The 143,549-nt window shown below is 46.0% G+C and overlaps 2 protein-coding genes across 20 annotated transcripts; one reads left to right on the top strand and one right to left on the bottom strand.

Moving 5' to 3' along the window:
* Positions 1–46,061: 46,061 nt before the first annotated feature.
* Positions 46,062–77,012, top strand: CEP68 (centrosomal protein 68). Of its 19 annotated transcripts, XR_016230318.1 has the most exons (9): positions 46,117–46,234; positions 50,241–50,374; positions 57,079–57,437; positions 59,161–60,627; positions 62,147–62,269; positions 66,566–66,662; positions 73,239–73,412; positions 74,185–74,332; positions 74,730–77,012. XR_016230318.1 is itself a non-coding variant. In XM_017340725.4 (8 exons), exons 3-7 carry the CDS (start codon positions 57,120–57,122, stop codon positions 73,406–73,408), a joined length of 2,175 nt encoding a protein of 724 aa, XP_017196214.2. In that variant the 5' UTR covers positions 46,087–46,239; positions 50,241–50,374; positions 57,079–57,119; the 3' UTR covers positions 73,409–73,412; positions 74,185–77,012. The 19 variants fall into 19 exon arrangements, 13 of the variants coding, with proteins under 13 accessions (XP_089183731.1, XP_008252550.2, XP_069925139.2 ...); XR_016230317.1 differs by lacking the exon at positions 50,241–50,374 and having other exon boundaries at positions 46,062–46,239; XR_016230320.1 differs by lacking the exon at positions 50,241–50,374 and having other exon boundaries at positions 46,085–46,234.
* Positions 77,013–77,848: 836 nt separating this feature from the next.
* Positions 77,849–114,264, bottom strand: RAB1A (RAB1A, member RAS oncogene family). Its single transcript, XM_002709837.6, has 6 exons — positions 114,050–114,264; positions 89,175–89,247; positions 82,640–82,735; positions 80,114–80,209; positions 78,912–79,043; positions 77,849–78,666 (listed from the first exon to the last, which is right to left on the bottom strand). Exons 1-6 carry the CDS (start codon positions 114,070–114,072, stop codon positions 78,469–78,471), a joined length of 618 nt encoding a protein of 205 aa, XP_002709883.1. The 5' UTR covers positions 114,073–114,264; the 3' UTR covers positions 77,849–78,468.
* Between the last annotated feature and the right edge of the window lie 29,285 nt (positions 114,265–143,549).

Here is a 143,549-nt window from a genome sequence, read left to right as displayed (position 1 = left end):
AAGTGCCTGAGTTCCCACTACTGTTGCAGGAAAACGGGTGAGGTGAGTCCAGGTTCATGTCCTGGTATCGATGACAATTTACGAGACTGGACACAATGATGAGAGTAGAAGGTAAGTTTTATTTAAGAGGAAGAAAGACTCTTAACAAATGGAGGGACTGGTACAAAGAAAACCCAAGCCACTGAGGTCTCCAAGGCTGGGGTATTTGTGTATCTTAAACACAGTATTTCAAAGGGCAGAGCAAATGCAGTGGTTATACATTAGCTGCTGTGAAGGCAAGGGCAGTTTTAATGGAGAGTTTTCTTTAAAGATTTATTTATTTGAAAGGCAGAAAAAGAAGGAGACAGAGAGAGAGAGAGAGAGAGAGAGAGAGAGAGAGAATGAATCTTCCACCATCTGGTTCACTCCCCAAATGGCCACAGTGACTTGGGTTGGGGCTGGGCCAGTCCAAAGCCAGGAGCCAGGAGCTTCTGCTGGGTCTCCCATGGGGATGCAGGGGACCAGGGACTTGGGCCATCTTCTACTGCTTTCCCAGGACATAGCAGAGAGTTGGATCAGAAGTAGAGCAGCTGGGTCTCAAAGCAGTGCCCATATGGGATGCCGGCACTGCAGGCGATGGCTTTAGCTGCTACACCACAGTGCTGGCCTCTAATTGGGCCTTTTCTAACTTGTTTCTGCAGAAACTCAGAATCTTGTTATCTGTAGGCAAATATTTGTTACCATGGGATTCTGTCCTGTTCTGTTCAGTGTGTACATGCTGGCATGGAGCTGCAGGATGGAGCCAATCCACCTGCTTCTAGTCTCGAGCTCCCTAACTACCACATGAGAGACCAGGATTAGGCTCCCAGTTCCCAGCTTTGGCCCAGGCCTGGCCTTGTGGGCACTTGGGGAGACAGCCAGCAGATGGGGACTCACTCTTTGTCTCACCAATGAAAAGCAATTTTCTTGTCAGGGAGGGGAGGATTTTTGTATCAGGAGTTTGGCCAAAAAAAAATTTTTTTTTCTTGGTTAAAGGGTCAACTAGAACTTGTCGCTCCCCCTCTTTGTGGAGGAACGACACAGGACCCTGCGCTGTTCTTTTGTCTGCTCGGCCCTCCCCGGGTTTGCTGCTGGTTCTTCCCGGGTTGGCTACCGTCCTTCCACCTCCGTGGAAGGGCGGTTCCCCCTGCCACTTTCCCCACTTCTGCGGGGGAGCGGCACACCGCCGGCCTGCTCTCTCGGGGGCTGCTCGGATGTTCCTCTTAGATGTTCCTGGTGCATGTTGTCTCTCTCCTCCTTTATAGTCCTCTTCCACCAATCCCAACTCTGCTACCCACATGCCGAGTACGCTGCTCTCCTCCAATCAGGAGCAGGATCAGCTCCTGCAGGTTACTGGTTGAACTGGAGGCAGCTGTGTAGAAGCTGTTTCCTCCTCTCCCAGCGCCATATTGTGGGAGAGCAGATGCATAGAATAAGTCTTAATTCCAGTAACTTAGTCTAGTCTGAGTTGCTCCCCACAAGAACTGAGCTAATTAGAAGAGTCTTCTGCCCAAACATGTCGACCACATACTTAGTTAAAATGTGGTCTGGACTCCGGCCACTCATTCTGCTAACATTGGCAGGGCTGCCGCACAGTGCAGCTCCATGGGGCTCCATTCCACGCAAATTGCAGCCCCCCGCCCCCTCCAACAACAACCAGGAGTTGTGCAGTTAGAAAGTTTGACACTCAAACCCAAAGCACGTTGAACCCACATGCTCTGTGAAAAATGTGGGTTTTTCTTCCAGTGAGCGTGAGCTGTTGAGTCTCAGAGGAAATGGGCTGTGGTCAAGAGGCACTTCTATAGTCCACATCACGCGTCAGGTGGAGTGTTGAATTTGTGGGGCTCCTGTAACAAGGCTTTTAGGTTTGCTGCTGGGCATTTTGCAGCGTCCATGCACCTTTTGTCTCTAGTTCTCGGAGCACCCTGGCTTGGCTGGCTGGATTGTGCACAGGCCTTCACCCAAGCCACGTTCTTAGAACAACCTCATGACAAAAAGGTGGCCCTAAGATCTTGGAATCTTGGCCTGGGGTCAGCAACTTGGTGAATTAGGCCATGTAGCCAGTGGCCTAAGTCAAGGCCCTCCCCAGCAGCCCAGTGACTCTTTGTCCTGAGAATGCCTTCAGTTGATGGCCACTGGGTATCAGATGTGTCTTCCACTAGGGCTGGCCCACTCCAGGCAGATGTGGTAGGGTGGGACAGAACAGAATCTGTAACATCTCTTTTATCTCCTACGAATGCTGCATAGCCTTAATTTTGCTTCCTGCCCCAGAAAGCCTAAGTAATTCATTACTTGGTTCTTTATGGGAAAAAAAATATTGCCAATTCCTGCTCTAAAGTAAGTATTTGCCCACTCTCCTGACCCATCTGTCACTGGTATCACTTGAGGGAAGCCAGGAAGCCTCATAGACACTGTGCTGTCATGCCCAGCCCAGAAAAGTCTCAGCCATCCCAATCCTGGGAGAATTAATGTCCTGGACAGGGTGTAGAGCCTGAGCTTTGTTGGAGGCTGGCTGCACTTTTTATTATCTGCAAGACACACTAAAGAAAACTAGGAGGGCCTCCAAAATGGCTCCCTATGATCCCTGCCTGCCAGTTCTTCAGACAACTGTCCAGTTTCCAGTCACGCCAAGTAGGCTTGATCTATGTCAACAATGGGAAGTGAAGGTATGCGACTTTCAAGGGGAGGTCGTAAGAGAGCAGGGCTTCTGTCCTCTCACTCCTGGCTTGCTCACTCTGGGGGAAGTCAGCCACCATGTTAAAAGGGCACTCAAGCAGTCGTGCCAAAGAGTGCTCACCCTGGGAAGGAACTGAAGCCTCCTGTCAAGGTCAGCGCCAAGGGCAGAGTAAGATGAGCTGGGGAAGAGCCTCCAGAGACGCCAAGTTGAACAGCCATTCACACACCAAGCCACCTTCATGAGAGCTGGGGAAGCCAGCCTAGAGGCCATTCTGTCTGGTTGTAGTAAGACAAGACCCACTGAAGAAGGCAGGAAGGTCAGAGTTGCTGTGTCGTTCTTCCCATAGCCCCAAGTACTACTGAGAGGAGAGCGAGGCTTAATTCCAGGCCTTAGACTTGAAACCCACTATTAGGCCTGCTACAATGAAACTCATTACCAAACAGGGCTCCACAGCCCTGTCCCCAGGCCATTACCTGCAGACTGAGCCAGCCAGCTGGCCAGCCAAGAGAATGCCTCTACCACCCTAACCCCAACTTCTACCATATTGCAAAACAAGATGCCAGCCCCTGGGATATGAACAGAAAAGTGAGCTTTCAGACTTTTCAGTGAAGTTCAGTGTTGGGTTTACTGCAGCAAGACAGCATGAGCCAGAGCCAGAGGCCACTTTGAGACACAGCCTCTGCATTTGCTTTGGCATCAGGTAGAGACCTGGTGCCCTGGTAGGATGGACTCGTGTTTTCGCCTGCAGCAACCCCAACCTCATGCAGGCCTGGTATGCATCAGTAAGGCAGCACAGAGCCCTGTGGCTAAAAGATTCAGCTTAGTGTCAGGCTGAGTGGCCATGGGACTGCTTTCACTGCCCCGCCCCCAACCGTGGGCAGACAGCAAGAAGCACGACTCCAGCCCCTGGAGGAAAGGACACCAAAGTCAACACAGAACTGTGTCTTGGGCTGGTAAAACTCAACACTGGGGGAACCGATGCAGTGGTGTGGTGGGTAAAGCTGCAGCCTACAGCACCTGCATACCATATGGACGCTGCTCCGTGTCCCGGCTGCTCCTCATCTGATCCAGCTCTCTGCTGTGGCCTGGTAAAGCAGTAGAAGACGGCCCAAATGCTTGAGCCCCTGCACCCATATGGGAGACCTAGAAGAAGCTCCTGGCTCCTGGCTTCAGATTGGCCCAGCTTCGGCTGTTGCCGCCATTTGAAGAGTGAACCAGCAGATGGAAGACCTTTCTTTTTCTTTGCCTCTGCCTTTCTGTAACTCTGCCTTTCAAATAAATAAATGTCTTAAAAAAAAAAAAAAACACACTGGGCAGATCCTAATGGTCTCTTTCACCTGGCCAGAACCTGCAGCTGGTGTAGTTGGACCTGCCTTGGTGTCAATTGGAGACCCATGGTTCCAATCATTTGGACTTATTGCCCAACCAGTACCACCTGTGGCTGGCTGCAGTGGCCTTTGCCACCAGAACAGGAGGTAGTTCATATGAATGCACTCCCTAGCCATATCTCCATGCTGTGCTGGGCTGTGGGTATGATCTAGCATTGCAGTATTTGTGGCCACAGACTGCTCACTCCATTCCTCCCCCAACCCAAAGTAGCACAATACAGAGAGAATAATTGTTTGGTGGAAGAAAAGGTAGGTGGATGCCAAAATCTTGCACAGAAACCTTGGGCTGATGGTTCAGGGACCTGGGCACTCCTGCCAGACACCAGACCAGTGCTACTATGATGATCCTCATCTTGCCCCTGCCACCAGGAGAATCCAGGCAAATCCTCAGAATTCCAAGCTGGTGCTCCCACAGAAACAGCCACCATGGAGCACGGGCTGAGCCCCTCCTGACCCCAGCTGCCCTGTGGGGCTTCCCACCCCCTGCTGGGGTTGACAGAAGTTCCCTCTGCTCTTGCTACTGCTGTCATTGATTACACCGGAAGATGATATGAGCAGATGACACTACAACACCCAACTGGAACTGCAGCCAAAACAGCCTGTCAAACTGACACTTGAAGACACACCTGCAGGAAAAAGCCTATACACAAAAGCGGCTCTTTAACTGTGTTAGAAACAACTGATCTACCATGTACACAATTATCGGTGTAGGCAAATAGGAAGTGTGAAAAAGCAATACAATGTTTTACCCTCAAAGGAACAAAACAATGTCTAGTAACTGACTCAAAGAAAAGGAGATTGATGGAACAACTGATAAGGAATGCAAAAGAGTGATTACAAGGATGCTCAGAGATACCAGAGAATACAGAGAGCTGAACACAATCAGGAAAAGGGTGCATGACATGAGCAAGAAATTCAACAAAGATCCTGAAAAAGAACCAGAAAAGACAGGAATTTGAAAAAGAATCAAAAAGCTTTTGGAAATGAAGAACTCAGCAAGTCAAATACAGTTGAAAGCTTCAACAACAGGCTAGATAAAGCAGAAGAAATGGGATCTAAACTTGAAGATAGGTCTTTTGAAATGTCCCAATCAAATTAGAAAGTCAAAAAGATAAAAAAAAAAAAAAAAAAAAAAGAATGAAGACAGCTTACAAAACCTTTGAGGCAACATTAAACAAATATTTGGGCCAGCGCCACAGCTCACTAGGCTAATCCTCCGCCTTGCAGTGCCGGCACACCAGGTTCTAGTCCCAGTTGCCCTTCTTCCAGGCCAGCCCTCTGCTATGGCCCGGGAGTGCAGTGGAGGATGGCCCAAGTCCTTGGGCCCTGCACCCACATGGGAGACCAGGAGAAGCACCTGGCTCCTGGCTTCGGATCAGCACGATGCACCGGCCGCAGTGCTCCGACCTCGGCAGCCATTGGAGGGTGAATCAACGGCAAAAAAAAGGAAGACCTTTCTCTCTGTCTCTCTCACTGTCCACTCTGCCTGTCAAAAAAATAAATAAATAAATAAATCTTTTTTTTTTTTTTTAAACTTTTATTTAATGAATATAAATTTCCAAAGTACAGCTTATGGATTACAATGGCTTGCCCCCCATAACGTCCCTCCCACCCGCAACCCTCCCCTTTCCCACTCCCTTTCCCCTTCCATTCACATCAAGATTCATTTTCGATTCTCTTTATATACAGAAGATCAGTTTAGCATACATTAAGTAAAGATTTCAACAGTTTGCTCCCACACAGAAACATAAAGTGAAAAATACTATTTGAGTACTAGTTATAGCATTAAATCTCAATGTACAGCCCACTAAGGACAAAGATCCTACATGAGGAGTAAGTACACAGTGACTCCTGTTGTTGACTTAACAAATTGACACTCTTGTTTATGGCATCAGTAATCACCCTAGGCTCTTGTCATGAGTTTCCAAGGCTATGGAAGCCCCCTGAGTTCACTGACTCTGATAATATTTAGACAAGGCCATGGTCAAAGTGGAAGTTCTCTCCTCCCTTCAGAGAAAGGTACCTCCTTCTTTGATGACCCGTTCTTTCCACTGGGATCTCACTCGTGGAGATCTTTCATTTTTTTTTTCCCCAGAGTGTCTTGGCTTTCCATGCCTGAAATACTCTCATGGGCTTTTCAGCTGGATCCGCATGCCTTAAGGGCTGATTCTGAGGCCAGAGTGCTGTTTAGGACATCTGCCATTCTATGGGTCTGCTGTGTATCTCACTTCCCATGTTGGATCATTCTCTCCCTTTTTGATTCTATCAGCTAGTATTTGCAGACACTATTCTTGTTTATGTGATCCCTTTGGTTCTTAGTCCTATCATTATGATCAATTGTGCACAGAAATTGATCACTGGGACTAGTGAGATGGCATTGGTACATGCCACCTTGATGGGATTGAATTGGAATCCCCTGGTATGTTTCTAACTCTACCGTTTGAGGTAAGTCAGCTTGAGCATGTCCCGAATTGCACATCTCTTCTAATGAAGAACTGGATTAAGGATTCCTCTGGGTTGCCTTTAGAAATCTCTCTTTTTTTTTAAATAATAGGTAAAATCCAACAATTTTATGTAGTACAAGCAAGTGGTATTTATCCCACGTAAGCAAGGCTGTCAGCATTTTAAAAAATCAATAAATTGGACATACTACACAAACTGCAAAAATGTTAAATGGTTACATCAACTTTTGTAAAAGATATTTGGCATAAAAAAACTGAGCAAACAAGAAACAGAAGAGAAATTCCTCATCTAGATAAAGAATATCTACCAAAACCAACTTTAATAGTGAAATTGGACAGTTTTCCCTTAAGTTGGGGAAAGGGGGAAGTGTCTTTTTCTCACCACTACTTTTCAATATTATGGTGGAATTACTAGACAGTGCAGTAACACAAAGAAAGGATACAAAATGCATACATATTGGGAAGGAAGACATAAAACTGCTAGCAAATGTCATTATTGCATGTATAGAAAATTCAAAAGTACATCATAAGTACCCCTGGAACAATGTTAGTGTAGCAAAGTGGCGAATTACATGTACAATTTAATTGTTGTTCCATGTATGGGTAAGAGCTAGGATTTGAAATTTAAAAACAAAATTAAGCATCATTTAAAATTGCATCAGGTTAAAAAGCAAATCCCAATCGGTGTCTTTTAACTGGACAGTTCAGGCCATTAACGTTCAATGTAACTTATGAAAAGTGGTAACTTTGCCCTGCCATTTGCCAAAGATAAGTTCTAATATATGCTTTGAATTCCCTGTGATCTTTTGCTGTGAGGTTTCCTTCCTTTATCTTCTTTCATACTGATGACCGTGTTTCTGTGTTTCTGTGTGTAACACATCTTTAAGCATCTGTTGCAGGGCTGGACGAGTGGCGACAAATTCTTTCAATTTCTGTTTGTTATGAAACGTCTTTATTTCACCTTCATTCACAAATGATAGCTTTGCAGGATATAATATTCTGGGCTGGCAGTTGTTCTCTCTTAGTACCTGGGCTATATCTCGCCATTCCCTTCTAGCTTGTAGAGTTTCTGATGAGAAGTCAGCAGTGAGTCTGATTGGCAATCCTCTGAAAGTAATCTGACGTTTCTCTCTTGCACATTTTAGGATCTTTTCTTTATGTTTCACTGTGGAGAGTTTAATTACAACGTGTCGTGGTGAGGATCTCTTTTGGTCGTGTTTATTAGGGGTTCTGTGAGCTTCCTGTACTAGGATTTCTCTGTCCTTCTCCAAACCTGGGAAATTTTCTGCTAATATCTCACTAAAAAGGCCTTCTAATCCTTTCTCCCTCTCCATGCCTTCAGGAACTCCTAGAACCCGAATGTTGGGTTTTTTAATAGTATCCTGAAGATTCCTGACAATATGTTTTAGATTTCTAATTTCCTCTTCTTTTCTTTGATCTGACTGTATCCTTTCCTGTTCTCTCTCTTCTAAGTCCGATATTCTCTCTTCTGCTTCACCCATTCTGTTTGTAAGGCTCTCTAATGTGTTTTTCATTTGATCTATTGAATTCTTCACTTCAGTCACTATCACAGTTTCCTGTTGTACTAATTGTTTCGTTTCATTTTGATTCCTCCTTAATATTTCATTTTCACGAGAGAGATTTTCTATCTTGTCCATTAAGGCTTTATGTAGTTCAAGAATTTGTTTTTGAGAACTTCTTAATGTTCTTATCAATTTTTTGAGATCTGCTTCTTGCATTTCTTCTATGTCATCATCTTCATAATCTTGAATTGGGGTGTCTTTTTCATTTGAGGGCGTCATGGTGACTTCCTTGTTTTTATTACCTCGGTTTTTGCATTTGTTATTTGGCATATTGGAGATATTTGGTTTCTTCACTGTGGTGCTTTTTCTTGTTATACTATGACTCTAGATTAAGTGGACTATCTGTTTTTGATGGAGCCTTAGGGCTTGAGATGGGTGTGGCCTGAGAGCTCTGTTTGGTGTCCCAAAGGTGACACTCCCAGGTTAGGAGTGGTAAATCTCTCTTTCTCTCTCTTTCTTTTTTTGATTCAAAAGGGAAGTAATTCCGCACAGCTGAACGAAGTTGGAGGTAGTTAGCAGGCAAATGATATACCCACAGGAGCCAGAGATCGGAAGCTCTTTCCCAAGGACCACACAGGGAATCTGTTTGGCCCTCAGAGTGGGTTCAAATTCTCCTTCAGTCTCCCACTGGGTTGCCAAAGTTACGGAATTGTAGCGTCTCTGGAGAGTACTCAGGTGAATTCCGTGAGTTCTCTCCCCCACCGTCTCTTTTTTCACAGTCTCAGTTCAGTAGCACCACAAATTTACTAGGTCCTAATCTCCTGTTAATTCGCCCCGCCCAGAGTCAGGTTTTTCTGCTAGGCTCAGGGCCGGTGCAGACCTGAGGTCGCTCTGCTTATGACGTATGTCCAAGATGGCGCCTGCTCTTTGTCTTGCTCGCCCTTGAGAGGTGAGCAGAGAGAGAGAAACCCGTGTCCGTACCAGTCACCTTTTTTTTTTTTCTCTCTCTCTCTCTCTTCCAGTTAGCCTGGTGAACTTTTCCCCCCCGGGGGTCGTTCCCTCTAGTCTCCTCTCTCTGCTTGCCTGCCGGTGTCTCGGGCTATTGAGGTTCGGCTCACCTTGCGTTCCAGCGCTGGTGTGTTGAGTCTGCCGCTGGTGTCCCGAACTGTGGGCTCCCACGCTCTCCACACAGGTCCGCTGTGAATCACGCGTTCTGGAAGAGTTTCTTCTGCTGTTTCCTCCCCTACTCTTCCTTGAACCTGCAGTATCTCCACTTTTATTAAACTATCTCTCCCCGGACTATCAGTGTGCTCCCTTCCTATTCCGCCATCTTGCCTCTCCTAAATAAATAAATCTTTTTTAAAAACATGAAAGCATAAAATCCACTAGAAAAACAGGTATATAAGAGAAATACAAAAGAATCAAAACTTATCAATATGGGAAACCACCAGACTACAAAGATGAACGACAAAAGACAAAGAAAAGAGCAAAAGACACTCAAAAGAAGCAGAAAGAAAATGTTTTAAATGACAGGATTAAGTCGTTACTTATCAGCGATAGCCTTACATGTAAATGGACTAAAGCCCTCACTCCAGCCCAGCAGTCAAGGCATCCAAAGTCCACATCAGAGAAACCGGGGTGATGTCCGGCACTGGCCCGATTCCCCCTTCTTGCTAACGTGCACCTTGGGAGGCCGCAGTGATGGATTAAATAACTGGGTTCCTCTCACCCACATAAGGGATCTGAATTCTATTCCCAGCCCCTAGCTTCAGCCCCAGCCCTGGTCATTGCAGGGGAGTTGATAGGAGTGTGCTGTCTACCTCTCAAATAAAACAACTTTAAAAAAAAATTAAATATAGATACACAAACTAGCTGAACAGAAAAAAAAAAAGGCCCTATGGTACACTGCCTATAAGAAACCTACTTCACATACACATACAGTCTGAAAGTGAAAGATTGGAAAAAGATATCCCATGTAAATGGAAACCAAAAGAAATAGGAGTAGCTATACTTACATCAGACAAAATAGACTTTAAGACAAAAACTATAAAAAGAGGGGCCAATTTTGTGGCACAGTAAGTCAAATCGCCACTTGTAACACCAGCATCCCATATGAGCATGAGTTCAAAATGTGGCTTCTCCACTTCTGGTCCAGTTCTCTGCTCATGAGCCTGGGAAAGCAGAAGATGGTTCAAGTGCTTGGGCCCTTACCACTGGAGACATAGATGGAGTCGCAGACTCCTGGCTGTGACCTGATCCAGCCCAGCCATTGTGGCCATTTGGGGAGTGAACCAGTGGATTCTCTGTCTGCCTTCCTCTTTCTCTCCCTCTCTCTCTCTGTAACCTTTTCAAATAAACAAATCTTTAAAAACAAAAAACTATAAAAAGGGACAAAGATCACTCTAATTGATCAAAGGGTCAATTTAACAAGATATAACAGTGTAAATCTTTATGTACCTAATACCAGAACAACCAATTTTACAAAGCAAGCATTATTAGATCTAAATGGAAAGATACGCTCTAATACAAAATAGTTGGGGACTTCAACCCCACTCTCTCATCAATAGACAGATCATCCGGGGAAAAAATGAAGAAAGAAATAAGGTAATTATACTATAGACTAATTAGAATTAATAGACATTTATAATACATTTCAACCAGCTGAATACTTTCTTTTCTTAGCACATGGAATATTCTCTAGGATGGACCATATATTAAGCCTAGCCAGAAAACAAATCTCAACAAAATCAGAAAAGCCAAAATCATATCATGTATCTTCTCTAACCACAATGGAATAAAAGTAGAAATTAACAGCAACAGAAACTTTAGGAAATATACAAATACAAGGAGACTGAACAGCATGCCTCTGAAGAAACAATAAGTCATAGGACAGATCTAAGAGGAACTTGGAAATTCCTTGAAACAAACAAAAGTAGAAGTATAACAAAACAAAACTTAGGGGACAGCAAAAACAGTACTGAGAGGAAGATATGTAGCAATAACTACCTACAACCAAAAAATAGAAAAATATAAAATTAACAACCAAATGATGCATCTCACAGACCTGAAAAAGAACAAACTAAACCCGAGTAATAACATAGATCAGTGCATAAATAAAACAGAGACTAAAAAATACAAAATATTGATAAAATGAAGAGTTTGTTTTTTTAAAAAGGTAAATAAAAAATTACAAGCCTTCATGTAGACTAACTAGGAATAGAAGAGAGAAGACTCAAAGAAGTGAGATCACAGATGAGAAAGGAGACCCTACAACTGACATCACGGAAGCCAGAGGACCATTAGGGGCAACTACGACCGACTATACGCCAACAAATCGCAGAACCTAGAAGAAATGACTAATTTCTGAGCACACATAACTATCCAAAATTAAACCATGAAGACATAGCCTCAACAAGCCAATGAGCAATGAAACTGGGTAAGTTAAAAATCTTTCAACAAAGACCAGACCAGGCCGGCGCCCCAGCTCAATAGGCTAATCCTCCGCCTTGCAGTGCCAGCACACCAGGTTCTAGTCCCGGTTGGGGCACCAGATTCTGTCCCAGTTGCCCCTCTTCCAGTCCAGCTCTCTGCTATGGCCTGGGAAAGCAGTGGAGGATGGCCCAAGTGCTTGGGCCCTGCACCCACATGGGAGACCAGGAGAAGCACCTGGCTCCTGGCTTTGGATCACCCGCAATGTGCCGGCCACAGCGCACCGGCCGCGGTGGCCATTGGAGGGTGAACCAACGGCAAAAAAAGGAAGACCTTTCTCTCTGTCTCTCTCTCTCACTGTCCACTCTTTCCAAAAAAAAAAAAAAAAAAAAAAAAAAGCCAAAAAACCAGACCAGGACCTGATGGCTTCACTGCTGAATTCTACCAAACTCTTAAGGAAAAACTAATACCAAACCTTCTCAAACTGTTCCCAAAAAGTATTAGGAAGGGAGCCCTTCCAAACTCATTCTGCAAGGCTGGCATTAACTTGCTTCCAAAACCAGACAAGAGAACAACAAAACAAGCAAACTCTGTACTAATATCACTGGTGAACATAGGTATAAAGATTCTTCCCAAAATACACCATAAATATCATTCATCATGATCAACTGGGATTCCTCCCAGTGATGCAGGAATGGCTCTACTCATGCAAATCAAGAAACATAATATACCGCAGCAGCAGAATGAAGATAAAAATCATATGGTCATCTCAAAAAATGCAGAATTTGATACAATCCAACATAAATTTATGCTAAAAAGATGGACAAATTTAGTATATAAGGAACATATCTCAAGATAATAAAGGCTACATATGGCAAGCCCATAGGCAACATAATATTGAAGGGGGAAAGCTGAAATCAATTTCTTCAGGATCTGGAACCAGACAAGGATATCCCCTCTCATCACCCCTTTTCAATATATAACTGGAAGTTTTAACCAGAACCATTAGGTAAGAGAGAGAAATAAAAGGCATGAATGTGACAGGAGGAATTCAAATGATCCCTGTTTGGTGATGGCAGCATTCTATATGTAGAAAAACCTAAAGACTCCACCAAAAGTGTATTAAAACAGATAAGTTCAGTAAAGTTGAACATATAAAACAATACCAAAAATCAGTAGCATTTTTATACCAATAAAGAATTCACAGATTATTATAACAACCCCATGTGCAATAGCTACAATAAAAATGAAATACTTTAGAATAGATTTAACCAAGGATATGGAAGACTTCTACTATGGCCAAAAAAATATAGGAAGAAATGTTCAATATCACTAGCTATCAAGAAAATATAAATCAAAACCACAGTGAGGCTCATCTCATTCTAGGTAGAATAGCCATCATCAAAACAACAACAAAATTCAGGTGAGGATATGGAGAAAAGGAAGCCCTTGTACATTGCTTATTAATTACTATAGTCATTATGGAGACTAGTTGGAAGTTCTTCATAAAACTAAAAATAGATCTAATAGATCTAATATATATCCCACTTTTGGGTATATAGCTGAAAGAAATAAAACCAAAGATATATTTGTGTTCATTGCAGTACTGTTGGTAATAGCCAACATATGGAATCAGCCAACATATGGAATACAGCATAAAAATGCATGTATTACGCTAATCAAAAAAAATTTTAACTAAGAAAAAAGATCACCTTGCCAGCGCACTGTTAGAAACAGATTCCCCAGCCCATGGAAACTGTTCTGATACAGCCTCATGAAAGGCCCTGGACAGGTGGATGAAAAGTCTAGCCTCCCCAGGACACTGGGCTGAAACTAGCGGGCAGCTGGGCTTTCAGAGCAGAACTATGGGGATGGCCTTTCTGTTTCCAGTTTTGTGCTTACAACTCCCCTCTCATACTAAATGGGGCACAGAAGCTCAGGGAGCCCTGCTGAGGCGAAGGTGACTGTCTTCCCACCCCCTCCAAGCCCGTAGGTCTCCCCAGGGGTGCACCTCCTTAGCAGCCCCTACCCCCTACCCCTCTCCCAAGGAATAGGATTGTATCAGGGCTTATTCAATAAACTGCTGGCTGAGAAGTCACTCATCCAGGAAGCTCTCATCTGACACGTGTATGCATATTCATGGAGATGTAGCCAAGGAAAACAGGAACAAACCGATAGAATACGCCCCTGGAAGCTTGGCCCTCAGTCTGAACCCAAATTAGATCTGCCGTTGCGGGAGAGGACAAGAGCACGCCCATTCCTAGTAACTCTGGGCCTGCCTTCTTTCACTTGTAGGACCTCCCCGTTGTTGAGTGGGGCCTTCCTCAGCACAGGTGCCTTCTCTTACTGTCTAGCTGCTGCTGTTGACATGAAGCAGCCCCAGGTGGCTTTATTCAGTCCTGCCATCTGTCCTGAACAACGGAATGTACCACCCTTAATATTGCTCTGTGAGGAGCTGCCAATGTTGTTCACGAGAGAAACTACAGTGTTGAAGAACAGGGTTAATATGGAATTTTTTTTTTTACAACTCCCCTTAGCCAGTCAAGCGAGAACTGTATGGAATGTTCTGGGTTGATGAGAGCCCTCATACCACACCTTCCTCTTCCTCATTGGCTGCGGTGCCTTATCAACGTGAACTCGTGCTTTGTTCTTCACTTTGGAGTCATGCAAATTGACTTCCCTATACTGTTGTGTTCTCATAACAATAGTTGTCAAAAAATGCAAATGACAGTAGAGATGCCACAAAAATGCCAACGCAGAGGCAGGTTTGGAAGAGGGAACAGAGGGTGAAAGTCAGCAGTTAGGTAGGGCGGGTGGACCCCCGCTGGCTGATAAACATTGGGGGAGGCAGAGGTGGAGGTCAAAACCGTGAATCAGAACCAGAACAGAGTGAAAGGGGAACCTTGGCAGAGCTCTGGGGATTTGGAGAGGATGTGCAAACGTGTCCTGGAGACCCTATTGCACACCATGGATTTGGTTAGAGTGCCCTTGGCCAGGGTTCCAACTTGCAGACCAAACGCAAGACCCACTTTAGTTACCCAAAGCAGAGAAGCAGTACGCACAGGCTATTCCTAAGAAGCACACAGAATTTCTTGGAGGGGATAGGGAAAACACGCAGGTTGCCAACGTCCAGGAATAACAACACAGCCAAGAGTTCTGAATTGTAGAACTGTTCTCACAGCAGTTCCGCTGCTCCTGCCGCTGCCACTCCCTACCTGTGACATCAGGAACCAGGCAAGTGGGAGCTCCCAGAGAGCGGCTCCAGTTTTACCTCCCAACGTAGCTTTCCCCTGTATCATTCACAGCCACTTTCTCAGATGCACCTCCTGAGTGCACCTGCAGACGCCTCTGCTTGGCAGATCTGTGAAATCCGGAAAGGTGGGTTCTAGTTTTCGGCTTTCATAGCTCAGAAAGGTGCACCTGATGGGAATTAGAACTGGCCTCGAGTTGCTGATCTGAAGGGTTGTGCCAATGCTAGTTTTTATAGAACGTATCTCCTGCCCCACAGGAGATCTGAATCCCCCTAAGTGCCTGTCACACGCCAAAAGCTGACTTCCGTGAATGAGCGGAGCTCTGCCTACCAGGTGCAGGTCTGTTTCGGCGTTGTCACTGTTTGTTGGGCAGTGCTTGTTTCTCTGCTGAGTATTTTGCTGCATTTCATCTCCGCTATTATGTACTCTCACGCTCACAAACCTACTTTGCCATGTCATTTCCATCTGAGTGGCAGTAGAGACTTCCAAGAGAGCCCAGAATCTTCACGCCGCCAAGGAAACTGGCAACATGTCCCATATGGCACTAAGACGTTGTTAACAACAAGCTACTGCCCTTAGAGCTGAATTCCCTCCCTCCCCCGCCTCTGAAATGACTTGGAACTTCTGCAAACTACAGAAGCTGCTGAAATTGGGGGCCAGTGGGGTAACAACCGGAGCTAGGGGCCACCTGTGGCTAAATGTGGTCTCCCCACCCCGTATCTCTACAATGGCTATAAACTTTTCTCCCAAAGAGGCAGGCAGGACCACTGGGCCAAAATAAGCCAAATTTCTGCTCAGACTGTTCTGTTGGGCCAAACTAGGGGCCTGGGCCAGCATCACCCAGGAACTTGTTAGAAATGCACATTGATCTGGCCCATCGCAGGCTTGTGAGTCAGAAACTCTGAGGCTGGGCCCAGCCTCCGGCCTTCGGAGTTTTCACAAGCTCTCCAGATGATTCTGACACCAGGGAAGTCTGAGAACCACCAGTTCAGACCTGCTGGGTGAGAGAGCAGCTCCATGGGCTGCACCGGCACACCAGCTTGTACTAATCGACTGTAATTACTGTAGAAGTTGTTCACTCATTTAACGATGATTGCATTTCTCCATTCCACAAGTGTTTATTGTGCATTTAAAGAGCAGCAATATGGGGCCAGCACTGTGGCACAGCAGGTAAGGCTGCTGCCTGCAGTGCTGGCATCCCATGTGGGTGCTGGTTCGTGTCCTGGCTGCTCTACTTCTGATCCAGATCTCTGCTGTGGCCTGGGAAAGCAGTAGAAGATGGCCCAAGTCCTTAGGATGCTGCACCCATGCAGGAGATCCAGAAGAAGCTCCTGGCTTCAGATCAGCCCAGCTCCGGCCATTGCAGCCAGTTGTGGAGTGAACCACCAGATGGAAGACCTCTTGCTCGCTCGCTCGCTCTCTCTCTGCCTCTCCTTCTCTCTCTGTGTAACTCTGACTTTCAAATAATAATATAATAAATCTTTTTAAAAATTTCACTTTAAAAAAGTTAAGTGCCTACTAAAGATAGTTTAAAAAAAAGATTTTTGGGGCCAGCACCATGGCTCACTTGGTTAATCCTCCACCTGCGGTGTCGGCATCCCATATGGGCGCAGGGTTCTAGTCCTGGTTGCTCCTCTTCCAGTCCAGCTCTCTGCTGTGGCCCAGGAAGGCAGTGGAGGATAGCCCAAGTGCTTGGGCCCATTGCACCCACATGGGAGACCAGGAGGAGGCACCTGGTTCTTGGCTTCAGATCGGCGCAGCGCACCGGCCATAGCGGCTATTTGGGGTTGAACCAATGGAAGGAAGACCTTTCTCTCTGTCTCTCTCTCTCATTGTCTAACTCTGCCTATCAAAAAAAAATTTTTTTCATTTATTTGAGAGGTAGAATTACAGATAGATAGATAAATATATACATACACAGAGAGAGAGAGAGAGAGAAATGTCTTCCATCCACTGGTTCACTCCCCAAAAGGCCACAATGGTCAGAGCTGGCCTGTTCTGAAGCCAGGAGCCAGGAGCCTCTTCCAGTCTTCCATGTGGGTGCAGGGCCCAAGCACTTGGCTGTCTTCCACTGCTTTCCCAGGACACAGCAGAGATGGATGGGAAGAGGAGCAGGAGCAGATGGGAGCTTAAGACTACTACACCACAGCACCAGCCCCTAAAGACACACTTAAGACGTATCTCAAAGTTTGGTAGGTTTTAAATATAATTAAAATGTTTTAGTAGGAAAACCAAATCAAATTATGATTATGAATAATGTGTTTTTTAATATTTACTTATTTATTTATTTGAAAGGCAGAGTTACACAGAGAACTTCCCCAAATGGCTGCATTGGCCAGGTCTGAGCCAGACCAAAGCCAGGAGGCAGGAGCTTTCTCCAGGTTTCTCACATCAGTGGCAGGGGATCAAGCGCTTGGGCCATCTTCTGCTGCTTTTCCTGTGCACATCAGCAGGGAGCTGGGTTGGAAGTAAAGCAGCTGGGACTGCAGCCAGCACTTCTGTGGCATGCTGGCATTGCAGCTGGTGGCTTTACTGCCTCCGTCACAACAATGGCCCTATGGGTCAGGTTTTTTTTTTTTTCACACAGTTGACCTAATTCTGTTTTAGCCAAACATTTAATTTTTAAAAAATAAAAATGTGTTTGCATTTCAGTAAGTAGCTTTGAACTTCACAGTCAATATAACACACTGGTGTCTATAATGAATGTAGAGACTGTACAGAATCAAGGACTATTCTCCATAGAAGTAGAAAGCGGGTTCTTTTATCAAGTTGCTGCTTTTATTCTTCCTATTGTATAAATTAGCAGCAATTATGTGTGTCTACAACCATATATTTTAATATATAATGGAGTCACACTCCCATTCAATTCAGCAGCCAGATTCCTGGCAACCTCAGTGATTTGGAGCTCAGGTATGAATTCCCAGATGACACTCAGGAGCTCAAGAGATGGGTCTAAAATTAAGGTTAATGATTTAACAAGTTTAATTATTTGGTTTCTTCTGGCAAACTTCCCGTCTTTTCAGGAGTTATTTCTCCTCCCACCCCTCCTTTTTAAACTTTTATTAGGGAAATTTAAAAATACATATAAGAGTAAGTAAAAAAGCATAAATAGCTTTTATGTATTCATTATCACAGTTACTCTCACTTCATCTATACCCACCCACATCCCTATTTTGAAGCAAATCCCAAATATCACATAATTTTATCCATGAATATCTCACTATGTATCCTCTTTTTTAAAAAGTTATTTATCTTGAAAGGCAGAGTTACAGGAAGAGTAGAGACAGAGGGAGATCTTCCATCTTGCTGGCTCACTCCCCAGATGGCTGCAAGCCAGGAGCTTCATCCGGATCTCTCACGTGGGTTCAGGGAACCAGGCACTTGGGCCATCTTCCACTGCTTTCCCAGGCCATTAATGTAAGTAAAAGGCAGGCAGAACAGAGAGGAGACAGGATATAAACTATAGCCAAAACAAATTTATTCAAGAAGAAAAATAAATTCGTACAGATGGCCAACTGCTGGTGTGCACACAGACTGAACATGTGGCAGAGGGCAAGAATTTAGTTATGGGCTGGGTTTATATAGCATAACCCAGGTAAGAGTCATGCTGGGGAGGTGTGGAGCAGAACTAGCTTTTCAAGGGCTTTTCAGCCTTCCTTTCTGCAGGGGTCAGGTAGGGAAAAATACAGAGCGTGGGACTGAACTGGTCTCTTGAAGAAGGCAGGAATAAAGGGAATTTTGCCTGCTTTCAGGCAAGGAGCTAAAGTGGCTGAAGCTTATGTCCTTGTTCCATCAATTAGCAGGGAGCTGTACTGGAAGTGGAGCAGCCAGGATACAAACCAGTGCTCGGGTAGGATGCTGGCTTTGCAGGCAGCAGCTAAACCCACTACACCATAATGGCAGACTGTGTATCTTCTAACAAGTAAGGACTCTGTAAACATTCCATTATTATGCTTAAAAGCTAATGATAGTTCTTTAATCAATATCTACTCAAACATCCAATTGCTTCACTAAGTTACAACTTTTGAACAAGAGTTTATTTTAATTAGGGTTTGCCACTAATTGACACAGGAGATGTGTGATTGACAGTCCACATGTTCCCCAGCACCTTATAACATTTTTTCATTTAAATTAATATGTTGAATTCAGTAAGATCTAGAGAATTTCCCAGCCTGAATTTTGCTGACTACAATGCTCGTGGCATCATCTGATGTGTTCCTCTCTTCTTTCCTTTGAATTCCTAAAAAGTGGCTGTTGGAACCAGAGGCTCATTTAGATTCAAGTCCAGTGTTTTTTCAAGACCACTGCACCAGTAGCAATGTGTTCTTCTAGCAAGAGGCTCTTCCTGTCTGCTGTCTCCCTTTTTGTTATGACAATAGCTATTGATACTCAGTACCTAGATCTATTTATACAGTAGGGATCATATAATGGTAACAGCCTGATTCTACCATTTCTTAAATTGCACTAAAGAGAAAACAGCCTTCTTCTAGACTCCCCAGGGGTACAGTTCATGCATAAAAACAGGAAAAATATTTCAGTCTTTTCTTTTAAGAATTATTTATTTACTTATGTGAATGGCAAAGCAACAGGAAAGCGAGAGAGACAGAAAGAGATCTTCCACCCACTGGTTCACTCCCCAAATGGCCCCAACAGTCAGGGCCAAAAGTTGGGAACTCCATCCAGATCTCATACATGGGTGCAGAGGCCCAAGACTTCGGCCATCTTCCACTGCCTTCCCAGGTGCACTAGCAGGGGGCTGAATTGGAAACAGAGCAGCTGGGACTCGAACCCAGCAATCGGCAGTGTGATGACTTAACCTGCTGTGCCACAATGCTGGCCCCATTGGACTCTTTGTATTTACCATTTGCAGAATACTGAGTTGACTTCCTAGCATCCTCCAACAGGTATTAGAGTAGAATTCTAGAAGTGGAATCCAAAGAAGGTGCAGAGATGATTGGTGGAGACAGAAAAGAATTTTCTTTTAGGAGGGATAGCATAGTGGGGCGGGACAGTAAGATTTCAGCCCACCGGGCAGCAGGCAGAGTCCTTTCTAAGCTGCTTGTGGGAGAGGGCTGTACTGGATGTACAGAGCCCTGATGGAAGCTGCTGACCAACATGACGGTTTGGAATATCTCAGGTAAGGTATTGAGGCAGGTGAGTCACTGGCAATAAAAGTTCCACCGAGTTTAGGGTTATCTGTTTGTGCCCAGTCTCCTCGGATTAGGAATTTTTTTTCTTCAGAAACCTTGTATTTAAGGAATACAAACTTCATGCATTTCATAAGTACAACTTTAGGAACACAGTGATACGTTCCACTGTACCCACACTCCCCCAATTCCACCTCACACTCCTATTCCGATTCCTATTTTTTACTAAGATATATTTTCTATTTTTTTCAAAAAAAAAAAACCTTTTATTTAATGAGCACAAATGTCATAAGTACAACTTCAGGAATATAGAGATTCTTCCCACCATACCCACCTTCCTACCAACCCTCCCAAGCCACCTCCTCCTCCCTCTCCAATTCCCAGTCCTAGTCTCCATTAAGATTCATTTTCAATTAACTTTATGCACAGAAGACCAACTCTATACTAAGTAAAGATTTCAACAATTTGCACACACATGCACACTGTCTGATAACAAGTTTTACAGTTAATTCTCATAATACAACTCATTGAGGACAGAAGTCCTGCATGGGAAGTAAGTGCACAGTGATGCCTGTTGTTAATTTAACAATTAATACTCTTACCTATGATGTCAGTGATCACCCAAGGCCCTTGACATGAACTGCCAAGGCTATGGAAGCCTTTTGAATCCACAATCTCCGTTAGTATTTAGACAAGACCAAAAGCAAAGTGAAGTTCTCTCCTACCTGCAGAGAAAAGTACATTCTTCTTTGATGGCTACTTCTTTCCACTGGGGTCTCTCTCACAGAGATCCTTCATGTAGGATATTTTTTTTGCCAGAGTGGGGCTCTTAGCTCTTAGCTTTTCATGCCTGAAATGCTCTTATGGGCTATTCAGCCAGAAAAGAATGCCTTAAAGGCTGATTCAGAAGTCACAGTGCTATTTAAAGCAGTTGTCATTCTATGAGTCTGCTGTGTGGACTATTTCCCATGTTGGAACATTCTCTCCTTTTTAATTCTATCTATTACTATTATCAGACACTTGATCTGATTTATGTGATACATTTAACACTTAATATGGTCACTTTAACACTTAAGATGGAATTTTTACCACCCAACTTAATGGAATTTGGGCCCACATAGCAAGTTTTTAAACTGTACCCTTAGAACTAAGTCTACAGGAATGTATTCAGAACTATACAGCTTTACAGTTACAAACTTCCTCCTCCCTCTCTTATCCCCACTCTTTTTTTTTACTGAGATCTACTTTCAATTGACTTTATACACATATGATTATCTCTATGTTAAGTAAAGAGTTCAACAAATAGTATGAAGAAGAGAAAATAACTGTTCCTCGATAGTCAAGACAAGGGCTGTTCAAGTTATTGCTTCTCAAAGTGTCAATTTCATTTCTACAGATTTCCTTTTAGGTGTTCTATTAGTTATCACAGATCAGGGAGAACAGATGGTATTTGTCCCTTTTGGGATGGATTATTTCACTAAGTATGATGGTTTCCAGATTCATTCATTTTGTTGTAAATGACCAGATTTTATTTTTTTAACCACTGTGTAGTATACCATAGAGTACATATCCCATAATTTCTTTATCCAGCCTTCAGTTGAGGGGCATTTAGATTGATTCCATGTCTTAGCTATTGTGAATTGAGCTGCAATAAACATGGAGTTGCAGATAACTCTTTCATTTGCTGATTTCATTTCCCTTGAGTAAATTCCCAGGAGTGGGATGGCTGGGTCATAAGGTAAGTCTGTATTCAGATTTCTGAGGTATCTCCATACTGTCTTCCATAGTGGCTTTACCAGTTTACATTCCCACCAACAGTGGATTAGGGTACCTTCTTCCTCACATCCTTGCCAGAATTTGTTGTTTGTTGATTTCTTTGTGAAAATCATTTTAACTGGGTGAGGTGAAACCTCATTGTGGTTTTGATTTGCATTTCCCCGATGGCTAGTGATCCTGAACATTTTTTTCATGTGTCTGTTGGCCATTTGGATTTCCTCTTTTGAAAAATGCCTCTTTAAGTCCTTTGCCCATTTCTTAACTGGAGTTTCTTCATCTCTTTATATATTCTTGTTATTAATCCTTTTATCAATTGCATAGTTTACAAATTCTCCCATTCTGTCAGTTGCCTCTTAACTTTGCTGAGTGTTTCTTTAACAGTGCAGAAGCTTCTCTGCTTGATGTAATCCCATTTGTCAATTTTAGCTTTTATTTCCTATGCCTCTGGGGTCTTTTCCAAGAACTCTTTGCCTATGCCAATGTCTTGCAGGGTTTCCCCAGTGTTCTCTAGTAATTTGATGGTATCAGGTCATAGATTTTGGTCTTCACTCCATTTTGAATGGATTTTTGTGTCAGGTGTAAGATAGGGGTCCTGCTTCATTCTGTACATGGAAATCCAGTTTTCCCAGCACCATGTGTTGAAAAGACTGTCTTTGCTCCAGGAATTGGTTTTAGCTCCTTTGTCAAATATAAGTTGATTGTAGATGCTTGGATTGATTTTTGGCATTTCTATTCTGTTCCATTGGTTTATTCGTCTGTTTTTGTACCAGTACCAGGCAGTTTTAATTAAAATTGCCTTGTAGTATGTCTTGAAATCTGGTATTGTAATGCCTCTTGCTTTATTTTTGTTGTACGAGATTGCTTTAGCTATGCAAGTTCTCCTGTGTTTCCATATGAATTTCAGCATCATTTTTTCTAAATCTGAAAAGAATGTCTGGTATTTTTATTGGTATTGCATTGAATCTTCAAACTGCTTTTGGAAGAATGGATGTTCTAATGATATTGTAATGATATTGATTCTTCCAATCCATAAACATGGAAGATTTTTCCTTTTTTTTTTTTTTTGTATCTTCTTCTATGGCTTTATTGTTTTGTAATTCTCACTGTAGAGATCTTTGACATCCTTGGTTAAATTTATTCCAAGGTATTTGATTTTTTGTAGCTATTTTGAATGGGATTGATCTTAAAAGTTTTTTCTCAGTCTTTGTGTATACAAAGACTGTTGATTTTTGTGTATTGATTTTATATCCTGCTACTTTACCAAACTCCTCTATGAGTTCCAATAGTCTCTTGGTGGAGTCTTTTGGATACCCTATATATAGAATCACATCATCTGCAGATAGATGGTAAATCTTTTTTTTTTTTTTAATCAGAGGGGAGGTTTATTCTTGTCTGTTGCCATAGACTCAGCTGAGATCCTCTCCTCAAAAGATACCAGTGCCAGGGCACTAGCCCCAGTGGGTATATTATTCATCTGCTCTGTCCCAAGGACCACACAAAGGATTTGTGCAGTCCTCAGTGTAAGCTCAGGTTCCCCTGCAATGTCTCTCACCAAGTAACCAGGGAGCCCTGAGTGTATGGAGCTCCCACAGTGACTGCCCATAGTCCCAGCCATATCCTGAGTCTTCCCACACAGCCTCAGTGTTTTCACAGTCCCGTCACACAAGCCTCCCATAGTCAGGAGCATCCAGCCCCCTATCTGTTCTCCCTACCAGACTCAGGAATCTCCACTTGGCTGGTTGCTGGGTGAGGACATGAGCTGGCACAGCTGTTATATATGTCTAAAATGCATCTCTGTCAGCTTGTTACAGGATGCTTTTGCAGGGGGATCTGGGAGAGAGAAAACCTGCCCCCTACTTCATTTTTTCTCCTCTAGTTTGGCAGGTACACTATCCCCCACAGGGCTCCAAGCAAATTCCCTCTTGGCTCTTCCTGCAGTTTTGTTTTTTGTTTTTGCTTTCCCCAGTGGCTTGGGCTGCTACAGTCTGGTCTTACCTTGCTCTCCCAATGCTGGTGCAGAGGTTCTTGGCTGCTGGGGTCCTGAGTTCTGCATTTCCTCACCTTCCACACAGGTCCACTCTGTCCCTCTAATTTGCATAGAGTTTACTCTGCTGATTTCTCCCTAACTCTTCCCTGAGACTGCATTCTCTCTACTTTTTTTTTTAAACTATCTTCTCCTAGACTAGGGCAGCAAGCTCCCTCCCTACTCCGCCATCTTAATCCACTCCTATCAAGATATATTTTCAATTGACTTTATACACGTATGATTATACTAAGTAAAGAGTTCAATAAATAGTATGAAAAAAAAAACTGTTCCTCAACAGTTGAGACAAGGGCTGTTCAAAGTCATTTTATCTCAAAGTGTCAATTTCACTTCTGTAGATTACCTTTTACAAGTTCTATTAGTTACCGCATATCAGGGAGAAAATATAGTATTTGTCCCTTTGGGACTGGCTTATTTCACTAAGTATGATGTTTTCCAGTTTTATCCATTTTGTTGCAAAAGACAAGATTTCATTTTTTATAACTGTGTAGTATTCCATGGTGTACATATCCCATAAGTTCTTTATCTAGTCTTCAGTAGGTGAACATTTGGGTTGATTGCATCTTATCTACTGTGAATTGAGCGGCAATAAACATGGGGGTACAGATAACTCTTTCACATGCTGATTTCATTTCCTTGGGTAATTTCCCAGGAGTGGGATGACTGGGTTATATGGTGGGTCTATATTCAGACGTATCTCCACACTGTCTTCCACAGTGGCTGTATCAGTTTATATTCTCCAGGTGAGGAATTAATTGTTCACACCCAACAGCCTAACAGGTCCTGACAATAGAGAACAATGCATTCTCTTTACAAAATTAGGTCATACCTTTCAGTACATCTTTGTTTTAAACCCTTGCCATTTTCATCCTTATTGGTGCTGAAGTCATCCTGTCTTTGACAAGCAGAGGCTTTCAACTTGGCTCCTGAATCCTTAAGACAGTCCTATTTGAAAGCATTCATCCTTGCTGACACAGCATATCTTCCAGGATCATCTCCTGTGTTTCCTGCCCAAGACCTGGACCCAGAGAATTCCCCAAGGACTGCTGGTTCCTGAAGTGGGAAAGGATCATCTGAGATCACCCCCTGGAGGCTGAAAGTGCTTGTTGCTTGGGATCTGTTACACGGGCAGAGCCAGGAAATACATCCTGAATTCACAAGAGGGCTGCCATTCAACACCAGTGCTAAAGATACCTACTTGAGCTCTTCTGTCTTACATCTATGTCTCCTTTCTCCTCTGTAGAGGAGTCTGCTTTTTAGGGACTCCAGGAAAGACAGAATTACAAGGTCACATACTGTCTCCTTCATCACGCCACAATAAACCCTCAATAGTCATAGAATAACTATTCTGCTAGCAGAAATATGATAATTGGATGCAGCTCAACTTGGTACTTTCAAACATGTGTGTGTTTAAAATATTCTATACCTAGCCTAGGTTTTTCTGCCTTGCTTTTTACACATTTACAGTATGTCTTGCAGATCACCCCAAGGCATCCCTGGGAGCTATTCCTCATTTCTTTTTACATGGGTAGCTGCCAACTATGACTGAGGGCTTGGTTTACCAAGTGCCAGGTGCCATGCTAAGTGGTTTATACAGATTATCCCACATAATCCTCAGAGCAACACAGAGAGGCAGGCACCATTATCATTGTCATTTCACAAATAAGAAATTGGAGGTTGTCATTTGTCCAAAAGCCATGAATGATCTTTTAAAATAGAAAAGAGAAGATGGATAAGTTTTATATCTTCATTATTTGTATAAATTTCTCTAGTTAGGCATAGAGATATGGAAGAAATTTATGCTAGCAAATTAGCAGCATACCCTAAGCACCCAGAAGTCCTGTCTGGTTCACAAACAAGGATTCATGGAGAAGTTTTCATGGACTCAGAGGGATTAACAAGCAGGCAGAACATTTACACAGATACAAAAAAAGGCCGTTCTAGTACATGGGGAGAAAATCCAACTCTGTGAAGATGGACTACATAAATGATGGAGTCACGGAGAAAGAAATCAAAGCAGGCAATCACAACACGTATCTCAGGGCTGTAATTCTTGGGCCACGGAATCAGCAAAGGGCCTACTGCAGGCTCCTTCTTTGTTCATTTTTGTTGTTCATTTTTTTATAGCAGGATCTCTGTGCTATCAGCCTCATCTGGCCACCATCCTGAGGCAATTAGGTTAGAGAGGGGAATGTATAATGGGCTGCAGCGATGCCTTCAAATGACATCCGTCACAAGCCTTGTGTTGCTTCATATTCTAGTTATTTATATGCTCAGTTTCTCCTTTCTCTTCTATCATTAACAAACGTGGGCAACCTTAGCACCCTCACTCCTGTATGCCTCCCACCACCTTGGCTTAGCCAGGGGACCCACTGGGCACCTGAGCCAAGGGCAGCCAGTCAGACTCTTGTTGGAACTGTTGACGAGGACCCAGAGAAGCTGAGTCTTCTCTGGCAGCCACCGACCTCTGGATTCCTGTGCCTACCCCAGGCAGTACTGAGGCGGTGACTGTGAGTTACTCCTCCACTCTTATACTGCCTGCCACCCCACCCTCAGGAAATCATGCTGATTCGACTTCTAACTCTACCTTGAAATTGGTGGTCTTCCCCATCTCCACAACTGGCTCCCTGTCTAGGTCCTTGTCTCCTGTCACCTGCATCTCCCAGAGCAACCTCCAAACAGAAATCAGATTAAATCTCAGCACTGCCAACAACCCTTCAGGGGCTCCTCTGCAGGTGGAGTGGACTCCAAACTCTGGCCCAGGAAGCTCCGGCTGCTCCCACTGCTCTCACCTCTCCTGGCTCTTACCCATTCTCCATCTGTGCACATCAGGATGCTGGCAATTCTGTCCCAGCTTCACTTGTTGGTTCTGTCTCATCTTTCAGCCTCAGCACCAATTGCTGATTCCCCAAGGCAGCCTTCCTTGCCTTTCCACCGAAAATGGGTCTTCCCCATTTTCCTTTTTAGCACTTCATTTGCTTCCTTTCTAACCCTTAACATGATATCATTCTGCATTGTGTATTTAATTGCCCCTCCCACTATCCTGTAAGTTGCACCAAGGCAGGAACTGCTCCTGCCTTACTGGCCATCACATGGCATCCAGTTGAGGACACTGGATTCATTGCTCCCTCCACGTGAGGCTGCTGCACCTGTTTGCAGGGAGTCATCACCACCCTGGTCCATTGCATTCATGGGCTTCCCCTTTGTACCACAACACCCACAGTAACTGGTGAGTGAGATCATTAAGGCCAAAGAGAAGCAAGATGTTTGCTGGGCTTGTGGGCAAGATGCTTTCTCTCCTGTCAAAGCAGCCAAAAACAAACTTCTGCCTCCCTACTGCGCCAGGCAATGTGACGAGGGGGCCTGAGTAGGTTGAAGTTCCAGCAGGACACGTGGCATCGTCATATTGGGCAGTTTGAGAAGCAATTAATAAATGAACAGGTTACAAAGATTGAACATGGTGGAGGAAAAGCTCAAGGAACAGTGAAAGACCTTGAGGCCAGGCCAGCCCAGGATTACACAGCGCAGCTGCTTGGAATGCAGTCAGAGGCAGCTTTGTGGAAACTGTCGCCTCATGGGTAAGGGACGAAGGCAGCTTGTGCTGTGCCCATGGAAGACAGAGGTTCAAGCAATACCCCCAACCCTCTGCTGAGCTCATGCCGGTGCTCCTCAGTAGGAAAGCCAAGGGCAAGGGAGCCCCCTAGTGTAATCCAGGTTGGTCTCCAAGGCACAGAGCAGGGTGGATAAGAACAGACATGAAGAGGAAAAGGGAGACGTGGAGCACACCTACCACTGCTAGGGGAGGGGCACAGGAGCCAAGAGGGGCTCTGAACACAGACTGAGCCTGCAAGACAGAGAAGGAAGGTAGAGCAAACTCGGGTCACTTGTCACGCTGTCTGAGCAGCTGCAGCACACAGGACCTGAAGCCAGGTACCTCTGTGCTTCTCAGCATAGGAGCCAGTGGCTTCCCTTCATTGAGTGTCATTTGCAGCTAAAGAGCCCTCACGCATGTAATGAGTCTTCAAGAATGACTTTTTAAAATCTTATTTATTTTCATCTACTTGAAAGGTAAAGTGACAGAGGGAGAGAGATAGCACTTTCACCTACTGGTTCATTCTCCAAATACCTGCAACAGCCAGGGCTGGGCCAGCCTGAAGCCAGGAGCCTGGAGCTCCATCTAGGTGTCTCCCACAAAGGTGTCAGGGACCCAAATATTTAAGCTATCACCTGCTTCCTTCCAGGCCGCATTAGTAGGAAACCAGACTGGAAGCAGAGGTACTGAGACTGGAATTGGCACTCTGACATGGGACGCAGGCATCCAAGTGGGTGGCTTAACCCACTAAGCTGTACTGCCTGCTCTGACTGAGATTTATTTAACAAGCAGAAGTGGGGGCCATTTGGGGAGTCAGCCAGCAGTTGGAAGATATCTGTGCGTGTATGTGTCTGTCTGTCTGTCTCTCCCTTCCTGATGCTACGCCTTTCAAATAAATAAATCTGGGGCAGGGAGGGACAGCAGAATGGGGAAAGGACTCTCCAGAAACAAGGAGTGGAATCTATAATTGTGATCAATGGGAGAGCATGAAAAACTGACCACAAGGGAAGAGGAAGAGGCCAGGTGCAGCTCTGTGGCCGCCATGGGAATCTGATCCTGAACCCTGCTAAGTCCCTCTCCTACTCAGCGTATGTCCTTCCAGGAGACACCAAATGGTTGTCACTGACTCTAATAACCACCATAACAACAGCACACATGGAGGCTGAGGGAGCTGGGTGCACCTAATGAACAATCCTATAAATTCTGGATGTCAACCCATCTCACACTCCCTTCTGCCCATGTTGAGTGACTCAGCTACTTACTCCCAGGATGGGGAGGAAACAGACCACCAAAATGTAAGAGACATGAACTTATTGGGGTCCTGCATTACTTCCAGTACAACCAGTCCCTTAGTAGACAATCACCTCCGCTGCTCTGGTTTGGAAATCTCTTAGCTGTGTCCCCCAGGAGCCCAGTAATGAGACATGGCCTCCGAGGTGGCAGTACTGGGAGGTGGAGAACCTTTAAGAGGTGGAGCCTAGTGGGAGGTCCTAAGGCCACTGGGGCTCGCCCTTACAAGGGATGAAGGCAGTTGTCCGGAGAAGGTTGGTACCACAGAACCAGGCTGGCCCCCACTCCCCCCACCTCCCCATGTCCTGCCCTGTGTTCCTTAGACCCTCAGCCTCCAAAGCTGTGAGCTGTGAGCCTCTCTTCCATTAGTTAGCTGCCTTGGGCTCATTACAGTGGTGAAAAACTGGCAATCAAGTTATGCACTAAAACCATCAATCTGTGTCAGTCTGCTCACGGACGCTATCACAAAATGCCACCAGCTGGGTGGCTTAAACAGAAGTTTATTTTCTCACCGTTTTGGAGGCTGGCAAGTTCAAGATCAAAGTGCCAGCAGTTCTGATGTCTAGGGAGGGCTCTCCCCCTGGTTTGCAGACAGGGTCCTTCCTTGGTGCCTGTGGGGGCAGGGGAGGGGCTGCTGTCTGATGTCTTCTTACAAAGACCCTGATCCTCTTAGATTGGGCTCCACTCCATGATTCAAATACTTTGTTACTCTAAATACAGCCACAGTCTTACAGGTTAGGGCCTCAGCATCTGAATTACAGGGGTCACAGATGCTGAGTCCATAACAGGCTGGTGTAGTTAAGAAGGTAGGTTGTAGAATTGGATTGCTTGGGTCCAAACCTTGGCTCTGTTGTGCGGTCTTTCAAGTTATTTAGCCTCAATGCACCTCAGTCTCCTTATCTGTAAAATGGGGATAATAAAAGCACATGAACACCAATATTTGATAAGATTACAGACACTGTTGGTGGGATTAAGTGAGATTCAGTAACAAGTAAGTTGCTTGGCACCCCTGGCACATCGCAGCGGGCGTCCAAGTTTTAAATGAGGCACCTATGCCATGGGTTTCAGATCCTCCTGTGAGGTGGACAACTCTGCAGTGATTTGAAAGCAGAGTCTGGGATCTGTTAGGGAAATTACCCAGGTTGAGAGTATGAAAAAGAGCTTGTTGGCAAGGCGCACTGTTGGAGCATTTCCCAAGAGAAATGAAAGGGTGTGCAGGCCCTCAAGCTGTGGTCTTGGCTTCAAAACCACCCTCTCGCCTCATTTCTCCTTTGCAATGGCTCCTTCCAGCCTCTGCCAATAGGGGGCGATAGAGGAGACAAGGCTGCCCTCCCTGTCTGCTTCCTGTACCTGTCGCCATTGCCCTAGCAACACTTCCTCCCCTGGGTAGCAGTAGTTTATTGCCGTGGACAGAATGTCCACCCTCCCTGACCCCAGTGTGTCACCTGTGAAAGGCAGCCAGAACCAGCAAGCCGACTCCCCCTGCCTGGGGGTCTGAGTTCCAGCTCCCACATTTAGATCCAGCCACGCCTGGCTTGAAGACAGGCTTGTCCTCTGAGCTGTGCATTGCTGGGCAATTTTGTCATTGTACACTACACGCCCGGGGCGGGGGGCGGGGTCACAGGTTAGCCTTTAAGCACGGCACAGTTGCCATCGAGATGCGGGGCTGCCACCGGCAGCACACGTCAGCAGACTCTGCCTCGCGGCAAGTCTAGCACAGCCAACGCACACACCAGTGCCATAGCCACACAAGATCACAGTCTAGTGTCCAGGACATGGCTGCCCGTGCCCTGTTTGCATACAACTGGCGGCACCGTGGGCTTGGCACACCACAAACACATGCGTGACGTGTTGCACTAGGAGCAGCTCTGGATAGCTGGGACTTTTCCAGCTTCACTATAATCTTCCGGTACTGTGCTCACGTGCGCCGGGCACCCTCGGGGAAATGTCATTACAGGCACCAGACTGTAATTCCAGTCACGTCTCCTCACCCATGTGCTTGCTGGCTCCCCAACTCCTTCGTGTTCTTTTCCAGCCTCTTTGGTTCTTTGACTCCTCATTAACATTTTTTTTTTTTTTTTGACAGGCAGAGTGGACAGTGAGAGCGAGAGACAGAGAGAAAGGTCTTCCTTTTCTGTTGTTCACCCCCCAGTGGCCACTGTGGCCGGCGCACCGCGCTGGTCCGAAGCCAGGAGCCAGGTGCTTCTCCTGGTCTCCCATGGGGTACAGGGACCAAGGACTTGGGCCATCCTCCACTGCACTCCCTGGCCACAGCAGAGAGCTGGCCTGGAAGAGGGGCAACCAGGATAGAATCCAGCGCCCCAGCCGGGACTAGAACCCGGTGTGCCGGTGCCGCAGGCAGAGGATTAGTGAGCCGCGGCGCCGGCCTTAACAATTCTTTAGGTTATGTTCTCTCTCCTGGCTGGCCCGACTGAGTGGCTGGGGCCACCCACCTTCACCCAGTGACAGGGGCTGCAAGTGGAGGCCTTGCAGAACTTAATATGGAGCGGGGGGCAGAAAGAGGAGTGCCTTGTCCTGGCTCAGGAAGCCCAGAGGCAGAGTGAAGGAGAGGGAAGGGCTGCCCTGGAAGGGCCCCCACACCCAGGGTCTCGTGGATCTGTGTCAAGCCACACCGGGAACTGAGAGGAGATGGAGCCAGAGGGGCCGACAGGGCCACGAGAGCAGCAGTGCGGTCTCAGCTGAAAACGAGAGGTTGGACCGGATTCTTAGGAACTGTGGGGGGTGCAGGAAGCTGTAGGCACTCAGATGAAACCAGCAGTGTTGGCCTTCTCAAAAGAGACCCCGCGAGAACATCAGCCTTCCATACCTCCAGCATCTCACTATGGTGCCAGCCAGGCAACAACATTCCTGACCCCTCCCTCGCAACCCCCGCAGGCTGATCCTAAGGTTTGTACAAACACAGGGTTAGAAGGTTGAGGTGGGGCCCTGTGTCCTGTCCTATAGGTTAAGCTGCCGCCTGCAGCGCTGGCATCCCACATGGGTGCTGGTTCCAGTCCCGGCTGCTCTACTTCCAATCCAGCTCCCTGCTAATGTGCCTGGGAAAGCAGAAGATGGCCCAAGTGCTTGGGCCCCTGCCACCCATGTGGGAGACCTGGAAGAAGCTCTTGGCCTTGGCCTGGTCCAGTCTCAGCTGTTGTGGACATTTGGGGAGTGAACCGGCGATGGAAGACCTCTTTCTCTGACTCTTCCTCTCTCTGTAGCTCTGCCTTTCAAATAAACAAATGATTTTTTAAAAAGAAAAAGATCTATGTATTCATTTGAAAGGCATAGTTACAGAAAGGCAGAGAGAGAGAGAAGTCTTCCATCCCTGGTTCATTCCCCAGATGGCCGCAACGGCTGGAGCTGGGCCATTCTGAACCCAAGAGACAGGAGCTGCTTCTGGGTCTCCCATGCAGGTGCAGGAGCCCAAGGACTTGGGCTATCTTCTACTGCTTTCCCAGGCCATAGCATGTATCAGAAGTAGAATAGCCAGAACTCAAACCAGTGTCCATAAGGGATGCTGGCACTGCAGTTGGCAGCTTAACCCACTGTGCCACAGCGCTGGTCCCCAAAATAAATCTTAAAAAAGGGACCGGAGGCTGGCGCCGCGGCTCACTAGGCTAATCCTCCGCCTAGCGGCGCCGGCACACCAGGTTCTAGTCCCGGTCGGGGCGCCGGATTCTGTCCCGGTTGCCCCTCTTCCAGGCCAGCCCTCTGCTGTGGCCAGGGAGTGCAGTAGAGGATGGCCCAGGTGCTTGGGCCCTGCACCCCATGGGAGACCAGGAAAAGCACCTGGCTCCTGGCTCCTGCCATCGGATCAGCGCGATGCGCCGGCTGCAGCGCGCCAGCCGCGGCGGCCATTGGAGGGTGAACCAACGGCAAAGGAAGACCTTTCTCTCTGTCTCTCTCTCTCACTGTCCACTCTGCCTGTCAAAAAAATAAAATAAAAATAAAAAATAAAAAAATAAAAAAAAAGGGACCGGAACTGTGGTGTAGTGGGTAAAACTGCTGCCTGCAGTGCCGGCATCCCATATGGGCACCGGTTCAAGTCCCAGTGCTGCTCCACTTCCTAGCCAGCTCTCTTCTGTGGCCTGGGAAAGCAGTAGAAGATGGCCCAAGTCCTTGGGCCCCTGCACCCATGAGGGCGACCCGGAAGACGCTCCTGGATTTGGATCAGCACAGCTTCAGCTGTTGCAACCAATTAGGGAGTGAACCAGTGGATGGAAGACCTCTCTTCCTCTCTCTGCCTCTCCTTCTCTCTCTGTGTAACTCTTTCAGATAAATAAATAAATCTTTAAAAATAAATAAATAAATCTTAAAAAAAGGAAAAAGTTGAGGTGAATGGGGTGAGACTGGAGCTGGGGTAGGAGACAGGCTACCAGCTCCCTCCACTCCTGCTCACAGCAGGCCCTTCTAACAAGCAGGCAGAAGGCTTAGGGATGACATCATTACAATGGCTGGACTGAGACTGTGTTTCTGATTCAAAGTGGTGACCTCTTTTTATGTAAAACTGACCTGAAAAATTCATGGGGCTTGCTGAGGGTAACACAGAAGGGTAAGAATTATTAACAGCTCCTCTCCCCCAAGGGATGATGGGAATCAATTTTTTTTTTTTTTTTTTGACGACAGGCAGAGTTAGTGAGAGAGAGACAGGGAGAAAGGTCTTCCTTTCCACCCCCCAAGTGGCTGCTACAGCCGGCGTACTGCGCCGATCTGAAGCCAGGAGCCAGGAGCTTCCTCCGGGTCTCCCACGCGTGTGCAAGGAACCAAGCACTTAGGCCATCTTCCACTGCTATCCCAGGCTACGGCAGAGAGCTGATTGGAAGTGGAGCAACCAGGACTCGAACTGGTGCCCATATGGAATGCCAGCACTGCAAGCGGTGACCTTACCCATTATGCCACAGCACCGGCCCCTCCTGCTTTTTAAACAAGAGATGGAGAAGAGCTTTGGATCAAGGCCCTGACTAGTCCTGTGGGTTCTGTCAAATGTTCTGATTCTACTCAGTATGTTCAGAAAGAGAAAGTACTCCAGCCCTTGGGGAGCCCCATTTTTCAGTTGACTGCATACAAGAAAGTCTTCAAAAAGTTCATGGAAATGGGTATTATGGGGACTGGTGTTGTGGGGCAGCAGGCTAAGCCGCCACCTGTGATGCTGGCAGCCCATATGAGTGCCAGTTTGAGTCCCATGTACTTCCAATCCAGCTCCCCATCAATACGTGTGTGAAAACAGCAAAGACAACCCAAGTACTTGGGCTCCTGCACCCACACAGGAGACCTGCATGGAGTTCCAGGCTCCTGTCTTCAGCCTGGCCCAGCCCTGGCCGTTGTAGCCACTTGGGGAATGAACCAGTGGATGGAAGACCCCTCTCTGTCTCTCTAACTCTTTCAAACAAATAAAGCTTTTTAAAAAAGGAAAAATGGGTATTATGAAAAAATTATGCATGGATTTCAAAATATTTTTGCATAAACAAATTTAATTCCATTTCACAAAAATTTTTAGAAGATTTATTTATTTATCTGTTTATTTGAAAGACAGAGTGACAGAAAGGACAGGACACAGAAGAGATCTTCTATCTGCTGGTTCACTCTCCAATGCTTGCAACAGCCAGGAATGGGCAAGACGGAAGCCAGGAGCCAGGAATTCCACCGGGCTCTCCCGTGTGGGTGGCAAGGATTCAGGTACCTGAGCTATCTGCTGCCTCCCAGGACGTCCATTAGCAAGAAGCCAGGCTGAAAGAGCAGTAGCTAGGACTTGAACCAGGCACTCTGATATGGGATGAGGACATACAAAGTGGCGGCTTAACCTGCTGTGTCACAATGCCTGCTCCTCCACAAACTTTTTGAAACACTTTTTCTTAATTTGAAAGGCAGAGTTACAGAAGAGTGAGGGAGATACAGTAAGGGGGGAGGGAGAGGGAGAGTGAGGAGAGTGAGGAGAGGGAGGAGAGGGAGAGAGAAAGAGAGAGAGGGAGAGAGAGGGGGAGAGAGAAGGAGAGAGAGGGAGAGGGAGGGGGAGAGAGGGGGAGGGAGAGAGAGGGAGAGGGAGAGGGAGGGAGAGGGGGATAGAGAAAGAGAGAATCTTCCATCCACTGATTCACTCCCCAAATGGCCACAAGGGTCAGGACCAGGGCAAGCCGGAACATGTAGCCAGGAACTCTATCTGGGTCTCCCACATGGGTGGCAGGAACCCAAGTACCTGGGTCATCTTGTGCAGCTTTCCCAGGCACATTAGCAGGGAGCTGGATTGGAAGTGGAGCAGCCAGTACCCTAACCTCAATTCATACGGGATGCCGGTGTTGCAGGCAGCAGCTTGACGTGCTGCACCACAACACTAGCCCTTGAAGCACTGTCTTACAAGTCAAGCAGCTACTAGAAGCAAAGTCCAACACAGAGGAGATGCCCAATAGTATTTTGCAGATGAATAATGAACTCCCACTTCAAGTTAGCCATCAGTCAAAGGAATTCATTGCGTGCAGGTGGGCTCCACCTTGTGGTCACAGTGGGAAACTGCACCACTGCCCTCCATACCTTATCCCAAAGGGCAGGAGGATCAACTCCCCCTTTCCCAGTCCTTCTCATGTCAGCCTCTTGCTTTAAAAAACCAAGCAAAACACAAAAGTGGAGTCTATTTCATGGGCTATCATGCATCTGAACACACTTGATTTCAAATATTTTCTGTATCCTCCTGTTTTATCCTCTTCCATAAGTATTACTGCTTTCATTAATTTCTTCAAAGCCACAACGGGCCAGGGAGTTAAAGCATTTGTACATTTCATCCTTACAGTAACCTGGGTGATGCCTTGGGGGGATTGGAACTTGCACCAGGTCAGTGAGGTCCATGACATAAGCTGTTTCTGACAAGCTGCGCTGGCTCTCAGTTGATTGGATTTTCATCTATGCAGTTTCCAGCTGGAAATCAGTGAGGAGATCTTGTGTTCCCTGTGCTTCCCTCATCGCCCATCTGGCTCACTGATGTCCCCTCCTCTCCTTCCCCACTGCCACATCTCATTTTATCTCTTCCTTGTTGCTCATTTAAACATTGCAGTGGCCTTCACCTCACCCTCTGGAGAGGATTCTAGTTTTAAAACCCAAATCTGTAAAGGCACAGTCCATCCAGAGTGCATTTAGGGCATGTGTGTCAAGAGCCTTAAAAACAGAGCCAGTGTTAGGGCCCAGAGGGTTAGGCTACCATTTGTGATGCCAACATCCCGTATCAGAGCGCCGGTTCAAGCCCTGCCTGTTCTGCTTCCACCCCAGCTCCCTGCTAACACCCCTGGGAAAGTACCTGGGGCTTTGCCACACACAGGAGTCTCGGATGGAGTTCCAGGGGCCAACTGGAGAGTGAACCTACAGTTAGAAGATCTGTCTCCCCTACTCTCTGTAACTCTGCCTTTCAAACAAATAAATCAATCTTTTAAAAGAGAGAAAGACTTAATAATGCCTATACCAGGGCTGGCACTGTGGTGCAGCAGGTTAAAACTGCGGCCTGCAGCACTGGCATCCCATGTGGGCGCTGGTTCAGGTCCCGGCTGCTGTACTTCCAATCCAGCTCTCTGCTATGGCCTGGAAAAGCAGTAGAAGATGGCCCAAGTCCTTGGGCCCCTGAGCCCGCATGGAAGACCCGGAAGAAGCTCCTGGCTCCTGGCTTCAGATCAGCTCAGCTCTGGCCGTTGCAGTCATTTGGGGAGTGAACCAGCGGATGAAAGACCTCTCTCTCTCTCTCTCTCTCTCTCTCTATCTTTCAAATAAATAAATCTTAAAAAAAATAATGCCTATACCCTTTTATTCAGTAATCCTACTTCTGTGACTCTATCTTCAACAAAGATTGTACATATAGAAAAGGCTGTGTACAAACATGGGCAGGCAGTATTACTGATGCAGAGTACTGGAGTTACAGAGGGAGGGAGAGACAGAGAGAAAGGCCTTCCACCAACTGCTTCACTCCCCAAATAACCACAGTGGTTGGAGCTGAGTCAACCCAAAGCCAGCAGCCAGAAGTTTCTTCCAGGTTTCCCATGCTGGTGCAGAGGCCCAAGCATTTGTGCCATCCTCTACTGCCTTCCCAGGCCATAAGCAGAGCTAGTTCAGAAGAGCAGCCAGGACATGAACCGGCACCCGTATAGGATGCCGGCACGGCAGGTGGGGGCTTAGCCTACCATGCCATATCACAGGCCCCTCCCCTATGACTTTTAACATTATGGAGTAAGTTGTCTAAGTCAACTTAATTTCAACTCCAAACCAACAGGAAGACCCTGAAGTTATGGGTCATCGCTGGTCACTGCCAAGGCCACCAACGTCCCTATTTACCTGCTTCTCTCATTTAATATTTATGTATTTTTTTTGAAAGCTAGAGTTACACACAGAGAGAAGACACAAAGAGAGAATCTTCCATCCACTAGTTCACTCCCCAAATGGCCGCAGTGACCAGGGCTGAGCCAGGCCGAAGCCATGAGCCAGGAGTTTCATCCAGGTCTTTCATGTAGATGTAGGGGCCCAAGCACATGGGCCACCATCTGGAGCTGGATGGGAAGAGGAGCAGCCAGGACTCAAACCGGCGCCCACATGCGATGCCAGTGCTGAGGCGGTGCCTTAACCTGCTGCGCCACAGTGCCAGCCCCTTCACTCAGTTCTAATGGCCCACTAGGCTTCATGCTACCTTTGGGTCATATGAGTATTTGAGGAGACAGGGAACCCCACGGCTCTTCCTCTCTGAGGTCTGGCCAACCCCAGGGATGTTGTCAGAGAGTAGGAAACTCCACCCAGCTGTGGCAGGTTCCAGTTGGTCCCCTCCACCTGTCTAAAGCAATCTTCCAGCCCAGGCATAGTCCACCACTGCCTGCTCAGGTCTCCCTCCCAGCTGTTTCCTGTCCCACCTGACTCCAACACCCCCCAGCGAGGCACCTCAGTGGGGTTAGGCTTCCTAAAACAAAGGCAGGAAGGGAAGTGCTTTGCAGGCCACTTCTGCTTTCAGCCTGAGACAAACCTCCCCTGCTGGACGAGAACAAAGGCTGCTGCGCTTGAGAAGGGGAAGGAGGAAATATGGGGGGGGGGGGGGGGACCACATCTGAAGTTCAAGCAATGATCCTCCCCCAAAAAGCTTAATGATGAGCCCACGTCATAGGTGACTCTTAGATACAGAGTCTGAGTGTTGCACAACGATGCTGATGCAGCCTGGCGCCCCAGCCTGGGCAAAACCCGTTCATTCCAAATGCAGATCTCCAGAAGTCTGGTGGAAGCAGTTCCACAAATAGATGTGATCACAGCAGCTGCCCTTGCTCTCCCAGCTCCACTCTCCTCCAGGCCTGTGCCCTTCGCTGTTGTGTCTGTGGGATCAACCATCCCACCCTCATTCCTGGCCCCGACTTCCCCACTTCGGCTGCTCTCACCACTAGGCCACAGGAGAGCACCGCCTGGGCATCTCCCCTTCACTTCGTGCCCCAAATCCATCCCCGATCTTTACCCCAAGTCAGCTTCCCCTGCACAGGGATCACCTGTCAGTGAGGCAGGAGGGCCAAGTCCAAGCAAACTTCGCTCCACTGCACTGTCCCCCCCTGGGAGCCCAGAGTGCCTGAGGAAGGCCCTGACCTAGGGGTTCCTTTGCAGAAGCTACTGTTTGTAGTCAGTGCCTAATGCCCTGAGCAGCCAGCCCCAAAGCCTTGCACCTGATATTCTCCAAAGGTGTCTGTCAGCTTTTCAGGCACATTCCAGGGAGAGGTGCTGTCAGCAGCCTCCCCAGATGTTTCAGACGGTACACCAAGGGCAATGCCTGTGCAGACTGGTCAGAAACTATCCAAAGGTCATTCTTTGCTTCAAAGCTGAGATCTCCACCTTTGGGAAGAGCTTGGAGCCTTATTACCATAACACGCCACCTATGATAGAGTATGCTTCTGCTCTGCACCTGTGTGGACATGTACCCCCCCTCCCCCCAATACCTATAATGGCAAGAATCTCCCCTTTTTAAAAGATACCCATTTCCCCTGATTGTGTAGTCAGGCTATAGAAGTAATTCCCCACGTTCTCTTTATTTGCCACGAATACATTATTTTCTGTGACAGCTCCTTCTGGTGAGTGTCACAGAATGCACAGCAAGTGGGCCCAAACTGAAGAACCTTAAAATCAAACCAAGATGGAATGACTTAAGCTAACGCTATTAAAAACAAGAAGTCACCTTTGCCCCAAATAAAATTAAAGTTTAAAAATTATAGCCCTAAACTTTTTCCCCCAAAGCTAACATTAGGTGCGGCCGTAAAAATAAGGGACCCTATGCTTAGCTAGCTGCGATACTTGTGCCTGGCTGTGCTAAGACCTAACCTATTTTGTATGCCTCCTAATACTCAGATAACGGTGTGGGAAGCGGGACGCTGCTCTCCCTCCAGGGGAACAAAGGGAGCAAGACGTCGTCCCCCTCAGGGTGAACAAGATGATGCTGACAGGGAAAGGAACTGCTGAAGAAGTAAACAACAAAATGGCGACGAGGGGCAAGCCTCCCATGTGATCCCGTAGCTGATTGGATAGAGGACGCATGCCTTTCACATGATCAGCTCACTGATTGGATAGAGGACGCATGCCTTTCACATGATCAGCTCACGGACTGGACAGAAGGCGCATGCCTTTCACATGATCAGCTCACGGATTGGTCGCTGCAGGTATATAAACCGTGTGGCTCTGTGCTGGGGGCGCTCTCTGGACTCCCGAGTTCAGGAGGCCCGTCTGCGGAGACGCCAAATAAATCCTTCAGCCGGTCTGGACTCTGAGTCTTTGGGGTGTGCCTCTCGATGTGCTAGCATCCTCACTCGGAGGGTTAACAAAACTTTTGCATGGGTAACAGGCAAATGAATGCATTGGAAGGAGCCCCTGGTGCCATCTGAGGCAGCTTGGAGTGAAAGCTCTGACTGACAAGAGAGCTTGTTCTGTTAAACCGTGGCCAGCCAAGCAATCAGAGCACCTCTCTTGGGCCTTTAAGGCTCTTGGCAGCAGGGACAGAGCAGAGATGGAGAAAGTAGCAGAGCCATCCCACTGAGTCCACGGATGTCAATCAGGTCACCAGGAACTGTCTCTGCTCTGCTCGTGGGCGTGCCAGGCAGAGGGGGAAGTTTCTCTTCTCCCTCCCTTCCCTTTTTTTTTTTTTTTTTGACAGGCAGAGTGGACAGTGAGAGAGAGAGAGACAGAGAGAAAGGTCTTCCTTTTGCCGTTGGTTCACCCTCCAGTGGCCGCCGCGGCCGGCGCACCGCGCTGATTCGATGGCAGGAGCCAGGTACTTATCCTGGTCTCCCATGGGGTGCAGGGCCCAAGTACTTGGGCCATCCTCCACTGTACTCCCTGGCCACAGCAGAGAGCTGGCCTGGAAGAGGGGCAACCGGGACAGAATCTGGTGCCCCGACCAGGACTAGAACCTGGTGTGCTGGCACCGCAAGGTGGAGGATTAGCCTAGTGAGCCATGGCGCTTGCCTCCCATTCTTTCTGAATTTCTCTTATTTCTCTTTTCATCTTGTTCTCCTCACCCTCATTTTTTCATGTTTTTGGCCTACCAGTGCCTGAATAACCTCCCTATTTGGGGGAATCCCCATCATTTGAGTCTTGGCAGAAGGCAGGGCCATGATCACAAAGTGGAAGCTGAGTTAGGCACTCTCTGGCCCCACACCAGGAAGCTGGAGCCTGTGCACAGATGGTCCCACCAGCAGATCAGAGTCAGTCAGTGGAGAAGGGACCTCCTATGGCAGCAGCAATGTGGGCAGCAGCCACAGTGGCACAGTAGCGTGCTAGATGGACTGTCCTGTAGGGAGAAAACCTCCAAATCTACAGAAAGCTGAGTGAGTACAATGCAGAGACCCTTAGTGATTATTTATTGCTACAAACCAATTACTCCCTAACAATGCAGCTTAGCAGAACAAAGTTACCACGCTACTGTTTCTGTGGGCCAGGAGCCCAGGCACGGCTGGCCAGGGTCCTCTGGTTCAGGGCCTCACACAAGGCCACCATCAGATCAGCTGAGTGGTGGGCGTTTGGTACAGCGGTTGAGATGTGGCTTGTGATGCCTGTATCCCACATCATAGTGCTTGGGGTGCAGTCCTGGCTCCACTCTGACCCCAGCTTTCTGTAAATGCACACCCTAGGAGGCAACAGTGATGGCTCAAGTACTTGGGTCTCTGCCACCCATGAGGGAGACCTAAACTGAGTTCCTGCTCCTGGCTTGGGCCAAGCCCCAGCTGTTCCAGGTGCTTGGGAGGCAGCAAATGGAATGTCTCTTTCAAATAAATAAAAATAAATGAAAATTAAAAAACAAGAGATCAAACGCGCTGTAGTCTTACACAAAGGCCTGACCTGGGAAAGATCTGCTTCCAGGGTCACCCACACCATTGTTGGCTGAGGGTATGGGTTCACACTAGCTGTTGGCTAGAGGCCTCCCTCCAGTCCTCCCACATGTGCCCCCTATGGGGTAGGTTATGACATGGCAGCCAGCTTCCACCAGAGCCAGTGAGGGAGAGGATGTGGGGGGTGGAGGCCACAGACTTTGTCTATCACAGAAGTGACATCTTGGGGCTGGTGTTGACACAGCAGGTTAAGCTGCTGCACTTCTGACCCAGCTCCCCACTAATGTGCCTGGAAAAGCAGCAGAAGATGGCCTACGTGCCTGGGCCTCCACATCCACGTGGGAGACCTGGATGGAGCTCCAGACTCCTGGGTTCCATCTGCAGCCATTCGGGGAGTAAGTCAGCAGATGGAAGCTCTCTCTGTCTCTCCCTGTCTCTCTGTAACTCTGCCTTTCAAACAAATAACTAAATCACACACACACACACACACACACACACACGTGGTATCTCACAAAAATGTCCCCAGCCCATACTGAAGGGAAAGAAAGGACATAAGTGGTAAAATCCAGGAGGGAAGGGTGGGGCTGAATGGATGTGATTGGAGAGGCTGCCAACTACAGAATCCTCAGCTGTTAACATTTCACCACGTTTGCACATTCCCCGCCTTTTACCCATATCTGTTATGAACACAGATATAGTTGCAGTTTTCTGTTTATTCAGGGGAGAAGGTAGTGTAGGAGGCTAAGAGACACAAGTCAAAGTTGGAGCAACTAGAAATGGTGGAATTTATGATGCGTGTGAGCATTTTACAATAAACTACTGCAGAAATCAACAGTGAGTGGGAGGGCTGGATTTCCATACAGGTCTTCCACATGGGTGCAGGGACCCAGGCACTCAGGCCATCTTGCACTACTTTTTCAGGCACATTAGCAGGGAGCTGGACCAGAAGTGGAACAGCCAGGACTTGAACTGGCACTCACACAGTGTTGCAAGCAGCAGCAGCTTACCCACTGCACTATAATGCCAGACCCACTTCTAGAGTTTTCCATGTGCAGCGAACCAATAACCAATTATGTTTCTTTTTTCAAAAAAAACAACAGATGTATTTATTTATTCAAGAGGTAGAGTTACAGAGAGAACCACCCACCGGTTCACTTCCCAAATGGCCACAATATTTGGAGCTGAGCCAATCCAAAGTCAGGAGTCAGGAGCCCCTTCTGGGTCTCCCATGCTGGTGCGGAGCCCAAGCACTTGGGCCATCTTCCACTGCTTTCCCAGGCCATCAGCAGAGAGCTGGATTGGAAGAGGAGTGGCCCGGACATGAACCAGGACCCACATGGGAAGCTGGCTCTGCAGGTGGAGGCTTAGCTCACTATGCCACAGCACCAGCCCCCGATGATGTTTCTTCCATGGCAGAACATAGATGTCAGTAAGCCAAAATGTGTGTGGTACATTTCAAATGCTCCTCCGAAACATATACTTCCCTTTTCCTCAAGTCAGCTGGTTTAGACTTGTGCTGTTTCCATCAGAATCTGCAACAGTGGTTCCCCTGAACCGGAAGCTGACGTTGACACGAGCTCCTCCTGCTGCTGGAGGTCACAGTGTTGGGTGGCAACCGACCCTGACTATGAAGGAGAGGGGGCTGCTGGTGCACAACAGAGGCTGGGGGAGGAGCGCAGAACCAAGGAGGGCAGGTACCTCGCCACTCCCGGGCTCAGGGACACTGCCCTAGACACAGGCAGGCCCACCAGGGCAAATGCCTCAAGAGTGAAAGTCTGGTTAACGCAGCATAAGAATCCTGGCTGACTCAGGACCTACTCAAACGTAAGGGGAACCTGGAGTGGGTAGTGGGAAAGGGAAATCAGAAATGCCAGTAAGCTTCACTACTGGTTACAAAAAGGAGGCTTAGAGCCTCTAATGGTAGGCCAGCTCCTGCAGCATCTCGCACAAATGCAGGATTTTTATTTACAGTCTTTTTTTCTTTCATTTCTCTTCTTTTCATTATTGTAAAGTATATGAGTGATGGCTTTGAATTTTAAAATTTAGTCTAGGGGCCGGCGCTGTGGCTTAGCAGCACCTGCAGTGCCAGCATACCATATAGGCTCTGGTTCGAGTCCCAGCTGCTCCACTTCCAATCCAGCTCTCTGTTATGGCCTGGGAAAGCAGTAGAAGATGGCCAAGTCCTTGGGCCCCTGCACCCACATGGGAGACCTGGAAGAAGCTCCTAGCTCCTGGCTTCAGATCGGCGCAGCTCTGGCCCTTGCAGCCATCCGGGGAATGAACCAGTGGATGGAAGACCTTCTGCCTCTCCTTCTCTCTGTGTGTAACTCTGCCTTTCAAATAAATAAATCTAAAAGAAAAATTTAGTCTACCTATTACAACAATGAAATGGTATGATGAGGACACTTAAAGAATGGAACATCACCTACAGATGTTAGACTGGAGGCCGAATACCATAAATGCTGAGGCTCTGAGATATTCTCTTTTGGGGGAAGAGAAAAGTGCATTTTTGTTGCTGTAGGAGAGATGGCTGTGTTATGCTGGATTAGAGCACTCTTATTTAAAATCTAATACATGGCTCTCACTCTCTCAAATAAAAATGAGGGGTATGCATTTAGCCTAGGTAAGCCACTGGTTAAGATGCCACTGCCCCACACTGGAGCACCTGACTCCAGCTTCCTGCCAGCACAGAACCTAGAAGCAGTGGTGACTGCTCACGTGGTTAGATCCTGCCACCCACGTGGGACAGCCAGATTGCGTTTCCAGTTCCCAGCTTCAGCCATGGCAGGTATTTGGGGGTAAACTAACAGACAGGAGCTCTCTTTTCTATCTCTCTGTGTCTGTGCCTCTCAAATAAAAACTAAATAAACAGAAGTGAACGCATGGGAGCAGCAAGACCCAGGAGGGGCACCCGAAGATGGGGACTAGAGTGGAGTTACCGTCGGCGAGCATCTGACTACGCTTCCAGTTTGAAGGAGCCCCTACACGGAGTCTTAGCAGGAGGCCGAGCTCCTCCTCCCCACACGCGAAAGCCAATGGGTTGAGAAGAATCACAACAGAAAAAAAAAAAAAAAAAAAAAAAAAAAAAAACTCTCCTGGAATACTGGCAGATGGAACACAGGAACATAACTTAAACCAGGCCAAGGAAACAGTCCCTGCAGAAAGTGCTAACTAATACCACAGAAGAGTCGAAGAGCAATTCACGGCAGCCTCAAAGCGGCAGCCAGACACCCTAATCCGAGTACTGGAGCAGCACAGCCTGAGGCGTGCCCTGGCTTTCTAACATTGCCATGCCGGGCCCCCAGCCTTTCTGGTGCAAGTGGTGCAAGAACAGCCATACCCGGCACCAGGCTTACCCAGCCCAAGCCTACAGACATCAGTGCAAAGAAGGAGACTGTCTCCCAGCCTCGTTCTAGAATCCTCATCGAGAGTCGGGACATCCGAGGTAGGGTGATAGTCCATTCACAGGGAAATCTTCGCGGAAAGGATGAGGGAGACCAGGCCGGGGCTCCATGCCTCCCCTCTTGTCCTGGAAGGCCGGGGAACTGTGGTGCTAAACAGTCACCTGACCCAGGGCACTGAGGACAATTCCTCAAAGGAAAGCCGACTTGTCAGGCAAAACCAAAAGAGGCTCACAACACAAGATTACAGCATGTTGGACCTGAAAGGAACCTTGGGACTCCCCTAGTCTGTCCTCCCTCAGGAATCCACACAGGGTACAAAACGGTAAAGGCCGTGGGAAAAGCGCACGCTGCAGGAGGAATGGAGGGAAGAGGCCACACCTGGCTGAGCATATCAAGGGGAGCTGATGAAGGAGGGGTGGGGGAGGCCTTGAAAAGCAGTGTGTGCAACATACTGGTCGTCAGCCACCTTAGTCACTTCCTTCCTGCTCCAGTATGTTCATCTCAAGTTCTACCACCCAGAGCCTGTTCCTTTGGCCTTTGGCTTTCATGTTCCCTTGCTGGGATTCGGTGCCTGGTTCTCTTGCCTGACCTGCCTGCCTGTTTGAACTTGGTCCCGTTCCCTGTGGAGCAGGGCGCCTTGGTTTGACTCCCCTTGCAGGTCTGTGTATACAGAGATCAAAGATGGCCAACACAAACGCCTTCAAATGTCAGGCGGGTAACAAATGTGCGTGATACTGAATACACAAGTGGTGCCGGTGGCATTTAAGTTCTTATTAACAAAACAACAACAACAAACAAGCAAATCCATGAAACCTAAGTGCTGCCCAAACAGAACCACCTGCGGGCTAGTTAGACAAAACCTCTGAGCTGTCGTGTGCAGGTCCGAGGACACCCAATTCTTCATTTCCTAAACTGCCCGGGGTGCAGGAGCTCCCACGGGAATCTGCCCTACACAGCCGTGGCTCAGACACGCATAGACCTGATCCGTGAAGGGTAAGGGATTCTGGGGCAGCCGGACCGCTGATGCCGTCAGAAGGCAGGCAGTGACTCAGGATACGAGGGCGCCCCCTCGGGGCCTCGGGATTCCGCTGAGCAGCAGCACTGCGGCTTCTAAGCCTCCCCGCCGGCGCGGGAGGGGCGGTGCAGCACGACCTTCCCCGTGCCGGCGCCCACGTCCCCTCGGACTCCACCATCGATTCCGCACCAGCCCAGGCCTCTCCCCGTTAGCCACACCCCTGCCATCCTTTCCAAGCCCGCCAAGGCCCACGTCCTCCCCCAAGCTGTCCCCGGGCGCCCGGCGCGGGAGCTCGCCCTCCGGCCTGGCGCGCCGCCCCGCAGCACCTGTTCGGCCACGGTCACGCCGCCCGCCTGTTTGGACGCGAGCGTCAGGAGCCGCCCAGCCAGCGGCTGCGGCGCCGCCCACACGTTCCGCTGCACTGAGCAACAGGGATGAATGAATGCTGCCCTACGTCGGGTCGCCGCAGGAACACTGCGCGCCCCGGCACCTCACCCTCGACACCTCCCCATCTGCCGGCACCAGGGCGACTCGACCCCTCACGACGCCGCCGGCCGCGAGGAAGAGAGCCCAGGGCCGGAGCGCGGACGGAGAGGGAGGCCGGCCGCCTCCAAAGAAGATCCGGCCGCCCATAGGCCAGGAGGACACGAGGGGTGGGCTCTTCTTGTAGGATCTGGGTGCCTATTCGTGGAGCCTCCGGACTGAGGTCTGGGATTGGCTGCTCCAGGCCTTAAGGCGTCCTCGTGCGGAGGGACAAGAGGGAGGGTCTGCCAGGCGGGGCGGGGGGTCGGCCCCGCCCCAAGCGTTCCGCGCTCGTGCGCTCGGGCTGCGGGTGCTGTGTGGGACCTCGGGCTCCGGGTTGGCGCATGGGGCTTCGGGGGCCGCTCGGAGCGTGCGAAGCGTCGAGGTGCGGTAGGTAGGCCGAGGCCGGGGCGCGGGCGCGGTTCCAGCGGGCGCTCGCGGCTCTGGGGGCGGCGGCCTGGGCAGTCTCAGCGCGCGAGGCGCGGCCCCCTCCGTGCGGCGATCTCCTGGGGTCTCTCTGCGAGGCCCGTGGCCGTGCGGGCCGACACCCTCGCGTCCCCGCCTGCAGGATACAAAAGCTTGCTGGGGTCGCGGGGTCGCTTCGTGCCTTCGCCTCCATTTTGCAGGTGGAACGGCGTGCGCGGGTCGCCGCCGAACCGCGGGGGCTGAGGCGGGAGGCCGGGCTTGGGGACGCCGGGGCCTGGTCTCGGGGGCGCGCGTGGCCGGCATCTCGCCTGGGCCGCGGCGGGCAATCTCTGCCCCCCAGCAGGCTCGCCTGGGCCGCGGTGCTGTTTATCTTGCTGGCGGGTAGTGGCGAACGCTGCTCCCATCCTTGCCCCTGGAAAGATGGAAACGAACGGTTTCTTCCGAACGCGGCGGAGGGGAAGGAGCAGGGTGCCTGGCGCTTTATGTAGGAGGGCTGCCTTTTCCAGCCGTCGGCACCGGACCGGCGCTCCTGCCCTGAAGCAAAGCCCGTCGCGGGCCCTTTACGATGATTAGGTTGCGTTCCGGGTACCGTTTGTAAGGAGCGGAAAGCTGCCCGTAGGATCCCGTGGGGTCCATGAGGGGCAAGCAGGGAGGCTGCGTTGGTAAACAGCCCACGAGCTGTCAGCGCTGGGGCCTGTAGGATGCGGTGAGAGCGCCTGACAAAGGGTGTTGGCTCCGTTTGCCTGGGCTTGAATCCAGAAGAGACACCCCTTCCCAGCCCTTCCCACCACCTGGCCCCTCAGGACAGAAGAGAGCCGGGAGCTCGGGTTCATCTCTTCTGAAGCACCTCCACCCAGCAGCTGAGATTCACCGGCTCCTCTGTGGCCTTGTGGTTTCCCCAGCCCTAGCACAATGCTTGGAGCAGAGCAGGCACTCGGGGTGGAAGGAAGCCAAAAGAAAAACAAAAAATCAGCAGTGTAGCCAGAAGTTGAGGAAACAAACTTTTCTTTAACCTGTTGGGCCAGTTATTCTTACAGAGGCAGCTGGCCTCAGGCTGTGTGTTAAGGCAAATGAGATCTGCCTTGTTACTAACCCTGGGTAAGTTCCTTTAAGTTCCCTGCCTCAGTTTCTTCATCTGTAAAACGGGAATAATAAGAGTACCTGCACTCCGAGTGCAGGTATCTGTCAATATTAAAATATTGATAGAAAGTGCCTATCGGAGTTTCTGGCCCAAAGAAAAAGTTCAGTACCTGTTACCGGTTAAGGTAAAAATAAACAGATACTTGAAGACTCAGCCATGGTATCTGTATGGTCCCTCACTCTTGAGGGTGTCCCAGCCTTTTGGCTTTATCTGATCCTTTGTTAAAACCCATTGGGCCTTTCCAGGCCGGCGCCGCGGCTCACTAGGCTAATCCTCCGCCTAGCGGCGCCGGCACACTGAGTTCTAGTCCCGGTCGGGGCGCCGGATTCTGTCCCGGTTGCCCCTCTTCCAGGCCAGCCCTCTGCTGTGGCCAGGGAGTGCAGTGGAGGATGGCCCAGGTGCTTGGGCCCTGCACCCCATGGGAGACCAGGAAAAGCACCTGGCTCCTGGCTCCTGCCATCGGATCAGCGCGGTGCGCCGGCCGCGGCGGCCATTGGAGGGTGAACCAACGGCAAAAAGGAAGACCTTTCTCTCTGTCTCTCTCTCTCTCTCACTGTCCACTCTGCCTGTCAAAAAAAAAAAAAAAAAAAAAAAAAACCATTGGGCCTTTCCTGATCTCCCCACCCAACACGCAGTACAGATATTCCATAGGCAGCTGTCTGCTTATGCAGCCAGAATCTCATCGCCCAGTGGTGCTTGATTAGGTGCCAGGTAAGGATTTCTCCGAGTGTGCTTGATTAGTGTGGTCGGCCACTCAAGATGGTCGTGTAAGAGCAAAGGAGTGAAATGGAAGGGGCCTGATGTGGCTGACCGCAGACCCTCAGGCAGCAGCATGCAGAACCTGTGGTGGTGGGCTTTGGGTGGCTTCTGTTCTTGCTGAGGTTGCTTGGAAACATTGTGAAAAGTGGAAGACGTCTTCCAGATGGATTTAGACCCGTTTGCGGGTCCCGGAGGTGTCGGGTGCAACGAGAGGCATTGCCTCACTTCCAGGTTTTCCTGTACCAGGTTTTCCTTTGTGGATGCAGGAAACGGGCTGCATTGGACGTTTCCTTTCAGCTGTAAGCCCCCTTTGGCATGCCAGTTTCTCTTAAATAGTTGGAGTCTGCAATTTGCACTCCTCACTTGGAATTGTCACAGGGGAAATCCAGGTAGCCCGTTTGTGATTCTGTTTTCAGGTTAGCCACAGTGAGTCGTGAATTCTTTCTAGGGAATACATTGATTCTGAGAACTCTGTTCCAGCTGTGACAGTCCGTAGTTAGCCATTAAAAACCTACCACAAGGTATGAGCTTTTTCCCTGTCCCGTTGCGGAGGCCTTGAGCATAAGGGCCATAAATTTCCTTCTCAGTGACAGGTGCTAGGTAAATAGTGGTACAGCCATTACCATTGTTCCTTTGGGGCTGCTGGAAGCTTTGTTTTTTAAGATTTTTGTCATTTGTGTAAAAGGCAAAGAGAGATTTTCCATATACCGGCAATAGCCAGGGCTGGGTCAGGCCGAAGCCAAGAGCCAGGAACTCCACCTGGGTTTCCCACGAGGATGGCAGGAACCCATGTCCTTGGGCCATCATCTGCCTCCCAGGCACATTAGCAGGAAGCTGGATCAGAAGCTCAGAGTAACCTGGCACTCTGATTTGGGATACAGATATTCCAAGTGGTGGCATTACCCTCTGTGTCACAATGCAGGTCCTGGCCGAGTGCATTTAAAACATGTGTGTGCTTGTCATCTGAAGGTAGAGCTGAAACGGGGATTCTGTGCCTAGGCTCCAGGGCGGGGCCGAGGAATCTGCATTCCCAGCACGAGTGGGGTGCTGCGCATGTGCTGCTCTTGGACCACACTGTGAGTAGCCGAGTACCAAATGGAGCATCTGCACCTGCTTTTAGGAGGTCTGAGAAACAGGTCTCATTTCTTATGGTAGTAAACTTGGGAATTAGGAGCTTTGTTCCTATTTATTATTTTATCCTCATCATAAAAATTTCTTGGCATTGTTCCAAAAATGATGTGAGGACTGTAAGGTGCTTCTGATGTAATAATAAGGTTGTTAATAAAAGAAATCGAGTGGGCTGGCGTTGTAACGCAGTGGGTTAAACCACTGTCTGTGACGCTGGCATCCTTTATGGGCATGAGTTCGAGATTCAGCGGCTCCATTTGTGATCCAGCTCCCTGCTAATGCACCTGGGAAAGCAGTGGAAGATGGCCCAAATGTTTGTGCCCCTGCCACGCATATAGGGTACCTGCATATAGTTCCTGGCTCCTGGCATTGGGGTGGCCCAGCCATCTGGGGAGTGAACCAGTGGCTGGAAGATCTTTCTTTCTCTATCTCTGTCTCTTTCTCTGTAGCCTTTCAAATAAATAAGTCTTTAGAAAGACCCTCACCTTTTGTGCTAATCTTTCACTTGACTTCCTGTAACTTTTCTTTCACTGTATCTGCCTCAATTTCTTTTCTTTTTTTTTTTTTTTGGAAAAAAGATTTATTTATTTATTTTAAAGGCAAGGTTACTATCCATTGGATAGTTCACTCCCCAAATGAGCCAAATTGGCTTAGGCTTGGCCAGGCTGGAACAAGGAGCCATGAACTCCATCTTGTCTCCCATGAGGGTGGCAGGAGCCCAAGCACTTGGGCCATCATGTGCTGCTGCTTGCCCAGGCACATTAGCAGGGAGCTGGATTGGAAGCAGAGCAGCTGGGCTTTGAACCAGCGCTCCTATATGGGATACTGGCAGGCAGCAGCTTAACCTGCTGCACCACAGAACCAGCCCCAGGCGAGTGCCTATCTGTCCTAGTCATTTTATTCAGTGAGACTCCATATTTGGCCCTGAGCTTTCTAGCAGCCAAAGCAAAGAAGACGTTCTCATCATTTTTGCCATGAAGAACAAACTAGCTGCTCAGCTGGAACACCTGTTTTTGTGAATGGGACCTGAGAATTCTCCCTCGAGTTCCCCAGAGAGGATGCTGCAGTATGGTGAGTGCAGTTCTTAGTATCTGTGGAGAAAATTAAGTTCCTTTCAGTCTTCATATATGTAGCTTGGTGGCCTCACAGAAAACCGTTAGTACAGTAAAGACAGCAGCCGTCGGGCTCTAACTGTATGGTCCAGATACACCTCCTCTAATAGTAGAGTGACTTTTTAAAAAATTATTTGAAGGGAGGAAGGGTTGGAGAGGTCTCCCCTCCGCTGGTTCCCCTCCCAGAGTGCCTACAGAAGCCAGGGCTGTGCCAGACCAAAATCGGGAGCCAGGTCTCCTACATGAGTGGCAGGGAGCCCTCACCTGCTGCCCCCCAGAGTGAGCACTGGTAGGAAACTGGGGTCATGAGCACAGTGGGGACTCAAACCCAGGCACTCTGACGTGGGGTGCTGGTGTCCCACATGATGCCTCGCCGCCACCCTCGGCATACAGGGACGCTGCTGTTCTGCGTTGCCCTTCAGTTCAGTTAATGGACATGTCTGTCCTCGGCATCCTCATACTGTAAACTTCGTGGGACGGGGACACTCTGCTAACTGCCGGGGAGGCCAGAGAGCCTGGGGTTGAGGAGGGCGGTGGCTGGGAGCTCATGCAGGCTCCTTGTAGATGCGGCAGTTGCTTGTCTTTAAAGGCCATCTGAAGACCTTTCCCAGCGACTTAGAAGATTGGCCTCGCTGTGAGGCTGTCTGGGGGTCCTGCCAGTTAGCCAACAGATGTGCAAGGGAGAAGCAAAGGGACAACCACTGGCTCCGCCAAGGGCCTGGGGGCTCTTCCTGTTCTATCGAGACTTAGGGAAGCAGCCCTAGGAGGGAAGTCAAAGAGCTGCTGGTGCCAGAGGGTCCTGAGGAGAGCCTGGTCCTGTGGCCAAGCCACGGGAGCCACATACCCTTCTGTGGCTTCAAGTCTGCTCTTCGTTTTAACTGTACTTTGATTTTGTGTGCGAAGAAGGGGAGCAAAGTGCCAGGATAACCTACACCTATAGGGAAAATCAGGCCTGTCCGGAGGACTGAAGGGCACCCGGGGCCTTGCCTAGGCAGGGAAGGAGCAGGTGCACAGCCAGTTTTCCTGGCACCACCCGGCTCTGAGGCCACCACAGTCATCTCCTGTGGCCACCCGCTTTGTTGTTCTCTCCCACATTTCTCTTTAACCCACTTTGTGCTGCCTCCAGTGCCTGGATTGGCCTCTGCCTTGAAGTTCTTTTTTCCCAAGAGTCTCGGGCACCCCCGAGCCCTCCAGCAGCCTGAGTGGATCCTGTCCTACCGCAGGCCCCTTTTCTTGGGGCACTTGCTTGCTCTAGGCAGAAGAGCAGCATGGAAAGCCTTGTTGTCTGCTTGTCTGGCCCAGCCCTGCCACTGTGTGTCCGTGGCATTTCCAACCACTTACACCTCGGCCTCCTGTGAAAACAAGTTTCAGAGTTTTGGCCTCTGAACTGGTAGGGCTTGCTCTGGTGGCTGGTGCAGGTGGCTCGCTATGTGCTTGGGCACAGGGACAGGCCCTGACAGAATGGAACTTACAGAGCAGCATCGGTCTGAAAGAGATTGTTTCAAAGGGAGCTTGTGATTTAAAGAATGTGGGGGCAGGTCCCCTTTTGTTCAGAGAGTTTCTCCCTAGTTGATCTGTCCTCTGTTTGCCTGGTTTAGTTGTGAGCAGAACATCCTTCCTCACCCCCGTTCCCATCCTGAATAGGAGCAAGTGGGAGGAACCCCAGGCAGCTGTGACAGTCCCACCCGAGGGTGGTAGAGGTCGCCACGCCAGAAGGGTCAGATGTCCAGGCTCACCGCATACAGGAGCATGAGCATGTTCTGACTGTAGGGCAAGAGAAAGCCAAGCTTGCGTCACTCCTAATTATATCTGATAGATCATGGCCAAAGCTAGGGGCCAGGAGCTTCTTCCGCATCTCCCACATGGGTGCAGGGGGCCAAGCTGGTGGTGAAGTGTGATAGTTAAGTCCAGGTAGTCCCGAGAATATCCTGGCACATGTGTGGCCTGTCTCTTGACCTTGACAAGACAGAGCATATTGTTCATTCTGTGTGCTTGGATGCCTCCTGTCACTTGGGCCAGCCTCCTGGCACTTGTCAGGCAAGAGGCTGGCTGAGGCCTCTGCCCTGTCACAGGGCTGCTGGCATCCAGGAACACTGTAAACTGTGGTCTGAGGGCAGGCAGGTTCCACGTGAGTAGGTTGTTGAAAGTTGATGACCTGGGAGACAGTGTTGGTCCAACACAGCCAGTGGTGCCCAGCAGTCTGAGCAGGGCTCTGAGAAGGAGGCGCTGTCTCATTGGAAGGCTCCAAGCAGCATTCCTGCCCCCAGAAGGGTAGAGGAATGATCATAGCATCTAGACCTTTCCTTCAGTGGTAAGGACGCCCACCTGGCAGATGCAGACAGCGTCAGGCCCTGGGAATCCGCAGCTGGTGTGTTTACCACATAGCCTGGCCAGTGTTTCTGTGGCTGGTGAACGCTTTAAAAGTGCTGTGTCTGCAGCAGACAGACTTCAGTGAGTTTTCCTTGATTATCTGTCCCAGCTGATTTCTTCCATTCCATTCCATAGCATTTCATATGCAGTTTGGGACATAATATAGATTCATTTTTATTTTCTTTCATGTCTTTCTTAGTTCTCATAATAAGCTTGTACAGGGAAAAATGATTTGTCAGGTGGATTTAAAAATAAGATTTAGGTGGGGCAGGCATTTGGTATAGCAGCTTAAGTCCCTGCCTGGGACTCTTTCATCCCATATCAGAGTGCCTGGTTTGAACCCTGGCTGTTCTGCTCTGATCCAGCTTCCTGCTGATGCGTGACCTAGGAGGCATCAGATGATGGCTAAAGTATTGAAATCCCTGCTACCCACACGGGAGACCTGGCTTTGCCCAGCCCTGACTATTGCGAGTGAACCAGTGGGTGGAATTTCTCTCCCTGTCCTTTGCCTTTCAAATAAAATGAAAATAAAAATTTTTTAAATAAAAAGATTAGGAAGGGACTGATTATCCAGACAGAAAATAGCTGCCTGTATTCTTTTGTCAAAAGTGCCATTTTCATGAAAATCATTGAATTTCAGACCTTGTTACGTGGTTGCTAAAGGGCCTCTGACCACACTGTTCACTTACTTTAGGTTTGTGTGAATCCTTATAAGTTACTTGGGGCCTTCTTCAGAGTAGGTTCTAATAGCTATGGAGAAGATACTTCATAAATGTCTTGGGAAAAATGGTATTAAAAGATGAGTTTATTTTGGTGCAAAACATTTTGAAGTCTATAGAGACAAATCTTCTGCCTACTGGTTCACTCTGCAAATAGACACAATGGCTGGGGCTGGACCAGGCCAAAGTCAGGAGTCGGGATGTTCCTCCAAGTCCCCCACATGTGTGCAGGGGCCCAACACTGGGCCATTTTCTGCTGTTTTCCCAGGCACGTTAGAAGGAAGCTGGATCAGAAGTGGAACAGCCAGTTCTAGAACTGGCGCCCTATGGGATGCCAGCATCATAGTCAGTGTTCATAGTCAGATGCCAGCATCATAGTCAGAGTTCAAGACAAGACAAAAACATACATGTCATGAAAACAGAGAGATAATTTGTGTGCATCCCCTCTTGCTCTAACATCGTTTTATTCCAGCAACCCCCTGCAGACCACACCCTGTCGAGAGTGCAGTGAGAGAGGTCTGGCCAGTGAGAGTCGCAGGCTAGATTCAGTCTTCACCCTGGTTTTTCCATCTCGTGGGTCTGATTACCCTGTGGTTGGGAAAGCACACATTGCCCATAACATCTTCATGTGCAGTTTCTTCCAGAGCCACAAGGTGAGGATGCAGCTCCATGAAAAATCTGTCAGCAGGACTTGGTCACTCTTCTCTTTGCCCTCTGCAGGTCTCTCCCTTGCCTACTTTGCATGTTTGTTTTACAACTTGTTCCCAGGTTGGTTTATAAACATCTTGGGTTCTGGAGTCAGACAGCCCTGGACTTGTCTCTCAGAGCCATGGTTTCCCCACCTGTGCAGTGAGGGTTAGAGGCCTTACACTCACATGTGCTGGGTGTGGACTGATACTGACCAGAGGAGGGCACTTGGCAACGTTTGTCAGACAAATTCGAGTGGGTTCCCTTCACTTCAGCAGTTCCACGTTGGGCTAGTTTTGCTGTGGGGGTGTCGGCACACACACAGCTGATGTGTCACAGCACTGTTTGCCATGACGTTGGAAATAACCCAAATGTCCATTAGAAAGGGACTGGTGAAATAAACTAGAGTACACCCTTACAGTGGGATCCACACCAGGCCAAGAGGAAAACAAGGAAGGCACTGTCTTTGTGTCACTAAGGAGTGATTGCCAAGGGTCTGAGAAGTGTGCCCTGTGCAGTTTGCTTCCTTTATTGAAAAACACAAAAGGTGGGGGGGGCAGCGCTGTGGCGCAGTGGGTTAATGCCCTGGCCTGATGCACCGGCATCCCATATGGGCACTGGTTCTAGTCCCGGCTGCTCCACTTCCAATCCAGCTCTCTGTTATGGCCTGCGAAAGCAGTGGAAGATGGCCCAAGTCTTTGGGCCCCTGCACCCACGTGGGAGACCTGGAAGAAGCTCCTGGCTTCGGATGGGCGCAGCTCTGGCCATTGCAGCCATCTGGGGAGTGAACCAGCAGATGGAAGACCTCTTTCTCTCTCTCTCTCTCTCTCTGCCTCTCTGCCTCTCCTCTCTTTCCCTGTGTAACTCTGACTTTCAAATAAATAAATAAAATCTTTAAAAAAAAGAAAAAAACACAAAAGGGAAAGGTGGGGGGCATGGTAAAAGTAGAAATTTATGTTTGCTTATACACCAGGGGATGAGAATCACACACACACACACACACACACAAAAAAAGCTGTTCACTTGGTTGGTGGGAGTCTCCAGTAGTAAATGTTTTGCTTGATCTGTAGGAAAACTTGGTTCCTTTTTGTCCAGTTTGTTCCTTTGTATATTCCTTGTAAGGTGACCAGTTAGATGAGGTTGTCAGTATCCCACATAACACTAGTAACAGTGGCTGACCCTGAGCTTACTCACTAAGCCAGCCCTTCCACACAGGGAAGCTCTGTGTGGACTTGTCTTGTTTCAGTGGAGGGACAGGAACAAGGGTGGAGGGAGACTTGTGTTCATAGCGCATTTTTATGTTTGAACCTTATTATATATTATTTTATGTTTGAACCTTATTGTGTATATGAAGAGTCTTTGAGTTTGTGGAAAATGCATGCTGTGAAAAAACTATGCATGGGGCCCAGTGTTGTGTAAAGCCTGTGCCTGCAGTTGCTCCACTTCTAACCCAGCTGCCTGCTAATGGGCTAGGAAAGCAGCAGAAGATGGCCCAAGTGCTTTGGTCCCTGCCACCCACATAGGAGACCTGGAAGAAGCTCCTGACTCCTGGCTTTGGCCTGGCCCAGCGCTGGCTGTTGCAGCCATTTGGGAAGTGACCAGTGCATGGAAGATGTCTTTCTCCTTCTCCCTCTGCAACTCTGCCTTTCAAATAAATGCATACATCTTTTTAAAAAGTAAAAAAAAAAAACCCTACACATGGATTTCAAAATTTTTGCCCTGCAGTACTTATCTTCTAATTCCACGTCTCCCTGCGCTTGAAGCAGTGCCCATATTGCCTGTCAGAGCAGTTGTCTGGGGCTAGTGCCTGCCTGGCAGAGGCGGGGTTGTGAGAGTGAAATAAGTGCTTGTCTCTGCACTGCTCTCAGGGGCCTCGAGGTGTAGGCAGCATCCACCCAGCTTGGTACACAGGCTGCCCAGTGGGATGAGCCTGCAGCTGCCTCCACCAGCCCCCTTATTGCCACCAGCACCCCCTGTCCCTAAGGAGATGGGCTATTTCTGTCAAGATTTGAGCTTGGAACATGGCATGTGGCCGCCCACACCCAGCTCCCTCTCACCCCTTCCAGCACCTCCCAGTCTTCCTTTCGCCCAGCCCACCAGTGCTGCCAGCAGCAGCCCAGCAGGTAGTGTAGGATTTGCTAAGCGGGCTCTAGCCTGCTGTCCCTCAGCTCATCCTGTCTACAGATCCCACGCCCAGTTTTTTTCCTCCTCCCCTGAGCGCCTGGCCTCAGTGCACTGGGTACAGGGCCACAGCACCCACCTGTTTTGCACACTTCTCTCCACAGCACATTCCATGTCAGCTGGGCAGAGTTGCTGATTCCTCTCGTTGGTCACTGGCCACCCTGGGAGGGAGAAACCCACTCTCCCACTTGGTGCCTGGGAGTGGGGGTAGGGTTGCTTTGTGAGAGGAGCCTGCCTCCCATGCCAGGCAGAGCCACGGGGAACTCCTCCTGGCCCAGCCGAGCCCAGCATGCCCTGACTTGCTGTCCTCTCGGCAAGACCTGAGTCACATGGCTCCATGGAGACAACACAGCCACTGCAGGGTGCTCATGGGGAGGGCTAGCCAGGCCTCTGACCTAGAGGTTGGGCAGGAGGGACAGGGTGAGAAGGTGCCCTAGGCAGCATAGAGCCTTGACTCAGATTTGGACCAGTATTGACCCTCCTGCGATGGCACCAGCAACCATAAAAGCCAAGGACAAAATGACATGCCTCTGTCCCCTTTGGAAGGGTCTGGGACCAAGGAAAAGCCAGACTGCTGTGTACCCATAAGGAAATACTTTTCATTTTACTTGGACCAAAGAAAATGTTTGCCATAATCAGTAAAAAGCAAAATTTCTAGACACAGATGTAAGAAATTTACTTTTCCTCTCCTTCCTCTGTTTTGTAGGGAGCTGAAGACTCAGGAGAAACAGCCCGGGGGTCAGCTCAATGGCCCTGGGTGAAGAAAAGGCGGAGGCAGAAGGGGCCCAGCCCTACAGGAGATGGAGCCGTGGAGTGGACCCTGCAGGGCCCGTGCGTGGCGAGCAGCCCCTGCGCCTAGAAGCCGAGGGAGGGCCCGCCTCTCCTGTTTGGGGGGCAGATGGGCTTCCTGCCCCTGCCTGCTGCGCTGGGACTGACTCTGGCAGCCCTCCTGGAGTTTACCGCCTACCGGCCAATAACATCCCAGAAGAGGCAGCTTGCTCTGGCCCGCTTCCTCCTGCCAGCAGGGGGCCTCCTGGAGACCCTCCACACTCCGTGGGGAGCCAGGTACGGAGAGAGCAGTGGGATTGTTGCTGGACCCAGTGCTCTTCTCTGGGGTGTGTTCTGCCTTCTCTTACCCCCTCACCCCCTGTGCTGGGTCTGGGTCTGGTTCATGTGGAGAGCTAGGCCTCAAGGCCCATGGGGGCTTTGTCCATGGCATTTCCTGTTCTCAAGTAGGCCAGGAGCCTGCTGCCCTGACAAGGGGAGCCTTGTTTCTGGCATGGTGATCGGAACACTTTGGGGCATCCCTGAAGAGACTTGGGAAAGGAGGGCTGCGGGCTCCTGAGGACTCTGACACCAATCGCTTTGGGACCTAGGGGACCTGAGGGAGCCTCAGGCACCCCAGGGTGGGTGGTACTGCTGCTGGTTAAGGAGAACTGCTCAGCCGCCCTGACTGCAGGTTAGCCTCTCCTTGTGGCAGTCACATGGGGCAGGGGGTCCTACTGGGTGTTGTGACTACAGCACATCAGCTGACCTTTCACTCCCTGGCAGTGTAGGGAGCAACCTGAATGGTCTGGCCCTGGCGGCCCATCACGTTCTGCTGCCAAGACCTCTCTTGGAAGTGGCTTTGGTGTTGTCCGTGCTGTTGTGGTCTTGGCTGCCACCTGATCCCCCCACAGAGCCCTGTCCTGTGACAAGGCTCCAAGTGTGACTGCGAGGGAACCAGGTTCCCCCACCCCACCAGGTGCAGGAGTGGCGGGCGGGGGGGAGCTCTGACACCGCTGAGTCAGAGGTGGAGTAGGGCTGGAAGTAAGGGAGCAAGCCCAGGAACGGACTGGGACAGTCTGAGTTGGTGCTGGTTATAGTGCCGCCTGCTTGTGGAGGTCTTGCCATGTGCTTTCCACACATGGCCTCCATTAGTCCCGTGCTGAGGGGCTGCTGCTGTCACCTCCCTTCTACAGGAGGGAGTGAGGCTTTGAAGATAGTTGTACATCTGGAATCTAGCAGAGTTAGGGTTGACATCAGGTCTTTTTCCAAAACCCATGCCCATAACCACCATGCTGCCCTCATCCGGGGTCAGGTCTTCATTGAGCAGGTTAAAAATGCAAGTTGCAGGCATGGGCGGATGGTGCAGTAGGATGCCACTTGGGACACCTGCATCCTACATCAGAGTGCTGGTTTGAGTCCCTGCTACTTCTGCTTATGCATGCTCTGGGAGGCAGTTGATGTTGGCTCAAGTACTTGCATCCCTGCTACCCACATGGGAGATTGAAGTTCTGGGCTCCTGGTATCTGGCTTTGGCCTGGCTGAGCCTGGTATTTAGAGAGTGAACCACTGGTTGGAAGACCTTTCTCTGTCTCTCTCTGCCTTTCAAGTAAAATGAAAACCTTTAAAAATAATGTAAGATTTTAAAAAAAACTTAGATTGCCAAGAGCTGAATGATTGCTTTGCCAGTGCTTGCCTCTGGCATGGGAGCTGAGCACGGTGCAGCCTGGGGGCCTCCTGACAGAGCCGCAGGGGTCTGCCCAGTCACACGCTAGCTGTCAATGGAGGAAGGCGTTTTGAAAGGGCTGGGGGTCAGTGTGGGGAAGCTGGTTCTGCTGCTCAGAGCAGGCTGGATCTTGCACTGGCCACACCCCCACAGGCAACTCATGCTCTGACTCCGGCTTCCGGCAGCAGACTTCTCTCTGAGATCTTTGAGCACTTCTGGGCCCCCTAGAGAACTCCAGCTTTGTTAGCTAAGAGAAGAAATTTGGTTCACTGCTGCGTTTTCTTCTTTTCATTGCAGATGGAGGAGCCCAAGCTTTCTGCCTGCAAGGAGCTACCTCAGTCACCTCTTCCCAGAGCTGCAGCTCTTTGCTCAGGACATGATGCGGATACTGAAGACGACCCCTCCCCAGTGGGTTCGCCCCTGGGACGGGGCCTCAGCCAGCAGCCTCACGTCTCAGGTTTCCCTCTCCCAGGGGCCACAGCTGCCCAGCTTGCCAGCTGCAGCCTCTCTGCCTCCTCCACGGGCAGCAGTCTCCAGGATCACCGAGAGCCAGTGGAGCCTCAGAGTTGCTCCCTGGCCAAGGTCTCCTCCCTAGAGCTGGTGGTCCCACAGGCAGCCCCCTGTCTGCTGAGGCCAGGGCCTCGGCTCCAGTGGTCACCACTGCCCAGGAACTCTGGGGCTGATTCTTCTGGCCTCAGCAGGAGGCACCTCTCCTTCCAGGCCGAGTACTGGGCCTGCGTGCTGCCAGATTCCTTGCCTCCTTCCCCTGACCGCCACTCCCCGCTGTGGAACCCAAATAAAGAGTATGAAGACCTGCTGGACTACACTTACCCGCTGAGGCCTGGGCCTCAGCTTCCCCAGCACCGGAACAGCCATGTGCCGGCTGACCCTGTCCTGCAGGACTCGGGGGTAGACCTGGATAGCTTCTCTGTCTCCCCCGCCAGTACCCTCAAATCGCCCACTAATGTCTCCCCGAATGGCCCACCTCCAGAGGGCACGGCTCTGCCATTTTCTGTGGCCAGAGAGTCCCACCTTAAGCAGTGGCCCTCTGGGGTACCACAGAAACAGGGCAACGTGGGAGTGGCACCTTGGAGCCAGTTGGCATCTACACCCAGGGCTCCAGGCACCAGGGATGCTCCTTGGGAAAGCAGAGAGTCAACTCCAAGGGGTGCAAAGGACTCGCTCCCCATGGGCAAGCATCTCGAAGTGGGATCTTCCCAGCTGAGGACTTGGGACAGAGGGTGGCCTTTGCCCAGGCCAGAGAAGGAAAAAGGGGCCAGCCAGAGTGTCCGACGGCCTGCGTGCATGGGGTCTGGATGGAGATCAGAAGACGAAGTAGACAGTGACGACGAATATCTGGCCTTGCCCACTCGGCTGACACAGGTTTCTAGTTTGCTTTCATATCTGGGCTCCTTCCCTACCTTGATGACCCTTCCTGGTGGGGCTTCCGAAGGGCAGAGCTCCCTGGAAGTGTCGGACAGTGATGGGCCAGTTTCTCTCCCATCGGACTCCAGCCAAAGCCAGCTTCCCTCTGAGGCTGCCCTGAGAGGCTCTGGGGGCTTTGAGAGCCAGAACTGCCGTTTTGTGCGCTCCTTTGTCTGTCCCCAGGACTCTGCAGGGGAAGGCAGTCTGGTGAGCAGCCAGGCTCCAGGGGCCTCCTTGCCTGCCGTGTTGGACCCGTGGCCTTCCTCAGCCCTAGCTGCTGAAGGGCGGCTTCCTGGGGACGAAGAACAGGGGCAGGAATCGCTGGTGCAATGTGTGAAGGTAACAACACCTTACGAGGCTTTGTGTACGGCGTCTCCTTCCCTGAGCCACTAACATCATGATAAAAACTTGCTAAATGGACCGACCGCTGCATGTACTTAGTCCTTACCACGCTAACCAGCTCAGTGGTGTTCTCATGTCGTTGTTTAGGGAAGAGTGAATTTGCCCAGTTAGCAAGGCCAGAACCAGGAATCAGACCCAGGCAGACCTTGGAGCCTGAGCTCTTAATGACCACCCCTCCTCGCTGCTTCCCGCTGACTGGTGCTGCTGCAGACTTCAGGCATTTGATGTCCCACGCCCTAGCCTTCTTGGCCACTGAACCTTCTTACTGACCACCTGTTGCTCTCAGGGTCTGGTTAGTAGTGTGTGGCGCAGGATTATCAGGGGCAGACAGACCTGAATTTGAATCATGACTCTGCAATCTCTGGTATTTGGGCTCTTGAGTTGGCTTTTTTGTACCCTTTGGACTCCTGTCTCTTTAGGATGTTGTGTAGATGAAGTAATTCATGTCAGAGGCTTCATGCAGGCCCTGACACATGACAGCAGTTCAGGAATGTCCTTTTCCACGCTCTTAAGTGTCCCTCTGCCCACCTTCCCCAGGAAGCAGCGTGAGTGAGTGTGGCAGATGCCCTGGGAGCCAGCGCCACAAGGGGAGGACTTGAACCTCCCCAGGGTGTCACATGCATGGTTTTCTTTATCCTGTGAAGCAGGTAGGACAGATGTTATTGAGTGCCCTTTTGTGGTGACAGACAAAGATGCTGGGCTGACATTGTGACACCAGCATCCTATATCGGAATACTGGTTTGGGTCCCTGCAGTACACTTCTGACCCAGCTCCCTGCTAATGTGCCTGGGAAAGCAGTGGAGGATGGCCCAAGTACTTGGGCCCTTGCCACACATGTGGGAGACCCAGATGAAGCTCCAAGCTCCAAGCTCCTGGCTTTGGCCTGTCCAAGCCATAATGGCCACTCAGGGAGTGAAGCAGCAGGTGGAAGTGTCCCCTCTCTGTTCTCTCCCCTCCCCGTCCCCTCTTCCTTCTCCCCTCTTCCTTCTGTGTGTGTGTGTGCGCGTGTGCGTGCATGTTTGTGCCTTCCTCTCTGTCACTGCCTTTCAAATAAAATCTTAAAAAAGACTGGGATCCCATGGGGTACGGTTGTTTTGGGTGTGTTCAGATGAGTCATCCCTTGTCCCCGCAGAATTTGACAGTAGCAGTGTGGGCCCGAGAGTTGGCTCCTGGGGCCGCTCCTTGCCTCTACCCTTTGCTTTGCTGCTCACCACTGCCTGCAGGCCTGGTTTGCTCAGCCTGACGTTTCTGGTGGACACCAACTGAAGGAGACTGAGCCTAGTGGGCTTTTATTGCCCTGAACGAGGGGGCGGTCCGGGGGAGGAGCGGGGAGACTAACACCTTTGTGAGAGAAAGTTCTGTAAAGGTGCTTATTCCCTCTTGTGGAATCCCATTTCTATAGCCTTTAAAAAGTAGTTCAGTCACTAATACCAGGTGTTTTTACTTGTCTTCACAGACATTTTGCTGTCAGCTGGAAGAACTGATCCGCTGGCTGTATAATGTGGCTGACGCCACAAACCCCGGGACTCCATCCAGCCCCAGCCTCGCAGCTCTCAAGTCTTCTCTGCAGCTCTACCGGGTAAGTCGCCGTCCCAGCTCAGGAGTGGCTTCATTACAAAGGGAAACCACACGTGACTGATGCCTTGCGTGTTAAAGCTCAGTTTACCTGTTTGCCCCTGAAATCTAATCATAGACCCTTTTCAGATTACTAATGCTGAAAATTCCGTTAACGCATGAGTTGTTGCGCAGGCTGAGCCAAGTTTGGAGGAAACACTTTATGTGGGGTCACCGATACAAGAGAGTGACTTGCAGTGTACTTTTCTGTCTCAGGAGTTGTGTGTGCTGACCTGTGTGGTCACATCGCAGGTGCTCAGCAGCCACAGTAGCGGCGCACACACACAGCATTTCCGTCTTCACACACACTTCCCTGGGCCTGCGCTGTTGTTTAAGGTCCTGAACTGAAGTTGTACTGACTGCACAGTAGACACTAGGCATCCTGATGATACTTAAACAAAAACCTGACATTAGTTTGCTTTTCTGTGTGTTTTGGTTTGATTTGGGTTTGTTTGTTGTTCTTTTTTGCCTATATTTTATTAAGGTTCTGGGTTTTTTCATTTAGAAATTTTATTGACTAAATTAAAATTTACTTATTAAAGAATTTAATTTTTGTTTAATAATTTATTTTAGAGGCAGAGAGACATAGAGACAGGCAGGGACCTCCCATCCAATGGTTCCTTTTCTAAATAACCACAATAGCCGGGGTGGGCCAAGCCAAAGTTAGGAACTGAGAACTCAGTACAAGGCTCCCATGTGACTGGAGCCCAGATGTTTGTGCCATCACCTGCTGCATCCCAAGGTACGCGTTAGCAGGGAACTGGAATCGGGAATTGAGCCAGGTCTTGAACCCAGGCACCCCATTATGGGATGTATGCATCCCAGCTGGCAGCTTAACTGCTATAACAAACACCCACCCTGTAAGTTCAGTTTTTTTTATTTTTTAAGATTTATTTATTTGATAGAGTGACAGAGAAATGGAGGGACAGAGCTTCCATCCACTGGTTTATTCCCCAAATGGCTGCAGTGGCCGGGGCTTGAAACTGCAGCTGGGTCTCCAACATGAGTGGCAGGGGCACAAGTAGTTAGCCCATCTTCCACTCCTTTCCCGGGTAATTAGTGGGAAGCTGAATCAAAAGCAGAGAAGCTAGAACTCAAACAAGCACTCTGTTCAACATGGGATGCCGGCATCACGAGCAGTGGCTTAACCTAGGTTATTATTTTTTAAAGATTGTATTTATGTAGTCGAGAGGTAGAGTTATGGACAAAAAGAGGGAGAGACAGAGATAAAGGTCTTCCATCTCTGGTTCACTCCCTAAATGGCCACATTGGCCGGAGCTGGACCAATCCAAAGCCAGGAGCTTCTTCCGGGTCTTCCACACAGGTGCAGGGGCCCAAGCACTTGGGCCATCTTCCACTGCTTTCCCAGGCCATAGCAGAGAGCTGGATCAGAAGAGGAGCTGTCGGGACATGAACCAGCGCCCATATGGGATGCCAGCACTGAAGGCGGAGGCTTAGCCCACAATGCCGGCCCCTATTTTTACTGTTTCTTCAGAAAAATACTTGAGAGAGTTAGAGATCTTCCATCTAGTTTACTCCCCAGATGACTTCAATGGCCAGGGCTAAGCCAGGCTCCAGGGGTTGCATCTGGATCTCCGATGCCATCTTGCACTGCTTTTCCTAGACCATTAGCAGGGAGCTGGGTTGGAAATAAAGCATCCAGGACTTGAATCAACACCTGTAGGATGCTGGCATTATAGGCGGTGGCTTTATCTGCTATGCCACAATGCCAGCCCCTTTCTCTTTTGCTTTTTGAACTACCTCTGTGTGGGGCTGGTACAGTGGCATGGTAGGTAAAGCTGTCATCTGCAGCACTGGCATCCCATATGGGTGCTGGTTCAAGACCTGGCTGCTCCACTTCCGATCCAGCTTTCTACCAATGCGCCTGGGAAAGCCCTGGAAGATGACTCAAGTCCATAGATTCCCTGCATCCACATGGGAGACCCAGATGAAGCGCCTGGCTTCAGTCTGGCCTGGCCTTGGCTCTTGCAGCCATTTGGGGAGTGAACCAGTGGATAAAAGAGATTCATTTTCTCTCTCCCTCCTTTCTCCGGTGCCTCTCCCCTCCTGTAACTCTGCCTGTCGAATAAATCTTTAAAAAATAAACAAACTACCTCTTTGTGGGTTGTAGTTGCCTTGATCCTAGATCATATATATTTGGGATGATTATGTGTCTGTCCCAGGTTGTAGCTGTTGTTCTGGCATACGTAATAATGAGTCCCTTTCATTCTCAGAAGTGTCCTGGAGGATAAATGAGAAGGTTGTTACCCTAAGTATCCTGTTCACCTTGGCCAGATTGACTTCTGTCATTGTCTGGCAGTACCAGCCTTCCCTACGTCTTTGTGAAGGAGCCGAAGCAGCGTTTGTGGTCTGAGGCTGGAGCTAGACTAGCAGAGGTTTTCTGCCACAGTGCTCTTTCTTAGCCTGAACTCCTGACCATATCTTCAGCAGAAGAGGGTGTGATCTGTTTGTGCAGGAGCCAAGCCAAGCTGACTCAGAGTCTCACTGGAACCCAACCACACCCCTGCTGCTAGAGGAAGGGCCTTTGTTTTCCAGCTAAAATCTAGGGGAGGAGTCTCACTTGGGCTTGGGCAGGCCTGGCCAGCTGCTCCCTCCTAACGGGAATGCTGCTGCTTGCAACACAGAGGGAAGGTGCCATGAGTTTCCTACCCAGTCTGCGCTTGAGGAGGGTGGGTGCCAGGGTCCTCTTTGTGCAAACCCCAAGAGTGAGCACATACTGTACAGGGATAAGCCCTGGGGCCCAGGACCAGCACTCCCCTGGGGAGAGGAATTGCCTTATTAAACTACCCTGATGGCCTTTCCTGGCCTATAAGAGCCAAGTGCAGACAGAAGGACTCTGTCCCTCATACCCACCTTCTGTGCCTCAGGTCCAGGCTGGCCAGAAGCAATGATCCTAGCTAAAAGCTGAGCCAGGACTGAGTCCTGCAGGTCAGTGTGGCCTAGGCCTCTTGTGGCAGCCACACAACTGTGTCACGAGGTAGAAGCGAGTGCACACCCCTTCCCCGCACAGAACCAGTGCATGGCTCCTGCACACCTATGCGCTACCTTGACTCAGGCTTACATCAAGACCTAGGACAAGGGCCCTTCAAAAATATCATGGAAATGGAATTAAAAGATAGATTATCCCATGAAATTTTACTTATAGGCAAGTAGGTGTATATTTACATATTTTTAAAAATGTTTATTTTCATCTACTTTAAAGGAAGAGAGAAAGAGATTCTTGGTTTACTGGCTCAGTCTCCAAATGCCCACAACAGCCGGGGCTGGGTGAAGCTGAAGCCGAGAGCCCAGAACTCCATCTGAGTTTCTCATGTGGGTGACAGGGCCCAAGCACTTCAGGCATCATCTGCTTCCTCCTGGGCTGCAGTAGCAAGGAGCTGGGCTGGAAGCAAAAGACTCGAACCAGCAATCCCTTATGGGATCAGGGCATTGCACGTGGCAGCGTCACCTGCTGTGCCACATCACCTGCCCTGTATTCACTTAGTTTGCCTGTGATTTACTTTCCCACATAATGCGCTTTGTATTAATAACAAAGTGGGACCAAGGCAGCATATAAACGACACAGAATACCAGAGAATAAAATAATGTATGTACAGTTATCACAGCAAAATAGTAAATCCAAGAGTAAAATTATCACTTCCAGATTTGAAGCACTAGGTTCTGCAGCCTGCAGTAAAGGCGGTCATGGATCCAGGTTTACACTTCTCAGCACCTAAAGGACATCAAGAACAGTCAGCTACAAGGCCTGGAGCTGTGAGGGGGACAGACGAGCTGCATGGGAGGTGCTGCGACAGTGACCCTGGCTGTCTGGGAAGGCGGGGGTAGGCTGAGGAATGCTGGGGTCACGGCAGCCCCTCTCTGCCATCAGCGCAAAGGGAGCTGTCTTGTGTGTCTCACTTAGCAGGGCCGTTTAGACAGAATGCATTTGATTTTGAGAATCTCATATCCCTGTGTGTTCAAGAGAACCCCATGACGCAGGGCATGGGGGGGAAACCCTGGCTCCACGCTGTCCTTCAGCCAGCATCTTCAGGGAAAAGAAAACTGTCCTGATGGCAAACCAGAGGGGACACAGCCCTCTCTGTGCACTTGGGCTCAGAGCAGCTACAGTGACGCTGCCGGGCGGATCGCTCGCTGGCAGGGTCTTCACGCTCGAGCTACCCTGCATGGCGTTTGTCTCGGGAACTTGACAAGACAGCTGTTAATAACGCTTTCCCTTTTCCTTCTCTCGGATGCTTTTAAGCAATTTAAGAAAGATATAGACGAACACCAGTCCCTGACGGAGAGCGTCTTACGGAGGGGAGAGATTCTCCTTCAGTGCCTGCTGGATAACGCCCCAGGTGAGACGCTTGAGGTTTTCTTGTTTTCTTACATGTAGTCTGTATTCTTGACACACATATGTATTTGTATAGTGTAGTATGGCATTTCAGTCCATGTGTGCAGTGTGTAATGATAAGATGAGGGTTAAGTGGCCTATCCATCACCTCATTTACCATTTGTGTTGTAAACATTCAAAACTCTCTGTACTGGCTATTTTGAAATACAGTTAGTTATTGTCAACTGCGGTTACCCTGTGCTAGACATGAGAAGTTTTCCCTCCTGTCCAGCTGCACCTCTGTACCTGATAACCATCCTTTCTTCTTGCCTCCCCCCACACACTCTCCCCAGCCTCTCCTGACCACCACTCTACTCTATTCTGTGAACTTTTTATTTTTTGAGAAAGAGGGCTTCCAACTGCTGGTTCACTCACCAAATGCCCACAATGGCCAGGGCTGGGCCAGGCCAAAGCCGGAAGTTCAATCCAGGGATCTAGTTACATTGAGCCATCACGTGTTGCTTCCCAGGGTGCACAAGAAGCTGCATCAGGAGAGAGCCAAGACTCAAACCCAGGCATTCTGACAGAGCAGTGTGGGCCTCCTGACCAGCATCTTAACCACTAGACCGTAGAGCTCCCTGAAAGCAACATTTCATTATTTTATTTGAAAGGCAGAGAGATGAGAAAAAGAGATCTATATTTTGGTTTGCTCTTCAAATACCTGCAACAGCTGGAACTAGACTAGGCCAAAGCCAAGAGCCAGGAACTCAATCCAGGTTTCCCACATGGGTGGTAGGGACCCAACTAGTTTTGGGCCATCATCAGGTTTAATGCCTCCCAGGTGTACATTAGCTTGAATTGAGAGCGGAGCCGGTCCCTCCCACTGGGGATGCAGGTGTCCCAAGTGACATCTTACGTGGCCTGCCCCTCAAGATCAAATTTTTTAGCTTCCACAAGTGAGTGGGAGTATACAGTATCTGTTTTTCTGTGCCCAACGTATTTTACTTAATGTAAGGTCCTTGATTTCCACTCATGTTACTACAGATGACAGAATTTTATTCTGATGGCTGAGTATTATTCTGTTGTATATATTTATCACATTTTTTTTTATCCATTCATCTGTCAGTGGATACCTCAGCAATTCTGTATCTTGGCAGCTGTAAATCCTGCTGCAGTAGACATGGGAGTGTGGGTTTCTCTTAAATAATAATTTCATTCCCTTTGAATATATACTAAGTGATGGGATTGCTGACCACATAGTAGTTACAATTCCCATTTGGGGAGGAGCTCCAGACTGTTCTCCATGATGTCTGCACTGATGCACCTTCCCACCGGTAGTGTCTCTGTTGCCTTTTCCACTCCCATCCATGCCAACATTTGCTACTTGTCTTTTTGACAGTGGCATTCTGAGTGGGGCACATTGATAACTCAGTGTGGTTTTGCTTTACATTTTTCCTTATGATCAGTGATGTTGAGCACAGATTCATATACTGTAGGTCATTTGTATATTTTGAAAAATGTCTACTCAGGTTATTCATTTTTTGTTAGATTATTTGGGTTTTTGCTGTTGAACTGTTTTGAGTTTCTTATACATCCTGAATATTAATCTCTTGTCGGATGAATATTCGCAAATATTTGCTCTTTTCTGTAGAGTGTTTCTTTGTTGATTATCTCCTTTGCTGTACAAACCCATTGGTCAGTTTTTTGCTTTTAGGGTCATATCCAAACATTCTTTGCCCATGCCAATGTCGCAAAGCATTTTCCCTGTGTCTCATCATCTCAGTTTTTACACTTAGGTCCTTGATCCATTTGAATGTTGTGAGGGACAGCAGTCTAGTTCTTCTACACATCACTATCCAGTTACCCCAGTACCGTTTATCAAAGAAACTTTCCTTTCTTCTATAAACTTAGAAAATTTTCCTTTCCTGCTGCCTTCTGAAAATCATTTGGCTATAGCTACATAGATTTATTTCATGGTTCTCCATTCTCTTGGTTTATGCTTATTTAGGTGCCTGAGGTTTTTCCGTTAGCCAGGTCTTACTCTTCTCAGCAGCAGGCCAGGAGACCAACTCTGTCCTGGCAAGGAGCCAGCATTGCAGGAACCCCTCCTCCACACACCCATGATCCTGGAGCCCTGTGCCTGACCCCTCAGGCAGCCACCAGCATAAAGAGTGAGCCTGTTAGAAAGGAGGCATCAGGCCGGCGCCGTGGCTCAATAGGCTAATCCTCCACCTTGCGGCGCTGGCACACCAGGTTCTAGTCCCGGTCGGGGCGCGGGATTCTGTCCCGGTTGCCCCTCTTCCAGGCCAGCTCTCTGCTATGGCCAGGGAGTACAGTGGAGGATGGCCCAGGTGCTTGGGCCCTGCAACCCATGGGAGACCAGGAAAAAGCACCTGGCTCCTGGCTCCTGCCATCGGATCAGCGCGGTGCGCCGGCTGCAGCGGCGGCCATTGGAGGGTGAACCAACGGCAAAGGAAGACCTTTCTCTCTCTGTCTCTCTCTCACTGTCCACTCTGCCTGTCAAAAATAAAAAAAAATAAAAAAAATAAAAAAAAAAAAGAAAGGAGGCATCGAACGCACCAGAATGACATTCTTTTACTTCTACTTACGTTTCTCTGGTGGTATTCTGGATGGGAATCCTATTTTAATCCAGTGATCTTAAGTGTATGGCTGGGGTGCTCGGTGGGTAGCCCTCCAGGGGTTCCCCATATTATCCAGCTCAAGTTGAATTCCTCTGTGCTTATCTGCTTTGTGTGCTGCTTTGGGGAAGGATTGTATTGATGAAAAGGATTTGAAAACAATCCGTCTGGTCTCTGAGAAGAGATGGCTGGCAGTAGTGTGCAAGCTAACCTGGAATCTCTTGTAGAATTGATTCCCAGTTTAGAAAGTGAAGATCACAGCACACCAGCTACCAAAGATTCCCATTCCCTTGCAGGGGGAGATAGAATATAGAGAATAAGCCAGGTGCGTGGGAGGTTGAGGCAATGAACTGTTGGTGGGTATTTGGCCTAGCTGTTGAGCAGGACACCAATTGGGATACCCATTTCCCATATTGGAATGTCTAGGTTTGAGTCTTAGCTCTGCTCCTGATTCTAGCTTCCTGTTCATGCAGACCATGGGCAGCAGTGATGGCTCAAATGGTTGGGGTCCCTGCCACCCATGTGGGAGACCTGGATTCAGTTCCCAGCTTCCGTCTGTCCCAGCCCTGGCAAGTGTATACATCTGGGCCAGTGGGTGGGAGTACGTGCTTATGCGTGTACACTCTCATTCTCCCTCCCTCTCAAATTTAAAAAAGCCTTGAACTGATGCAGCCAAAGCAGCCCATCATTTCCTGTAAGACCACAACCAAGTACTGAAAGAGCCCATCTACATTATGCCTGTTTTGGAGTGATATGAGATTTATACTGGAAGTTAGATAGCCTAAGCAAAGCTGAACCAAGAGGAGTCAAGACTTTGAGAATCAGTGAAAAGGCGCTTTTCCTTATCAGAGTAGTGGGCAGGTGTGTACTGGGGAGGTGGTCGCTGTTGCCATGAAGTTCTCTGTTGTCTAGGTCTTCTATGCATTGTAGGGTTTAGCAGTACCCTGGCCCCACTAGACACCAGTAAGCCTCCTCTCCCCAGCAGGTTTGACAATGCAGTGTTTCTGGACATAACTGGATGTACCCTGGCAAGAGCCCTGGGTAGGCAGAGGGGTTTTGATGGACAGGGACCACTGAAGGGTTTGCAGTGGGAAGTGATTAGGAGTTATATGTGCCCTTTGCAGTCCTCTGCCTCCTTAAGGCCTCAGTTTCTGTTCTTGCCTTGTTCTCTTGTACTAGGGCTTTTTAGGTGTTTTGTTGGGAAGAAATTGGGTATGCTAAGCACACATACACTCCCCCCCCCTCTTTTTTTTTAAAGATTTACTTATATTTTATTTGAAAGGCAGGTACAGGGCATGGTGTAGGGGGAGTATAAGAAATATTCTGTCCATTTGTTCATTCCCCAGATGGTCACAATGGCCAGAGCTGGGCCAGGCTAAAGCCAGGAGACTCTCTCTCTCAAGTGGATGCAGGAGCCCTAGCATTTGGGCCATCTTCCGCTGCTTTCCCAGGTGCATTAGCAGGGAGCTGGGTCAAAGTGTAGCATCTGGGATTCAAACCGGGGCTCATGGGATGCTGGTGTCACAGGTGGTGGCTTAACTCCCTGTGCACCGTGCTAGCCCCTGCTAAGCTCCCTTGCTACATCAGCATCTCACTGAATAGTTCCTGTGGGTCAGACACTGCAGAAGCAGTTGGCAGACCCTTTTCTTCCCCCCTACTTAATCACACCCCTGTGAGACGGATACTGTTATTGCCATCACCTTATTTTAAGAGCTGTGAATTTGCTTCATGCCACAGGAGAAATAGCAGCCTGGCTGAGCCCCTGCTGCTGTGTCTCAAAGCACAGGGGCCTCAGCAAAAGGGAGAGTTCAGAAATACTGGGAACCTCCTCTCTTCATGGAAGTCATGTGTGAAAGCACGACTTTTTTTTTCCCCCTATTTTTAAAGATGTATTTTATTTATCTGAAGGGTGGAGTTAGATGGAGAGACAAGGAGATCTTGCATCTGCTGGTTAATTTCCCAAATAGCCTCAACAGCCAAGGCTGGGCCATGCAGGAGCCAGGAGCTTCTTCCAGGTCTTCCACCCGGGTGCAGGGGCCTGGGCACTTGGGCCATCTGCTGCTGCTTTCCCAGGCCCTAAAGCAAAGAGCTGGATCGGAAGTGGAGCAGCCAGGATGGGATGCTGGCAAAGGCGGCAGCTTTATCTGCTATGCCATAATGCTGGCCTCCAAAATAGGCCTTTCTCAAAGCTACATGTATCTAGGGTTGATACCCAGCTCCAGCTAACGCATCCTGGAAGGCAGGAAAAGGGCTTTTCCTGCCACCCACATGAGAGCCCTGGATTGCTTATTTCCAGCTCCTACCTTTGGCCCAGGAGCTGTTGCAGGCATTTAGATTAGATGGAGCTCACTTTCTCAAAAAAATTTAAAAAAGAAAAGAAAAAGGTTCTCTGACCTTGACTTAAAAATACTTTCTGGTGCTTAATCTGTAATAAGAACGTTCTGCTTGGCCCTTGTCTCAGAAGGGATCTGAGGGTGTTTCACAGGCCAGGGCTTAGGGTTTTCTGTGGCTTTCAGATCTGTATCCAGGCTCTCTTCACATGGACACACCCTCCCCCATTCTCTGTTTGGACCAGTCAGGAGCTTTGCAAGCTCCTCTTAACATTCAGTCTGTCTCCAGCTGGTGTAATGCACATTTTGCTGCCCCAGAGCATGCTGCAGACAGCGTGTGTACGTGCACACACACACACACTCACTCTCTCCCTCTCTCCCCTTAGCTTCTGTAGGGCCTTTTCTTATAGCCTTCACGGCATGATGCCAGTATCTGCTCCCTGCTCTCCAACTATGCCCTCTCAGCCTCCTGCCCAAGCCCTCCACATGAGGATCTGGCAGGTTTTTACTTCTTCCTGACTCAGGTACTTGGGCGCACTACATCCCACAACAAACTCCATAATACAGTAGGCCACATGACTCAACTCAAACCTGTTGTCATTAAGCCAAACTAGGCCGCTCTATGTGGTTATTAAGTGAACACAAAAATCTTACTGGGAAAAAAGATATCTTTAATTCCCCTTCCTTACTTTTTACTTGGCACAACTGTCCTAACAGTCTAAAATAAAAGTTCCAGAAAAAAAACATTCCAGAAAAAGAATGTTCCAGGAAAAGACTGCCCACACAGGGCGCCTGCACTCAGGAGTTGTCAGCACAGCACTCGGCGATGACACAGCACAGACGTGGCTTTGCTGGGGCCGCCGTGCTCCTCCTCCGGCCCATCCAGTCAGCACTGCCTGCAGATTGCAGCTTCCTTTGCCGTTGCTCTGCTGACAGATGCTGCAGCGGCAGGCAGGAAACTTGGGAGCGTTAACACAGCTGATAAAGGCGCAGGAAGCTAAGGCAGCCTGTGTGCTTAGTGAAAGAAAAATTTTTTTAAGAAAACACAAGCCTGCTGTGTGCGATGTACCCTGATCCTAGCCTATCCCTTTTGTCACATGAACACTTCTGACTATAGATGTGAATCTTGGCCTCATTAGCAGTCCTGTCTTAGCCTGCTTGGATCATCTGCTTGGGACCCACAAAAGGGTCACAAGCATTTCCATAAATGTATTACTAGACCACCCATATTATGAAACAGCAGTCCCTTTGCCAACAGAAGTTGTTAGGATCTGGTAGCAGCAGGGCCCTCTGTCTAAGGCTTGACGTGTTGTCCTTGTGCATGCAAGGATATGGGTGTACTCTGTGTCCCACCTCTGACGTCAGATAATACCACTCACCAGAAAACTACGTCCCTGTGCCCGTCTTGGGTTTTGTAATTCCAGAGTGGAGCCAGTGAGTTCTGTTGGCTTGAATTGTTAAGTTAACATAGAAGTCCCAGTAGAATCATCATTGAGAAAGGGTGGGCATTTGGAATCTGCTGCCAGGCTCTGATGATGTGCTGAATGCTATAACCCTGTATGTTCCTTAGGAAATTATTTAGTGGCAACATCTGCATGGGTTCTTTTGGTCTAACTGCTTTGACCCTGTCAGTTTTAAAGGATGTCCTTGGGAGGATCGCAAGGCAGTCTGGCGAGCTGGAGAGCCATGCAGATCGCCTGTATGACTCTATCTTAACTTCTGTGGACCTGCTGGCTGGCTGTGCCCTCATCCCTGAGAACAAGCCAATGACAGCAAAAGAGCGCCCAAGTGAAAGAGTTTAACCTGGTAAGTAGAGGAACCCAAAAAGAAAATCTGCCCTCCAACCCAGTGCTGATTAGGACACAGACAGTTGATGACTTCTGGTGAGGTCAAAGCTGTTGAAACAAATGAGATCCAGGAAGGAAGCACTGAAGAAGGAGTGGCTACCACTGCCAGGAGGGTGTGCATTTTCTATCATGCTAGCTCACTGTGGCACTTCCCCGGACTGCCGCCTGCTAAGGAGGGTGCCCCGTGCTCCCGCTTCAGCAGCAGTCTCTTCACGTACCCATGCCACCCAAAGATACCAGAAGCACAACTCGTCTGTACTTCCTTCAGTTCTACATGGACACTTCTCCAGCACGAGGCATGACCAGGCTACCACCATTCTGCAGGGTTTTCTTGCCTAACTCATTTCTGACAACACTGATAAGTCCTCACCACCACCCTTCCCACCAAGGGTTTCTACAATACTAGACCCTCCCAAAAAGGGCTGCAGAACAGCCGGAGTGGCAAGACAGCACAAGTAAGACAAATTGTTTGTGATGGTAGGAAAGGGTCTACGAGGATTGGTGTGCACTTTGCGGTTGCCACTGCTTAGTGTACTTAATAACTGGCACTTCATCTCCTACCACAAAATGTGGATTTTCTAGGTAAGAACTCACTGTAGGTATATCACATGTGAGCAGGGAGTCTCTGTATCTGCATCAACTGCATCAAAGCAGTCTGAGGAGTCATTTTTTTCATTTGTTTCTTCCTTTGCCAACATTCTGCCTGTAACAAACTCACCTTTCTCTTTCAGGCAGCTTCTCAGACAGATGCACTGCGTCAACCAAAAGTTGGTTTATGAGAAGACAACTTTGAAATGTTCTTGCAAGAGCCATTTAATATTGTCAAGCAGGAAACTTAACTCTAACACATGAGCTTTAAAATGCCTTTCTCTTCTTGAAGTAAGGGCTGTTAAGTTACTACCTTTATTTACAGTGAATCCTTCCCAAACTAAGGTTTTCTGTTTGGTGCTTCTCTACAAAGAGCACATGGCTTTGCAATTTTTGATCAAATAAGACAGCTATTGTCTCCTCTGTCCAATTTAAAACAGGCAAAGCTCTTATACTATTCCACTTACAACTAAGAGAGTTGGTATTGTCAGGCATTTTTATAAAAAAGAACACAACAGACTGAAAAAAGTGAATGGCTGGCCAGAAACCTTGGGTCTTTCCATAAAATGATGCTTAGGTTTGTAAGTGTGTCTTCAGAGACTTTTACTCTGCACAAGAAAGGGCATATAAATGAAGAGAACCTGTACAGATTACTTTGGATAGTTATGACACCTTTTGTCATCTCCAGGGCTTAGGTCTCCAGCTTCCTGCCCGTTATCTTCAAATGCATCAGGGACTTGGGAGAACTACCATTGTCCTTCAGCATGGCTATGGGTACTTCTGGAAGAATTTGTTCCTCCATTCCTACTCCTCCTCCTACTCTCAGGTCACAGAAGGGAATGGTTAAAATCACATACCCTGGTTAACTACATAAACTAAACCTGTCAGAGAAGTAAGGGAATTCTTTGTTGCTTAGGAGTTGACATTTAAATATTTTCATAGAAAACTACAACAGCAACAACAATGGATCAACCACTTAAAACATCCATTCTCTAACTTACTGAAGCAAATGGCCAGTTTTTGCTAACAACCACAGACTCCACAAAAAAGTGCTTTAAATCTTCTGGTTGGGCCATGAATGAATATTGGAAAGAAGAAAGCACAGTACACTCACACAGTAGAAACAAAAGTTCTATGAAATGTGATTTTTCTGCTTCAGAATATCTCAGACTTTAGAGTCATGGGAGAAAAGCTGTTAAATTTTAATATTGAAAGATCAGCCACTCAATAGTAGCTACACAGAAAAATATAGTATTTCAAGTGCCTGCTGGTACTATGGCATGATCAGAATTCTGCCTTCTGATTCTACCATCTCCATCTTAATGTTGGTCCCATACATAGTGAGATTTTAAAAAATGACATCTCCCTAGGAAATCACTACCAATTATAAGCATAAATGTAAAAGTTTAAAAAAATCTAAATTGACTTTTTAAAAAGTTATGTATAATGGCCTCTTTTTAATGGATACATTTCAACTTCTTTTTGATGAAACCGGAACAGGCCTTTGCAACATATGTTACAGGACAGCCTTTAGAGTTAAATATGTTTAGATACTGGTATTTGACAGTCATGAAAATAAGTCTGTTGGCATAAAAACCAGAAGGTGACAATACCATAGAAACAAACTGTCCAGTATTATACCATAGAATACACAATGTGGCAATCTCTTGTCATTCAGCCTAACATTCAGCTGACAGGAATTTTCATAGAATATTCTACTTTACCTGGAAGTAATCCTAAGATATTTTTTGTTCATTCTGTTTGAAATAAAGTATGACTGACTATAGGGTGCTAACTCAATCTGGTTGTTGATACCACCAAAGAGGATGAAACACCTCCCTTAAAATGGTGAAACTGTCTGAACCAAGAATATGTTGCCAGCATTTCCCCGCACAAACTGGCTAGCTGGTGCAGTATGCTACCACCCTAGAATAAAAACTTAGCCCTATTAAATTTATGGAAATTGAGTCCACAAGGAAGTGGTAATAATAGCTGAATTTGCCTTGCAATTGCAATTAACAATTCTAAACTAATCCTAGACCTCAGTGGTTGCAGATCAATGGCTAAGCTCATCAGCAGATGGAAGGTATTCAAGTGGCTGTTTCAAAGCATAAATGGGAACACCAAGCAAGGGCTGAATGGCAACATGCATGCCAGAGGGAGCTTCAGGTGGGAAGTTACTGCTCATATTAATACTGGCTTTAAAGATTTCCCAGAGCTTGCTACTGCTTTGAGTTTAGAACACTCTTCACTGTAAGTTAATTTATGGCATCTACTTTTAAAACATGACAGTTGATAATTCCCTTTAAGAAGTAAACAGATTATATTAAAGCCATTTCTTGAAATGTTTGTACTTGAAAATGGAAGTAGAAATGGGAATTTTTTTTCAAAACTGCATTTATTGGCATAGACATAAAAGCAGGTAGTGAAGCATGCTAAACTGTTTGGTTAAGTCCTAAGCTTGGATGTCATAGGGGAAAAAGTACTAGAATTTCCCAAACTGTCTGTAAATATGTTCACATCTTAAATTCATGCGTGTGTTCTGCTAACTCACTAATAAGCTGATGGTGTGAACAACTTTTGCTGTATAAAGCTGAAGTGCATGGCATCACATGGTTTACCTTTTGAAACATTTAGCTACTTTTTAGAAGTTTCTGATCCTTCCCCTTTATATACTGTATTGGTTGCATAAAACCAAACCTTTTGAAACGTTAAAAAAAAATCCTTCACCCAAATGATTATTGGTAACTTCAGGAATTTGTCAGTTGCCTTATGTAATGATGAATAGATCCAATAAGCACGTCTATAATAATACAAAGTAAACTATGATTTTATTGTGAAATTCTCATAGATGGAAAATTAAAGTGAATATTTATTCTGTCCATTTCATTTTACAATAATCTTGCCACTTATTTTTGTACCATGTATTTCAATTGCCTGTTTAGTGAAAAATAAAGAAACCTATAATTTTTGGCTTGTTTTAGCTTAAATTTTATCATTGAAGACCCCACAATAAAATGTGTTGCTGACAGCCACATCCCAAGCCTCTAAGTGAAGAATGTTTTGGCTGCTACTTCAACCTAAGGAAACAATTTCGACCTCTGTCACCTTAAAATGCCAGTGTCACCAGTAGATACTTTGTTTCCCACGATAAACACAAACTGTAGGATCTTGAGGGTCCTATTTAACAAAATTTCCAAATGTGCAAAATTTCACTGTAATAAATAGATTCTCATTTATCATCCCCCCACCCCCAGCATTCTCATGTTTCAGTTTCTTTTTAGAGATAATTTCTAACATTGGGGCAAATTTTCTGTTTTCTACTTCAATAGTAAATTCTCTTCCAAGGTTAAGTTATACAACTATGAAGGATAAAATAGTTGACATGACTCAGAGCAGGGAAGGAACAAGGTTAGCACACACATTCTGATACTTGCCAGATAGGAAAGGTGTGCTGCTTTCCACCTGTACCACAGGTCAGTTAAGGAAATGTTGACCAATAAAGCCATTTCCAATGATTTTACAGAAGGATCAGAGATAATGGGCAAGATAGTATATACTCTTAAAACTTTTCATACAGTTTGAGCTCCCTGAATCACTAAAGTTGGTTTAATCCCTACACTGCACAGAAGTCTCCCTAGGTCGTTTGTCAGGTTTAGTATCCAGAAAGCAAATTATTGATTGCTGCTCTAAGATAAGTAGGTCTACAATGCCCTTGGTTGCACACACAAATGGCTGGTTTTAAGTATAATGCAAGGCTCTAGTTCCCTTTAACCATAAGAATTAAAAATACTTATCACCATATAATTTGATATTACTCCAATAAGTACAATATTTATTAAACATATCTTCAGTTGTTTGTTACATAGTGTGCAACAAATTACAATATCCTGCAGCCACAAATTATATGCAGAGTATGAAGAAACTATTAATCAGATAGTGTAATCTTTCCATTTATAACTCTACAAGGAAGAACTAGCAAATCAGATCTTACATAGAACATCTCACTAAACTTTATGCATGGAAAGTGACAGACACTGGTTGTGCTGTTTGTTACAAAATGGCTGAACTTCATCTTCAGAAGACTAAACCCGACATCTAAACATGCCAATATAAACATCAAAACAAAATATATTCTAACCAACCACGGGGAACAGTCTGGTATCAGGAAAGCAACAAGGATTACACACATTATTTTATAAACCAGCACACAAAGGTTTAAAACAGTTCTGAAAATGAAGTTAGCGGTCTTGAGGGAATAAAAAAAAAGTCAGTATTGACCATTTACAATCTCTGACCTTTGTGGAGACGGTAAGAATCTGTTGTAGTGCAGCTACATACAGTACAATTCAGGCAATTTTGTTTTTTTTTTTCACTTGGGTTCAGATTGCAAATTCATTGCTGTGAGAAAAGGACGGAGGCAAATTTTAGCAGCAACCTCCACCTGACTGCTTGACTGGAGTGCTCTGAATTTTAACATTAGACTTCTCTGCGCCACCAGCTGTTGCTCCAGGGCCCATTCGCTTTTTAATCTCAGCTGCCATCGTCATGAAAGACTGTTCTACATTCGTTGCGTTCTTAGCACTGGTTTCCAAAAAAGGAATTCCAAGGGAATCAGCAAATTCCTAAGAGTAATAAGGCACAATTAGCACTGGAAAACCTTTTTCACTTAATGCATTTATACCATCTGAGAAGATGAATAGAGGAGGAAGGAGTTCACTGGACCCAGACAGACACTCACGAACTGGCAGTGCATTCTAGTGTGCATGCTTTTTAAAGCTAAAATGGCCGTGCCCTTTCTGTGACTCCATAACCGTAACACAAATCCAGCACCTTCAAATTCAGTGTGAAAGCCAAACTGTAAACATACCTTTGCTGTTGTGTAGTCTACTACTTTCTTTGTGGTCAGATCACATTTGTTCCCTACCAACAACTTATTGACGTTTTCACTGGCATAACGATCTATTTCCTGCAGCCACTGTTTAACATTATTGAAGGACTCCTGAAAAGACATTTTAAGAATAATTTAAGTCTGAAAGCAAATGATAATCAGAAGCATCCTTCCTGATCTAACAGATAAGAAATGCTAGTGAGACAGCACCAGCTACAAAAAAACAGAGCAAGGAAAAGTGTGAATTAATATATGACTACCTCAGTGAATAACAAGATAGAATTTAAAGGCTCATGGTGAAATACCTTGAGAGGAAAATAGCTTAAATACCAAATCACAACTCAGAAAAACCCAATTATTTTGTATTATAAAACATGGTTTTTGAAATTTTGCAAATAGGGCAACATGTTAATTCTGAAGATGTTATCAAATACTGGTAAGCTTTCATTTGAAAATATTTTAAGGTTATCATGACTAAAGGTTTTTGGAATTAAGATCATCTCTTCTGTCGATAGCCCCCACCCAGTAGGTACAATGGCACTTAATCTGAATGTCTGTGTTATCTCCTAATTGGCAATGATTTCACAGTTTAAATAGGATTCAACTTACACTACGAGAAAAGTAAATTCCAATTTTCAAGGCTTACCTTTTATTTCTTTCATTCACAGGAAGACAGAGGAGCCTGAAGCCTGCAGTTAGGGCCCCTGCACCACATTCTTCCCAATATCCTAGCCTGCATTCTGTCCATCCTCACACCTTCTCTCAGCATGTGATTTTCAGACATTCATTACCTAACATAACCCTATGCTCATCTTATTCAAACAATTTATTTATGAACCATATCCTCCACAAGTCAAAGACCCCTTAATTTCACTTTTGGCAATGACAGGAAAATTCTCATTTCCAGACAAATTCTGTTAACACCAAGAAAACATAGTATAAGCCAAATAACCACAGTACAAATCCCTACTCATATGTTAGAATCTTGCCTTTATGAGCAAAGTTATTTAGCTGATAATAAATAAAATTCAAGTCCCTTGAAAGCAAATATAAAACTAATTACAAAGTTTTCTATTTACTAAAAACAAACATGTTTTATGTGAATCATATTTATACTTGGAGAGTACAAAGTTCTGCCATAAAAAAATAGTAAAGGAACCTCTAACAATCTTGGAACTCACCTGATCTGTCACATCATACACAACTATGATGCCATGGGCTCCTCTGTAGTAACTGGAGGTGATTGTTCGAAATCTTTCTTGGCCTGCTGTGTCCCACTATGAAAAACAAGAAGTCCAAACAATTCCATTAAAACACAGTTGGGGCAAAGTGCAGGAGGAGGGAAGATGTAGTTTATATATATAATTGTGGACATTATCAGGATTTGATAAGGGAACATAAGCCCTCAAGGCTCACACTACTAAACTGCATAGTTGCCAAATACCAAAAAGTCCAGAAAAGAAGGTAATACCTATAATTTAGCTTGTGGTAATGATGCCAATTTTTATTTTCAAGATTTGCTTATTTACTTGAAAATTAGAAAAATCTTTCATCACTGGTTCATTCTCAAATGGCCACAATGGCCAGGGCACAGCCAGGCTGAAGCCAGGAGCTTCATCCAGGTCTCCTATGTGGGTGGCAGGGGCCCAAATACTAGAGCCATCTTCTGCTATTTTCCCAGGCCATTAGCAGGAAGTTGGATCAGAAGTGCAGCAGCTGGGACACAAACCAGTGCCCAAATAGGATGTCAGCATCCCAGGTGATGGCTTTACCTCTTAAGCCACAACACCAGCCCCAATGCCAAAATTTTAAGCCCTGAGAACAAAACTATGCCATACTTTTCACATTCCTTACAGCCTGTTACACCATAGTAGGACAGATAGGCAGACAGGTTGAATTGGTTAGGCAAGCTACAGGTTCTAAAGTGCCATGACAGCATGCATGAGCACACACACACACACACACACACACACACATTTCCTTGGCAGTACATTTTTCATCATGGAAAACATCAAAAGGACCTAAGTCAAAGAAATGGCAGTCAAGATAGTACTTTAACCATCTCAGGTAAGCATTAGCTTAATCCCAAGGAAAAGACTGTAATGAAGATGATCGCCAAGTGTTTTATATAACTCATGTTAAGAGCAATTTACCACACTTCTACCGTTTAGACTTAACACCAAAAACAAATGCCTATCAATATGCCACGTTTTAAGAAAAATTAACTTTAAGAAAAATTAACTGTTAAACTCCTCCTCCTCCCCCTCCCCATCCACCTTCAAATAAATAAATAAATCTTTTGGAAAAAAAATCTTGGGGATGGGGCCAGCACTGTGGCATACTAGGTTAGGCCTCCCATATGGCATCCCATATGGGCACCTGTTCGAGTTCCAGCTGATCCACTTCTGATTGAGCTCCCTGCTTAATGGCCTGGGAAAGCAGCAGAGGATGGCCCAAGTGCTTGGGCTCCTGCCACGTATATGGGAGACCAGGATAGAGTTCATAGCTCCTGGCTTTGGCCTGGCCCAGATTTGGTTGTTGGGGCCATCTGGGGAGTAAACTGTCTGTGTCTTTCCTTCTGTCACTCTGCCTTTCAAATAAATAAATCTCAACACACACCTAACACAGTACCTGACTTAGAAGCTACTCAATCAAATATTACTTTCCTTCTATCCCCTTTCTTAAATATTAGCAAGATTCTGACACGTGACATGGGCATGTTAATCACTATGCTGAATGCCTACTCTCAAGAAATGGTTTTTCACAGAAGTTAACAGACATAGTTGATTACAGTAAGCAACGGCATCCAAAAAAACAAAACTTATGCCTCTTTGCCACTGTGAAAATTTGCCTGACGTTATATCCTAACTGTGCTGAGTACATTCCATTGTAACTGGATTACCTTTGTATATAATTCTTCCTACCTCTCATAGTCAAAGCTCATGTTTTGTCTCTTCCATTGAAAAGGTATCTTTTCCTAATGTACTACGAAAATCCATCTGAGTGCCTGGTGTAACATAGTGTTTCCATAAGTGCTTCATGAATGAATGAATAATCACAGAAAGAGGCTTCCAGGGTATGCATTTGGACTCCATTCCTATCCCACCCTGCTGAATGTTCTGTAATCACCAACTTTGATAAGGAACCAGATGTTACACCTGAACAGGAAAAGCTAAAAGAGAAAGCTATTATTCAATGAGGAATAAGATGTTATAGAAATTATTACATATTTTTTTTTTTTTTTGGACAGGCAGAGTTAGACAGTGAGAGACAGAGAGAAAGGTCTTCCTCCCGTTGGTTCACTCCCTAAAATGGCCACTATGCCCGGGACGCTGCACCGATCTGAAGCCAGAAGCCAGGTGCTTCCTCTTGGTCTGCCATGCGGGTGCAGGGCCCAAGCACTTGGGCCATCCTCCACTGCCTTCCCAGGCCACAGCAGAGAGCTGGCCTGGAAGAGGAGCAACCGGGACAGAATCCGGCACTCCAACCGGGTCTAGAACCTGGGGTGCCGGCGCCGCAGGCGGAAGATTAGCCAAGTGAGCCGCAGCACTGGCCATAGAAATTATTTTTGATCTGAACAATTCTTATTCTGCCACTCTATCAACAGATGTAGGATTCTTAAGATAATTTGTATTTATGAACATGTTAAAATATATGCACAAAGTAACATGTAATACTAAAAAAAATTCTAGCCAAAAATCACTTACTATTTGAAGCTTGATTGTTTTCCCATCTAACTCTATAGTTCTTATTTTGAAATCCACACCAATTGTGCTGATGTAGCTTTCTGTATATGTATCATCCTGAAGAGAAAAAAATTAACAATTAGAATTTTCAAGAGTAAACCAAAATACATAATATTTACATTTACTGATAGTTAATAAAACAAGGTTTACAACTTCTAACAAACTGACAATAGCCATGCCATCCTGCTCAGGTACTAATGTCAATTCTGGTTACAAAGTACTGTCTAGTTAATGGTGGCTGCTTTGCTTTATTTTTTTTCAATAACTCTACTTTTGCCAAATATCTCTTGGCAAATTATATACAGACATCATATAGGAAAAGATTTTTAATTTCCACTGATTTGGATGATTTTTCTAATTGCTAATCAGTGAAACTCTGGATCCCCACTCACCCAGCTGATATTATCATAAAGCAATGATCAGTTTTCATTCTTGTGATTTTTAGAAATTTTTATTTCCTAGTTATCATAAGTTGAGCTATAATGCATGTAACAAAGTTTATCTTTGGAAGTATACAATTCAGTGATTTTTAGTATGTTCACAAAGTTGTAGAACTATCACCCCATTTAACTACAGAAAACTTTGATCTCACTTAAAAAACCCTGTACTCGTTGGCAGCTACTTCCTATTTCTCTCTTTCCTTCACACTAGCCAAGCACTAATTTACTTCCTGTGCCTATGGATTTGCCTAATCTGGACATTTCAAATAAACGGAATTATATAGTACATGGCCTTTTATGAACAGCTTCCTTCATTTAACATAACACAATGGTTTCAGTGTTCACCCATGTTGTAGCCTGTCAGTATTTCATTCCTTTTTATGGCAAAACAGTATTATACTATATGGATATACCACATTTCATTTATCCATCATTTGATGAACATTTTGATTGTTCCCACTCTGGCTATTATGCAAAATGTTGCTATGAACATCTGTGTTCAAGTTTTCATGTGAACATGTTTCTTGACAATTTTTTTGTTACATTTTAAAATTATATCTATTTCTCAAGTATTTGGCATAATTATATATTTCTTATGCTAGGACATATGAATAGAGAGACCAGGTTATCTTCACCTAAACAACAAAGCACCACCTAGGAAGTATTTTTCTAACAAAGATGAACCTAAAACCATGGGGCAAGAATTTGGCCTAGCAGTTAAGAGTGTTAGGATATCTGTGTCCTGCAGTGGAATACCTGATTGATTCCTAGCCGTGACTCCTCAGTCTAGCTTCCTCTAACGCAGACTTGAGAGGCAGCAGAATGGCTCAAGAAATGGGGTTCCTGCCACACACATGGGAGACTTGGACCAATCCTCAGCTCCTGACTTTGGGCTGTGGGCTGTTGTGGGCATTTGGAAGAGTGAACTAGTTGACTACGGGTTCTCTCTGTGCCTCTCAAAGATATCATCAAAGCGACCTACATCTCATCAAGCCAAAATCTAATAAAAATAGCACTATCAATAAGAACTTTGTGTAATGATGAAACGTTCTGTAACATTGCTAATCAAAATGGCAGCCATTGTGGCACAGTGGGTTAAGCAGCAGCTTGTGATGCTCCCGTCAAGCCTTGGCTGCCCTACTTCAGACCCAACTTTCTGCTAATGTGCCAGGGAAGGCAACGAAAGATGGCCCAAGTACTTGGGGTCCTGCAACCCACATGACAGGCCAGGCGGCTCAACTGATAGCAGTCATCTGAAGAATGCACCAGGAGAGGGAAGATCTCCCGCTGTGTCACTGCCTTTCAAATAAATAAATCTTTTTTTTTTTTTTTACAGGCAGAGTGGAAGTGAGAGAGAGAGAGAGAGAGAGAAAGGTCTTCCTTTTGCCATTGGTTCACCCTCCAATGGCCACCACGGCTGGCGCGCTGCAGCTGATGGCAGGAGCCAGGTACTTATCCTGGTCTCCCATGGGGTGCAGGGCCCAAGCACCTGGGCCATCCTCCACTGCACTCCCGGGCCACAGCAGAGAGCTGGCCTGGAAGAGGGGCAACCGGGACAGAATCCGGCGCCCTGACCGGGACTAGAACCCGGTGTGCCGGCCCCGCAGGCGGAGGATTAGCCTAGTGAGCCACGGCGCTGGCCATAAATAAATCTTCTAAACAAATGGCAGCCACTAACCCCATGTAGGCTTGTGTAATGAATTTTTCAAATTTTTCAATTTTAATTCATTTATCTTAAAGTCAAATAACAGCTAGTAGGTACCTCATGTACAAAACAGCTCTAGTACTTACTTTCAATTACAAAAAGTGATAAGGACACCAAACAGAGGCAAAATGACAAACCTAGAATGTTGGACAATGAATGTATAAGACAACTGCCCCAATTTCTGCAAAAAAAATCAATGACACGAAAAACAAATAATAGAGGAGAAGGTGTTTGAATCCTGGTATAAAACACCAACAGCAACACAGCACTTTCAAGTCAGTCAAGCAAATTTACTTAATTTTTATGTTGACAGTGGCATTGCCAATTTTATAAGAAAATGTCAAGTTTTAGAAATGCATACTGAAGGACATGGGAGGGCAGGGACAAATCACGTTTGGAACCTGCATCATAACACTCCCAACTAAGAGGAAAAAACAGGTTACGTAAACCATGGAGACAAGTCTAATAATGCTAAATCTAATTAGTTTATGCATTTAAAACAAAAAGATTTCCCAAGAAAATTGAAATGTGATTAGAGACACTTTCAAGTGTCTAGAGGTTACTGTACTAACTTATCTTCATTCATCCACATTTATGCATATCTAGAATCACTGGGTAAATGGTACATTCGATGCAATTTGACAAAATGCTCCTCTCACTGTTACTAGGAATTCATTTTCTTTCTTTTTTTTTTTTTTTTTTTAAGATTTATTTATTTGAAAGTCAAGAGTTACACAGAGAGAGGAGAGGCCGAGAGAGAGAGAGAGAGAGAGAGAGAGAGAAAGAGAGAAAGAGAGAGAGAGGTAGGTCTTCCATTCACTGGTTCACTCCCCAATTGGCTGCAATGGCCAGAGCTGCGCTGAGCCGAAGCCAGGAGCCAGGGGCTTCTTCCAGGTCTCCCATGCGGGTACAGGGGCCCAAGGACTTGGGCCATCTTGCACTGCTTTTCCAGGCCACAGCAGAGAGCTGAATCAGAAGTGGAGCAGCCAGATCTCAAACCGGCGCCCATATGGAATGCTGGCACTTCAGGCCAGGGTGTTAACCCACTGTGCCACTGTGCCACAGCACTGGCCCCAGGATTTCATTTTCTAAGTCATTTGTTTTGTACCTAGTAAGTATAAGCCACTGCCAAAAATAGATAAAGAATGGAATGAGCAGCCAGTTAAACCACCGTTTCCAAGACTGGCATCCCATATTGGAGCATCGACTCAAGTTCTGGCTATTCCACTTCCAATCCTACTTTCTGCTAATGCACCTGGGAACACAGCAAAGAATGACCCAAGCACTTGGGCCTCTGCTATCCATGTGGGAGACTGAGATGGAGTTCCTAGCTCCTGGTTTCAGCCTGGTCCAGACCTGACTGTTGCTGCCATTTGGGGAATGAACCAGAAGACAGAAGACCAATCTCTCTGTGTCATTCTGCCTTTCAAATAAATCCATAAAAACATTTAAAAAAAAAAAAAATGAACACAACATGCATTCATTTAACTAACACTTCTACATGCCAAGTGCTTGGCTAGAAATACAGAATTCTTACAAATCCCTAAATTACCCTTCCTCTCATGCCTCTGTGCCATGGCACATACTATTCTCTGTCCAAAAGTCTCAGTTATCTCTTTCTGCCTACCTCTACTCCCGGGTCATGAGGCAATTTTTATTCATTCTTCAACTGTATTCTCAGATAATACTGAAACAACTTCTCCAACTCCTCAGCCAAAGTAATTAGGATTCTTTCCTCTGTGCTCCTGTAGCTTACTATATACTTCATTATCGTTCTTATCACAACTGTTCCTATTTGGGGTGCTTAGGCATGAGAAATTAGTAAAATATTTCCTTGGTTACTCTAGCAACACTAGAAGCCTCTAATTTATATCTATGGCTTTGCCAGGAGGATTTTGCCTTGAGATTCCAACAAGGCCACTTTCCCAACTACTTATTAGTATTGATTTAATCATAGAAATTGCCTTTAGTTTTTATATTCCTAATTTAGTAACAATTAAGTGATACCCGTTTTAAGCTAAAATGCTTTAATTATAATCAAAGTTGAATTTTTTCATATTTATTGGCAAGTTGTATTTCTTTGTTGAACTGCTTGTTCATGGACTTCTCCAGATTTCCACTATGATAGTATTTTTTACTGATGTGTAACTTAGCTTCACATAGTTGAGAAAAATCAACTCTCTTTCATTTATTAGTTTTTGCTAGTGCTATTTGTTTTCTAATGTATTTATGTGCTCAACAAATTTTAATGAAATACAATTTAACTTCTTTCTTGCTTTTTCTATTTTGGAAAATACCTTACACACCAATATTAATGGGCCACCTATGCTTTATCCTAGTACTTCTTTTAACTATTAAATAAAATGAAATGTTATATATTTTTAAATGACATTCATTAATCTTGTCATTCATCTCATCTGAAAAGTCTTAAGTATGGAGGACACTGTCAATCTCACAATGGTGAACAACTTTTCTAAGCTTCTAATTTTCCTTTGAAAGCTTGAACTTTATTATAAGCAATAAATGTCTATACCTATTTTCCTTGAAATGACAGTCCCAATTCATTTAAGAAAATGTCTGCCACACAATTTTAACTATGTTTGTCAGCTGTTCTTTCAAGTTTTGGTTTTTTTTTTTTTTTTTTTAATATGCTGAGACTTGCTTTATGGCCTATCATACGGTGTATCCTAGGGAAAGTTCCATGCTTTGATGAAAAAGTGTATTTTGCATCTTTGGGATGAAATGGTCTGTAGATATGTTAGGTCCATTTGGTAATAGTGTAGATTAGCTCTGCTGTGTCTTTGCTAATTTTGTCTAGCTGATCTGTCCACTAATGAAAGCAGGGTACTGAAGTCCCCCACTACTACAGTATTGGAGTCTGTGTCTCCACCTAGATCCATTACATTTCTTCTAAATAGCCAGGTACCCTGATATCGAGTGCATATGTATTTACTATAGTCACATCTTCCTGTTGAATTGATGTCTTTTTTTTTTTTTTTTTTGACAGGCAGAGTTAGACAGTGAGAGAGACAGAGAGAAAGGTCTTCCTTTGCCGTTGGTTCACCCTCCAAATGGCCACTATGGCCGGCACGCTGCGCCGATCCGAAGCCAGAAGCCAGGTGCTTTCTCCTGGTCTCCCATGCAGGTGCAGGGCCCAAGCACTTGGGCCATCCTCCACTGCCTTCCCAGGTCACAGCAGAGCTGGACTGGAAGAGGAACAACCGGGACAGAATCTAGCGCCCAGACCAGGACTAAAACCCGGGGTGCTGGCGCCGCAGGCGGAGGATTAGCCTATTGAGCCACAGCGCCAGCCAGCTGTTCTTTCAAGTTTAACAACAACAACAACAACAAAACTGGTGTTAAAGGCTGTCATTGTGGCATAGCAGGTAAAGCTGCCACCTACAATGCCAGCATTCCATATGGGTGCTGGTTCATGCCCTGGCTGCTCCACTTCCAATCCAGCTCCCTGCTGAAGACCTGGAAAAGCAGCAGAGGATGGCCCAAGTGCTGAGGCCCCTGCTACCCATTTGGGAGACCTAGAAGAAGCTCCTGACCAGCCTGGCTCAGTCCTGGCCACTGCGACACATCTGAGGAGTGAATCAATGGATGGAAGAAGATCTCTCTCTCCTTTCCTCCCTTCTCTGTAGTTCTTTCAAATAATAATCTTCAAAAAAAAAAAAAAGTGCTCTTTGGGAAAATAAACAAAAAATGCTAGTTGTTCAACTTATAACTCCAAACAACTACAGTGTTTTTTTCCTCAAGACAATCAATCACACTCCAGCAAGCCAAAGGACTATACTTCCTTCCTTCATACAGATTTTTAAGAAAGAACACCAAAGGAACAAAATTTCTAAAAAAATTACTCAATTTTCCTATTTCATGAAAATACATTATTAAATGAAAATGGTTCTCCTTTATCCCTGTGATTAAAGTACCAAGCGCAGTGTTACCAACAAAGGTTCTAGAGCAAATTGCAACACAGAGAAAAAGGCAAATGCCTTTTGTCTTGGTATTATTGCTAAGTAAATATTCCCTACTTTAATACTTAATAAGTATATATTGACCTCTACCAAGAATATTACACACTGCGTCTTTATAACTTCACTTTTTAAGAGCACAATTAACTTAGTAAAGATAACTGGAAATGCATATTGGAGGCTTTAAATACATAACTTTTGGCAGAATTACTTCTAAATAATCTTTTGATCAACCTTGTAAATATACACTGTATTAATATATTTATATTAATATAAATTAACTATTATATTATTAATTATTATTTATATTATTAACATAAATATATAAATATATAAATATAATTAACTGTAAAGGCATTTCAATTTCAACTTACTGCAAACCTAAGAAGAAGGCAAGATTTTCCAACCCCAGAGTCACCAATCAGAAGTAACTTGAATAAATAATCACTGCAAAAAAAAGAAAAGAAAATCACATTAATAAAAAGCATACTACATTAGTAAGTACTACAACAAAAAAATATAGCCAAGAATAACATCTTTCTGTGAAGACCACAGTTCCTGAAAAATCCAAGCCAAAAACTAACAGAAACCAAAACTGCAACCAAGAGCAACCCTTTTCATGAATCACTGAACATGACAGAATTATATAAGATAGGAAATATCACCCCATGATCTTTGAGTTCAGTAAACCTCTAAGGGAAGAATGAAAGGAAACATTAAGTGATACACATTCTTGGAAAGTCCAAAAGACTATGCTACATAAATTCCATTCCTTGAGGGCAGGCAGGTTAGGCTGCCACTCAGGCCACTTGTATCCCATATCAAAGTGCCAGTTCCTATTCCAGCTATTCTGCTTCTGACCCAATTCCCTGTGGGAAGCAGCAAATGACGCTCAAATACTTGAGTCCCTGCCATCCCCTTGGGAGACCAGGGTGGAGTTCCTGGCTCCTGGATTCAACATGGCCCTCCTCTGGCTGTTGTGACCATTTGGAACCAGGGAATGGAAGCAATCCCTCTCTCTCTCTGCCTCTGGCTTTCAAATAAATACATTAATAAATAACCTTTAAACAAAAAAATTCCCACTCCTCTACAGCATCAGAATATAGGAAAGTCAACTCAACTTTCTATTGTTCTTTGTTCTTGATAATAAATTATTGGTCTTTCCTTCAAATTCTCCAAGAGCAAATTATTATTTCATAGCAATCCTATCCTTTCCTAACATCCAGCTGGAATTTTTCCCAAAAAATATTAACACTTCACTTCTGAAAGCTTGTGTTATAAATACTTTAAACTAGAAATGTGGTGGGGGGCCGGCGCCGTGGCTCACTTGGTTAATCCTCCACCTGTGGCGCTGGCATCCCATATGGGCACCGGTTGCTAGTCCTGGTTGCTCCTCTTCCAGTCCAGCTCTCTGCTGTGGCCTGGGAGGGCAGTGGAGGATGGCCCAAGTGCTTGGGCCCCTGCACCAGCATGAGAGACCAGGAAGAAGCACCTGGCTCCTGGCTTCAGATGAGCGCAGCTCCAGCCATAGCAGCCATTTGGGGAGTGAACCAACAGAAGGAAGACCTTTCTGTCTCTCTCTCACACTGTCTATAACTCTGCCAAATAAATTTAAAGAAAAAGAAAAAAGAAATGTGGTGAAATCACAAGCTATTTATACAAGCTACAGAACTTTACCAACATTCCAAGCATGTACAAAAGCATTCTACAGAAACACTGAAAATTATGTTGATCGTGTACATATCTACTACCACTAGGCCTAATTCAAAATCAGAAAAAAACTGAAGGATATAACCAACTAATTAGCATCCATTCCGGTTTAAGATTCTTTTAGGCTATTATCCTTAATATATGATTGATCCTTAATACCAAACAAATCCCTTTAGGCAGTACAGCTGACTGACTTTGGTATTTTTGATAGGTTCATTCTTAATTTAACCAAATAAATTCTTAAGAATAATGAATATTAAAAGTGAGTACCTGTTAAGAATTTATATTTCAGTAGCAAGAATAGTCATAGCATTGACACTATTATAGTGAGTAGATTTTGTTTTATTTTTAAGATTATTTGTTTATTTGAAAGAGTTAGAACAAGGGAGAGACATAGAGGTCTTCCATCTGCTGGTTCACTCCCCAGGTGGTCAATGGCCATGGCTGAACAAGGCCAAAGCCAGGAGCTTCATCCAGGTCACCCACATGGGCCACCTTTCACTGCTTTTCCCAGGCCATCAGCAAGAAGCTGGATGCAGCCAGGACACAAAACTGGTGCCCACATGGGATGCCAGTGTCACAGGTAGCAGCTTTACTAGACACACAACATCAGCCTCTAGTTGGTAGGTTTTTAAACAATAGTTTCAACACAACAAATGGCCTGAATTTACCAATCTTCCTGAGCATGCTGAGATGGATGAAGTCAACACTCAAAAAACAACATCTCCTGAATTGGCTATACTAGACTCTGTTGTAATAAAAGACTGCACTGGGCCACAGATATTGCATGAGGCATCATTACAGATCAACTTCTCACACACACAAACAGTAATGTATATGAGTGAAATGACATCTTGAGATTTGACTGTTTATAGCCTTTGTCCATACTCCCATGGAACAGTGATCTTTCTGCTTAACGACTTGCAGAATTCTTTATTTAGTTGAGGATTAAGCCTATGACTACAAAGTAAACTGAAAGTATATTGCTATAAAATAAAAATTAAAAGAAAAAAAGGAAGGAGGGAAGGAGAGGGGGTAGAAATTATCATTATGGGCTTAAAACTATGAAATATATGAAATCTGTTCTTTCATGTAAATAAAACTTAAAAATCAACTTCTCAGGGCCGGCACCGTGGCTCACTTGGTTAATCCTCTGCCTGCGGGGCCAGCATCCCATATGGGCGCCAGTTCTAATCCTGGTTGCTCCTCTTCCAGTCCAGCTCTCTGCTTTGGCCCGGAAAGGCAGTGGAGGATGGCCCAAGTGATTGGGCCCCTGCACTTGCATGGGAGACTGCGAGGAAGCACCTGGCTCCTGGCTTCGGATCGGCGTAGCTCCGGCCATAGTGGCCATTTTGGGAGGGTGAACCAACAGAAGGAAGACCTTTCTCTCTGTCTTTCTCTAACTCTGTCAAATAAAAAAGAAAAATCAACTTCTCTATATGAGCAACCATGAGGCTGCAAAATTTATGAATATTTTCTAATTGTGTTACATATGGTTTCAAGAAATAGGCAATTTTTTAAAAACATCCTTTTCAATTACAATTTTTAAATTTTATGAACACAGTAGTGTTATTTTATAATATTATTTGCATATCTAACCATTCATAGTTCAAAGCCATCATAAATACTTTGAAGAGTTAAGTACTCTGTATAAGACAATCTGGGGCAGGTGCTGTGCACAGTGGGTGGGGCCGCCACTTGGGAATTCCTTTTTTCTTCTTGTGTGAGGCATTTTCACATTTTTATCTCATTACATCTCACAACACTGATAGTGGATGTACTGTTGTCACATTAACCAGTCTGAGAGATGAGAAAACACAGATGTGACTTGCTCACAGGTGAACAGCAAACATGCCTTGGAATGTGCTTCCTCTGATCCCAAATTCAGAAATAAGAGATTGGGATGAAACTCAGAGTCTGCCTCAATAAGGGAAAACCTAGAGAGTTCTTCATTTGCAGATGAATCTCTGCAACGAGGGGTCAAAGATCTCATGTCTATGACACAATCTGCTCTGCTCTGAGTACCCTCCACCCCAATTCTCCACCATGCCACTTAGAAAGAGGTCTCACTTTTAGCACTGTCTAAATATTTCTCACAAGGGCCTCTCAGAGGGCCTTTGCCCCTTGTGTCTGTTCTCTCTCTAACAAGCTGCTTGGGTGATCTTCACACTGTGTGACTCACCGGCTATATTTGTCTTTTTTTTTAGGGGGGGTAGCTTAAAGTGTATCCCCCTCCCCCGGAAAAAAAACCTTTTATTTAAGGAATACAAATTTCTTAAGTACAACCTTAGGAATATAATGATTCTTCCCACCATACCCACCCCTCCCACCCCTCCACCTTTGCCCGCTCCCATTCCCAGTCCCATTCTCCATTAAGATTCATTTTCAATTAACTTTATACACAGAAGAACAACTCTATACTAAGTAAAGGATTTCAACAGTTTACACACATGCACATACACACAGACACACAAACCTGAGAACAAGTTTTACAGTTAACTCTCATAATACAACTCACTGACAGAGGTCCTACATAGGAAGTTAGTGCTCAGTGACTCCTTGTAGTTAATTTAACAATACTCTTCAGGCCTGTGCTGTGGAACAGCGAGCGGGTTGAGCCCAGGCCCAGGCCTGAAGCACCGGCATCCCATATGGGCGCTGGTTTGACACGCAGCTCTCCACTTCCAATCCAGCTCTCTGCTATGGCCTGGGAAAGCAGTAGAAGATGGCCTCAGTCCTTGGGCTCCTGCACCCACGTAGGAGGCCCAGAAGAAGCTCCCGGCTCCTGGCTTTGGATCGGTGCAGCTCCAGCCATTGCAGCCATTTGGGGAGTGAACCATCGGAAGGAAGACCGACCGACCTCTTTTTCTCTCTCTCTTTGCCTCTCTTCTCTCTGTGTAACTCTGACTTTCAAATAAATAAATAAAAATCTTTAAAAAAATAAAAAAAAAACAACTCTTATGTATGACATTAGTGACCACCCAAAATTTTTTGTGTGTGTGAGATTTTTTTTATTCTCCTCAACCACTGTGCTCTACAAAGTGGAGGCAATGCCTCCCATGGAGACAGGGCGGGGTCCCTTAGAGGGAGCCTCTCTGTAAAAACTGTCTTCTTGGTTGTATTCAAGCAATGGCAAACCTCGAAGAGCCATGGCCCACGGCCCAAGGTCCTTGAGGCTTTGTGGCCGGTTCCCACTGCTCGGGGACTGCCTCATTTGGCACAAGAAAGGTCAACAGCTAAGGCGGGGAGGGGGGGGGGGTTCCATCCTGAAGGTGCTAGAAATCAGGACCCAAACCTGAATGCCACGGCACATGCTGCCAAGACCTGGGAGGGGAGCCAGGGTCTCCGGGCACAGCTGCAGGGGGCAGGGGTGCCAGGTGTGTCCCTGCTGCTGCCCAAAGGGAGCCCTCTCTCTGCCTGAGCCCCAGCAGGATCCTGGGAGGGCCTGCTGCCGCTGAGGGATCACCCTAGAGCGCCAAGCGTCCTGAAGCCTGACCACCCGAAATTAACACTCTTATGTGTGACGTCACTGATCACCTGAGGCTCTTGACATGCATGAGCTGCCCTGGCTATGGAAGCCTTTTGAATCCACAAACTCCGTCAGTATTTAGACAAGGCCATATGCAAATCTAAAATTAGAAACTGAAATAGCAAAATTTAGTAAGAGTCAAGACTAATTTAAGACTTTAAATAAATGTATTTACTCTTTGTTTCTCAAGAGTTTGGATCATTAAGTTTTTATGCCTACATGTAATTTTAACTATTTTAAAGATTTATTTACTCATTTGAAAGGCAGAATTACAGAGAGGGGAAAGAGAAAAAATAGAGATCCATCTTCCATCTGCTGGTTCATTCCCCAATTGGCCCCAAGGCTGGGGCTGAGCCAGCCTGCGGTGCCGGCACTCCAAGTTCTAGTCACGGTTGGGGTGCCGGATTCTGTCCCGGTTGCTCCTCTTCCAGTCCAGCTCTCTGCTGTGGCCCGGGAAGGCAGTGGAGGATGGCCCAGGTCCTTGGGCCCTGCACCCACATGGAAGACCAGGAGGAAGCACCTGGCTCCTGGCTACGGATAGGTGCAGCACGCCGGCCACAACGCGCCAGCTGTAGCGGCCACTTGGGGGGGTGAACCAACAGCAAAAGGAAGACCTTTCTGTCTCTCTCTCACTAACTCTGCCTGTCAAAAAAAATAAAATAAAGAGAATATAAACTATATATTACAAAACAGTGGAAGGGCCAATCCCAGAATCCTTGTTTCAATTTTCAGCTTAGAGCTCTATATCTGTTATTTATGATCTGAACACAATCTTGATGTTCAATGATACACATACACACTCATTCCTATACTATCTTTACATGCCAGCACTAAAATTCACTTCTTTCTATTTTTAACACCAGAACAGTGAAACTAAAGTTTAGAGAATGGGTGTCATTATTTTAGATAGCATTAATTTATTATAAAAGAGATATGGAAATTATTTACATGAGGAAAGATTTCAGAACTTCAATGGAACGGGAAGCTTCATGTGATGCTGTTTCAACAAGGATTTCTTTTTTTTTTAATATTTATTTTATTTATTTGAAAGTCAGAGTTACAGAGAGAGACAGAGACAGAGAGAGAGGTCTTCCATCTGCAGGTTCACTCCCCAGATGGCCACAACGGCCGGAGCTGCGCCGATCCAAAGCCAGGAGATTCTTCCAGGTCTCCCGTGCAGATGCAGGGGCCCAAGGACTTGGGCCATCTTCTACTGCTTTCCCAGGCCACAACAGAGAGCTGGATAGGAAGAGGAGCAGCTGGGTCTCGAACCAGCAACCATGTGGGATGCCAGCACTTCAGGCCAGGGCGTTAACCTGCTGTGCCACAGCACTGGCCCCTCAACAAGGATTTCAATCTACATATTTTCCAAGAATGCCACCATCTCTAAATAGAAAATAATCCTTGTTGTCTACAACTATGTTGCCTCCACATTCTGGAAGAAGTTCTTTATCTCCAACTTTCGCACTAACTGGTTCAATCTCTCCACCCTTTCCTTTAGCGCCTGATCCAACAGCTACTACCACTGCCTGCAATACTTTTCCTTGAGATTTTTCAGGGAGCATAATGCCTCCTTTGGTTATCGTTTCTGCAGTGCTCCTCTCAACCAAGACCCGGCCAAAGAGCCTGCCATGGCCCCTACGCTCTTCCCACAAGGAGATACCCGCACACCAGCAGGTGAAAAGGCCAGGCACCATGCACAGGCCCTCACTTCACTCCCCCCACCCCGCCCCCCACGGCCAGGCGTGGCTGCATCAGCACTCGCTGGGGCACTGGGATTCGCCCCAAAGGCACTGTGCAGCCAAATGACTCGAGGACCAGGGGACGGAATTCTACCATACCTCTTAAAGCATCACTATTAAGAGTCCTTGGAAGAGTATTAATTAAAAAATTACAGGGGCCGACACTGTGGTGCAGCGGGTTAACGCCCAAGCCTGAAGCACGGGCATCCCATATGGGCGCTAGTTCAAGACCCAGCTGCTCCACTTCTGATCCAGCTCTCTGCTGTGGACTGGGAAAGCAGTAGAAGATGGCCCAAGTCCTTGGGCCCCTGCACCCACGTGGGAGACTCGGAAGAAGCTTCTGGCTCCTGGCTTTGGATCAGCACAGCTCCGGCCATTCCGGCCATCTGGGGAGTGCACCATCGGATGGAAGACCTCTCTCTCTCTCTCTCTCTCTCTCTCTCTCTCTCTCTCTCTCTCTCTCTGCCTCTCCTCTCTCTGTGTAACTCTTTCAAATAAATAAAATAATTTTAAAAATTACAAAACCAGATTTTAGATTAAAAATTCCACTTATGTAAAATGTGTTTTTTTCTTCAGAACTATTTATTTATTTGAAAGTCAGAAAGATCTTCCACTCACTGGTTCACTCTCCAGATCACTACAACATCTAGGACTGGACTATTTCTGATCCAGCTTCCTGCTAAAGGCCTGGAAAAAGCAGTAGAAGATGCACCCTCATGGCAGACCCAGAAGTGGCTCCTGGCTCCTGGCTTCGGCCTGGCCCAGCTCTGGCCATTGTAGTCATTTGGGGAATAAACTAGCGCGTGGAAGACCTCTCTCTCTGCCTCCCTCTCTAACTCTGCTTCACAAAATAAATAAATCTTAAGGGGGGGGGGGGGGGAGAGCAGTGGAGCAGGTAGGACACAAACCAGCACCTATAGGGGTACTGGGGTCACAGGTGGTGGCTTCTCCCACTACAACAGCTCCATTATGTCTTTTTAAAAAAATATTTACTTATTTGAAAGGTAGAGTGAGTGAAAGCAAGAGAGATACAGAAATCTTCCATCAACTGGTTCACTCCCAAAATAGCTACAACAGCCAGGGTTGGGGTCAGGCTGAAACTAGAAGCCAGGAACTCCATTAGATCTCCCACATGGGAGCCGTCATCATCCCAGGTACAGGAGCAAGGAGCTGGCATGTAAGTGGAGTAGCCAGAACGAAAACTAGCACTCTAATATGGGACGAGGGCTTTCCATATAGAGATTTAACCAGCTGTATCGCAACACATATCACAGGTAAAATGCTCTTCTTTTCATGATAAAGTTATTAAACTGCCTGAATATGAAGTAGGAGACAAATCAGCTTGTTTCTGAATATAAAATGCTGCTTGGATTTCTGAAACCCTATATGAGGCTGTTAAGTGAAACGCTGTTACGTGAAGACATTATAGAACATTCTGTTTAGTGCCACCTCAATTTAAAAAAAAAAAAACTTTTGCATACATATAAGATGAAAAAATGGACACTTCTAAATTCTAGGATTATTACTAACATTTCATTTTTTGTACCTTTTTAACAGCTTATAGTCATTTATATTTACTTTTATAACCAAGAAAAAAATTCTGTTTGAAGGGAATAAAAAACATTAGTTTTACTCAGTGACTTAAACACCCTTGCACATTAATGTAGCACACATCATAAAAAAATGATTTCTAAATAGGTACAGAAAGTCAAGGATGTAAGCTGATACCACTGGCACATTCCTGATATAACAACAGTAAAAGAAGTCAGCTTTCTGGATTCATTGGGAGTAAATTTTCTTCTTTGCTCATGAAATAAAATTTAGACTATCAGACACGGTTCATATGTCAATGAATATTTTACAACAGAAAGTTGACTGTGCAAGCTTTTGCCATAGCAGTTAAATCATCACTTGAATACCCACATCCCATAAAGCAGTGTTTAGTTTGAGACCTGGCTCCTCCAGCTTCTTGCTAATGCAAATCCTTGGAGGCTGCACATGATGGCTCAACCCCTGTCACCATCATGAGAGACAGATGGAATTCCAGGTTCCTCACTTCAGCCTGGCCCAGCCCTGGCTGTTGCAAATCATTTGGGGATGAACCAAAGGATGGAAGATCCTTCTCAGCCTGTTTCTCTCTACCTTTGAAATAAAATGAAAACAAATTAAAAATATATATCTTACAAGTTGACTTTAAACAACTTAAAAAAAATGTATTTATTCGAAAGGCAGAGCTACAGAGAGACAGAGATCTTCCATCCACTGTTTTCTTTTCCCTTTTTTAAGATTTTATTTATTTTATTTGAGAGTTAGAGTTATAGACAGTGAGAGGGAGAGACAGAGAGAAAGGTCTTCCTTCTGTTGGTTCACTTCCTAAATGGCCGCAATGGTTGGAGCTGTGCCGATCCAAAGCCAGGAGCCAGGAGCTTCTTCCAAGTCTCCCACGTGGGTGCAGGGGCCCAAGGACTTGGGCCATCTTCTACTGCTTTCCCAGGCCACAACAGAGAGCTGGACTGGAAGAGGAGCAGCTGGGTCTCAAACCAGTGCCCATATGGGATGCCGGCACTGCAGGCAGAGGATTAACTTACTACACCACGGTGCCGGCCCCGCCGTCCACTGTTTTTACTACCCAAATGGCTGGAACAGCAATGGCTGGGCCAGGTTGAAGTCAAGAGTCAGGAGCTTTGTCCAGGTCTCCCACATGGGTGTAGGCCTAAGGACTTGGGCTACCCTTTGCTGCTTTCCCAGGTGCATTAGCAGGGAGCCGGATCAGAAGTGCAGCAGCCAGGACTTGACTTGGCGCCTATAAGGAATGCCAAAGTTGCAGGAGGTGGTTCAACCCACCACACCACAGTGCCAGCCCTAACATTAACAAAACTTTCAACATCCTACCCTTTGATAAAATACACGAAGGAAGAAAAAGGTACTACAAGTGAGGACTATGGTGTATAGTTAGTACTGTTTTCATCCAAACAGTACTCCAAAATACAAACTTTGTAATGTCAGCTTTGATAAAAACACCTCAGAAAATACCTATTTGTAAAAGTTCTATGGAAACTAAACTATCTTTTCCAGAATAAAATCATTTACATGATAAAATTCACATTATTTTACCTTCTTGAAAGGAAATGTCACAGGAAAACAGCAAAGCACTAAGAAAATTTAAAACAAAATCATGGGGCTGGCATTGTGACATAGTGGGTAAAAAATGCCACCTGCAACTCCAGCATCTCATTTGGGCACTGGTTCAAGTCCTGGTTGCTCCACTTCCAACCCAGCTCCCTATTAATGCATCTGGGAAAGCTGTGGAATATGGCCCAAGTACTTGGGCCCCTGCAGCTACATGGGAGACCCTTAAGAACCTGCTGGCTCCTGGTTTCAGCCTGGCCCAGCTCTGGCTGTTGCAGCCATTTAGGGAGTGAACCAGCAGATGGAAAACTTCTCTCCCTCTCTCTCTGCCTCTCCCTCTCTCTAATTCTTTCAACTAAATAAATGAATCTTTAAAAAAAAAAATCACTGTATGATACAGAGGCAAAATTATATTTAATGTAAAAATTATCAAGATTATTAAGCTACACACTACTCTAATAGCCTTTCTGGGTATATAATATTTAATAAAATACAGTGTTTAATAAAAACTTGGGCTGCAGGGGCAGGCGTTTGGCTGTACCCTATATCAGAGTGCCTGAGTTCAATGCCCAACCCTAGCTCCAAAGTGCAGTTTCCTGCTAATGCAGACTCCGCAAGCAACAGTGAAGGCTCAAATCACTGAGTCTCTGCTACCCCCACAGGAGACTGGTTCTGCCACCCCACTGGCCTTGCAGGCATTTAGGGAGTGAACCAGAAGATGGGAGCTCACAGGTTTGCTTGCTCTTCTCTGGAGCATACACTCTCAAAAGCTCTCTCCCTTTCTCTCCCCTAAGCTTCTCAAATAAGGAAATAAAAATTTAAAAAACAAAAAAACTTGGGCTACAATGACTGAGCTTGACATTTACTTTTTTTTTTTTTTTTTTTTGACATTTACTTTTCTTTTTCACTCAGTCTGAATATGCTCCACACAGAACACAACACAACAAAAAATTAACTTTCAGGCTGGAATATTTACTCCTTGTTGGAGGTAAGAGGTAAAAAACTCTAGTTACTGCATGAGCCCCTATAGCATATGAATTTTACAGTGAGCATATATTACTTTTATAACAAATTAAAAGTTTAAGCAAATCATTTTTAAATTTACTTGAAAGACACAGAGATCCATCTTCCATCCACTGGTTCACTACCCAAATGGTCACGACCAGGGTTGGGATAGGTCTCGCACAACAGTGGCAGGGGCCCAAGTACTTGGGCCATTTTCTGCTGCTTTCCCAGGAGCACTAACAGGGAGCTGGATCAGAAGTGGAGCAGCTGGGACATGAACTGGTGCTCATATAGGATGCCAGCACTGTAGGCAGAGGCCTCTTAAATAAACATTTAGATGTGGACCAAACCAATGTAATGGTCAAAATAAACAGTTCATATAACCAAACTGCCAAGAACGTTAAAGGACAACAGTCTTCTTCAAATAAAAAAAAAAAGTAATTTTTAAAAATCTGTCCCCATGGACAGCCATTAATATTGCAAGGTTTTTGGTTGGTTTTTTTTTTTTTTTTTTTACATTTAGATATAGCACATTAATTTTCTAGATTCCATTATGGTTCTGTTCAGAACATTTCAAAAATTCAAAGCTGGAATTCTGAAAAGGCAGGGAGCTCTGGTATAGTACTTAAGGAAGTGACACAAAGACAAAAAGGGCAGTCTTCCCCACCCCATTTTATTTGAAAGGCAGTAACAGAGGTAACAGAGAGAGATAGGCTGACTGGGAGAGATCTTCTATTTGTCAGTTCACTCTCCAGGGTTGAGTAAGGTTGAAGTCAGGAGCCAGGGCACTCCACTGAGGTCTCCCACATTGGTAACAAGGGTCCAAGTACTTAAGCTATCACCTACTGGTGCCCAGGATGAACTTGAACTAGGCACTCTTCGATGCCCAAACAGCAACTAATCATTGAGCCAAATGCTCACCCCAAATAGAGTACAGTCTTAAATTAATTAAATAATTGCTTAAATAAACAGTGGGGGGGGGGGGGGAAGAGACCTAATTTTCTACATCCTAAGCTCTCAAAATCTGTTTTGGAGCTGGAAATACCCATATTTGAATTCAGGCTCTATTGCACACTAGTTATAAGATCTCAATGCAAGTTCCATCATAAGCCAATTTCCTCATCTGTAAAAAGATTTGATTAGCACCAACTGCTATCCAATTGGACATATCAGAAAAACAATGTCTAAAACATCTAGCACATTATAGAAGCAAAACAAATGGCAATTCATATTTTCTTTCCTCCTTCCAAACCATGAGGTAATGTAAAATTCCCAGAGCTACAGACCAAACCTTTCAAGCTATTTATCCAAAGCTTCTGTTCAGATGAGTGACAAAGAACCAAACAGCTGAACAGTAAGATCTAGTATAAAAGTTTCAAAATTGCCAGCTAAGAGGTCTAAGTACTATGATTATGCAAATCACAACTCCCAAAGACTAGCAACACAGAAAACATAATGTGCGGACACATATTTAGCACAGCAGTAAACATACTGCTTGTGATTCCAGCACCCCATACAGAGTGCCAGGTGAGTCCCAGCTGCTCTGCTTCCAATCCAGTTTCCTGCTAATGTGTCTGGGAATCAAGGGATGATGGCTCAAGAATTTGAGTCGCTGCCACCTAAATGAAAGACCAGCATGGAGTTCCTGGCCCAACCCTGGATGTAAGCAGTCATTTGGTAAGTGAACCTCCCTCTGTCTCTGTCTTTCAAATGAATAAATCTTAAAAAATTTAAATAAAATAAAGCATGGCTTGAGGGGTAGTCATGGCCCATCAGGTTAAGCTACAATATCCCATATCAGAGTGTTGGTTCAGTTCCTGGCTGTTCCCCTTCAGTTCCAGCTTCATGGTAGTGCTTCTGGGAAGGCAACAAATGATGGCCCCAAGTACTTGTGGGAGACCTGAAAAAAGTTCCACCAAGGTTCCTGACTTAAGCCTGGCCCAGCTCCAGATGCTGTGAACATTTTGGGGATAGAATCAGAGGATCTCTGTCTCTCCTCCTCTCCGTCACTCAAATGAAAATAATTAACAATAAACTCCCCATTTGGGGAGTGAATCAGCGGATGGAGGACCTCTCTCTCTCTCTCTACCTCTCTCTGTAACTCTGTCAAATAAATAAAATAAATATTTAAAAACAAAAACACAGTAGTTAACCTTTTAAAAAATAATAAAAATAAAATAAGTAAACAAATAAATTGAGCAATAAGTATACTGGTTATGGTAACCTTGAAGTAAATGTTACTGAAATAATTGGAGAATTGAAAACTTGGAACTTAATGGGTTAACTTAACTCTACACAAGCTTTAAATATCAACCCAATACAAGATGTAACAGACCAGATGAAGACCAGACCGATTCATACGTATTGTGTTCCTCACAAACCTATCTTAACAGTGAGGATTTACTTATTTATTTGGAAGTCAGTTACAGGGAGAGAGGGAGAAACAGAGAATTTACTCCCCAGAAAGCCAAAACAAGTCAGCCGAAGCCAGGAGCCAGAGTTTCATCCTAGTCTCCCACAAGGCCATCTTCCACTGCCTTCCCAGGAGCTGGACTGGAAGTTCAGCAGCTGGACTTGAACTGGCGCCTATTTAAGATGCCAGCATTGCAGACCGCAGCTTAACCTGTTGTGCCACAGGGCCGGCCCCTCTCAACATTTTTTAAAAAGACCTCGCCAATCGGCCGGCGCCGCGGCTCACTAGGCTAATCCTCCGCCTAGCGGCGCCGGCACACCGGGTTCTAGTCCCGGTCGGGGAGCCGGATTCTGTCCCGGTTGCCCCTCTTCCAGGCCAGCCCTCTGCTGTGGCCAGGGAGTGCAGTGGAGGATGGCCCAGGTGCTTGGGCCCTGCACCCCACGGGAGACCAGGAAAAGCACCTGGCTCCTGGCTCCTGCCATCGCATCAGCGCGGTGCGCCGGCCGCAGCGCGCCGGCAGCGGCGGCCATTGGAGGGGGAACCAACGGCAAAAGGAAGACCTTTCTCTCTGTCTCTCTCTCTCTCACTGTCCACTCTGCCTGTCAAAATAAAAAAAAAAAAAAAAGACCTCGCCAATCAAGAATTTTTAAAAAAAAAAAAACAACCATAAAATATGTAAGTGGCTAATTATGAGGCTGAATTTTAAATTCCTAGAAGTAACCAAATGAAGTCAAGTGGAAACAGCACACCTAGACTGAGAAATCACAGGCCCTTAAATTAAAATTCCAATTCTGCCACTTACTCTGACTCTTAATGTCCTTAGGCAAGTAAATCATTAACCCCTCTGCATCTGTTTTGTCATCTCTAAAAGTAAGACACTTTTTCCACAGTTATTGCGAGAATTAGCAAAAATAACGTACACATGTAAACTTTTGGGCTGGTAGCAAGAAAAACTGCCTATGTAGAACCCACCCCAAGACCAGTATCAACGGTCCTGCATAGTCCTCAGTGCTGTACCTCTTCAGTTAAAGCACCATAAATAAAACTTAACCAAGGACTATCACAGACCCCTTCTCCGGCATTATGTTATGCCATCCTACTCTTTAAACCTATCACAATATTTGACAATCATTAACTGTTATACTGATCATGGTTGTTTGAGGAGTCATTTCTTAATCAACTTTTAAGTACCTGCAGCAGAATACATGCTTTGTAACTTGAAACAAGCAAGTAACAGAAACAAGTAGCAACAGAAAAATTTCAACTCCTAACATAATCTGATGGTAAAGGGCTATTTTCTTAACTAATTTTCTTCCAAAGTGAAATTAGCTATGTACATACAGCCACGGGAAAACTGAAAAAGTTTTTTACAAGAAAATGTTAAGGTACAGAAGGAAGAATGTAGATAACAATGTGAAAAACTTTAAATCAAAACCACCTGCACCTGCCATGTACAAATATTCTAACATCTTTTCCTAAAATATTCATGCTAAATAATTTCCATATACCAGTTTACTCTCGAGACTAAGAACTTAGGTTGTACTAACTGCATTTTATTTTATTTTTTAAAATATTTATGGGAAAATCAAAGATAGAGAGGGAGAGAAAAAGAGACATTCCATCCACTGGTTTGCTCCCCAGATGGCCTCAATGTCCAGAGCTGGGCCAGGATGAAGCCAGGAGTCAGGAGTTTCATCCCAGTCTCCAAAGTGGGTTGCAGGGGCCCAAACCCTTGGGCCTTCTTCCACTGCTTTTCCCAGTTCATTAGCAGGGAGCTGGGTCAGAAGTGGAGCTGCTGGGACATAAACAGGTACCCATACAAGATGCTAGTATCGCACGCAGAGGGTTTACCCTCTACACCACAACACTGGCCCCAGGTGCTAACTGCATTTTAAAGATAAACAGGCTCAAAAGCTCAAATAAATTGTATGCGGTTAAGTGATTCTGTATCTGAATCTAGGGCGTGTTTTTTTGTAAAGATGCATTTATTTATTTATTTGAAAGTCAAAGTTATAGAGAGGCAGAGGGAGGGAGGGAGAGAGAGAGGGAGAAAGAGAGAGAGAGAGTCTTCCATCTGTTGAGTCACTCCCCAAATGGCCGTAAGGGTCAGAGCTGTGCCGATCCAAAGCCAGAAGCTTCTTCCAGGTCTCCCTTATAGGTACAGGGGCCCAAGGACTTACTTCAGCCATCCTCCACTATCTTCCCAGGCCATTAGCAGGGAGGTGAATCGGAAGTGGAGCAGCCAGGACTTGAACCGGCACCTGTATGGGATGCTGGCACTGTAGGCAGCAGCTTTACCCACTATGCCACAGTGCCAGCACCCTGAATCTAGGGTTTCCAAGTCCAAATGCTATGTTCTTTGTATCAGAATTCATCCTCAGTGACTATTTTACATACTCACATGTTTAAAATGTCAGCAAATATATTTAGACCCACATTTATAAAACCTACTAGCATCAGACCGCCTATGAATTAGTACATAGGACCTGACCAAATACAAAGAAAAACTGTGATTCTCTGCTTAAATTAATTTACAACACTTGTGTCACAGAATAGGTCAGCTCAGCTCAAAAGAGCTTGGTTAGACCTCTTTCTCAAACTTACTTTCAAAATAAATAAATCTTTAAAAAAAAAAAAAAAAGAAAAAGAAAAAGGGGCCAGTGTTTTATCACAGCAGGTTAAATCTTCGACTGTAATGCCAGCATCCCACATGGGCACCGGTTTAGTCCTGCTGCTCCATTTCCAATCCAGCTCCCCACTAATGGCCTGGGAAAAGCAGCAGCAGATGGCCCAAGTATTTGGGCCCATGCCATCCATGTGGGAGGTCTGGAAGAAGATCCTGACTCCTGACTTTGACCTGGCCCAGCACTGGCCACTGAGGCCAACTAGGGAGCAAACCAGCAGATGGAATGTCTCTCTGTAACTCTTTCAAAATAAATAAATACATCTTAAAAAAAAAAAAAAAAAAAGAGCTTGGTGAAAATGCCTAACGTATAGCTCAGACTTCATTAGCTTCACTAAGTGATAAAATGGCTCTTCACCAGAACAGGTGCTCACCACCAACCTACACTATCTAATTATTCATATTATGTATTCACAGAGTTATTTCAAATCTCCTTTTATAAATTTAACTATCAATTATTTTTATAAATTTCATCTAATACTCCCAATACACTTAAGTAAGAGTATATTATATATTACATTAACAAATCTATATGGATTTAAAGATACTGTGGGGATTACGTATTGTTCTTAAGGTGAATATTAAATATTCCAAGAACTTATCTTTTATTTAGGAACCTATATTATAAACATGTCACATATTAGTAACCTAATGAGGAACAGAAAGGAATGCATAAAAGGCAGGCAGGAAGACAGAAAAAAGAAGGGAAGAAAGAAGACAGAGAAGGAAAGGAAAAAGGAGGGGAGGGGAGGAGGGGAAGCAAGGAGAATGAGGATTAGGGGAACAGGAAAGGGAAAGGAGAAGGGGGGAAAAGATAACTAGATCACTAAAATAAAATCATGTCCAAACACACCTCACATTTCCAAATCAAGTCAGTTCAGGTTACAGGATTTAAGGTTAAAATCTGTCATTCTCAGAGTTTTTTTTGTTCACTCTCCTAAATCAGGCATTCTTCTTTTTTTTTTATTTTTATTTATTTATTTATTTTTTTTAAACTTTTTTTTTTTTTTATTTTTGACAGGCAGAGTGGACAGTGAGAGAGAGAGACAGAGAGAAAGGTCTTCCTTTGCCGTTGGTTCACCCTCCAATGGCCGCCGCGGCCGGCGCACTGCGGCCGGCGCACCGCGCTGATGCGATGGCAGGAGCCAGGAGCCAGGTGCTTTTCCTGGTCTCCCATGGGGTGCAGGGCCCAAGCACCTGGGCCATCCTCCACTGCACTCCCTGGCCACAGCAGAGGGCTGGCCTGGAAGAGGGGCAACCGGGACAGAATCCGGTGCCCCAACCGGGACAGAATCCGGCGCCCCGACCGGGACTAGAACCCGGTGTGCCGGCGCCGCAAGGCGGAGGATTAGCCTAGTGAGCCGCGGCGCCGACCTAAATCAGGCATTCTTAACTTGAATTTCATAAACAATCTCAGGGGCCTGAACTGTTTGCAACTATGCAAAACGTTATGGGTATGAAGGTACATAGGGAGTAAGTTCATTAAATGCTGCTAGGGATACATGGCCATGAATGGGTTAAGAGTAACTGTCCTAAACCAAAGTAGTGGAAAACATCTATAAACAGAGTAGAAAGGACAAAGTATAATTCTATTTATTATTACTATACTAAGGGGATACATTCAGAGATGTTAAATCTAACATTGTTCTTGGAAACTCTGATTACATAATTAACTGTTTCACTTTTAAAACTTACTAACTGGAGGTGCAAATGACATAAAGTGCCCTATATAAGGACCTGGCCAAATGGCTGCACACACAGCAAGCACCTGTTCAACAGCAGCTATTATTTTTTAAAAGTCCTGCTTTCAAAGAATGGTCTCCCACATGAGCAAAGACATGCACACATGAAACTACTTGTTAGAATAAGAATCTGGGCCTACTTTATAGCAAAATGGGTTAAACTGCCTCCTCCAACATCAGCATCCCACGTGAGGGCCGGTTCCAGTCCCGAACACTTCACTTCCAATCCAGCTCCCTAATGGTCTGGAAAAAGCAGCAGAAGGCCCATGTGCTCAGGCCTGTCACCCACATGGGAGACGTGGATGGAGTTTCTTGGCTCCTGGCTTCAGCCTGGCCCAGCCCTGGCTGTTGCAATCCTTTAGGGAGTGAATCAGCAGACAGATTTCTGTCCCTCTCTCAATCTTCCTCCCTCCCTCCTCTCTGTAACTCTGGCTTCCAAATAAGTAAATAAATCATTAAAAAAAAAATTAAGCATCTACAGGGGCAATCTTTTGGAACAGCAGTTAAGTGGCACCTGGGACACTGCATCACATGCATTCCATATCAGTGCCAAGTTGGAGTCTAGGCTATGCCCCTTTACCAATCCAGCTTCTGGCTAATGCACTGAGAAGCAGCATGTTCAAGTCCTTGGGTTACTACCACCTACAAGGGAGTCTGGACTGAGCTCCATGTTCGTGGCTTTTGCATGGCCTAGTCCTGGCTGTTACAGGCATATGTGGAGCGAATCAGTGGATGAAAGAACTCTCTCGGAACCTCTTTCAAAGAAAAAATGAAAATACATAAAAACTGGCACCAGATATTTTAAAAAATAATTAAGAATCCATAAACACAGAACAGAAAAAACCTAACTGGACAGAATGTTCCAGCCAACTGAGCCAACCAGTCACAAAAGTACCAAGAAAAACTTCATTTCCCACTTCTTTTGTATTCTACTTCTCAAATGTTTAAGTCAGCCAACAAACCCACAAACAGTTAGTTCTTCTGCTCCTCAGAACCAATTTTTTTTTTGCAAATATCATTCTACCATTTTCCCTTTAGAATCTGAAACACCCAGGATGGTTCAAAAAAAAAAAAAAAAAAAGCCAAGGCCTAGGTTTTCTTCCTTAAATTCAATTCCAAACATCAAAGGACCAATCTCAGCTCCACCCTCTACAGGAAAAACAGAGAAATAGGCTGACCACTCCCTTCTTCCTCTAAGGAAATCTGGGCATTTTGCCTAAATCTCTTACTAAAACTCCAAACTGTAGTTCAAAGACTGGTAAAAAGCTGATAAGCTACACATTTGAATTATCTCATGCACTGGCAATCTACACCCATTTTCTGTTTTTCTTCATGTTACAACATTCAAAGCTGATTATTCAGCAAATCATGAAAATCTCAAAACCTTAAAAAGCATTTCATTTTACCCTAAACTTCCTAACGTAGAAGAGCGAGCCAGGAATAGGCACCCTTAGCAATAGCAAAAAGAAGCTACTGTTTTAAAAATTTGTTTGAAAGGCAGAGTGACAGAGATCTTCCAATTGCTGGTTCTCTCCTCCAAATACCTGGAACAGCCAGGGCTAGGCCAAGATAAAACCAAAAGCCCAGGATCCAACTAAAGATATCACTTGCTGCCTCCCAGGGAACACATTAGCACAAAGCTGGAATCAGATGCAGAGCTGTCAAACCCAGGCACTCCAAAAGGAGATGTGAGTTTCTTAAACGCTGTGCCAAACACCCATTCCAAGATGCTATTCTTTATTATCAAAAATGACATTTAACTAGTGCAACTACAAACAGTGAAACCATCCCATAGGCATAGTCAAAACTGCCAAAGAGAAAACACACATACACATAACTGCAGCCAAAAAAATTACTAATAGGATGTGAATATAACATGTTAGCACACAGATGTATTAAGATCAGTTACAAAATAAAAAGACCAAATATCCAAGAAATAAAATCACTCAGAAAGCAAAATTCTCTTTAAAAACCAACTAGATGGGCCGGCGCCGCGGCTCACTAGGCTAATCCTCCGCCTTGCGGCGCCGGCACACCGGGTTCTAGTCCCGGTCGGGGCGCCGGATTCTGTCCCGGTTGCCCCTCTTCCAGGCCAGCCCTCTGCTGTGGCCAGGGAGTGCAGTGGAGGATGGCCCAGGTGCTTGGGCCCTGCACCCCATGGGAGACCAGGAAAAGCACCTGGCTCCTGGCTCCTGCCATCGCATCAGCGCGGTGCGCCGGCCGCAGCGCGCCGGCCGCGGCGGCCATTGGAGGGTGAACCAACGGCAAAGGAAGACCTTTCTCTCTGTCTCTCTCTCTCACTGTCCACTCTGCCTGTCAAAATAAAAAAAAAAAAACAAAAAAAAAAAAAAAAAAAAAACAAAAACCAACTAGATGGTTGGAAAAAAAGAACTTATTCTGTAACTCTTTCATCTTTAGTACAACATATTTGATGGTTAAAAAAATAAGTCAACGCCCCTCATTTTAACTTAATTATGATAAAAAGGGAAAAGAAAATTTTAAAATGCAAAACTTTTACTTCTTATTTTTAAATGATTCTCAAGATCATCCCATTCATACCAATCCCTTTTTTTTTTTTCCTAAAAGATTTATTTATTCATTTGAAAGTCAGAGTTACACAGACAGAAAGAGACAGACATGTTCCATCATTGGTTCACTCCCCAAACAGCTGGAATAGGCCAAAGCCAGGAGCTTCTTCCAAACCTCCCACATGGGTGCAGGGTCCCAAATACTTGGGCCATCTTTCGCTGCTTTCCCTGGCCATTAGCAGGGAGTTGGATCGGAAGTGAACAGCCAGGTCTTGAACTGGTGCCTATATGGAATGCTGGCACCAAAGGCAATGGAGTTACCTGACACCAGCCCCCATAAAACCTCTTAAGATGCACTTTGTGGAGACTGTATACAGCAATTAAAAATTTAAATTATGTCAAGAATTAGATGCTGATTGTCTACAGACATAAAAAAATCTGGATTATTTTCTTTAAACTTTTTAAGTTTTTGAAACAATCACCATTAAAAGCCATAAAACCAACCAAAAAAAAGTCAAGAAAGAAAAACCCTTACTTTTAATTGCTACTTTTTTAATAAAAAAAAAGCCAGAAATGATCTTATCAATGACATTGTTAAACAAATAAAAGAACTGACTAAAGTGCTTTAAATTTCAAATACTGAAGTTTGATTTTTTTTTCAAGATTTATTTACTTATTTGAAGTCAGAGTTAGAGAGGGAGATCTTCTACCTGCTGGTTCACTCTTTTTTTTTTTTTTTAAGATTTATTTATTTATTTGAAAGTCAAGAGTTACACAGAGAGAGGAGAGACAGACACAGAGATCTTTCATCTTGTGAGCCGCTGGTTCACTCCCCAATTGGCCGCAATCACAGGAACTGCGCCGATCCGAAGCCAGGAGCTTCTTCCGGGTCTCCCACGTGGGTGCAGGGGCCAAAGCACTTGGGCCATCTTCTACTGCTTTCCCAGGCCATAGCATAGAGCTGAATGGGAAGTGGAGCAGCCGGGACTCGAACCAGCGCAGGCAGTGGCCTTACCCACTATGCCACAGCACCAGTCCCCTGGTTCACTCCTAAGCTGGCAGCAACAGCTAAGGTTGGGCCAGGCCAAAGCTAGGAGCCAGGAGCTTCTTCCAAGTCTTCTACATGGGTGGCAGGGGCCCAAGGACTTGGGCCATCTTCCGCTGCTTTCCCAGGCACACTAGCAGAGAACTGGATAGGAAATGGAACAGCAGGGACTTGAACCAGCGCCCGCATGGGATGCCATGGTGGCAGCCAGTGGCTTTACCCACTGCACCACAATGCCAGACACCAAACACTTAAGTTTTTAAAAAAGGATTTACATGAAACAGAGCACTGGTCAATTTAAAAAGTCAAACCATGCCAAAAAAGAAAGAAGTTTTTAGACTGAAAAAATTTTGAAATCCTAGAATCATATTTTTAAAAGGGGGAGGAGGTGTGTGCTAAAAACAACTTAATTATTTTAAGTGTTTTGCATTACAGGACTACAGCTGATCCAAATAGACTGCTGTATTTCTTCTTCTTGGTTTACTGGCATACTCAAGATAAATACACACGCATTGTTCTTAAAACATTACTTAAAGATGAGAGAGCCAAAATTATTTTTTTAACACTAAAAAAAAGCACTAGAAGCCAAGGGATTATGAAAAATGCTTCTGGTATGAGAATAATGTTAAGTATTTCTTAACCAGCATGCTGAAATAAGCACTGCCTGCTTCACCACATCACTAAAAAAAAAAAAAAAAAAAAAACTTCAGATTTCCATAAAAAACAAAGTTCTACTTTTTCCATACTTCAGACTGCACTTCCAATTGCTTGCTTTCGTTTGTAGTTGATAGGAAAATCATCCAAACTTTCTACCTTAATGTTAACCGTGGGTAGGTCATTTCTCCCAAACTGGCTTGATAAAGGAAAGCAGTCAAAAGGATGGCTTAAAATTCAACTACTGATGTATTTTTCCCCCTCACCCCTAAAATAAAAACTTAAATATTGTAAAGAACATTCAGAAATATAGCTACCAACAGGTAATCTTATGTCAGCCAATAAACATCTTCCAAATTCAGCAACATCCTACAGCAGATTTTTAGGTTTTTAAAAGGAACAAGATAAATTAGACAACAATCCATAGCAAGCTAAGAAATATCTGGGAGGATACATTAACTAATGAACCATTCTGTAATCCTGGAATAAGGGAAGACATTCATCCATTAAAAGTGTTAATTAAGAGAAAGCATAAGATTTTAAAGTTTAGAACAAGGTGTTAAAGAAAATGTATTCAATAATAAGGAATGCTTTCTTTTTTTGTTTTCCAATTACTCTTACAATGTTAAACTTCGTTAAAGACAAAAAGAGATCAATGAAGTCAGATTGGTAAAAAAAAAATCTGATTATTGGTTGCCCCCGATCTTCCCTAAAATAGCCATCTTTTACTATCACCCTAAGATATTTTCATTAACACTTTTGCAAAGGTTTTCCCAAACTACTGGACTATTTTAATAGACAGTCCAGAATGCAAATACAGTAGGCTAGATATTGGCAAACAAGATGCCAGAAAAAAATATAAAAAGATTTTCTAAGTTTGACTCTGTTGAGATCATTAATCTAAAGTTCTTAAAAGAAAGGATGATCTGACAGTACACTTACTTAAATTCTATAGTCCTTGCCATTTATTGGCCATCCTTCCTTTTTGCCCCTGGAAAAATCCTCCTCGATCCTTTCTGCTCTTCCAAATCTCACTGCTAATAACATCCTTACAGGTTTCTTTTCCAGAGTCTTCCAAAACCCAATGGGCAAGCCAAAGTCACTACATTCCTCTGAAATCCTGTTGCTCCAATCTATACTGCATATTTGGAACTTGCTATATCTACTGACATTTGATATGCATAAAATCTACATTCTAAAAAAAAAATCTACATTCTATATTCCATTTATAAGTTCCTTGGGGAACTTATAAAACCATAGCACTGTTAAACCCTAGCACTATCAGAATGCCTTACAGGAAAATGATTTCTACCTCCAAAAGAATGTTCTTACCATTTTCCAAATTCGTCTGGAAGTATCTGAATCTCACCACTACATTGGTAAGGATGACTCCTATTTATCCTATTTTACAAAAGGAGAAACAAATTCTGAAGCTGAGTAATTTCTCAAAATCTCATTCAACTAATTAATTTTCAAGGTCTATTTATAGTACTAAACATATGTAGCAAATATAGGAACCTCCCTGAACAGCAGAGGTTTAAAAAATCTCCATATAGTGGCAAATCCAAAAATTCATGTTCTTTACTGCTTCCAGGATAAACACTAATTAGGAACCTTACATCAACTCGGGCTAACCACGTAACACCAACTTTGTCCTCGGAGCCCTTGATAAAGAAAAAATTGCCAACATAGCAAATTTTTCAAGTAAGAAATTCTAGTAAAATCGTATAGCTACTGTTTAGTACGAAAAGATATTTCAGCATCAAACCACAATATTACAAAATTTGAAGTCAGAATGCGTTTTGCAACAGTCATGTGACACACACATGACAGTCAGCTAAACTGAAGAGTTGACTTTTCAGGGGGATATGTCTACCAGTAACTGACCAAAGCAAAAAATAAAAAAACTTTTGGGACAAATACTAATTTTTGCTTTTAGAAATCCTCCTGAAAAGGTTTCCGGCGCTGAAGAATACCAATTAAATTATCAACTTTTCATTAATTTACATATATGTAAACTGTAGGAAGTGTTTTTTCTTAAGGGCCATAAAGAACTCAACTAAACTCTTCCCCAAGGCAAGTGAACACTAGTTCCCAGGAAAAGTGCCAGGTGTGTCACATCTGTTGTGGTGACCTCTTGAGTAAGCAAGGAAAAGAAATGCATTAACTTTTCATGACACGTCATGGAAGCTCATTCCCTATCTACAAGCATTCAAGTAGGTAATCCAAAACCTACACGATCTACCATAGGTCCCACTCGTTTCTCTTTCAACTTGACAGTAGTCCTTGTCCAATTCGGTAGTACCCTTGGTTTTAGTTCTGTTTTTTTTTTTTCTCCCTCCCTTGACCTATAGAAGACAAAATGACTTAGGTGTCCTCTAACAACAAATTCTCCCAAATGTCCAGGGCTTTGGGAGGGCGATGGACCCGGCAAGTTCTTAAAGAACTCCTCCAGGAGATAACTCCAAACGAGAACTAAGCATTTTAAATCGCTGCTCACCATCTCTCCGCTCCTTGCCCTCAATCCCACGCAGTCCCGAGAAGCATCCATATTACCTGCAACCTGGCGGGGAGGGTGGCACGACAGGGAACCAGCAAGCTCAGGCTTTACAAGTAAAGCTGGTTTCCAACCCGGCGATCCTGACAGCTCCGCAGAGCGCGGGCGCGGGGTCTGACAGTGCCCTCTGGGGGAGCTCTCCCACCCTTCTCCTCCTCTTAAAAACAAATGCCCCTTCCAAAGTTACTGCCCCCGGAGGAAGCTGACCCTTCAGGCCGCTCCGCCACCGGACTGCCCAACGCCCCAAGGCCCTCCGCAGCGGCCCGGCACTCAGGCCCTGAGGCGGACCCGGCCGAGGCCCGGGCCGCTCACCTCTCCGGCCGACCCCTCCCCCCGGCCGCCCCTCCGCCGTCAGACAATGGGGCCCGACTCCCGGCCTCAAGCCTCTAAGGCCCCGTCACCCTTGCCTCCCTCGGGCCAATGCCTGCGCCCCTGCCCCAGCCCTCCTCGCCCCGCTTAAGCTTCCCAAGCTGGCCCACCGACCCAGCCGACCGGTGTTCTCCTGCACTCACTATTCGGGATTCATGCTGGACATGTCACTGCAGCTGCCGCCGCCGCCACCGCCGCCCTTGCTGCCGCAGCCGCCGCCCTGACTCTCCGCGCCACGGGTAATCGAAGGAAAGGAATGAGATGGGCTGTTCCGGGAGAGCAAACGTCTTCCCCCGCTCCGTCCCCTTAGAACACAATCAGCAGCCGCCGCCACTCAGCTATCGCTTCCACCCAAAATGGCCGCCGGCGAACCAGGAAATAGGGAAGCCTCGGACCAAGGGGTCTTTACACGGCCCGGAGGGCGGCCTCGGCGCGTGGCATGCCGGGAAGGAGAGTCGCGAGCGCAGCTACACGCGCAGAAGACCGACGGTGCGGCAAGGCGGCCGGGACTCCGCTTCCCGCCAAGCCCCGCGACTCTGGTGCATGCGTACTTGTGCGGTTGTCGCCCGCTCCATTCCCCACTCCCTCACCCCCCACCCTCCGCCCCTCCCTGCTCCCCTCCCCGTTGACTCGCTGGCTAGGACTTCGCTCGGACTCCCCCTAGCGGATTGGCTAAGGCCGAGAAGCCCCGGTGATGTCACCAGTGAGACGTGGCAGCCGGGCGAGTCAGCGCCCCACGGGGGAGGGGGTGGGAAGAGGCAGAGGGCGGTACCGGCCGGGGCGGAGGATGGGGGTCACGGTGGGACCGCGGGGCGGGAGGGGTCTGGCCTGGTGGGACGGCCCGAGCGTGGGGGAAGGGGCGCGCGCCTGGCGGCCCCTGAGCCCCGCGCGGTTCTTGCAGGCCCGACGGGCTTGAGGCCTGCCCTTCGCCGCTGGTCCGAGGACGTAGGCTCAGAGGGCGGCGGGAAAGTCGGGGGCCTCTGCCGAGGACTTCCGGCGCCCTGGACTGCGCGCAGCCCTCTTCACTCACCCGACCCCACCCGGGTTCGGTCGCTACCGTTTTCTTTTTGATTTTTACAGTCCTGGCCCAGCCCCACTCTTGTCATGTCACCTCAGCCTGGACATTTCAGTTGCCTGCAAGTGGACTATGCCCCAGCCCATTCGCACACAGCGCTTCCACCGTGACCCCACAACCTTCAAGGGCTCCACAGCCAGGGGTGGGACACAGCCCAGGCATGGCCTAAGAGTTGAGTCTACCTGCTCTCGGCCCAGCCTTCAGGCTGAATTGTACTGCCTCTTTAAAAGTTGCCACTTAATTCTGAGCAAGATTGGAAAGTAATAAGCGATAAAAACGTACAATTCATCACTATATAGTGCCCACAGACTCCAGGAGTAATACTAACACATTAAAAAAAAAAAAAAAAAAAAAAAAAAAAAACCACAAACCTTATGGGCTTACCAGCTCTCTTTAATCAGCTCAGGAATTTAAATCTCCACTAAACTTTAACACATTATCTTGCTTGGGTTATTTAATTACAAAGGGCATAGTATAACACATTGTCCAAAGTTTATCTTCCAACTGGTTCTAAGAACCAAGAAAATTATCTCCTGAGACTTTAAGTGATTGCAAAATCACTTAAAACTCCTATGGCACCAAAATATGAGAAGAAAGTAGTTCTTCACTTCTACCCATGTACCAACTACACTCCTAACCCCCAAATCCCACCATGCACCTTAGTTGATAGCCTCATCAAACAGTCAGCTAGAGTTCCTGTATATGATGTTGATTTCTGAATTGAACATGGTCACCACTCCAGGAAAAGGACCCTGAATGGATTAAAGAATGTTTCTTACCCTGGACTCTAAAATCCTAGACCCTTCCTGCTTACTGTGATTTCACTGAGTAAAAACACAAATGTGCACAAGCACTCATACTGAGCTAAAAATTCAACCTTTCATCTATTCCAGAGATACACTATTTCCCCACTTTCTGTAACTATTTCCTAATCCAACAAAGAATTACCTCCTAAGTTTTAACCCAAGTGAGAGGATACTATGTGAATTAAATTAAAAAATGTAAAGCATGTGGTACAATGACTTTGGAGTACCTGTTAAACGTTAATAACTTTCTGGAACAGGCATTTGGTACAATGTTTGAGTTGCACATGTCTCATATTGAAGTACCTGGTACAAGTCCCAGCTCCGCTTCCCATTCCAGCTGCCTGCAATATCATGCTTTGAAAAAAATTTTACAGTGCCAGCACTGTGGCGCAGTGGGTTAAAGCCCCAACCTGCAGCCACAGCGTCCCATATGGGCGCTGGTTGAGTCTGCCTGCTCCTCTTCCGATCCAGCTCTCTACTATGGCCTGGGAAAGCAGTAGAAGATGGCCCACATCCTTGGGCCCCTGCACCCACGTGGGAGACCTTGAGAAAGCTCCTGGCTCCTGGCCAGGATCAGCTCAGCTCTGGACGTTGTGGTCATTTAGGGAGTGAGCCAGCAGAATGGAAGACCTCTCTCTCTCTCTCTCGCTCTCTCTCGCTCTCTCTGTTCTACCTTTCTCTGTAACTCTTTCAAAGAAATAAAAAATAATTCTTTTTTAAAAAAATTTTACTGGCCTTCGCTGTGGCATAGCTGGTAAACACCGCCTGTGGTGCTGGCATCCCATATGGATGCTGGTTTGAGACCCAGCTGCCCCACTTCCAATCCAGCTCTCTGCTGTGGCCTGAGAAAGCAGTAGAAGATGGCCCAAGTCCTTGGGCCCCTGCACCCATGTGGGAGACCCAGAGAAGGCTCCTGGCTTCTGGCTTCGGATTGGCACAGCTCTGGCCATTGCAGCCAACTGGAGATTGAACCATTGGATGGGAGACCTCTCTCTCTCTCTCTCTCTGTGCCTCTCCTTCTCTCTCTGTGTAACTCTGCCTTTCAAATAAATGGATAAATCTTTTCAAAAAATTTACTGACTCAAATTTTAATATACTTCATATTTAGGCATATAGGAGCCTGTACTTTTTTTATTTTATTTTTATTTATTTATTTATTTTTGACAGGCAGAGTGGACAGTGAGAGAGAGAGACAGAGAGAAAGGTCTTCCTTTTTGCCATTGGTTCACCCTCCAATGGCCACCGCGGCCGGCGCGCTGCAGCCGGCGCACCGCGCTGATCCGATGGCAGGAGCCAGGTACTTCTCCTGGTCTCCCATGAGGTGCAGGGCCCAAGGACTTGGGCCATCCTCCACTGCACTCCCAGGCCACAGCAGAGAGCTGGCCTGGAAGAGGGGCAACCGGGACAGAATCCGGCGCTCCGACCGGGACTAGAACCCGGTGTGCCGGCGCCGAAAGGCGGAGGATTAGCCTAGTGAGCTGCAGCGCCAGCCGGAGCCTGTACTTTTATAGTTTAGATTAATAACGCAGAATAATTCATTAAAATAGGCCTGTTGGCTGCCCTATTGTGGAATCAGAACTTTCCTGGGGCTGTTTGGTCCTGAACTTGTTGGTGTCTTTCTTTCTTTCATCCCTCCCTCCCTTCCTTTTCCTTTTCCTTCCTCTTTCTTTTATCAAATACTTATGACCTGACGTATAATAAATGTGTTGGGAACTTGTGCTTGAATATCTTTGAATATCTTTTATGAATATTTACAGTTCTCTGTCTTCAGGATTACTGTCCGGTGGGAGAGAGATGAGAACACATACAAGGCCTAGAGGGGAAAATGCAAAAACAGGTTAAAATGATATGAGCTGCACAGGAACAGAGATCAGATCAATGATTGCTAGAATTAGGAATGGGAGCTAGAAATTATCTACAAAGAGACAAAAGGGATTATTTTGGTTTGATGGAAATCTATCTTCATTGAGGTGATGGTTAGCTACTTAACTGTATAGGCTTGTCAAAACTCAGAAGTGGAGCCCTTGTTGTGTTGCAGTGGATTAACCCACCACCTGTGACAACAGCATCCCATATATGAGCAGCAGTTCAAGTCCCAGCTTCTCCACTTCTTTTCCAGCTCCCTGCTAATGTGCCTAGGAAAACAGCAGAAGATGGCCCAAAGAAACCCAGATGAATCTCCTGGCTCCTAACTTCTGACTTTGGCCTGGCCTAGCCCTGTTCATTGCAGCAATTTGGGAAGTGAACCAGCAGATGGAATATCTCTCCATGCCCCACCTGCACCATAATTCTGCCTTTTAAGTAAATAATCTTTTTAAAAAATACTCAGGACCATATATCCAAAAGGGTAAATTTATGTATATGAATTATACTTCAACTATAAACCTGACTTTTTTTATGTTTAAAGATTTTTATGTATTTATTTGAGAGGTAGAGTTACAGTGAGAGGAAACGACAGAGAGAAAGGTCTTCCTTCCATTGGTTCACTCCCCAAATGGCCGCAACAGCCAGAGCTACGCCGATCCAAAGGCAGGAGCCAGGTGCTTCTTCCTGGTCTCCCATGCGGGTGCAGGTACCAAGCACTTGGGCCATCTTCTACTGCTTTCCCAGGCCACAGCAGAGAGCTGGATTGGAAGAGGAGCAGCTGGGACTAGAACCAGCGCCCATATGGGATGCTGGCGCCGCAGGTGGAGGATTAACCTACCGTGCCACAGTGCCGCCCCCAAACCTGACATTTTAAAAATGAGAGGTGGACATACAGAGGCAAATAATAATTCCAACTCAAACAATTGGATGTTATTTGAGTTGAACTTTGAGAAGAATAACATTTTAGTCATTGGCAGAAATGGAACAGGGGAAGTCACTTATTCTACAATAATGAGAGTATGAACAAAATCAGATACATATGAAAATGCACTTCTGTTTAAGGTATGGTGATTAAGAATTCCATGGAGATGAGGTGGAAGAAGTTCAGGTTAAGGTGAGGTCACAAGGAGCCCCAGATGCCTACTAAATAATTTAGAGTGCACTCAGTCGTCAGTGGAGAGTCAAGAAAAATAATGAGGAGGAATGGAAGGTGTCAGCTCAGTGTTTTAGAAGGAGCATTTTGGAGTTCTGTGAAGACTAAAGGTAGGGAGATTAGTTCAAAGATAATTAGATTCTTCAGGCAAGAAGACCTGGGGCAATCGCATGAGAAATGGGAAGCAGGGGCAGTTCCAGAAAGGAGATAGACTCTGAAGGCACGGAGGGAAAGGAAGAGCTTAGAGATAACCCAAAGGCATCCAGCTCCCCTTCCAGCAAAGTCAGAGAACAGCAGAGGAAGGGCTCAGGCTGGTGTGGAGAAGGAGGAAGGACAGGCAGTACGGTGAGGTTCAAGGGCATATTTAGAGCTCCCCAGTTTAGTATGACTAGAACCACCAGAAATTGTTCCCCTTCTGAATTGGTACCACAAAAAGAAAAAAAAATCTGCTAAAGATAAAGGCAGACAATTAAGTGGTGAGAACTGACTCCTTGGTGTGAACTGTTGTTAAAATATTAAAGGTCCCAGTGTGAACTGTACCAACTTGAGGGCAACAAAGGCTGAGTTGTTCTAAGGGAAAGGCATCCAGGGTGTTACTGGAGGTTGGTCCGTGTGATTAGGCCATTTGGGTTTCTTCAATGAGTCTTATCTGGAAGAGAAGCACTTTTAACACCTTTTAGACCTGAGGCAGTGGCACAAGTATAGAGCAAGATGTCCACTGGGCTAGGAGTAAGAGCAAAAGAATTATGTCCTCAAATATTTTCATTTCAAAGAGAGGCTCTCAGATCCTCAAAAAAATCTGTTCTGGGCAGTGGACTTACAAAAAAAAAAAAAAAAAAAAGGATTTAGAGGCCTACATTGTGGCACAGTGGGTTAAGCCCCTGCTTGCAATGTCAGGTCAAATACAAGAACTCAATCTGGTGGTCCAGCTTTGTGGCACAGCAGATAAAGCCACTGCCTGCAACACTGGCATCCATATGGGCACCTGCTTGTGTCCCAGCTGCTCAACCTCTTATCTAGCTCCCTGCTAATGGCCTGGGCAAAATAGCAGAAGATGGCCCAAGTGCCACCCACATGGGAGACCTAGATGAAGTTCCTGGATTCTCTGGCTTTGGCCTGGCCCAGCACTGGCCATTGTAGCCATCTGGGGAGTGAATCAGCAGATAGAAGATTCTCTCTCTCTCTCTCTCTCTCTCTCTCTCTCTCTCTTGACTTTCAAGTACATAAATCTTTAAACAAACAACAATTCAATCTGGGTTTCCCACATGGGTGGCAGGGCCCAAGCACTTGAGTCGTCAATGCAGCCCTCCAGGATATGTACTGGTAGGAAGCTGAAGGGGAAGCAGAGTAGCCAGGACTTGAACAAGGCACCCTGATATGGGATGCAAGTGTCTTAACCACTGTGCGAAACACCTGCTCCTGCACAAACTTTTTGAAATATGCTCCTAATTGCTCAGGCCCCTGGGAAGAAGTAGCAGAGGGCATAAAGAGAAATCAAACCCAGTCACCTTTTCAACACAACAGATGAAATGAAAGTCAGAAGAGGACTCTGTTTTATTAAATATTTTCTCTGGTTCATCTGAGAGTTAGTTCTATCTTCTACTTTTTCTCCTATTGGAATCCCACATGTTCCTAGCAACCCATCTCTAATCACACACCTTTCCTGGAAGCCTTCCTTATCCACATCAAACATGGGTTTTTGTTTGTTTGTTTGTTTTTGTGTGTGTGTGTTTTTTGTTTTTTGTTTTTTTTGTTTTTTGTTTTTTGTTTTTTTGACAGGCAGAGTGGACAGTGAGAGAGAGAGAGAGACAGAGAGAAAGGTTTTCCTTTTTGCCGTTGGTTCACCCTCCAATGGCCGCCACGGCTGGCATGCTGCGGCCGGTGCACTGCGCTGATCCGAAGCCAGGTGCTTCTCCTGGTCTCCCATGGGGTGCAGGGCCCAAGCACTTGGGCCATCCTCCACTTACTCCCTGGCCACAGCAGAGAGCTGGCCTGGAAGAGGGGCAACCGGGACAGAATCCAGTGCCCTGACGGGGACTAGAACCTGGTGTGCCGGCGCCGCTAGGTGGAGGATTAGCCTAGTGAGCCGCAGCGCCTGCCACTATTTATTTCAAAGGCAGAGTGACAGAGTGGGGAAGGGAGAGAGAGAAAGGGAGATATCATCCATCAGCCGGTTCATCCCCAAGAGACCATAACAGGCATGGCTGGGCCAAGCCAAAACCAAGAGCCTGAACTCCATCCAAGTCTCCCACATAGGTGACAGGGGCCTCAAGTACCCTGGCCATTTTCCATTGCTTTCCCAGGCATATTAGCAGGGAGCTGGATCAAAAGCAGTGCAGCTGGGACTCAAACCGGCACACCACACCAATGTAGGCAGCTTAGCCCACTGTGCCACATACTAGTACCAGCCCTTCCTTTTAGCACTCATGGAATGCATCATATAATTCCAAAGCCATAAGCTACACATGGCTACTTAAATTACTTAAAATTAACTTAAAAATTCAGTTCTGTTCATTGGTTGTATTATCCACATTTCAAGTCCTCAGTAGCCATATGTGGACCATGGTTACCATAATAATGCACATTTGTCGAATATTTCCATCACTACAGAAAATTCTATTACATAGGACAGAATACTATTAGCTTTAATTGTATATGTGTATTTTTTACTTTCGTAGCCAGACCATGAGCTCCTAGAGAACAGGGACCATGTCTTATTAAATTGTACCTCCCGGATTTGGCCCAGTGCTTTATACCTAATTCACTGATGGGGTCCTCAGTAAAGAATTCCTGGGGCTGGCATTGTGGCTCAGTAGTCAAGCTGCCATTTGCTGGTCTGGCATCCAATGTTGGAGTACTGTGTCAAGTCCTGGGTGCTGTGCTTCAGATCCAGATCCCTGCTAAAGCTCTTGGAAAAAACGGTGGTTTGGAACCCTAGTATTTGGGCCCCTGCCACCCATGTGGGAGACCTAGGTGGCATTCCAGGCTTCTGGCTTCAGCCTGGTCCAACCCCAGCTGTTGCGGCCACTTGGGAGTGAACCAGTGGATGGAAGTTTCTCTCTCTCTCTCTCTCTCTTTCTCTCTCCCCCTCTACCCCTCTTGTCTCTTTGCCTTTCAAATAGATAAAATTAATCTTAAAGAAAAATAGGAAGAACTGCCGTATCTGTAAACTCTAAGATAAGGTAAGTCTTTATACTTTTTCTTCAGCAAAATAAATCAGTCCATCTTCCAGGAAGAACACTGCACTGGAGCTGGACAGAAAAGAAACTCCTGTCCCGCCAGGCTTGTCAGCAGGAAGAAAGGAAGAAAGGGCTGAGGAAGGCACTGGCTAAAGTATATCATAACTGCTGTGGATCTCAAACTCCAGACCTTCGATCTTCAGAAAAGAACATCTGTGTGAACGCCTAGTTCTCTGACGGATCTCCCCCGGAATTTAGCCCAATCTGAAATACTCCTATGAGATTAGGGTGCTGCCAAGGCCACCAAATTGTCCAATGAGAGGCAGGTGGGTCACAGCACAGTGGAGAAAATCAGATTGCAATTCCCTAAACAGACCTCAGAACAATTTCAGTTTCCCTGGGCTGGGGATGACACAGCACCCAGCAAGCCAACCTGGCCTTGTTTCACAGCTAACTCCAGCCTTCCCTTTCTCACACCTTCCCACCTGATCTCAATCCTCCAGCAGTGTGTGTGAACTCAGTTCCCAGAGGCTACTCTCTCCCAAACGTCTACTAACAAGCACGAGCTGAAACCACACTTGATTATATTCAGTCCTGCATTTTCTTGCCTACTATCTTCTATTTTCTTGCTGTTACCCTTCAGGACAGAGTACTCACTGCCATCATTATCCTACATGCTTTTTGAAAAGGTTAAAATGAAGCTGATATTTGTGGAAGCACCTGCTGCTGTGAGGGAGGGCTTAGAAACAGAAACTCCCTCTATTTTTGTCTCCCTTCCTACAATCTAGGCCTGAAGTACACCTCTCTCCCTTTCCCCAAGTCTTGCTCATTCTAAAAATGCAGTTTAAAGTCCTCTTTCTCTCCATGACACCTGTCCTCACTGCCCCAGTGGGAAAGGATCACTGTCTCCTCTGAACCTCCACAACCATTCACCAGTCTCTGGGCAGGAGTGGTGTCAGTCACCCTTCACGCCTCATGAAGATTTAAAATTCTTATTTTGGGGGCTGGCATTGTGGTACAGCAGGTTAAAGCCCCAGCCTGCAGCGCCGGCATCCCATATGGGCGCTAGTTAGAGTCCTGGCTGATCCATTTCTGGTCAAGCTCTCTGCTATGGCCTCAAAAAGCAGAGGAAGATGGCCCAAGTCCTTGGGCCCCTGCACCCATGTGGGAGACCTGGAAGAAGCTCCTGGCTTCAGAGCTCAGCTCTGGCTGCTGCTGCAGAGGGAATCTAGGGAATGAACCAGTGGATGGAAGACTTTTCTCTCTCTCTCTTTCTGTAACTCTGTCTTTCAAATAAAATAAATCTTTAAAAAGAATTTTATTTATTAGTGAGGCAGAGAAACACACACAAAGACAGAGAGAGTGTGCACACTCCATCCACTGGTTCACTCCCCAAATGCTTAAAATAGTGGTGGGCAAGACCAGTCAGGATCCCAATCTAAATCTCCAACATGGATGACAGGAACCCAACTGCTTGAGCCATCACAACTGTGTCCCAGGATCTGCATTAGTGAGAAACTGAAGTCAGGAGCCAAAGCCAGTCATTGAGCCCAGGGACTCCAATATGGGACATGTTGATCTTAACCTGTAGGTTAAATGCCCACCCCAGCTTCTGGAAGATTTTTTATTTCCTTATGTCTTCAGGACTCAGCCCATAATACATCTTCTGTAAATATTTAGAGTTTGACATATTTGTGAATCAATAAATAAATTTTAATAAATACTTAGTTAATTATGTCAAATGCATAGGTATTGGTCATCTTTCTCCATAAAAGAATATATTCAGAACAAAGGCTCTTAAGCTACCTTTTAGAAAATATTCATATCTCAAAGAACTTTACACAATGACTAAGATGTTTTAAGTACTGGGTAAATGTTGTGTGAAGAAAGTTTCTAGATAAACCCTATAGAAAAGCAAGTCACAGTCCTCGAGACACTTGTATTCCAATACACATACAACAGTGCTTGATACATCAAGCAAGCCACCAACTGATGAATCTCAGTAATGGCTCTTCTGATGGGGCTTGCTGCTGCTTCTGCTGCTATGTGTCACATAGTCTTCCTCAATGGGACATCAATTGTCATTTGATGTTCTTTAATCATCCAGGCCATGACAACATGTTATGTGCCTCAAGGATCTCATTTCCACTCCCTTCCCAAACAATGGCCATGGTAAACAACCCCCAAGCTACCCTGCACCACATGAAGTAGGCTGTGGAAATCAAAATCATAAACTAGTATATAAGCAGCTGTATTACAATATGAAGTCAGCATCAGAGCTCTATGTGATCAGAGCTCTGGGTGATCTCTGGAACTGTGTTAGAGTGGAAGGATGAGGACACGGAGTCATCCTTACCTACTCTCTGTCACCAGAGACTCAGCCAGGAAGTCTGTGAAAGCTGCCTTTGCATTACTCCATGAAATCCATCCTAGTCTTCCATCTGGTCATTGATCCACCCATTCACTGAATAATTGTGCTCTGACATGGAGATGCATTGATGGTCAAAATGGATCAGGACTATTGCCCTCGTGGAGAGTGTAAATTGTCATAAGGGAAATCTATCCGTCCATTGTTATTTTTCCTCAAATCTAAGGAAACCACTGATTTCCATCATGAGTTCATAACAGCTTTTCAGGGTGTGGGTGTTTGACTACTGCCACTTGGTACACTTGCATGCCATATCACAGTGCTGGTTCCCCTCTCCATTCCAGTTTCTTGCTAATGTGCACCCTGGGAGGAAGCTGGTGATGGCTCAAGTAGTTGGCGTCCTGACACCCACATGGGAGATCTGGACTGAGTTCCTAACTTCTGGCTTCAGCTTGGTGCAGCTCTGGCTGTGGCAGTCATTTGGATGGTAAACACTAGATGATTTCATTTTCCATTCAGTGTAGTTGATTTAAAAGTTTATTTCTTGGCAGATGTCCTAAACAGCACTCTGGCCTCAGAATCAGCCCTTAAGGCATTCGTATCTGGCTGAAGAGCCCATGAGAGTATTTTAGGCATGGAAAGCCAAGACACTCTGGCAAAAAAAAAAAAAAAAAAAAAAAAAAAAAAAAAAAAAACCACACACACACACAAACACCACACCTAAATGAAAGATCTCTGCGAGTGAGATCAGTGGAAAGAACGGGCCATCAAAGAAGAAGGTGCCTTTCTCTGAAGGGAGGAGAGAACTTCCACTTTGACTATGACCTTGTCTAAATAAGATCAGAGTTGGTGAACTCAAAAGGCTTCCATAGTCTTGGCCTGTCAAATGAAGACTGGATAAAGAAATTATGGGGGCCGGCGCCGCGGCTCAATAGGCTAATCCTCCACCTAGCGGCGCTGGCACACCGGGTTCTAGTCCCGGTCGGGGCATCGGATCCTGTCCCGGTTGCCCCTCTTCCAGGCCAGCTCTCTGCTGTGGCCAGGGAGTGCAGTGGAGGATGGCCCAAGTGCTTGGGCCCTGCACCCCACTGGAGACCAGGATAAGTACCTGGCTCCTGCCATTGGATGAGCACGGTGCGCTGGCCGCGGCGGCCATTGGAGGGTGAACCAACGGCAAAGGAAGACCTTTCTCTCTGTCTCTCTCTCTCTCACTGTCCACTCTGCCTGTTAAAAAAAAAAAAAAAGAAATTATGGGATATGTACACCATGGAATACTACATAGCAGTTAAAAAAAAGAGAAAAGAAAAAAATAAAGTCTGGTTATCTGCAACAAAATGGATGGAACTGGAATACATCAATACTCAGTGAAATAAACCAGTCCCAAAGGGACAAATTCTATATGTTCTCTCTGACCTGTGATAACTAATAAAGCACATAAAAGGCAACCTGTAGAAATGAAATTGACACTTTTGAGAAGCAATGACTTTGAACAGCCATTCTCTTGACTATTGAGGAACAGCTTTTTATTCTATATTTTTGTTTTTCTTTTCTTTTTCTTCATAATATTTTCCTTATTTTTTTCCTTCATACTAATCATTGAGCTCTTTACTTAATGTAGAATTAACCATATATGTATAAAGTTAATTGAAAATAGATCTTAGTAAACAGTAAGAGTGAGAATAAGAAAGGAAAGAGGAATGGGGTGGGAGTGTGGGTGGGAGGGCGGGCACGGTGGGAAGAATAAGCAAGATGCTAAGGCTGTAATTGTGAAATGTATGAAGTTCATAACTGCAAAGTAGTATAGTCCTGCATACATTCCTATGGACTTATTTTTAAGGGTACAGCTTAACAAGTTGCCATGGAACTCCAAATTCCCTTAAGCTGGCTGATAAAAATAGCAGCTTAAGTGTTATAGAGATCAAATGGATAGGATTAAGTGGTAAAGTGACCATATATATAGGATCAATTGTTAAAGTGATCATATAAATAGGACTAAATGTTTGGAAATAATAGTAGACAAAATTAAAAAGGAGTGAAGTCTCCAACATGGGAAGCGTCCATACAGCAGACTCATTGAGGGACAATCACTTTAAGTAGCACTCCGACCTCAGAATCAGCCCTTAAGGCATTCTGGTCTGGCTGAAAAACCCAGGGTAGTATTTCAGGCATGGAAAGCCAAGATAATCTAGCAAAAAATGTTCTACATAAAGGACCCCTGTGAATGAGATCCCAGTGGAAAGAAGTGGCCACCAAAGAAGGATATACTTTTCTCTGAAGGGAGGAGAGAACTTCCACTTTGCTTATGGCCTTGTCAAGCTAGTGGATCAAAAAGGCTTCCATAGCCGAGGCAGCTCATGACCAAAGCCTTGGGTGATCACTGATGTCATAAGAGTGTTATTTGTTAAACAAGAGTCACTGCACGAACTTCCCATGCAGGACCTCTGTCCCTAAAGAGTTATATCATGAGACTTAAAAGTAAAACTTGTTCTCAAGAATCATTTCCTTTTAGTGCATTACATGAAGGATATTATTATGTCTCATAAGTTATAGTTAAGTCTAAGAGCTTGCAAAAGATGTATCATTCTTGGGTTCTTCTTTAAAGATAATCAAGTTTTTTTTTAATTTATTCATTCACTTGAAAAGCAATTACAGAGAGGCAAAAGCAGAGAGAGAGGAGAGAGGTCTTCCATCCACTGGTTCACTCTTCAAATGGCAGCAACAGCTGGAGCTGGGACAATCTGAAGCCAGGAGCCAGGAACCAGGAGCTTCCTCCAGGTCTCCCACACAGGCCCTGGTGCCCAAGGCCTTGGGCCATCCTCCACTGCTTTCCCAGGCCATAGCAGAGAGAGGGATTGGAAGTGGACCAGCCAGGACTCAAATCGGTTGCCCATATGGAATGTTGGCACCGCAGGTGGTGGCTTTACCTGCTACACCTCAGTGCCAGCCAAAAGATAATTAAGTTTCAAAAAGAAACGAAGGGGGAGGAAGGAAAGGAAAAGGAGGGGAAAAAAAAGTGAAATCACTTTTGAGAAGCAATAACATTGAACAGTCCTGTCTAGACTGTTGAGGAATGGTTTTCTTAGATTTTTGTTTTATTTTTTCTCTCTTTCTTTTCCTTTCTCAGTCTAAACAAGAGAGGGAGGAGGAAGAGGGGTGCGAGAGTGGGTGGGAGGGCAGGTATGGCAGGAAGAATTACATGTTTCTAATGTTGTATTTATGAGATACATACTAAAAAAAAAAAAAAGGTGGAACAGCCAGGACTTGAAGCAGAGCCCATATGGGATGCTGGTGTCACAGGCAGTGGTTTAACCTGCTGCACCACAATGCTGGCCCAATAAATTTAAATTAAAAAAAAAAAAAGCTGTTCAGGAAAAGAAAAAAATGAAGTGCTACTCCATTAAATACATACATTGAGGATATGAATGCAGGGTGCTATTGATATGGGAAAATGAGGCAGGGAGTTAGGTAAGAAAATAAAACTAGAATTTCTGACCTGCACTGTAATTCCATACCACTTTCCCATGATGCACCTGTATCTCACCAAGGACCAGGAAGGAGGAGATGCTACAATGGCCACATGAAAGTTAAACTTTGGAGTTAAAATGTGGAGGTGCCATGAAAACCCCAGAAAGCCTTACTTGTGTAAGCATATTCAATTAGGGCGCCACCCCTCATGTCGTAAGGGAGTGATAATGGGAGGGCACCCCTTCTCTTCTGCTTCTCTTGACCATGCTTGGGGATCCTTGCCTGGCCTCCTCCCCACTCCATCCTCAAAGGCGGCTCCCTGGCCACTCGTGATGAAGATCTCTCTGTGTGGGGTGACCCACGCTCATATTGACTATATATTCTCTCTCTCTCTTTTACACAAATCCTGCTCTCATATGTGCACTGTGTTTATGCCTCTGCCTTGAATTCTTATTTCTGTGGAGACAAAAACCTGGAATGAAGATTAAAATACTTGAACCCATAGCACAATGAGAGCATATAATTGAGGCACCTCACCAATTCTGTAGAAGTCAGAAAAAGCAGAGTCAGCTCTGTGGTGCAGCAGGTAAAGCTGCTGCCTGTGATGCCGGCATCGCATATGGGCTCCAGTTCACGTCCTTGGCTGCTCCACTTCTGATCCAGTTCCCTGCTAACAGCCTTGAGAAAAACAGGGCAAGGTGGCCCAAGTGCTTGTGCCCCTGCCACCCACTTTGGAGAACCAGATGGAGCTCCTGGCTCCTGACTTCAGCCCAACCCAGCCCTGGCCCTTGTTGCCATCTGGGGAGTGAACCAGCAATGGAAGATCTCTGTCTCTCTTCTTTCTCTATAACCTTGACTTTAAGATAAATAAATAGATCTCTTTTTAAAAAAACCGTCAGGGGGGCCGGTGCCGTGGCGCACAAGATTAATTCTCCGCCTGCGGCGCTGGCATCCCATATGGGCTCCAGTTCTAGCCCCAGTTGCTCCTCTTCCAGTCTAGCTCTCTGCTGTGGCCCGGGAGGGCAGTGGAGGATGGCCCAGGTGCTTGGGCCCTGCACCCGCATGGGAGACCAGGAGGAAGCACCTGGCTCCTGGCTTCAGATCGCCATAGCTCTGGCTGTTGCAGTCATTTGGGGAGTGAACCAACGGAAGAAAGACCTTTCTCTCTGTCTCTCTCTCTCTCACTCTCTGTAACTCTGCCTGTCAAATAAATAAATAAAATCTTTAAAAAAAAAAAGTCAGTAAAAGCATCATTTGATTAGATGTTAGTATCAAAAATAGCTCCTCCAAAATATCACCAAAGCAACATGTTGCTGAGATGAAATTAAGTTCACTGCATACCACAGTAAATAAGAACAGTATTCTAGACAATCTTTAGCATCTCAGAAGGGGTAAGGGCAACACTGGACCTCCTGGCAAATTTTAAAAGCCTGGTTAAGATGGGTCTTTTCATGAGGTGACAAGAAAGTTTTGGTGAACATTTGACCAGGAGCATGATATAGGAGGTTATTTCAAAAAGCTCATGGAAAAAGAATTAAAAGATAAATTTAGGGTCAGGAGGTTAGCCTATCAGTTAATATGCCCTTGTCCCACATCAGATTACCTGGGCTCAGTACTCAGCTCCAACTCTTGATTCCAGCTTCCTGCCAATGCAGACTGTGGGAGGCACCAGTGATGGCTCCAGTGATTGAGTTCCTGATACCTGCATGGGAGATCTTGATGGAGTTCTCAACACCCAGCTTAGGGTTGGCCCAGCTCTAGCTACTGCAGGCATTTGGGGAGTGAACCAGCATATAGAGGCTCTCTCTGTCTTTTCCTATTTCTCAAATAAATGAAACATCTTTTAAAGGTAAGTTTATTTTGGTTGAAAAAAGTTTGAAACCTATGCATTGTTTTTATGTAATACACATTTCCCATAATTTTCTTTAGGATTAGTAGAAACAATAATTTGAAGCAAAGGGTTCGAAGAATCTTGAGATATCAACTCTAATTTGATGGTTTATTTTAAAGAATTGGTGGGTCTACCTGGAAGTTCCTGGAATCAACAGTAAAGTTATTGGCAACTTTTATCTTATTCAGTTTCCTGAAGTAATAATAGAGCCATGTTAATGTATAGAATGAGCTATATAAATGGCCTCATAAACATGCCAAAAATACATACCTTAGGGGAAATAATCATACAATTAGTGATATATAATTACAATTACAAAACACACTGGGGAGAAATGTGGGGTGCCATGACAGCTTATAACTAGGGCACCCCACCTACACCTCAGAAGTCAGAAAAAGCATCTGTGAGAACTTGTGTTTGAAGTGAGGTGAAATGATGCTCGGCTAGAATGGAGAGGTGGAGGTGGAGAGATGAGACAGCAGGTACAAAGGTCCCGCGGCAGGAAGGAACATGGGTTGAGGGCTGAAAGACCAGTGAGCCTGCAGCACAGGGAGTGCAGCCTATTATGAGAGGCACATCATGAAGGCTGATAGAGCAGGAAAACACTGCTATACACTGCTAGGCTTCAGAGTGACCATATTTTGAGACAAAAGATAATTCTGTGCTCTGTGATCTAAAGATTACCTTCCCAGAATCACAATCCACATTTTCAAATCTTTAAATATGATGATGAATGTACCTCCGTACCTAGCTATCATAATAACATCAGATTCAAACTGTTGCCCAACAATAGCAAAACCAGTTCCAGACTATCCTCCTACAACAGGAACCCAAATTTGTAGTCAAACAGGTTGTCTGGATTCTGCTCTAGTTATCTGGCCATGCCCAAGAGGAAGCAAGAAGAAACTAGATAAATATAAATTGAGGAAGAAGAGTTATTCCAAGTGTTGGCTTGAAAGTGAGCAAAACAGTTTTGCAGTTTGAGTTTAATACATGTGCTTTATAGTAATTTTAGTTTCATATACAATCACTCATCAATTCATAGAAATAGTGTCCACTAGATATAAGCTGCAATACCTGGTCTTGGACAAAACTTAAGTCAACAGACAAAATTACAGTTTAAAGATATTAATTGGCTTTATTTTCAAGTGAGTGTTCCAAATAGTTGAACAAAAGTTTGGTTTCATATAAAGTGCTGAAGAGGGAGTAAGCATTTAGCCTTGCCATGGGGCCTGTGTCATAGCACAGTGGGTTAAGTGGGTTAAGCCTATATGAGTACTGGTTCGAGGCCCAGCTGTTCCACTTGCAATTCAGTTCCGTGATAATGGCCTCAGAAAGCAGTGGAAGGTGGCCCAAGTGCTTAGGCCTCTGCCATCCACATGGGAGACCCAGATGGAGTTCCAGGCTCTTGGCTTTGGCCTGGCCCAACCCTGGCCATTGCATTCAATAGGGGAATGAACCAGAGGATGGATGATCTCTCTCTCTCTCCCTTTCTCTATAACTCTGCCATTCAAATATAAATGAATAAATCTTTTTAAAAAATAGAAAAAAGACCTGACCATATCCCATATTGGAGTAACTGGGTTCAATTCCTGGATCTGGCTCCTGACCCTAGTTTTCCACCAGTGCAGGGTCTGGGAGGCAGACACAAGTAATTTGGTTCCTTCCACCGACGTGGAAGTTCTAGCCTAGTCCTAGTTGTTGTAAGCATTTGGGAGAGAACCATGGAAGAGAGCACTCTGTTCATCTGTGTGTGTGTCTCTCTCTCAATTTGTCGGCCTCTCAACAAAGGGGAATGAGGGGAGAAGCATTGTAGCACAGTGGGTTAACCCACTGCCTGCTATGCGAGCATCCCACTTGAGTTCAAATCCTGGCTGCTCCATTTCCAATCCAGCTCCCTGCTAAAGCTCCGGGGAAGGCAGTGAAGATGGCTGGAGTGCCTGGGCCCCAGACCCATGTGGGAGACCTGGATAGCGTTCCAGGCTCCTGGCTTTGGTCTGGCCCAGCCCTCGATGTTGGGGGCATTTGGAGAACATACCAGTGGATAGAGTCTCTCTGTCTGTTATTCTTCCTTTCAAATAAATCTATAAATATATGTTTTAAAAGGGGGAGGGTGGTGGGAGGCTGAAGAAAGCAAGACAAGAACAGAAAAGCAGATTGGTTATTTCTAAGTTACTTTCCTTATAAGGCAAGAAGTGAGGGACAGCCATCAGGTTACTTCAGGTTGCCTTTCTCTGTGTGTGAAAGATTTAGACAGAGGGAACTTGATGATTATGCCAATTGAAACTGGCCTGTTTGGGAAATGTGGCTATCTCTCTAATCCTGTTTTCTCTGAAGGTTGGATAAACAGCTCAATTTAATTTCAGCTTGGTAGCCTGGAACTTCAGTGTGACTCCATTTTTCTTTTTAGCTTGGTCTGTTAGGGTCTAGTTCAGTAGCTTAGCCCAAAACAAGACCTCCTATGATTCTTACCTAACTCTAGGAGGAAGGGTTTTGAACTGTGTGGTCAAATGAAGTTCTTTATTCAGAGATGCTGTGGTCTAGATATGGTTTGAGTGTGACCCGTAAACATTCATGTGCTGGAGGCTAGGTCCTCAACACGGTGATGTTGGGAGGACCTTTGAAAGGTGGAGCCTAGCAGCAGGCTCTTAGGTCAACTGGAAGTGTGCTCTTGGAAAGGATTGTGGGACCCTAGCCCCTGTCTGCCTTCCTGCTTGACAATGTGCTCTCTCATTCTCACATGTTTCTGCCACTGCAATCTGCCACAGCTGATGCAACCAAAGGGGCCCTTACCAGAGCCTGCACGGTGTATTTTTGTTGTGATTTTTTCTTTTCAGTGTGTACCATGTTATTTGGACTTTCAGCTTCCAAACTGTGCACTAAGTAAACCTCTTTATAATGTTAGCCTGCCTCAGGTATTTTATTAGGGCAATGGAAAAGAACAAATATAAGGGGCCTCTTGACTCTGGTTTTCTATGGTGATGTAACAATTTACTCCAGAACAAAGTAGCTTAAAACACTGATTTATTATTATTTCTCGTGATTTTGTGGGTTGTCTGTGTTTAGTTCACCAGTTCCCACCTGGCATCTCTCATGCAATTATTTAAGTGCCAACCAGGACTGGAGTCATCTGAAGGCTCAGCTAGGTGCGGAGTGTGGGATGGATCACTCACCTGTTTTGCAACTGACACTGGATGTTGGTCAAGAGCACAGCTGAGGCCGTCACCAAGGACATGCACATGTGGCTTCTCTGTGTGGCCTGGGGCTTCTGACAATACGAAGACTGAACTCTGAGAGGAAGCAGCCAAAATGGAAGCATTCCGAGAGGCAGAAGCCAGGCTAGAAAAGGACTTCCCCTGAACCAACCCCTGGGCTGTTTCTGCCCTGTGCTATTGGGTCAAAACAGTCACAGGTCTTTCCCAGAGTCAAGAGAACGGAGAAACAACCTCTGCTTCTTGAAGAAGTGACAAGTCACTTGCTCAAAAGTATGCAGGGTGGAAGATATGCATGACCCTTGCCTTTGGGAAGGTTGCTGGCAATGCTAGGCCGACGGGGAACAAGCTAAGGCATTTCTGAAACCACGTACCAGCAGGTATGGGTAAATCTCCCCTTTAGAAGCAGACAAACTATTCTGGAAAGTAGAAATTCTGCATGAAAATCCAAACTGGAAGGCAATTTTCATATTACATAAAGGGGATAAAATACAATTCAGTGACATATCAACTCCAAACTTCCAATCAGGTTTGTAAGCCGTAACTTAAAATAACCCTGCAAAACTCCTGTACATACGTGCCTGCCAATTACGTTGGGATGTAAAGTAATTAAGACGTGTGCTTCCTGGTCTCCAGTTAATATGAACGTTAACAAGGAGCTGCTCTCTGTCAAGAACTGTGAAGGGCTTGAGATTTTTATCCCACTTGCATGCTAACCAGTCTGCTACAGTCAAGTGGATGCTGAACACAGACAAATCTGTGATAAAGGACAGCCTCACACTCACAACAACACCAACAGCCAGGGGTCCACGTTGTGTTGTCTGCAATGCCAGCATCCCATATGGGTGCCAGTTTGACTCCCAGCTCCTCCACTTCTCTTTGAATGTGCCTAGGAAAGCAGAGGAAGATGACCCAAGTGCTTGGGTCTCTGCCACCCATGTGGGAGACCCACATGGTGTTTCAGACTCTTGGCTTTGGGCTGACCTAGCCCTGGCCATTGTGACCATTTGGGGAGTGAACCAGTGGCTGGAAGATCTCCCACCACTACCTGCCCACCTGTCTGTAACCCAGCCTCTCAAATAAATAAAAATAAATCTTAAAAAAAAAAAAAACAGCCAGAGAAACACTGTTTTCTTTCATTAGGTCCCAAGCCCCTATTCCTATATGTTACACAACACAGTCCAGGTAATGCCTGTACACATGGTAGGTTACATTAAGGAGAGAAATTCTAAGCTTAGGAGACTCCAGATTTGTACAGTGAACTGCAAGCAAACCCACTACCCAACCTTTGTCCCAGAGGAGATACCATCTTTACTACACTGCACAGCCAACAAACCTACCTTCTTTTCTGGAGGGAGATACTATCTACATCTTCCAAGGTAAGATTATTCCTGAGGCTCCAGCACTGTGAAGTAATGGGTTAAGCTGTCACCTGCAATGCCAGCATCCCATATGAGTGCCAGTCTGAGTCTGGGCTGACACACTTCTGATCCAGCTCCCTGCTAATGCACCTGGAAAAGCAGCAGAGGATGGTCAAAGTACTTGGGCCCCTGCACCCATGTGGGAGATCCAGAAGAAGCTCTGGGCTCCTGACTTCAGCCTGGCCCAGCCGCAGCCATTGCAGCCATTTGGGGAGTGAACCAGCAGATGGAACATCTCCATCTTTCCCTCTTCTTTCTGTAACTCTGCCTTTCAAATAAATAAAAATAAATCTTTAAGAAAATTTTTGAAAAGACAGCACAGAACAAAAGACTGTTGGTATCTCTACTTAGACCATGTGCAGAAACTGTTTTCCAATACCTGAGGGCAGCAACTATCTCCTAGGGCAAATAACAACCGAATTGTGTGTCCAGTTCATTGATATTTGGCACACATTTCAAGATATCTCCAGAGAACTCTGATATTGTAGCACTTGAGTTTGGAATATAACAAGAGGTTTTTCCCCTGGTTATTGTTTGGTTATTCAATCTCAAAAGAGAGAGTTGGCAATATACATTTTTTAAAAAGAATCATTGATTTTATTTAAAAGTCAGCATTGCAGAGAGAAGGAAAGAGGGAGAAAGGGAAAGAGAGAGAGAGAGAGAGAGAGAGGCAGGTCTTTCCACCTGCTGGCTCACTCTCCAAGTGGCCACAACAGCCAGGGCTGAGCTAGTCCAAAGCCAGGATCCAGGAGCTTCATTCAGGTCTCCCTTCTAGGTGGCATGTTTGGGCCCTCTTCTGCTAATTTTCCAAGGCACAATAACAGGGAGCTGGAGCTAGATTGGAAGTGGAACAGCCAGACCTGGTACCGGAGTCCATATGGGATGCAAGTGTTACAGACAGCAACTTCACTCACTATGCCACAACACTGGCCCCAGCAATATACATTTTTAAATCACCAAATACCAATGAAAACTGAGGCTATGGAAGGGAAGGATGAGATCATTATCTAATCATCTACTGATTTTTTTCATTCATATACTTTTCAATTATTCAACAACTTTTAACATTTTATTTATTTTTATGAGGAAGGCACAGAGATAGAGAGACAAAGACAAATAGATTTTTTTAAAAAAGATTTATGTATTTATTTGAGAGGCAGAGTTACAGACAGAGAGAGGGAGAGACAGAAAGCAAGATCTTCTATCCACTGGTTCACTCCCCCAGATGGCTGCAATGGCCAGAGCTGGGCCAATCTGAAGCCATGAGACAGGAGCTTCTTCCAGGTCTTCCATGCGGGCTCAGGGGCCCAAAGACTTGGGCCATCTTCTACTGCTTTCCTAGGCCATAGCAGAAAGCTGGATTGAAATTGGAGCAACCAGGATTAGAACTGGTACCCAAATGGGATGCCAGCACTGCAGGCAATGCTTAACCTACTACGCCACAACACCAGTCCCAAATAGATAGATCTTCCATCTGCTGGTTTATTTTCAAAATGCCCACAGCAACCAGGGCTGGGCCAGGCTGAAGCCAGGAGCCTGGAATCCAGTCCAGGTTTCCCATGTGAATGACAGCGACCCAACTACTTGAAGCGTCATCTACTGCCACCCAAGATATGTATTAACAGGAATCTGGACTCAGAAGTAGAATGAGGCCTCAAACTCAGGCACTCTGATATGACATGGAGTGTTGGTGTGTCTCAGTAACACCTTAACCACTGCTCCAAAATACCCACTCCAACAAATTTTTATTCATTCTGTAGGGATTAGAGAAGTGAAAAAGACACGCTCCCTGATGTCAATGCAAACAACTGACACTAAACAACTAATTACACCATGAAATGTTAGCATTGTGGTAAGGGCTCTGAACATGGGCAAGCCAATTTTACTTGGGGCGTTGCAAAAGGGTTATTTGACCTTGACAGTCTAGGATGGATAGTAGTTAATCAGCCAGTGACAAAGGAAGATTGAGAGGAGCAAAAGGAAGAGAAGGCCTTAGTTCTTGAAGACCAAACTGTTATTTACAGGAGGGGGGAGGAAAAGCAGCCCACATGGAATACTATAAAGGAGGAACTGGAGAGGTCAGAGGAAACTAATATTAAGAAAAATTATCCAAAACTTGGAAAAGAGGCCAAGAAGATGGTAGCACATCCTGTCAATGTCACACTAAAGCATTCACAGGTCCGACCAAGGATGATTCCATTTTCAAGGAGAATGTACTAGTATGTGACTTTGCTCTTTATTTTTAATTAAGGGCAGAGACTTCATAAAGTTACTTGGTAATGTGTTAGTGTGTGTCTGGTAGAGATTGAGTAATGTCTTTACAATAGAAATAGCACATTAATTGATGTGCTAAACTGGTAAACCGGCTGAGGGAAGCAGGACTGGCTTACAGAGTTCATAAATATTTCATAATCAGCTCTCAAAACTGGTGTGAGCTGGTTCTAGAATACCACTGTGTAACCCCAAAGGTTGTGGTTTGTTGCCCTATGGCATATTAATCAATTTTATATCTAACACAGCAGTCTCATATTATTATTTTTTAAAGATTTATTTGAAAGGCAGAGTGTCAGAGGGAGAAGGAGATTCCATCTGATGGTTTATTCCTCAAATGGTTGCAACAGCCGTGTCTGGCCCAGGCTGAAGCCAGGAACCAGGAACTCTAATCTATTCTCCCATGTTGGTGGCAAGCACTTAAGGCATCATCTACTGCCTTCCCACGAGCATTAGCAGGAAGCTGGGTTGGAAGCGGAGCAGCTAGACTTGAACCAACGCTCTGATAAAGGATGCTGACATTGCAAGCAGTGGCTTAAACTGCTGTGCCATAATGCCAATCCTAATGTTATATTTTTAAAAGAAGTAAGTATTGGGCCAGCGCTGTGGCATAGCGGGTAAAGCCACTGCCTGCAGTCTGGCATCCCATATGGGTGCCAGTTCAAGTTCCGGCTGCTCCACTTCTGATCCAGCTCTCTGCGATGGCCTGGGAAAGCAGTAGAAGATGGCCCAAGCCCTTGGTTCCTGCACCCACATGGGAGATCCAGAAGAAGCTCCTAGCTCCTGGTTTTGGATCGGCCCAGCTCCAGCCTTTGTGGCCATTTGGGGAGTGAACCAGTGGATGGAAAACTTTTCCCTCTCTGTCACTGCCTCTGCATTTCTGTAATTCTGCCTTTCAAAAAAATAAATAAATATTTAAAAAATAAGTAACTAATTAACTAATTGATTTATTTATATTTGAAATACAGAGAGACAGGGACAAGCAGGCAGACAGAGATCCTCCATTTGCTGGTTCACTCCCCAAATGCCTGCAACATTTGGAGCTGGGGATGCCAAAGCCAGGAAACCGGAACTCAGTACAGATCCCCCACATAGGTGACAAGGACTCAAGCACATAAGCCATAAGCTGCTGCCTCACCAGGTGCACATTAGCAGGAAGCTGGAATCACAAGCAGAGCCAGGACTCCAACCCAGGGACTTTGGTATGGGATATGGGTGCCCCAAGCAATGTCTTTTTAATTTTTTTAAGATTTGTCTTATTTATTTGAAAGTCAGATTTACAGGGTGTGGGGTGGGGGACAGAGAGGGATCTTTCATCTGTTGGTTCACTCCCCAAATGGCCGCAATAGCTGGAGCTGGGCAGGCCAAAGCCAGGAGCCAGGAGCTTCTTCTAGGTCTCCCACACAGGTACGGAGGCCCAAGCATGTGGGCCATCTTCTGTTGCTTTCCAAGCACGTTATCAGAGAGCTGGATTGGAAGTGGAACAGTTGGGACTCAAACTGGCACCCATAAGGGATGCTGGCACTGAAGCAGCAGCTTAACCCGCTAGGCCACCATGCCAGCCCCCCTAAGCAATGTCAGCCATTGCACCAAACTCCCACCACTGAACATTTTTTAAAGGACTATGTAAACTCTAGTTTCTCAAAGTGCTCTGTGTATCATCTTTACCATCTCACTGTTTTCCTCATTAATTAATGAGTTGAGTAAAATAGTTGACCCATAATTTTATATATGTGTAAAAGTCATGGGGGCTGGTATTGTGGTACAGTGACTTATACTGCCACCTGCAACACCAGCATCATAAATGGGCATCAGTTCAAGCCCTGGCTGCTCCACTTCTGATCTAGTTCCCTGCTAATGCACCTGGTAGTGGGAGATGGCCCAAGTGCTTAGGTTCCTGCCACCCATATGGGAGACCTGGACAAAGCTCTAAGCTCCTGGCTTCAGCCTGGCCCAGCCCTGGCCATTGCAGCCATTTGGGTAGTGAATCAGCAAATAGAAAGTCTCTGTCTTCCTTCTCTTTATGTAATTCTGCCTTTCAAATAAATACAAATCAATCTTCTAAAAATAAATAAATTTTTAAAAGTTATGCTTTTTGACTTTAAATAAATTATATCTTGTTTTAGGCATCATTGATATTCAAGAAGAGTGGTTACAATAAGATTTCAATTCATGTCCATTAGGATGGCTAGAAGATAAAGTTGGAAAATAAGTTTTAGTGAGGAGGTGGGAGAATGGGAGCCCTCACATATTGGTGGTAGGAATGTGAACTGGCACAACTGCTTTGGAAAATGATCTGACAGTTCCTCAAGGATTACAAATAGAGTTACCATATGACCAAGCTACTCCACTCCCAGGTTTATACCCAAGAGAAAAGAAAACATTCATTCACATAAAAACTAACCACAACAGCCAAAGGATACAAACAACCCTATTACTCACTGGCAGATGACAAATATGATGCAGTGATGCAGTATATCTGCACAGCTGAATATTACTCAGATCTAAAAAGGGATGAAATGTTGATACCTGCTCTAACTTGGGATGAGCCGTGAAGACGTTATGCCACGTGAAGGAAGCCAGTCACAAAAGTCCATGTGCTAAGTGATTGGAAGTCATTGGAAGGTCTGGAGTAAGTTAATCTACAGAGATAGAAGGCAGATTAACAGTTGCTTGGGGATGGTAGGGGAGAATGGAGAGCAAGGAGCATGATTGTCAAAGACTACTGGGTTTCTTTGTGAGGTAATGAAAAAGATTTAAAATTAACTGTGGCGATGATCTTACATATCCATAAATGTACTGAAAACCACTGAATTGTACACCGAAATTAGCCAATCACTGGATTATACCTCAATAAATGTGTCTCTTTTTTTAATAGATTTATTTATTTATTTATTTACTTGAAGGCAAGGTCACAGAGAGAGAGAAAGAGAGAGAGAGAGAGATCTTCTATCTGCTGGTTCACTCTCCAAATGGTCACAATGGCCAGGGCTGGGTCAGGCCAAAGCCAGGAGGTAGGAGCTTCATCTGGGTCTCCCACGTGGGTAGCAGGGACCCAAGCACATGGGCCATCTTCTGCTGCTTTCCCAGGCACATTACCAGGGAACTGGTTTGGCAGTGTAGTAGACAGGACTTGAACTGGCACCCATTTGGGATGCCAGCCGAAGCCAGCCCAATAAAGCATTTTTAATTTTTTGTCTTTTAAAGACTTATTTATTTGAAAGAGTTAGAGAGAGAGGGGAAGAGACAGAGAGAGATATCTGCCATCCGCTGGTTCACTCCCCAAATGGCCACAATGGCCAGGGCTGCACCAGGCCAAAGCCAGGCACTTCTTCTTGGTCTTCCACTTGGATGCAGGGGCCCAAGCACCTCAGTCATCTTCTGTTGCTTTCCCAGGTGCACTAGCAGGCAGCTGGGTTGGAACTGGAACAGCCAGGAGTCAAACTGGTGTCCGATAAAGCTGTTTTTTAAGAATAGAAGAATGGGGTGGCCAGTGTTGTGGTGCAGCACGTAAAGCTGCTGTTAGTGACACCATTGGCGTCTCATATCAGAACACGGGTTCCATACCCAGCTGCTCTGCTCCTGGCTCCTGTCTTCAGGGTGGACCAGCCCTAGCGGTTGTGGCCATCTGGGGATTGAGCCATCATATCAAAGATCTCTCAGTCTCTCTGTCTCTCTCTCTCCCGCTCTCTGTAACTCTGCCCTTCAAAGAAGAAGAGGAGGAGGACAGTGGTGTGCTTAATAGTGTCAAACACTCAGAGAGAAATCAAACAGCAAAAGATAAGAGAAGGAGAGGTGGAGATAGGACGAGTTTGACGGCTTTGTTTTAGGAAGTTTGACTGTGCAGGGAGGGCCAGGATGATGTCTAAGATAATGTAGTGGTGAGGGTTTGTGTTTAAGATGGAAGATAACAGAATATGTCTAAAGATGTCAGTAGAGTGAAAGAAGCTGGAAACAGGAGAGAACAGATGACTGCTGGATAGAGGGCCCTGAGGGGTAGTAGAGGTGTGACCCAGGGTACAGGCAGAGTCTGGGACTGCATAGGGGGTACCTCCTTTGGTGGAATGGTAAGGGAAGGGGAAAGGAGGTGGCAGTGGAAACAGGTGGCTTTGCAGGTCATAAAAAGGAGATCTCTCAGCTGAGATGGTGAGGGACAATGTTGCAGGGTCAGAATTTGAAATCATTGCTTCTGGAAATGGGGGAGTGCATTTGCAGTATAAGCAATACTGTGCAAGATAAGTGTTTGTTATGATGAATAGGGAAGTGAGAGAGTAAGAGTGGAAAAACAGAGACAGGAAGTGGAACTGCTAATTTTGTGAAAGTAAATGAATCTGGGAAGAGGGGAACAGTTTGGGACTGGATAGGACTCAGTACATTATCTCTTTAAATACAAACAGAAACTATATGGGGGAAAAACAATAAAATTAGCATTTGTTAATCCTGGGTTTGAAAATTGTTAATAATACAGTAATTGCTCACTTCTCCCTACCCTCCTACACCTACTCTTCCACAAAGTACATGCAGTAATCCAAAGGCAAAAGGAATTCAGAGCCTATCAGGGAATTCCACACTACACTGCCTGCTGCCACGGAGGGCCTGGAGCCCTGAGGAGCTTCTATATGTGAGCATCAGAGTGGAGAAGGGCAGGAGACCAGGAGAGTGTACGAAGAGTCAGCGCTGCTTCCTTCACAACCCAGAGCCACTATGAAGCAGGCAGCTCACCTTATCCTACGTCACAGCGCACCTGACTCCTGTCCAGTGCAGGAGTGCTTACAGAGCACCAAGTCCTCTTGGAATGGAGGGAGGACTGCGGAGGCCCCAGAGCATGAAGATGCTCTCAGTACAGGGTCTGCCCAGAGCATCACAGGCGTGTTTCACAGGACGTGTTTCTGCATTACATAGGATTTGAAAGGAGATGAGGCCCACTTGGAAAGAGTTAAGGAGACTAGAAGGCCAGAAGGCATGGAGACAGAGCTGAAGAAATGGAGCTGATATTTGCAGGCTGATGTATGCCTTCCCAGTCGAAGCCAAGCAGCTAAGGGCAGAGGGGCATCTATCTGATATGTAAAGCAATTGGGGAGGACAGTGGTCCTTGGAGAAGATGCTATCATGCTGCAAGAACTGCCTACAACAGCATTTCCCAAATGATTTCAGTGTAAAAATCACCTTCACTCCTTTCCAGTGCAATATGAACTGATACTTTTGCTGAAGAAAATGCAAATAAAGTACGAGAAAAATAATCACATACTTGGGTGGCTATGATGCTTCCTTGATGATCACACCCAATTTCCGTGCCTACGCTGTCACAGACAGGTAATGGTTTGCTGCCTGGGATGAGTCCATGGATCCCACTTTGAGCAGCCCTACCCTACAAGGCTGTCTTAGGAAGGCAAACTTCATGTTGCCCAGGTCTTCTGTAAATGATATTACTATGGTAAGGTGGGAGTTCCTTATTATATTCATTATCAATAAAAAAAAAATCCAGAGACCAGCATTGTGGCTTAGAGGGTTAAGCCACCACCTGCAACACCAGCATCCCATATTAGAACACAGGTGCAAGTCTCCCAGCTGCTCTGCTTCTAATCCAGCTCCGTGCTGATGTGCCTGAAAAGGCAGTGGAACATGGCTCAAGTACCTGTGCCCCTGCCATCCATGTGGGAGACCCTGGATAGAGTTCCAGGCTCCTGGCTTTGGCCTGGCACTCTCTAGCGCTTCTCTCTCTCTCTCTCTCTCTCTCTCTCTCTCTCTCTCTCTCTCTCTCCTCTGTTGCTTTGCATTTCAAATAAATAAAATGTGGGCCAGCATCATGGAGTAGCAGGTTAAGCTGCTGTCTGAAATGTGGGCATCCCATACGAGCCCCAGTTCAAGTCCAAGCTGCTCCACTTCCAATCCGGCTCCCTGTTAATGACCTGGGAAAACTAGTGAAAGATGACCTAAGTGTGTGGGTTCCTCCACCTATATGGGAGACCTGGAAGAATCTCCTGGATCCTGGCTTCAGTCTGGCCCAACCCTGGCCATTGTGGTCATCTGGGGAATAAACCAGCAGATGAAAGATGTGTGTGTGTGTGTGTGTGTGTGTATCTCCCTTTCTCTGTGTAACTTTGGCTTTCAAATAAATAAATAAATCTTTTTTAAAAAACAAACAAACAAAACAAAACTTTAAAAAACAAATCCGTTCATCTTCTATGGCTTATTTTCCATTGCTGCATTAGAAGAAATTGGTTCATTCTAGTACATTCTAAGTGGTTTTGGTAGAAGTTAGGACTGGTCTACATTTTGTAAAGACCAAGCCTTTTTTTATATAAAGATTTATTTATTTTATTTGAAAGTCAGAGTTATACAGAGAGAAAAGGAGAGGTAGAAAGAGGGAGGTCCTCCATCCTCTGATTCACCCCCCAGTTGGCCACAACGGCCAGAGCTGAGCTGATCCAAAGCCAGGAGCCAGGAGCTTCCTCTGGGACTCCCATGCGGGTGCAGGGGCCTAAGGACCTGGGTCACCTTCTACTGCTTTCCCGGGCCACAGCAGAGAGCTGGATCAGAAGTGGAGCAGCTGGGACTTGAACTGGTACCCATATGGGATGCCAGCACTGCAGGCAGCGGCTTTACCTACTACGCCACAGCACTGCCCCAAAAAGACAAGTCTTAAACACATTAAGGCGGAGAGTCTCAGGTCTCAGCAGGCAAGCTACTTTCCCTATATGGTAGTTTTTATTAATTCATCCACCAGTTAAAAAGGTAAGAAGCTTTGATCATTAATCTAGAGATGGGCTTTCTAAACTGGTGAGCATATACAGTCACTGCTCTTGGGACATCTGGCACCTGCTTAGTGTTGAGCGAGGTGCACCTGTTTCCCAACACAGAGCTCCAGCACACTGCATCTAGTCAGGCTGGCGAGAAAAGGAACAGACTGAATGCAAGAACATGCATTTGGGACTT

This window comes from Oryctolagus cuniculus, chromosome 2 (assembly GCF_051225735.1).
Source record: "Oryctolagus cuniculus isolate XC-2025 breed Fujian yellow rabbit chromosome 2, ASM5122573v1, whole genome shotgun sequence".
In the NCBI taxonomy this organism is placed as follows: Eukaryota; Metazoa; Chordata; class Mammalia; order Lagomorpha; family Leporidae; genus Oryctolagus; species Oryctolagus cuniculus.
The sequence above is the reverse complement of the archived record's forward strand: the minus strand, read 5'-3'. Positions and strand labels throughout refer to the sequence as shown.

What these genes read in the sequence shown, in the direction of transcription:
- RAB1A (XM_002709837.6), bottom strand. Translation starts at nt 114,072, where the DNA reads ATGTCCAGCATGAATCCCGAATA. An exon ending in AAACAATCAAGCTTCAAATA is followed by an intron (nt 80,210 to 82,639) that starts GTAAGTGATTTT and finishes TGTTTTTCATAG; the next exon opens with TGGGACACAGCAGGCCAAGA. An exon ending in TAGACTACACAACAGCAAAG is followed by an intron (nt 78,667 to 78,911) that starts GTATGTTTACAG and finishes TATTACTCTTAG; the next exon opens with GAATTTGCTGATTCCCTTGG.
- CEP68 (XM_089327605.1), top strand. Translation starts at nt 57,120, where the DNA reads ATGGCCCTGGGTGAAGAAAAGGCGGAGGCAGAAGGGGCCCAGCCCTAC. An exon ending in CACACTCCGTGGGGAGCCAG is followed by an intron (nt 57,438 to 59,160) that starts GTACGGAGAGAG and finishes TTTTCATTGCAG; the next exon opens with ATGGAGGAGCCCAAGCTTTC. An exon ending in CCTGCTGGATAACGCCCCAG is followed by an intron (nt 66,663 to 73,238) that starts GTGAGACGCTTG and finishes TGACCCTGTCAG; the next exon opens with TTTTAAAGGATGTCCTTGGG.